We start from the raw sequence: 144,179 nt of genomic DNA on the forward strand, positions 1-144,179 counted from the left end.
ATATAGTTATATAAAGTTATTTGATTTAACTTCTTACTGAAGCAGAATTGTTGCTGTTTCAGTATTTTTAACGTGTTGTATGACACATTTGTTTCTTTATTCTTTATATTGTCTCACATCTGCCTGAGAGTTTAAAGATTCCCTCCACACATGTACTAAGACATACAAAAATAAATACTCTGCTTGGAACAATAATGTGTGTCTGATATTGTTTTTTCAGAAAAAAAATCCTTAAAATGATATCTACTCCTTCTCCCTCATTAAAAATACCAGAATCTATAAATATGCAAATGTATTTCATCTCATAAGTTTAACTGCTGGACACAAGATGTCTCCTACTTCACTGAAAAGTCAGTTCTCAGTGTCTGTGCACTGGAGGCTTCAAGTTTCTACTTCACATTTGTATAAATCATGCTTGTGGGCTCGCCCCTTAAAATCAGTGCTAATTAAACCATAATACCACAATAATTTCAATAACTTCACACAGAAATAGAGACGCGCAAAGCTCCAACCAAACGTCTATTTTATGAAAAATACCTTTACTACACTTACATTGAAATAGATTACATTCAGCATTGAGGACAAACACAAAAACACCAACAGCAGAAACTACAGTGAAGCCAAATGAAGTGTCATATTGTCATATTTACAAAATTATTCTGTATCTGCAGTTACAGGATTTCTTATTAAAACATTTTAGTGTCACTTTTTAAAAGTTTGAAATAATGTATTAAGTATAAAGAGCCACTATTGTACACTTAAATATTTTCAAGAGTCTTTTTTTTTTTTTTTTTTAACCCAACAGATATTTTACATGAACGCCCTCAACATATTTACAGTCAGTAACAGTTGTCCATATTGGCCGGCTGGGAAAAGATGCTATAGAGGACAAGTCAGTGTTTGACTTGGTGACAGTTGTTCTAAACAGACTGTGCTCTCCATAAAACCAGTCACCCAAAATCTGGTAAAATGAACATGATCATAAAATAAAGCAAGATATGACAGTGGTGGCGCATCTAAAAACAAGAATTGGTATGACATTGGATCACTGCAGCAGAACGTAATGGTGTAAACACACTGAATATTATAAACTTAATGTGTAATATATACTTAATTGCATTGTCTCAATAAAAATACAATGCAGCACAAAAGCTTAATTGTCATTTAATGGTGCGATGGGGCCACTAAAAATGATATGGTGTGGATATCTTAAAACAGGAATGCTACACAGTTAGCGCATTGTTTTCATGCTAAAAATGTATTAGATGTTCGGGTACCAGAATCCAGTACAAGGCTTTATAACCTGTCAGGGGAAATACTGGGGCAATACTGGTACTTTACCTTCAGTCTCCAGCTGACGATGCTGATAAATTTTCTTCTGGGAGTAAAGTTCATTGATTGAACCTGGATAAAACCTAATGCTAACCTCGACCAAGCTGTTTTAGCTGCTAACCTGAACAAAACTTTTTATTTGCCAAACTTATCTGTAAACTGATCTGAACCAAACTAATTGTCTGCTAAATCTGTTAGCTAACTTAAATTAAACTGTTTAAGCTGCTAAATTGTGTCATTAGCTTAAGTTTAGCCTCTGAACTGTTACCTTTCCTAAACCAAATTGTGTTATCTGTTAAACTTTGTTAGAAAACTGAGGTCCATTATTTTATCTGCCAAACTGATCCATTATGTTAGTTGACCAAACTATTAAAGCTGCTAAACTGTTCTGTTAGCTCAACTGTAGCAAACTGTTTTAGCTACTGAACTGTCAGCTAACTTGAATCAACTTGTTTTATCAGCTAAACTGATTAGTTAGCAAACCCGAAGCAAATTTGTTTAAGCTGCCAAACTGATCTGTTAGCTCACCTAAAGCTGCTAAACTGTTCCGTTAGCTTAATTGTAGCAAACTGCTTTAGCTACTGAACTAGCTAACCTAGACCAAAATGTTTTTTCTGCTAAACTGATCCACTAGATAACCTAAACCAAACTGTAAACTGATCTGTTAGCTAACCTGTTTTAAGTGCCAAATAAACAAAGAAGTAACCGATACAAAATTCTTTCAGATACTAATTAACCTAAACCAAACTGCAGATTGTTTGAACTGCAAAATTGAACTGAAACCTTAAACCTAACCTTCAACCTGTACCAAACTGTTTTACTTGATAAATTAAATCTGTCCAAACAAGCTAATAAATGGAACTGTCAGCTTTATGGGACAGACTGCTAAAAATGTCGCAATCATTAATCTAATAATATCACAGAGGAAAAATGCAATCTCCCCATTTATATCCACTACATGTAATTTTTATTTCAGGAAATTGTTAGAGACTGTCTATATTTCACTTCGTACATGACTTCCTGAGTGAATCAAACAGTGTCATTCAGAGAGTCATAAAACTGCGATCACTGGGCCTTTAATGCAGAACTGTAATGCAGATCTGTACACAGCTGGTCACATAATGAAAACAAGCTTGATGAAAATAAACCGTTTGATAAGGAGCTGCCAGCTGCTGCCACATTTACTTTATTAACATTGATCAGAGTGGAGTCCAACATGGGAAGCAAGATTATGGTGATAAATGGGGCCAAAATTACCCTTTTTAGTAAGGAAAATGTTTTTTTTTTTTCAATCTGGGTGTAATTTATACAGTAAAATAGTCTAAATTATAGAATATTGTAACATAAAGATTTTAGGGACCAATCGTATTTGTGTGACAATTACTAGAAATATTCCAAATAACTCATAAATTAAATGCTTATTTAGGTAGGTGCACTATTCGTTTTAAGATGTTGGGGCACTAAAGTTAAATTAAATAAATTGCTCACATAAAGTCTCAAGTCTTTGCAAGCTTTTAGAGCATACTGAAATGACTGTAATTCAAATCAATGGCTGCCTGAAATGTGGGAAACCATCTAAAAACTACATAAAACCACAGATAAGGGTGGTTTTTAAAAAACACAAGTTCAGCTATATTGTCCCATGTGTTCGTACTTTAGCACGGATCACCAAAATAAGCAATCTAACCCCAGTGGGGATTTTGTTTTCATTGTGGACTGGAAACCAAAACCCGAGATGGTGTAACAGAATAAAAATGAAACTGACAGTGACGGACAGATTCAGGCGAGTCAGTCCAATGCAGTTCATGTTGCCAACGCCTCGTTGAAGCATCTTTCATCCCAGCTGTCACCAACCGCACCGTCTGTTTCTGGAAGGATCTGGAAAGCGAACAGGAGAGGAGTCTGAAACAAGATGTCTTTGGGTCTCTGGGACACAAACAGAGACTAAGAAGTATGAAAAATTACCATATAGGCAAAAGACCTTACTGTATATCAATACAAACAATACATTTCAATTACAGAATTTGTCTGTTTTCCAAAACCATCAACACCACTGTTAAAAAATAATGATTTTTGATGTGACAACGCTGTGGTTCAGGTCTGGTCAGGTTTAGGGAAAGATCATGGTTTGGTATAAAATGATCACTTTGTTAAGGTTAGAGAAACATGTGGTGGGTTAAAGTTACCACGTCCTTATAGTTAAGCCACCTTTGTTGTCATGGCTGCAATAATAACTACGGTGTTAAGGTTAGGGCACAATCATAGTTACGCTTATTGAAAAACGTTGAAAGATGCAACATATGTGTATTAATCCACCAATGAAAATAATCCCCAACAATTGCACTCCTGTTTGAGCAATGGTTAGCAAAAACTGCAGTGCTCAGCTGATTTAGGAGATTTTTGAGTAAGAGGCCTAAGAGCTAAATGCTAACATTTGCATGCTAAAATATTCACAATAAAAATGTTAACATGCTGATGCTTAGAAGGTAATGCTTACCATATTCAACACTTTAACTTAGCATTTGAGCATGCAATCATTTGCTAATTAGCACAAAGCATAGCTGAGGCTGATGGGAATGTCATTAGTTTTGCAGGTATTTGGTCATAAACCAATGATGCTAGATGAAAAGTCAGGTGATCAAGTTTTGACACTTCATCATGAGGGGAACATGAATACCAAATTTCACGACAATCCGTCCAATAGTAGCCAATAGTTGTTGAGATTTCCCTCTAAAAAAATGTAAACTTCATGGTGGTGCAAGAGGAAATATCAGGGAATCACCAAGTAATTGGGATTCATCCTCTGAATGTACCAATTTTAGGTGGTGCTAGAGGAAAGGTCAAGGGACACCAAAGGATTTAGCAAGCTAAATTTAAACTATATATTGTGAGCTGTTGTGTATTCATAGGAACCAATGGACCTAGAGCTGAGTGCCACAGTTGAAGAAGGGAAGTCAGAAATTATTGAGACACAGACAGACATATGGTTGGGTTTGGTCATTTACAGTAATGGCATTTGTTAACTATGTGAAAAATATAGACTATGACACCAGCTTCATCCTTTAATGGGCTAAAACATCTAAAACCGCTGCTCTGGTTCTTTGAAGCGTCCAGTGTGAGAGTTCATACCTGAGCTGCAGCATCACAGGTCGTCTTCCAGATCAGACTGATGCTGCTTTATCTGGAAACAGAGGAAGAAGCTCTTAACGAGACAGTGGGTCAATAAAAACACACCTCCTCCTCCTCCTCCTCCTCCTCCTCCTCATCATCATCATCATAACTGCAGCCTCATCTCCACTGGAAGTAATTTATCCCCACACTCTACAAAAAGGCTAATTTTGTGTTCATAGTAACACACTTGTGTTGCACATACACACACACAGACAAAGGGTAATTACAAATACACTCTCCTTTATTCACACACACTCGGTTCCTTCATGGCAGGGAACAATGCAGCAGATTCAGGGCCAGTCTGTTCTCTGCCTCCGCTCAGATTAATGAGGCAGCTTCGCTCTGTCTGGCAGGTAGGAAACCTGCAGGCTAATTCTATATCATTATGTTTCCCTGTAAAGAAACAGCAAACAGCACTGACAGCACCGTTCCCCTGCTCGGCTGATCTGCTTCATACCAGTGAGGTGCTGAATGAAAAGGTGCTGCAAGGCAACGGAAGACATGTCGTCCACCACAGATTATAGAAACTGTCTCTTTGCAACTGTGTGCAGTGTGGAGAAATGAGACAGGTTATGTGAAAGTCTCCGAGATATTCTTCATAACGGAGGTGAACGTACAGACTGAGGAAGTTATGGACTGAGGCAGGTTAATAGTCTCTACCCTGATTTCAGTGTTTCATCTGAGCTGATAGGAGTTGGTGTTAATAATGGATTATCCACAAGAGGGCAGTATTACATAACCTTCTACAGTGGAGATGGTGGTAGTTACCCTGTGGGGTGCAGATTAGGGTGTACCATAGTGAGTTACAGTATATATTACATGGGAGAAGTCGAAAGGTATTTGGAGTATGTTATCCTACGGTAATAGTTGGAGGGTAGTAGGGGTAGTTACTGACTATCTAGAGGTTTTAAAGGGACATACTGTATGTACCCTGTGGGCCTATTAAGGGTATATATTTACATTGTGCAGTAGCTGTAGGATATGCAGTATATACCCTGTAGGGGTAGCTCTGTGGGTATTAGGGGTATACACATTTACCATGCGGGAGTATAGCCTATTTACCCTTTGGGCATAATAGGTGTATATATTTACCCTGTGGGGGTAGTAGGGGTATATATTTACACTGCTGGGGTAATAGGAGTATATATTTACCCTGCTGGGGCAGTAGGAGTATATATTTACCCTGTTGGGGTAGTAGGAGTATATATTTACCCTGTTGGGGTAGTAGTGGTATATATTTACCCTGCTGGGATAGTAGTGGTATATATTTACCCTGTTGGGGTAGTAGGGGTATATATTTACCCTGTGGGGGTAGTAGGGGTATATATTTACCCTGTTGGGATAGTAGGGGTATATATTTACCCTGTTGGGGTAGTAGGGGTACATATTAACCCTGTGAAGATAGTTGGTGTATCTATTTGACCTGTGGGGGCAGTAGGGGTATATATTTACCCTGTGTGGGTAGTAGGGGTATATATTTACCCTGTTGGGATAGTAGGGGTATATATTTACCCTGTTGGGGCAGTAGGGGTATATATTTACCCTGTTGGGGCAGTAGGGGTATGTATTTACCCTGTTGGGGTAGTAGGGGTATATATTTATCCTGTGGGGGTAGTAGGGGTATATATTTACCGTGTTGGGGTAGTAGTGGTATATATTTGCCCTGTTGGGGTAGCTGTTGGGGTAGTAGGGGTATATATTTACCCTGTGGGGGTAGCTGTGGGGGTAGTAGTGCTGGTAATGCAGCGGCTCGTCCTCGCTGGCCTCTCCTGGTTCAGGACTTTCTCTCTCCAGACTGCTGACTGAACCTCGGTGAGGAGAATCCGACATACTGGGCTCCCTGCTCTGAGGACACTCTGACACACACACACACACACACACACACACAGACATCAGTATTGTTGTCATTGTGAGGACCATCACTGACATCATGTTTATTCTCCGACTGAATAAGAAAATTGCTGCATTTTACCCGGCAGGTGTTTTGACCATGAAAGCTACTTCGGAGCAGGATGTGAACTCTGCTCTGGATTCAGTCTTTTATGGGACGTTTCATTTGATTCCTCGCAGGGAGAGCCGATCTATCACCTCAGCGGGACGTGTCTTATAAACACGGGAGCTTGGCTCATAGACTTCACTTTATTTTACAACTTAATCATGAGTTTGTTCTCATCTATTGTGAGAGTTATACGGCCAATGACATAAAGTAGGAAACGGTCGTATTTGGTGTAGGTTCACATAAAAAACACAGCTGACTGTTTTGACGCGTGTCATATGCCCCTGGTGTGTTTTTGGACTTTTTTAGACTAGTTCTACCTTTTACAGATGGACCTCCTTCTCTTGTTCTATGCTGTCTTTGTATAGATTTATATATGTTTAGTATGGACACCAAATTTCAGGGAAGCTAATATATCCCTATAGTTTCATTATTGTGGCAAACTCATCAATCGAGAAGTAGGCGTGAATTTCAGAAAGTTGGTTTTGGAAAGTCAAACAGAAAAATGGTCAGACACTGTCTGTCAAGCAGTTCTCTTATACCAACCATAACCAAGCAGCAGCTCCCACATCTTGAAGCTAAAGTCCCTTAAAGTACCATCAACGGCCTCTAGATGCTCCAACTGACTCCCATTCAAAAAGCCTCAACTTCTCTCTAGAAATACTGAGTCAGTCATTGTTTTCAATGAGTCATTCTGGTCTCAATCTCTAAATTCAGGCCCTCTAATAAATGTGCTGGTGGTCATTTTGGAAATTAATGCTCTGTTAATAAATTTGAAGACTTATAGTAACTTTGATGTCTGCCGTGTGGGCGTTGATTGACAGCTGTGATTGACAGTTGGCTCACCTGCTGCTCCCTCCGGCTCCGGGACTCACACTGAGTCGGACTTCCGGAGCTTCTGTTTAAAGAGTAAACTTTTCTCCAGACTTGTAGTTTGACTATAAAGACCCACACATCAACAAAATCATTGCCTGTGGGGTTTCAGATATGGAATCTGTGACATTGTTGGGTTCATCTACCTGTTAAATTAATGGATGTTTGGCTTTCAGACATAAGTTTTCAACCCCTTTATTGCAGCAGTTTTCTAATTCTAGTGTCAAAAAAATCAGTAAAGACTGTCAACATGTCACTTTGGATAATTTCCTCATCTATTTATCCTCTCGAGGAAATTTTCTTCTTCCAAGGTAGAGAAATAAAACCAACACACACACACACACAGACAGACAGACAGTGGGTCGACGACAAGATAACTCCTGAGCGCTGAAGGGGAGCTTATGAAAGGTTATGAGGCCGGTGTTTATTGCTGTTTACCTCGCTGTCATAATCCACGCTCCACTGGCAGCAGTTCTGTCATTGAACCATTACTCACAGATGCAGCGTGATAGCGGATCACATCTGATGGTAAACACACACACACACACACACACTCTCTCTCTCTCCGCATCACCGAACGCCACAGTGTGTGAGTCCCCGACAAATCACTTGCAATAATAAACCCCAGTTCAGTCATTCTCCAGGTGGATTAAACCTGGATCAGACCTGGATATTAAACTGATATTGTTTCTTTTTGTTTATTAAAATCTGTTGCATGATGGACATGATTCACTTTGACAGATTGCTAGATTATTAACACCGGCTGGGATTCCTCTCCCACACATCCAAGACTACAGATGCATACAAAACAACAAAGTGTTGTTTGGTACAACTGTCACGTAAGCATCTCGCTAACTTTTGAGCCACAAGCAAGGATTTAGTTGAATTTGTTGGTTCCTGTTGGTCTTCACCATCATTTTTTTGACTCCCCTTACTGGTCATTGCACCTTGACTACTCTCTCTGACTGTATGACATCCAGTGTGTGCTACAGGCATAAACTGATGCATGTGAAAGGGTGTGTGTTGCACTTTAATGTATATGCTAAAGCTACATGTCCCAGCAATAAGTCAGCATCTAGTCAGGAGCTCCATCGTTCATCATATATTACAGGGTAGAGCTAGTTAGCCTGAATGTTCTAGTACAGCAGATAGTTATTTCTTTCTAACATACCCTCACTCAACCGCTTACTATTGATTACACCTAATAATTTCCCCTAATTGAACACCTAATCCATGTACATAATAATGATAGGCAGCTAATTAACCAATAAAAATGTATCTACATCTTTGTTCTGTAATGTAATGACTGAAAAACACTTTTTCCTCTCAGTATATCCTAAATATTGAGTAGTAGCTAAAAATGTACTCTCTCCCAAATCCAAAGTCAAGCTCTGAAGTCAAAGAGTCTTTATGGCTCCAAATCTGGAGGTTTGGTCTCAGCAGAGTCGTAAAAATGTCTGTCAGATTTTACAAAATGGAACAAACACAAAGCAACAGCGAGTAAACACACACACACAGACAGACAGGAAGCCGTCCAGCTGCTCGCCGTTTCTACCTGAGCAGTCCTTCCTCTGTCTGTCCATCTTGTCTACGCAGTCCAGCAGGCCGTCGATCTGAACCTTGATCACCGTCAGCTCCCTCTTTATGGCCAGAAGCTCCGCCATCTTCACTGCAGAGAGACAGAGAAAATAATTTAAGATAGAGGGGGCAGGGGGGTGATACACTATATGGCCAAAAGTATGTGGACACCCCTTCAGGATGAACTGTGAGCCAGACTTTATCACCCAAAATCGATGAGTGCGTTAACATGCACATGAGTACTGTTGTTTTGATCACACTCTGGACATCTCGGCCCTTCATTTCTCTACCAACAGAGAACGTTGAGAAACCTGGATCAAGTGTTTACATGCCACACATCCTGGTTTCTATTGGAGTACTAGCATAGCATATCAAGGTTTCTCCAAACTGGGAAATGATGTTAACATGTGCAGCACATAACTGGGATACTAATACGCATGTAAACACACTCATAATTTGTCAAGTGTCTCTTAAAACAACAGTCAGGAGCCCAATTGAACAGTGAAACCTGTTTTTCTTGCTGTAATCATTCCTCCTGTTCATACTGACCATTAGAAGATCCCTTCATAATGACCTTACAATGGAAGTGATGGAGGACAAAAATGTATTTCAAAGTTTATCTGAAGCTAATATGAAGCTTCCAAATGAGTCAAATCAAGTAGATATCTTTCAACGTTACAGTCTTTTTAGTGCCAAAGTTCCTCTTTTTGTTACTATACTTCCACCTGCAGCTCAACAGGGAAACACTGTCCGAGGAAACACAAAGAGGGAATTTGATGCTAAAAAGACTGTAAATGTGTCAGATATCCACTTGATATGACTAACTCAGACTGCTGAAGCCTTTAATGTTCTTGTGGTTGGTTCCAACATGGTGTATTTTCTTTTAGTTATCCATTGGACCGGGACAAACACACCCAACAACAACAACATCCTGCAGATCAACATCCCAGATTCTTCATGTATGTTGATGTCTTTTAGGAGTATTTCCCTTTATAAGCTAGCTTGAAAAACAGTTTGGACCAGAGTCTAGTTTCACAGCTCCATGCAGAGGAAAATGTCATCCTGTGATCCCTGCAGTCATCAAGCTTGTAGTCCTGCATCATCAATTACTCCGAGCGCTGCACTCCCACCTCCTTCCACCACAGAAGACTGTGCCCTCGCTGTGCTCTGTAATGGACCGCCGGCGCCACCTAAAGCACCAAACGACCCTGAAAACTACTTCACTCCTGAAAGCTTTTCGACCTCGGAAGCTTGCAAAGGCAATCTAATTTCCTCGTGATGGGGCGCAGTAAAAACTATTAAGGCTTGTAATAAACTAGTATAAACAATTCTTATTTGCCATGCACTATTAACTCAGTCTAATTGCGAGCCCTGATAGGCTCGGCTAGGTTATAGCGGGGAGGAGAGCCCCGTGGTACAGAAGCTTTTAATGAAGAGACCATCTGGCACCCCTCCACACGCCTCCTCTCCGGTACCCCCGGGGCCCTACCACCCGAGCCAAGCCGTCACACAGGCAACATGAACAAGATTTCAGAGCAGAAAGATCCTCGGAGTGCAGACTTTAACAATTTCAAAAAAGAAAATATTACAGCAGCAAACGTGAACATCCAGGCCGAGGCTTTTGTGTGAGTTGGAAATTTAAAAGCTGTTAATTTGAGAGGGTCGAGGTGTTAAACACTCCTGCGTGTCGACCTCTGCCATCAGCGGGGGTCCTGGTGTCTCAGCCGTCATCGGTTAAAAGCTTTTTAACATTCAAACACACACAACTGCCTGAACACAACGCACCCGCGCTCATAATATTTATATTCGTCCTTTAAACTCAACAGCGTTACGGTCATAACCCCGGTTAAAATTAATTCATTTGGTTAAACGATCATGTGGATAAAACTCTTTGTGCTCAAATAAAAACGAGAGCGTTCAAAATAATCTAAATCATCTAAATCAAGTTTCTGGAAAGTTGTGGAGATAAGAGACCAAACATGTAGTTACCGTGGACAGAAGAATGGACTCGATGCCTCTTAATGGGCGTTTTACAGGAAATTGCAGGAAGTTTGGACTCATTCTGACTTTTTTTGTGATGATAAACTCCAAAATATACAGCTCCAGTTTATTTTGGGGATGTAATTTTCTGGCTTTTGCACAAAAATAGGTGCTTGTTAAACTTATTTCCTGCAATTCCTCACAGTTTTGCAGACGGTTTTAGTTGCGGGTGCTGGACTCAGGTCTTGTAATGTGTCTTTTTTTTGTTTCTTCAAGGTGTTTGATGATGAGTGAGGTGATTGGCAGTGCTGATGGGGAAGCACCAGCACTCTTGTCAAAGAAGAGGAGAATCAGTGGAGAAAAAAAAAAAAAAAAAAGAGTTCTTATTGGATGTAGTTTTACCACAATTTAGAGGATGAAGAAGACAAGAAGTGGACAGAAATCAATGAAGCCCTAAAAATTTCATGTAGGTATCAAGCTGTGTTTTGTTGATTCTGTTTTCTTTTTCCCCTTTGGGTTCCTAGAAGCCAAAGAGGAGCTGAAGTTAAAAAGAATCTGTGAAAGATCCCCATTGGAGGGAAACGTGTGATGTTGCACGATTCACCGCTGGCGTTTCCAACAGACAGACATGTTTATTTCCTGCCATAAATGATTTGATTGATTAAATGATTTTGCTGCTATGAGAGCCTTTTGAGGTACTTGTACTTTACTTTATACTTCCACTCCACTACATTTCAGAGGGAAATATCGTACTTTCTACTCCACTACATTTATTTGACAGCTTTAGTACATTTCATGGATATGTTCCCCAACGTTTGGCCTGATGGAGACACTAAAGGAACGTTCAGGGTGACAACAGTAACATTTGTGAAAATATGGACGTCGTCATGTTGATAAAAAAATTTTATCTTACATTTGGCGTTGCTGCTGCCGGAGGAGGAGGAGGTGGCGTGCGTATTGTTGCTCCTGCTGGACGCTCTGCTGCTCTTCATCCTCAGAGCTGCTGTGGAAGAGGAAGAAGAGGAGGAGGAGGATGAAGGGCGGGTGCGTTTGATGGGACTGGGATCCACCGGGACGGAGGTGGGGACGCGCTGGTAGTCAAACACCCTGAAAAACACACACAAACATACGCATACACATCATCAAAGACGGCGCAGACATGAGTCCCATGATGCATCACTGCCTGAGGCTCCGCAGCAACATGCTGCTCGTTTGTGTCGCGGCTGTTTTATTACTGTAATGAAGTGGAGGGTAATTTATGTCATGAATAGATTTAATCTTTATGTTTGTGAACTGAGGAGCAGTTCAGTTTGTGGGGTGAGTCTGTGAAGTGATTCATGTAGTTTAACAGGAAGTACAAAGGATGCACATGTGCCTCTCAGAACTACTGCGCTCATTAACGTTGATATTTTCTTTGCTTTTGACCGAAGGAATAAAATAAATCCACCACAAGACATGTTGTGGGCAGAATGACTCTCCTTTTTTTAAAGGATAAGTCTGGTGATACTCTATATTTCTCTTACTTTTAAAATATCCCATCCCGTGTTCCAGCTGTCTGTTGGTGGAGGTTTGGTTACACCGCAATTTAATGTTTTAAAACATGATTTTACCAGCTGATAACTGCAGGAAGAGACAGCCGGAGAGTTAAAGAACTACAGAACAAAATGTGATTTCTGCTGTTTTTGTGGCTGCCGGCAGCGTTTCCTCCTGCGGACAGTCACAGACGGAGAGATTTCCTCCAGCAGGTCAACGCTGCTGTTAGCTGCTGAAGCTAAAACTGTCTTCATGTGAAAATAAACCAAGACAGGTTTATTTAAATATGTAAAGGTTCTATATGTAGGATTGTGAAGCAATTTATGTGTATTAATCGTTTTCATTGCCAATGAGTGAACAGGTAGTAATGTAACATAAAAAATGAGACCTTCCCCGACTTTCTCAGTTGTCTGTATCAGCCTGTGGATGTGAGGACCTAGGCAGGATTTTCCACGACAATCCAACGGAAGTGACATTCCCGAGTGCCTTGCCTCGCATGCCTGTTGCCTTGCGAACAACAGGCATCTACCACAACAAAAACGGTGCTATCTGACCAAAAACACCCTGCAGATATTAGCTCTCCAGCTAATGAAACAGCTAGCTGCCTCCGTCAACCGCTACACATTTCACAATAAAACACCCCCGCAATAACATGTCATCAGCATTATTTCCTAAACAAAGGAGCAGATCATAGCTTACTCCTTTTGTTTTTCCTGTTGGCAGTCCAAAGGTCGTAATAAGCACACATGTCACAACTAAACCACAGCTCGTTACAGCTCACTGAGCCTACTGGTGCTGAGTAAACATGGTCGGGTCAGGTTCAGGTGGTTGATTAACACATATTTGTTTGAGTTGTGCAGTTCAGATTGGCTCTCAGCGGCCAGCGGCCACAGCGCAGCAGGAGCCCCTGTGTGAGTGTTTGTGTGTGAGCGAGCGAGCACACATACATACAGCAGGGGGTCTGACTGACTGGGAGTGAGAGCTGCTTTGCTGAAACACGGTGCAAAACGCAACGTTAGAGATGTTTTATGTAATTATGAGAAGTGTGAGCAAGGAAAAAGACATCACCTGCAATAATCTCACATGAGTGTGAGCACCAGGATGTTGACTGCAGCTCACTTAACGCCCACAGATGTCACTAATGAGAAGGGAATTCAGATTCTTACATATTGAACCTTTAAATGTCTTCCTCTCATTACTATTATTGTTATCATTTTTCTCTGCTGTCACTGAGCAACTCCTGTCTCACACATCCACGCCAACCCCCGGTTGTAGTTAGGCTCAGACCTGCAGATGAAGTTAATTATTATAAAAGTATTAAAATGATCTATAAGGAAATTAATTGAGAATGAAAGCTCCGTCATTATTATGTAGCTGCAGCTGAAAGTCAACTGAAAGTGAATTTGGTCTTAAACGTGCAGCACAGCTGTTACCTCTGCTGTGAGTTACCTGCTCGAGGTGAGCCGAAACTCTTTGAAGGACAGAGTGATTTATCTTATAAAAACGGAGAACTGGCACTGATTTCATTTCATCAAATAATCCGACATTCTCTCCCTTTAGAGTTCCCAGCGTATCCCTTTTTCTAACAGGCGTCGCTGCTTGCTGACACAGTTTCCTCCCACGGTTGTTGTGGTCTGATAGAGTGTGTTGTGCTACGGGTGAGAGCTGACTGACAGCTCCAATTTGATGCAGCGAGCGATAGAGGAGGCGACGGGGAAGACGACGAGCAGCCTTTCCTCTCCCTGTCAACCTCTGCTGTCTATCACAGCAGCCATCAACAGCTGGAGGAGGATCGACTTGCAGGGGAACGCACTCCATCTCTTTCACTGTCACACCAATAAACGTGCATAAACATACACCTGCACTCACCCACTCGGCTCGTTTCAATAGATGCTTTAGCCGTACGAAAAAATACATTTACACTTCAAAAGGCCTGAGGAAAATGATAAACATACGTGCCGTGAAAAAATATGTAGCAGTGTTGGGGGATTTTCATGTTATTGTCTGAAATGAAAGACTTGAGGCTGCTCTGCTCTGTGGGTTAGAGGAATTCTCCGTGTGCTTGAGGTTTATGAGACGAGGATTGTCTGGAGCTCGATCAGATCTGGATTCAGCCGTATTTCTCAGCATAGTGAAACTGATGCTGCCAGTCAGAACATGTAAGCTCGAGTATAATACATGTGCTGTAAGTGAATTCAGATGAAGTCAACGGAGGAGCAATATCTGATGTGCCACAAGATGTGAGGAATTCAAACATGCATAACTCCCATATTTAACTATTTAAACTACTACCAAACCAGTAGTTTAAATAGTTCCATTAGTTTCACTATTAAACCGTTAATTTAATAGTGAAACCAGAGGTTCTCAGATCCTTTACTTCAGTAAAAGTACCAATACAGCAATATAAAAATACTGCATGAAAAATCCTACTTTAGTAAAAGTAATAGATTGAGGTAGTGATAAATTATTAATTATCAGTGACTCTGCAGCCCTCCTCGGCTTTACGGAGCTTTATAGTGAGTTTCAGCTCGTTGTTTGGCTGTTTAGCTGTTCTAGTTCACTCTCAGCGCTCTCATTGCGTCGTTTTCGGCCGCAGCAGGCAGCTGTTTTCAGAGAAAAAGCTCTAAAAATGCAGTTAAAGCAGGTTTGGATGCTGCAATATTTCTCAACTAAAGCTACCAACAGCTTGAACAATACATTTAGATCTTTACTGCCAAAATATTCTGAATATTTCAGCATCTCATACAGAGTTTTATTAAGCTTCTAAAATAATATTGTCATTGGAGACTGAATTGACCAATCTGATTAGAATATTTCTTATTAGAATCCCTCACAGACAACCAGGTCAATATTGATCAGTTCTACAATAAGTATGTAAAAACTCAACTCGCATTATGCTTGTTCATCATTTCAGACAGGACAAAAGCTTATTCTAGTAAAACAACAATAATGGCAACAGAGTAGCCTGAACCTAATTACTGTACAAACAACCAACAGTCAAAAGGTCAGAGGTCACAGATATTGATATGACCTTTGGAGGATGATGGATGATGAATGAATATTTTACTCATAAAAGACTTTCAGACTCATCTAATCATTATTTTGATATTGTTCATATTCTATTGTTTTCTTTAACACTTATATCAAATTAAAATATGACAATTTGCTCTGGTGTTCTTAAATCAATCAAGATAAAACCACATAGTTATAAAATATGTTTAAAGGGGACCCATTATGCTCATTTCCAGCTCTATATTTTTATTCTGGGACTCCACCAGAGTAGCTTTGCATGATTCACAGTTTAAAAAACTCCTTATTTATCTTATTTATCTACTGGTCCTTTATGCAGCCCCTCAGTTCAGCCTCTGTCTCTGAACAGGCAGTTTTAGCTCCTGTCTCTTTAATGCCCCGCCTCCTGATGAGCCCACTCTGTTCTGATTGGCCAGCTTTCAGGAAGTCTGCCGAGGGGCAGCCGTATCAGAGTGTTAAGTTACTGCTGATGAAAACCCAACATTTCCTACTTTACTGCTTCATATTAAAAGCTTTTAAATGACTAAATAACAGGAGATTTTTACTGTGAAGAATTTACAGGAAATGAAACGTGTTCTTGACCGAATTAGCAGAGCTTCATTAGCAGCACTATTTTTCAATAAGAACTGGTCAAAACAACAACATTTGGAGATATTTGGAGCTGTTTGTTGAGCAGATCAGTCAGAAATAATTCAGGGAGGAATAGTACAAGCAGAAACAGCCACAATGATGATGATGTTTGATGAAGAGTTCCAGACGACCAGCACAGCTTCAACAGGTAAACAACTTATTTTGTGTAATGGAGTCATGGCTCGGCGTGACTACCCTCAAAACAAATGGAAAACACCATAATGTTAGTGGTGCAGAGCAGTGAACTGGTGCACTGTGTGTGGAGCAGACGACCATATAAAGAAATCCGTCACAAGCTGACTTGAGCTCAGGCTGAAAGTAGAAAAAAACGTTGGAAACCGAGTGTTCAGAGCACAGGTCACAGGGATTACTGCTACATACGTTTACCTCATTATTTGACACTTTGGCCACATTTAATATGAACATCCGACATTGTAACATCATATATATGATGGAAAAGCATAATAGGTCCTCTTTAAACATTATGAACAAATTCAACAAAGAAAATCACACAAATTGCTAAATTAGGAAAATAGTTTTTTTTTTCTGTGAAATTTTGAAAAACTAATTAGCACTTTATGTTGTAAAACAAAGCAGACAACTTAAAGAATAATTTAAAGATCCCCTCCAGACATGTTTTAAGACATATAAGTAGAGCTGCAACGATTAGTCGATTAATTTATTAGTCAGTCAACAGAAAATTAATCGGCATGTAAATATGTACATACGTAAACATTTTTCATTTAAAGAGTTTAACTGTTGAATACAGGATGTCTCCTACTTCACTGAATAGTTCATTCTCAGTGTTTGTGCACCGGAGGCTTCAAGTTTCCACATACTGGACCACGACTGGCTCAGAACTAGTTGTGACGTCACAAATAAAGCTGGTAGGTAGACGTGTTAAACAGAGAAACTTTCCTCCTTCAGCGCATGAAAGAGAAAACAAACTCTGCACAGACATCATTATGCTCAGAGAAGAAAACAACATCCAACTGAAGGAAGAGGAAGAAAAACACATTTTTGAGTGGACGGAGACTTTAAGTTACGCATAAAGTTTCATCTGTCTCTGTGACTTTAAATCATTGCTGCAGAAACTTGTACACTCTCTCCTCTGGCTGCTGATGCTTTGAGATACTTTAGACTCTAGATGTTAATTATTCATTGTTTGCTAAATTACTTCTATCTATTTTTATGTTTTTTTATACTGCTCATAGTTTGTGTCTAGGATGTGATCCATTATATGATCATCAAAAGTTATTTTATTCATGATTTTATAATTTTATTTAATTGCATTTTTTGATTAAAGCTGATTTTGTGATATATTCAGTTATCTGTTCCTCCCACACATGAGAAAAGATATAAATCTCAATAAGCCTTAAATAAAATAAAAGATTCAACCCACTAAAATCAACCTTAATCATACACTTATATTATATATCCAAAAAAGAAAGTTTAAAAACACAGTTAATACAATTTTTAAGCTCTGTAAAAAAGTTTTCATAAAAGAGAGGTAGTGCAGAAGGCAAAAGAAAAGCTAAAAATACAGAAAACTCCTCTTTCAAAGGGAGCAGCACTATTGTCTCGTTAGTCAGAAACTCACTGCCTGCAGGTGTGACGGTGCCTGAGAGATCTGGTTTTATCCTTACGGAGGGTTTATTTTTATCTGCTTCTCATACACTTCAGTATTCCTGTTCTTATGAGGAACTGTGTGTAACAAACAACTTTTACTGCAGCGACAGAGAAGCACAGCAGCGGATCGACATGTGATCAGCAACTTTTTTGAGTTGATGTCGATTTGACACACTCAGACCTCCTGCTGTGTTCGTCGCTGCTGCAGCCTCAACACATCAGGATAACAGTGTGAGTGTGTGTGTGTGAAGAAGAGGTGTGTTTGTGTTGGTCAGGGTGGGGGGGGCTACTGTATGTTGCTAAGCTGATAATCCACAGGCCAGCAGATAATAAATATTTACAGGACGGCGGTGTTGACACGGCTGAGTTCCACAGCTTCACATCCAGTCTCAGTGTATACAGAACAGGGCAGCGACACTCACAAAACGCTCACAGGCGGGTTTCATTCTCCGGTAAAAAAAGGGGGAAAAAAAGAAAGTAAATAAAATACTTATTTGTTGAAGCTTTTCAGAGAATATTGAACTTCTGCTGGCTGGAAGGGTCAAATATTCATTTGCATCTGGACAAACACTGTTACAGTCCGACTGAAACACATCTAATCGTCTCTTTTTGCAGTCAAAAATGGTGTCAAGGTGTTTTTTTAAATGTATTGTTAAGAGTTTTGTATTATTTAAAGGAAGAAAGGTTCAATACAACCAATTAGTTCATTTGACTGTGGGACTCCAGAACAACACATAATTTTCTAATCTGGTGCCTCCATCAGCAGTAATCTGCAGAAAAACATCATTTGTCTGCTTTCTAAAACCGTCACACATCACTGTTAAACAATAATGATGTTTTGTGTGGTTCAGGTCTGGTTAGGTTTAGGGAAACATCACGGTTTGGGTTAAAATGATCACTTTGTTAAGGTTAGAGAAACTTGTGGTGGGTTAAAGTTACTACTTCCTTAAAGTTAGGCCACCTTCGTTGTCATGGCTACAATAATAACCACGGGGTTAAGGTAAGGGGACGATCGTAGTTTTAAAGAACTGTCCCAACTTGCAGTAGGAAACAGGAAATGAACAGCGTTGGGTTAAAGCCTCCATCCACCCTCCTCCTCTGAATGAGGAAATGTGTCCACGTATATATACGTCATCTGAGCTGAACCACTGCTCCACCTCACGGTTACTATGGTCACTCAAACGTAACTACATGTTGTTTTAGGGCGACTGCCATTATGACCTGTTATGACATTACAACAGTCTCTGTGCTACATATCTCTTGATTTTGTACTGAAGCTCTTTTAGAAATGTATAATTTAGTACAACAAACTACTCTCCAGACACTGAAAACATGATGTTGTTATTAGTCTTTGGAGCCGTTTCTAAACAAACTAATATGACCAAACTCTTCATGATGAAGGAACATGTGACCCAGTGCAGCGGTGTGACTCACTGATGTGTTTTTAATAGTTTTTGGACAACAGCGAAGGAATAAGATATATCAGACTTTGGATACACACACAATACTTGTTAGTAGATCAGTTCATTGTTGGTTTGGCTCCAAACATGACATTTGTTGACAATAAGAAAAATATAGAAAATTGCAGCCTGATCATTTTTGTTGTAGTTTTGTTGACACATCCGTCAAACCCGACCTCTGAGGACTTGTAACAACGTCACATTGTTTCCTCCTTTGCTCCCGACAAACAAGAGTTATAATTCCTGCAGTGACTTTGTCACTTGAATGTGATCAGATGTCGTTTTGGGGATTTGCTGAAACAACTGATGTTTTTCTTTTGAGGACATTTTCTTTATGAAATATACAAACTGAAATCACTGGAGGAACTCTATTTCTTAAAAAAAAAAAAAAAAAAAGGAAAAATGGAAAAACAGATTTTTTTGTACATTTCATGCCAAAGGAGGAATTAAAAATATATTTGTACCATCAATATTCAACTGTGTTTGAAATATTCTGAGTTTATTGAACTGTGACGGCTTTATTGTATCATACTGAACTATGAGCTCACTATATTGAACCGACCTCTACAGACTTCAGATCATCACAACTCAATGCCAGAAAGAAGCAAAGAGAGAAGAAACAAATAAAAGTTCTGGATTATACAAGAATTTAAATGACTGTACAGCAGTATGTGAGAGGAAATAACATCAATATGTGTTAAAACAGACAGAAACTGAACGAAAAGTGTGTGTTTAACTGTGTGTGTGTGTGTGAATTTATACTAAACTGAACTGAATTAAAATGACTGATGCAGGAAATGAAGTGTGTTTGTGTCTAACTAAACATTTTTAAATAAATTACAGTCAATTAAAATAGTCCTGATGCAGAAAATGGGAAAGCAGAAATGTGTGTGTGTGTGTGTGTGTGTGTATGTGTGTGTGTGTGTGTGTGTGTTTACAAGCTGCTTCAATCACTTTTGACTTTTTTTGTTTACAAAGCTTTTTGTTTTTGCATTTAACTTTATAACTTTATCAATTTTCTCATCTTTCCTCTCATTAATGTGACATTCAGATTACAGAGCAGATCGGCTGCAGGGATGAAATGATTTAACAGAACGGAGGTAAAAATGAGTCTGATGGAGGAAGAGGAGGTGAGAGAGGACAGGAGAAATGAGAGACAAAGGAAGGAGAAACTTGGAAGAGAAAACTGAGTTTAAAGAGGGTTAGTGTTCATCTGGCACCTTATTTTGATTTAGTTGTAGTCTTTTAACAAAAATGTACATTAGTTTTGTCTGTTTGCACCACAGAGTTTGCCCAGACGTATCAAGTAATCAAGTAACATTTATCTTACTTAAATATTGCAACAATAGTGTGAGTCCCGGAGCCGGCGAGAGACATCAAAGCTAATATAAGTCCTCAAATCTTATTAACGGAGCAATAATTTCCAAAATGACCACCAGCACACTTATTAGAGGGCCTGAATTTAGAGACTGAGACCAGAATGACTCATTGAAAACAATGACTGACTCAGTATTTCTGGAGAGAAGTTGAGGCTTTCTGAATGGGAGTCAGTTGGTACTATAACGTGCTTCCATATTTACTTCAGCTTCTGATTGGTTTGAACAGAAAACGCTGCTGATTATTCTCTCACATGTCCACTAAAACACTGCTCATCGTCTGGATTTATCTTGAGGGGAGAAGCTCAAACATGGGAAAACATTGTGATATTTCTTTAGTGAACATCTAGAGGAAGATTTAGATGGTCGACTGCCAGCGTTAATCGGCACTGACCCGTTCCTTCTGATAGCAACAGAAGTACTGGAAGTAATGTTAGCTTGATAATGTTATGTTAGCTTAGCTTTTTATGAATTTGGCCCTGCTGTGTGTGTTTGTTTGTTTCTTTATTATTACGCCACTTAAACCCTAAATTTGACCCCTTGAACATGCTCAAAAACTCACCAAATTTGGCAAGCACATCAGGTCTGGTGAATAATTTGATAAAATATAAAAATTAACCCCTAAAGTGCCGAAATGTGCTCACTAGCGCCACCTAATGGCCGCCACGGCCCGTAGGAATGTCGTAGAGAGATCAAACCAAAACTCAATTATTCGTCTCATCAAGACCTACAAATCATACACCGACACCCCTGACCTAAATCAAACAGGAAGTCCGCAATCTCATTTTCAAAATAAGACTTTGCCCCAATTTTGGGGGCGTTAATGGTATCAGCTTTAAACTTTAATACATGACTTATGACACTGTGCTGAAAAAAAGTTGTAAAAACTTGTAATAACTTGAACGGTTTGGATTTTATAAGCCCTGAAAGTTGCAGTGCCACATCACCCTTACAATGTAAAGCAATGGGGAGGCAATCTATGGGCACATGTAAATTCAAGATTTGTAGATCAAAGTCTCGTGACTCATTTAAAGTTCAAATGAAGTTTGTATCTAAAACTATGTGGAAACAGTAAATGTTCAAAAAGGTGTGGGTTCGCTCACACTCTCCATTCAAATATATGAGTATTTTTCTGTGTCCAGCTGCAGTTACTTATTGTCTCTACACACCTGACAGTACACATTGCAATCAAACTTTCAAAATAAAAGCACACCACACTTGTAAGAAATATCACTCATTTTTAAAAAGCAAAATGATCTGATCCCGACGGGCGAGAGTGCGAGGTGCCGACCAACACTGCTTGCAGCTTTAATTTTTTTTGCTGCTTCTTGTCTAATTCTCAGAGGATTGTAGATGAATTTAGTCCATAAATCTGTAACGTCAGATAACATTACTGACAGAAACAGAACGTTACTGGATGAAGATGCTTCTCATTGGAGCAACGGGTCAAACAGCTAAATCAACTTCTGAACAAGAGATATAATTGGCTGCTGGAGGAAACTGTTTTACTGATCAGGAGCTACAGTGTTTGATTCCACAGATGCTTCTTCAATAAAACTTCACATTCAAATAGTCACCAGTTCATTCGTCCATTCATCTATCTGTATTTTTTATTGTGAAGCATATGTGCAGTAAGAATACAGAATTTTCTGGAGTGGATATAACGCTTCATTTCAAATGTATGACAATAAAAGACAAAGAGTACAATGGAGGGGGGGGCAAAAAGCATAACAAGACAAAAAAACACAACATCATGGACCCTCCAACTCTTTGCAATATGTCATAAATAAAGGAAATATTATATCTATATTCTACTATACAGTCTCTCAGACACTGGTCCAGCTTGTCAGGTGTCGTGCTCTCAAAGTGTCTCATCTGGATGTATCTGAAAAAATCTTTATTAACAGCCCATATTTCTCTTGAAGCTGCCAAAACAACACAAACGTACCATAAATATATAAATCCCCAATGTTATACAGCTCTAATTCCCTCCACTGATCAAAGGCTCCATTCATCCATAGTCGAAGGAGTAAAGGACGGAGAGCTCTAAGCTTCCTCTCCAGATCTGTATAGTACTACGGATAATAGGATTGTAATTATTACGTGATTTTTTGAGATGAATGGGAGACATTATGATAACACCAAGCGAGTAGACAGTCCTCCATTCACCTGTCTTTCACATTATTGTTTAGTTTTTAGTCGTTGATGGAAAATTATTTTAAAATATCGATAAGAAAAGACAGTAAACACAGAGAAGGTCGAACGAGGTTAGATCAATGAAGGAGAGAGAGCAACCATGTGAGGACTAACTGACTGACAGCAGAGGATGATGGGAAATCGTCACATAATGTGATTTCATGTCAAGTTTGCAAACAGGAACTGTTTCAGTGTGTGTGTGTGTGTGTGTGTGTTTTGTGTAGCAGAACCACTGCAGTGTTTCCTGCTGCTCAGTTAAAGAACCAGAATCAGTGTTTGGCAGTAAAGAATTATTGAGTAACCTGCAGAGCTGCAAAGAGCTATTTTGGCTCCCCTGGTTCAGGAGGTAAATGTAATAATTCATTTCTCCTACAGACAGCGTTACGTGACTCGCAGTTTGAGCTCTTCAAGTCTCAGATCGACATGAAACTCTCCATCATCAGTACAAAAGATGAACGATTGTGTTAGAAAATATCTGCTACAAGTTACAAGACTGTGGACATAAAAAACTTCAAGGCACAAGTTAACTGCAACTCCCAAGGTGCATTTCAGCAAGAAACGTTCAAACACAGAGCTTAAAATTCTGTTACGTACAAAAATAAAGATTACAATTAAAAAACTGATCTTACAAACTGCATCAGACACACGTCTCATCCATGAACTCGCCTCTTTTGTTAAGCTGTGATGTACAACTGGTCTGTGTGCTTATGGGAAATGCAGTTCTTTAAAGGCCTCTAAAAACAGAACTATTGAATAAACAATGTTAATGGATTCTTTTATTCTGTACATGTTGTCTAAACATTGTGTCATGAATAGAGCTGCAGTGATTAGTCGATCAACAGAAAAGCAATTATTTTTATTATCGAATAATCGTTTCAGTCATATTTTACGATAAATGCAAAAGATTGCTGGTGTCACCTTCTAAAATTTGATGATTTGATGCAGTTTTTTGTCATACATGGTAGCAGTAGAACATCCTGACTGTTGGTCAGACAAAACTAAACATCTGAATACGTCACCATTGACTCTGGGAAGTTATAATGGGTATTTTCACCACTTTCTTGCATTTATAGACAAAACAATTAATTGATTAACGGAAAAAAACAATCTGAAGATCATGATAATGAAAATAATCCTAGTCGTGAATACTCGCTTGTGAGTAAGATAAGTTTCAAGACTGGATTTTTATTTATTTGTGTCACTACAAAGCGGCAACAACCACAGATTGAGGGTGAAGTGCGTTAAAGTGCCGCTAGATGCTCCAACTGACTCCTATTCATAAAGCCTGAACGTCTCTCTAGAAATACTGAGTCAATCATTTTTTAAACATGTCATTATAGACTCAATCTCTAAATTCAGGCCCTCTAATAAGTGTGCTGGTGGTCATTTTGGAAGTTATTGCTTTGTTACTGAGATTTATACAGTAGTAGGTTTGATGTGTGCCATGTGAGTGTTGATTGACAGCTGTGATTCTGTGCTGTGTGTCCAGGCTATGGTCACTATTAATGTCAGTGGGACTTTGAATGAGGTTTTCCTACGTTTGGATCAGAACCTGGAAGTTCAGGTTTTAGTTCAGCTCTCTATTCAGCCCCTAAAGTGTCCAGTTTGCACAAAAGAGAAATACAAGATTAATTGGGAAACATTTGTGTCTTGTGAAGATAAATCATAGAGGTTATAGTGAATCCTTCCTTCCAGCGCATCACTCAGTGATGGAAGGTATTTTTGCTCATGTTGCACCTGCTTTCCCAGCATGCACTAGGTGTTGAACGTCTCAGTGGTTTGAGAGGTCTCTGCTGTGTAAGCGGAGCTGTGGTTTTGAATCACTCTGCCTCTCAGCGTGTGTTCTGGTTTATCTGGCAGCCTCGCTGTGATTTCGGTTGCACACAGCGAGCAGTTCAGGTGTGTTCTGAGCGGCTGATGGAGGAAGAATTACAGGTTGAGAGAGAGGAGATGATTTATAACCAACTCAACTCCCACTTTCAATGAATTGTCATCTCTTTCACTCTGAATTGCCGTAGTGGCACATTTCCCCGGCAGACACCGGCAGAGTGTTACTTGTTTTTTTCTCTGTTGTCTAGAATTTGCTGAGTCCTCTGTGTGCACAAATAAGAGCCGTGTCACCTTCGCTGCTGTCAGGGAGTTTTACAGGCTGTGAATAAGCAGCAGCACTCCTATAAAAATGTGTTTAGGCCACAACAGATTATTTTCTGACTCCTGCATTTGCTGTTTTATGAACTGCTGCTGAGAATAAATTGAACTGGGACTAAAATTGTGACCAACAATGTTGGAGTGAAATAAACATTTTAATAAACTGAAATAAAGAGAGCAGTGATTCTTTTGGAAAGATACACTGTGCAAAGGTTTTAGGCACTTTAGATGTTTAGATTCTTATCCATAATGCAACACCATCAGGGAGGCATCTGATTGGTCTCCAATGTATTCTGCAGCATGACAACGAGCCCAAACATCCAGAGTCATTTAGAGCATAAATAACTATCTTCAGCAGCAAGAAGAAAGAAGAGTCCTGCAACAGATGGTTTGGCCCCCACAGAGCCCTGATCTCAGCATCATGGAGTCAGTCTGGGATTTACATGAAGAGACAGAAGCAGCTGAGATGCCGAAATCCACAGAAGAAGAACTGTGGCAACTTCTCCAAGATGCAGGAACAACCGACCTGCCGAGTACCTGAAACACTGAGGAGAACTGCTGCTGTTTTAAAGACCAAATATTGATTTACTTTAAGGTTTCTGCTGTTTACTCAACTCTGTATCAGGTTAACTGATCAATAAAAACTATTCAAAGCATCCCTATTTTACTTTTAGTGCCTAAATTTTAGCACAGTACTGTTGCTAAGAAAAACTGAATAACACAGAAACTAAACATTGTGCAGTCAGAATATGAAGGAAACTAAAATGAAAATCAAATGAACCATAAAAGTGTTTAAGTGAACCATAAAACATCAGGAAGTTGTTTAATTGTCTCTTAGATTTGCCTCAATCTTAGACTGCAAACCCTGTGATTCTTACACAGTATGATAATATTATAATATCACATCCTGTGTGACTCCCCAGTCGACACCGTGGAGTCCTCCCTCTTCCTGGGAACCATCATCAGCCAGGACCTCAAGTGGGAGCTGAACATGAGCAGCCTCACCAAGAAGGCTCAGTAGAGGATGTACTTCCTGCAGCAGCTGAATAAATTCAACCTGCCAAAGGCAATGATAGTGCACTTCTACACCGGCATCACCTCCTCCATCACCATCTGGTATGCTGCTGCTAGTGTTAGGGACAAAACCAGACTGCAGCGTATTATACGCTGTGCTGAGAAGGTGATCGGAGGCAAAGTGCCGTCCCTGCAGGACACTGAAGAGAGCAGGAAAGATCATGACTGACCACATAAACTTTTTGAACCCCCCACCCACCCCTTTTACTTTGTTTTTTTAGAAACGTCTCCAAAAAACAAAGTGCTGCCAGCATCTAAAAGCAAACCATAAGGAGTTCAATAATGCTGTAGTTACTACTGGTGCATATCTGACTTCAACATCAGACATTAAACAAATAAAACATGTTGTTACTGAACATTTTACTGACACGTTCACTATCAACATTTTTGTGACTTGCTAGATTTGTTAATTAACAACATTTTCTCATTATGTGGACAGAAAATGTAATTCAGACGGTATTTCATTCACTTAAAAATGTATTTGTCGTTGCAATTTAGTTGTATATAAGTGTAATTTCTAAGAGACATTCCCACATAAACTGCCTCCCTGTCAGAAATACCCACCAGCACTGGTTCCCAACCTATTTGGCTTCGGGCTACCAGAAGCCATTGTTACACATTACGTCGTCTACCAGTTAAATAAAAGATTACTTGTTTTATTTTATTTCAATAACTTTTAGATGCTTGAGGATATAAAATATAGCAGTTCACAATAAATAAAGAAAAAATGAAAACTTGCAAAAAAACAACAATTTTGTGTGTCAGCAATATGTTTTTGTTATCCTAGCCTGTCCAATCATCAATGATTGTTAATCAATCAATGTCATCTCACGGCCCCTAAGATTAATCCAGCGACCTCTTGTGGAGGTCCCAACCTCCAGGTTGGGAACCAATGCCCTAGAGTACCAAATGCGGTTTAATCGACAGCTAAAATAGCTCCCAACAGACTTACTTTATTTTTATTTGACCTTTATTCATAGCTGAGCATAAGCTTTTTATACTTTTACAGCAATGCATTGCAGTTAAGTAGAAAATTATGCACAAAATAAGAACAGATAGAGTCAGAGGCAATAAATAAAATAGAAAAATGACTGTAAACAAGGTACAGGCTGAGTGGAAGCAAGCACAGACAGAAAACTGTTATTAAGAATGTTGTTGAAGCTACAAAGAGTTATAGGTTTAGAGTTTTATGTGACATTGCAGGTTATTCTATGAGACCAGTGCACTAAGAGCAAACAGTTTTTCCCAAGATCAGTTCTGGTTCGAGGCTCCAGGAGCATCAACCACTGACTGCAGCAGGTTAAGTATGGACCCGAGTGTCAGAGCAGCAGGGACGAGATATACATAGACTTCGTAGATAAATAAGTACTGGCGGTAATTACGTCTCTCAGACAGGGAAGGCCAAGTAAGCAATACTATATAAATTGCATGTTCCATGATTGTAATGGATGACACGGAAGCTAAGAACCACCCGACCCGCGACTTGATCATACAGAGCGCAGTGATGAGTGTGGTAATTATCTTCAGTAATGAACCTGAAGGCAGAGCGGTAAATGGAGTGTAGAGGCCTAAAAGTGGAGCCAGCAGCATGTCGGTACATCTGACAGCCACATAATCCAGAACTCAGAGCAACACTTCCTCAACAATCCTCTTTCTACAGACAGAAGCTGCTTCAGTCGCAGTTTACCAACAAGGTTTTCATCATTTAAATGTAAATTTCTTATCAAGCCAAGTGCCAGGATATTTTGTGCTCTGTTATAGTGGAAATATTTATTTTATTGCAGCTCATATCTGTTGATCTGGATATTTGTTTTATTTTCATTAAGTACAATTTAAAGTGCTTTTTTTTTACTCCTTTGCCAATATTTTTATTGTGTGTGATTTTCTTAGCAGAGAATTTTTGTGTTTGCTCATACAGCAAAAGCAATAAAATATAAATCGCTAAAAAATAGCTACATCTGAAACAGTTTAGTTGTGATGCAGCAGAAAAGGAAAACAACCTTTCTGTTTCTTGCGAGGAGTCAGGACACCTGCTGACAGCTATTCTATGATGATTTATGGTCGCTCAGAACCGGTTCTTATGACGTGGCTTCACTCAAAGGCAGATTGAAAAGTTGACCATCACAGGGAGGGGAGGAGGATGGGGGAGAAGACTGTCACAGAGAGGGGAGGTTTGAATACGAGGATAACGGCACATATTTTAAGACAGTCTCACCTGGAAGGCAGTCATTGTGTTGCACTCCATCAATGTCATGGGAGAATCGTCCAGCTCGGGTTTCTCGTTTGTCATTCCGACTGCAGAGACACTACGTGAGCATGGTAACCACGGTAACCAGGTCACAAGGCTAACAGCTAAGCCGACTAGCATACATCCATGAGCATGCTACAGCTAAGTGCTGGACTGCCAAAATGCTCCGGATGGAACTCGCGCTCTAAAATTATTCTTCCGCATGTCGGAGTAAGTTGATTATAAAACTATTTTTTCATGGAGCATACTTAAACGAGGAAAGTCACATACCAAACCGAACGTCCTGTACCGAACACTTCGGGACGAATACATGTACCATTACACCCCTAATGGCTACACTCGATGGCGGAGTGAAATGTCATCAATCATAGACAGGAATAAACACAATATTGTTTAAATACAGGGATAACGGTGCACATTTCCAGAGAGTCTGTCTAGGAAGGCATTCATAGTGTTGTACTCGGTTGTACAAAATGTAAGTAACAGAAATAGAATAAGGAGTGAAAAACGAGAGACACATTCAAACCCTGACTACTTTCCAACCTCCACACAGCTGACTAATCACGGCATGAAGTGGGAGTGACTGTTGGATCGTTGGTTTTACAAGTTATAGAAATGGTTGAACACAACCCCTCGCAATCCAGCGTCGGACAGGTGTAGGGGGAGGGGGTTTCCAAAGCTATTTGACCTGTTTGAAGCAGTTCTGAAGAAGCATACTGGCAGCTGTAGGGGTCGCAGACAAGCAGGTAGCTCCTGATCTGAAAAGTGAAGCCAATGCGGAAGTGCCTTAAACCTGCATTCTTTCTAGTGGCCAGCAGGGGGCGACTCCACTGGCTGCAAAAAGAAGTCCAATTGTATGGAAGTCAATGATATTTATTACCCCAGTAAACAGTTTCCTAATGAGTTAATGGTCCCAATGGCTAGTTTCAAGTCTTCTTCAATACAGCATGATGTTCATTTTGTAAATGATGGTCCCATTTAAAGTAAAATAGATGTTAAAGCAGCATATGGCTTAGGGTGTGTCTACCTTGTGATTGACAAGTTGCTACCATGGTGACAACGTTGATTACTTAATGTAACCATGGCGTAACCCAGATTCACAGAGTATAGGCATAGCTGGCACTATTTCACGGTGTGTTTTCAGTTCATGAAAGTTAATTGTAACATTTTGGTTGCCTAAATAAGTCTTGTTCAGTGTTTGGTTGTACTAAAAGACCCACTAAGGAGTCAGCTGGTCAGTTTTTCCAGTAAGTACATTTAGTTTTAATGGTTCTAGGCCTGTTTTTTGCTGGTGAAAATTAGCATTAGCATTATCACAGTTAACCATAGACTGTAAATGCACTGTGCTAACCAAGCTAGCAGCTAGTGCTAGGGTCAGCTCCACCCTCTCGTCCAAATATGGTCACTTCTGGTTCCAAAAATCCAAGATGGCGACAGTCAAATCCAAGATGGTGACGGTCAAATCTCTAAACTCAAGGTTTCAAAGTGGCAGTCCACAAACCAGTGGGTGATGTCATGGTGACTACATCCATATTTTTTTACAGTCTACGCTTGTGGGAAACTGGAAACAGAGATCTCATGTGTTAATGTCAGATGTTTTGATGATCCATCTGTCCACCCCGACCCCTCCTTACTTGTAGTTTGTTGCTCTATAATGTCATTTATTACGTCAAACGTCAAACTTAACGTCATTTTCTTCTTTGCTCCTCTCATAATTACCAGAGGGTGCTGTTACTTGAACATAAACAGATGTCGCTTTGGGCACTTGCTGAAACGACAGTCTCAGATTTTTGCAGGTGGAAATGATTCTTGGTTTGATTTGAGAACCTGCTCTGGCACTGCACCAACTCTCTGCCGGGGAAAAGTCTTTATGTGCTCGTAGTGAATGTGAAACAAGGTGATTTTGAAAAACAGTAACCTCGCTTGCTCACTTGACTTTCCCAAGATAAAGGTTAAAAAATAAATGACTAACTAAAATGCAAAAAAAAAAAACTCCTCCTCCCAACAGCAGTGGACTGACAGCAGCTGACCGCCCCGCCACGGGCTACAAAACACAGATCACTGCATGCAGCCAAGGACAGGTGGAGGAGGAGGAGGATAACTGTATGGATGCTGTAGAATAAGAGACAGAAGATGAAAGAGAAGAGCAGAGGACAGAGGGAACAAAGTGCGAAGAGAGGAAGAGGCTGACAGCATGAAAAACGAGTGTGTTGGCAGCCGGCAGCCGCTCGGATAAACGCTCCACTCAGTTTCCATCCACAACTTCTCTCCTACTGTTTGCTTTCCCTCCTTCCCTCCCTCTGTTCACTTGTCTGTATCATCCTTCTCTCTTTTTCTCACATATTCCTTTACTCATGCGCCCGTTTCACACCCCGACAGAGAAGCCCACATGATTCATTTGCACAATGCAGCTCTGGTTGTGGTTCAGTTGCTGTGGGACAATCTGACGCCGTCCTCACCAGGGAGACGACAGCATCATCATTTATTCAATCACGTAAAACAACTCTTGTCACGTTTAATGTCACGTTTATAACCGAGCTCTTGTGGTCATGCAAATGATGACTGCTCCCCTTGTAATATTGTTATAGGACATTCTTTGCATCTCGGCTCCTACCAACAGTCAAGGTCGGTGTCTTTTAACCACAGTCTTTCTATAAACTTCACCACCATCGAGGCTGCAGATCAGAAAACACTCATGAATTGTTTGTGGAGTGGTGGGATTGTTTATAAGGCTATATTGTCGTTTATGTGTGAGGAGTTCCTGGTTTATCTGGCATTCACTCGTAACTTGCCTTTTTTTGGAAGGATGAGTAAGTTTAAACCTTACTTACTTTCACCATTGTGCCTAAACCTAACCAACGGCGTTAAATGACACAGTAAAAGCTTAAAATGCATAGACATGACATGTGAAATGTCCTTAAAGTGGTGTGCTATTTATACGCCATCCCATGAGATGACGTTGGGCGGGCCTATGAGCATGATTTGTGACATCACAACTAGTTTGGAGGACAATCCTGGTCCAGTCTGCAACTTACACAAGTGTGATGTGGAACCTTGAAGCCTCCAGTTGCACAAACACTGAAAATGAACTTTACAGTGAAGGAGGAGACATCTTCTATCCAGCACTTAAACTTCTGAAATGGAAAATATTCTCATATTCATAGATTCTGGAGCTTTTAATGAGGGAGAAAGAACAGATGTAATTTTAAGGATTTTAACGTGGTAATTAATCTGAGAAAAAGCAGATCAGACACAAGTTATTATTCAAAGTAGAGTATTTTATATACATCTTAAAACATGTCTGGAGGGGATCTTTAAATAAGAACTGTTAGGTTCTGTTTTTCCTGCTTTCTTCTTCTACAGGAACCTTCCTGCGTGCTTCCTGTAGATTAGTCCACAGCGCCCACATATAGTAATGGAGAGCAATTGCAACACCACACCGACTAGACTATGATTAGCTCCAGTATGCACAGATTAATTACTGCGGTAATTAACACATGAAAACGCTCCTATGTATCGTTCTGGTGTCACATTGTCAAAAAACGTATTTGGTTGTTTAATTTGGAGGAGTTACTGGTAGCACAAGATAGCTTCTCTTTTTCTTTACCATGATTCTTTCTTTCTGTATCCATCTCAACTCTTCTTTCTCTTCTTTTATCTTTTTATCGTCATCGCTCTCTTTCTTCATACCTCTCCTTAATATGTCTTTATTTTAATCACTTTTATTCTTACCTCCTTCTGTTTCTCCTGAGATGATAATAATAATAATTATTATTATTTATAGAGCTTCAGAGGGGCAGCAAAATAAAACAGGAAAATCATAAGTTCGCTGGATTTTAAAAAAACAAAAATTTAGAATTTTTAAAAATAACAAAAATGAAATGAGTGACAGTTCAAAGAAAATACAAATCCAAGTAAAATCAGGAAAGGCTCTCCTATAAAAGGCTGTTTTAAGAAGAGATTTAAAAGAATTCACTGACTCAACCAACATGATTTCCTCGGGCAGATTGTTCCTCTTGTGATGTTATTTTAATCTTTGTGAATCATATCTGTCATTTTCTCCTCATTTGTTTGTTATATTTTCCTCATTTTGTCTCTGCATGTGTATCACTTCCTTTCTTGTCTTTTATCGCTCTGCAGAATAATCTGAGCCGAGGACAGAGGGATGGATGGAGGGAGCGGAGGGGAGGCCAACAGCTGCGCTCATCCGCACAAAATGACTCTTCAACTGGCTGAAAGCTGAACATGGCGAGGTCAAACTGGTATCCACTAATAGTTTCCTCTCCCAGCTATCTGAGAGAGGCGGATCATTTCCTAACCTCAGTGTCTAGCATTTGCTGTCATCAAACAGGAAATCGCCATTCCACCGAGCGCCAGAAACAAATGGAGAGTCGAGGCAGTTCATGTTCTTGAAAGGCAACCAATTTCCTCTTCTCGGCTGAAAATGTGCAGTCTGAGACACTCAAGAAAAACATGTAGTAGCTGAAACCCTGAGATGACATCAGAGCTGCAGCCTGCACCAAAATATCAGCTCAGTTTATCTATCTATCTATCTATCTATCTATATATATTTATACATATATATATATATATAGACATCTACTTTCTTACTCTTTTCCTGTCGCCTACAGCTCCAACATTTTCTCTTTTCAGATGTTGATAATGATAGAGACGGAGAATCCAAAAATGACCCCGCTGACATGATGATCCTGAATACATCACATCAGTTGTCCCATCATGCACCAGGCAGTTAACCTCACCTGTTATAGTGGCCATCCGGGTATCTGTCATACTCCATCTCATAGTCAGATCTGAGGAGAGAAAGAAACGACCGTTAGAAATCAACAGATAAGCAGATAAAACGTCAGTGGATCCTGCATTTTTTCAGTGTTGGTTGTTCACAGTAGGGGTGTGCCCAAATACAAATACATTATTCGGCAAAGCACAAATAGTGTTTTTTTTTTTTTGTTTTTTTTTTACGAATATTTGTTTCATACAAATATTTTAAACAGGAAGAAAAATAAACCATGTTAAATACCAGCGTGCAGGTCGGTTACATCACTATCTCAGTGTTTCTCCTCTGCTCCGCTGTGACGTCTATCAGCAGGTCTCAATGAGGGGAGTCACATCCACCTGCTACATGACGCACATTTCCTAATTTGGACATCACTCCTGGAGTTGGGGGTGTTCCCCAGAGATAAAGCTGAACTACTGACACACGCTTCATGAACACTTATTGTGACACTTTAATTTTCTAAAATTAAAAGCGTAATAAAAACAAAAACAGGATTTTTAAGCCTCTTTCCACTTTTATTCGAATACAAATACAAATAATTTTGCTGCCTCAACAAATACAGATACAAATACAAATACTGGGCTCTCTGCACATCCTTAGTTCAGTGGTGGAAAGTAACTAAGTACATTTACTCAAGTACTGTACTTCTTGTACGATTTTGAGATACTTGTACTTTACTTGAGTATTTCCATGTGATGCTACTTTCTGCATTTCAGAAGGAAATATTGTACTTTCTACTCCACTACATTTATTTGACAGCTTTAGTTACTTTTCAGATGAAGATTTGACACAATGGATAATATAACAAGCTTTTAAAATACAACACATTGTTAAAGATGAAACCAGTGGTTTCCAACCTTTTTGGCTTTTGACGTCTTACAAAAAGTAAGTCATTTCAGAGAACGCCTCAAAACTACATACAGTACTGTATATTTGCCCCCCAGCAGCTATATAAGATCAGTCTGGTTAAAACCTGTAAAACTTGTATCTTGATGATTGTGATGATTCTTCATACAATAGAACTGAGTTAAATGTAGAAGAGGACAAAAATGATGCAAGTAAAGGCTTATAAAATACAGAGTAGAAAAAAGAACCATATTACTGTTGACCAGTAGAATAAAATTGAATAAAATGTAAAAGTTGTTTTGTTTCCTGTTGTGCTGTACTCTATTAAGAGAACAAAACAGACTAAAAAATGCTGAAATAACAATTAGAAACAACTAGAATACAACAAGAATGCACAAGAGTAGACCAGAATAGACAATGTTACATGGTTATGTGAATAAATTATCATTATTAATCATTTTAAACTCTCTGTAGTATTTCCCTGCAGCAGTCTGGCGGCTGAGGAGCAGCTCCACAGGCTAAACGGAGCAGATGGCAGCCAGACCTACTTATCACAGTGCCAAAGAGCCTCTGGGCAAGGCAGCACACAGCGGCGGCGTCTGCACTGACACTGACAACTCTGCTCACCCAGAAAGAGTTTTATCAGGTCAATAAAAACACAGACGGCTGGTACAAGCTCATGTTTCCACACTTTAAAGCTAATGCTAATTGGCTACCATTACACAACATACTATATGCTAAACAAGTAAATCATCTTAATTTGGTGTCTGACTCTCAGACTAAATCTACACTGATATCTATCTAACTAATATTTTTGTGTGAAAACAGCGTCTTCCCACAGAGAAACACCTTAAACAACAGAAAAACAGCTAATTCTCTTCTCATCAAACAAACTGAGCATCACAGCCAACATCTGTTAAGAGGAGACTGTCCTCCCAAGAAAAAAGACACAACAGGTCATAATGTCAGTCGTCCAAAAACAACATTTAGTTATATTTGAGTGACAGATGTCATCTAGCAGACAGTCTAGATCAAACACACTACGGTACAAATCCAGACTGAATAACAAGTTAATCCAGAGTAATGAAAATTTTAAGTAAAATGGTTCAAAACTAGCTGATACAAAAAAAAAGAAAGGTTAATGTGAAAACTATGTTTAAGGATAAGTAGATTGAGAAATACGCATTTTGCTTGAGGAAAGTATGAGACCATTGTGCTTTAGTTGCAATAAAACAGCGGCCATAATGAAGAGTAAGAGCATAAAACGCCATTATGAACAAAAATATCCCAAAAACACGAAGGTAAGAACCACAGAACCAGTCAGAACACGTCGTGATATCAAGACTCCAGCTGGATAATTGTAAAATCAACAACATTTTCGACAGTGAATGTAGTGAAGAACTCACTAATGAACACTTTAGAGCTCACAAACCAGTTTCTCCGCCACCATCACACCTTTTGAGCCCAAGTTTAAAGAGGACATATTCCGCACATTTCCGGGTCTATATTTATATTCTGGGGCTCTACTGGAATATCTTTGCATGATTTACAATTAAAAACTCCTTATTTATCTTCTACTGGTCCTTTATGCAGCCCCTCAGTTCAGCCTCTGTCTGAAACAGGCCGTTTTAGCTCCTGTCTCTTTAAGGCCCGCCTCCTGATGAGCTCACTCTGTTCTGATTGGTCAGTCTCAGGAAGCTTCCTCCGGCTCCGGAGGCTACGTAAACAAACTATAGTGGCAGGATTTCACTACTTTTTCTTGTTCAACCAAGGCCGTTTATGGGCATGTACGACTAGCTGTCGTAAACGAAGGATTGAGAGCAGATTGAGCCCTGACTTTTGACTTGCAGGATTATTTCCAACTTTGACCATGTTTAACATAGATATCCGACATCATAACAGTATGTAAATAACAGAAAATCACAACAGCATAATATGTTTTATGTCCTTTAAGCATTTGCTTACTCACTGATGTCCCCTCTCCCATGAATACAGAAAGGCTGTTCATGTACGTCGGTCTGGAGTCATGTGATGCAACCATACTGATCCTGTGATGTGGTAGAAATTTGGTCAGTGGACCTCTAAGATGTGTATGTAAGCACCACTGGTCTAGATATTCTAACTTCCCTGAAAGTTGTTGGGGATGTATCCATATAATTTTTATATACATTTATCTTTATGGGTCAAACTTCAATAGAAAGAGGAAGACACTGTCTTTCTCTTCGCTGGATAAGGAAAGAGATATGGAGACTGATCTCCTGAAAAAAACCTTGGCACTCTTTATCCACCGAGGAGAAGAAATCAATAACCATCGAACACACACACACACACATCCAGCAGAAACAAGCCTTTCTAACTGAGGGCTCAGACTAATAAAGAGAAGCCAGGAGGAAATAGAGAGGGGCAGCCGCAGGGGATGAACAGATAAAGGTAGAGACAGATAGAAAAGTAATGACTCTGGTGGAGAAACAAGGGATTTGGTGCCGAACTCATATCCTCCCACCCTTTTGTAAGCAGCCATATCGTCGCTCCTGCTGCTGCTGCTGCTGCTGCTACCATTCATCTTCATCAACTGTGATGGGTATTAATCAGCATTTAACGACGGTATCGATCCGGGGGCTGACTCCGAGCTTCAGCTCAGCCGTGCGTTTGCGATCGAGCTGTGTAGGAGCAAACCTTTAAACATGACTATTGATCTGCAGGACGGCACAGCTCCTCTGAGCCGGGATCACACTAAACGACTCTTTTATGGCTCACACTGCTGGTTTATCTGTGTAATTAGGTTTGATATTACAGCAGAAGCAGCACCTGAGAGGACACTCCTCGCTGTGATTATGGGAACATAACAGACCACACAAGCGGCTGCTCAAGTCCTCATAATCCCTGTAAAAAATGTCCTTCAGGCTGTTATGGATTTTATATACAACCGCCTGGGCTCGCGTTCACTGCGGTGCGTTTAGGAAAATTAACACACGCTCACTTCTAAGTCCTTTTATTCTAACCTCCATCAATGCTGAAGGAGTGCTTTAATAAACCCATTCACCTTACTCATCTCACAGCAGCTCTGTGAGCATTTAAAGGGCTTCCTGTTATAGGAATCCAATGAAGATGTTGTTTAGCTTTAAAGTTATTGCATTTTTAAAAACCCATTTTTCTCCAGGCAGTTTGGGAATAAAGCAGTATTCACACGGCCTCCTCATGTGATTTAAAAATGTACTTCCTCACACAACATAAACAAGTCTGTGTTTCACCCAAATTTAACATAAATTAACTTTAACTGTGCATCTCCCTTGTAAATATAATAGTTTGTCTTTCTTATTTCTTCCTTTAGTGCTACATTTACATACATTGTTCTATTTTAGTGTCTATTATATAGTTTTTTTTTAATATTCTAATTTAATTTAGTGCAAAAATGCATTTAAAAGTCTGTGTGAAGCTTATATGAGGCTTCATCAGTCTGAGTTAGTCATATCAAGTGGATATCTGACACATTTACAGTCTTTTTAGCATCAAATTCCCTCTTTGTGTTTCCTCGGACAGTGTTTCCCTGTTGAGCTGCAGGTGGAAGTATAGTAACAAAAAGAGGAACTTCGGCACTAAAAAGACTGTAACGTTGAAAGATATCTACTTGATTTGACTCATTTGGATGCTGAAGCTTCATATTAGCTTCAGATAAACTTTGAAATACATTTTTTGCACAGAAGGAGGACTGTGGATTTTGTCCCCCATCACTTCCATTGTAAGGTCATTATGAAGGGATCTTCTGATGGTCAGTATGAACAAGAGGAATGATTACAGCAAGAAAAACAAGTTTAATGTTCATTTGGGCTCCTGACTGTTACATATCACAACCTCTTGACAATGTAGATCAAGAGGTTGTGATATGTAGCACAACAAGCTAGCAAACCTCTGTAAACAGAACCGTGTTCCTGCACATGCTCAGTGGCGTCCACCTTACACAGAACTACTCTCCAGAGACTGAAAACTTGATCGCTGTTATAAGTCTCTGAAGCTGTTTCTAAACAAACAAACGTATCCGTAATCTTTGTGGTGAAGGTACATGTCTCTGTTGATTCGGTGATAAATACATTTAATGTCGTTACAATACAAGCTACCTGTTCGTTTATCAGTTGAAAGCTTTTAAAATGAAGCAGCAGCAGGAAATATCGGCTTTTCATCAGTAGTACAGTAACTGAACACATCTCTGATACAGCTGAAGGTGGATCAGGAAACAGTGACATAAGTCTGATAACTGAAAAGAACAGAGAGACATTTAAAAAACAGGTTTCTCTCTGGTCTCCAGCACAGACACATGTTGAGTCTCAACACAACAACATGTTTGTGTGGAAAACTGCTACAAAGCTGACGTGCCAGTACAGCAAAATCCTGATCACCTGTTGACCCTAAACCTACATTAACTATTTGGTTTTTTTAAGTGAACACAACACTGACGTATCATCATCTTTTAAGTTGAAATGTTGAACATGTTAGCAAACAGTTGCTTATTTCCACATCCAGCAGTTACGGAGCAACATTATCATTCATGTGGAGTCGTGTTTCTGTCCACCTGGTGAATGTAAGTCCAATATTCACTCTCTTTTAGCTCTGTTTTTGTTCTCCACCAACTCCTGAGGGAAATATCTGGCTCTTTAGCTGCTAAATGCTCCACTATGTTCACCAGCTAGTCTACAGCTAACTGTGTCTGTTTGGTGCTGATCATAGTGTACAGCAGCTTTTTACAGCTTTTTCTCTGAAAAATGACGCTATGAGACGCTGAGAATGAACCAGAACAGTAAAGACAGATAAACAATGAGCTGAAACTCACTATAAAGCTCCGTAAAGCCAAGAGGAGCTGCAGAGTCACTGATAATTCTCTGCAGGTTCATCACTACGAGCCAAACACATTACACACTGACACATCAGACTGTGAAGTTATAGAAAATAGCGATAACAGACGCTTTAAAAACTGGACTCTGGCAGGAGCTTAATGCATAAACTTAACCGAATGAGTTAAGAATAAAAATATTGAAACCCTATTGAAGTCCCTGCAAAAAGAATAAAAGAACATAAATTGTGATTCAGATAAACAGATCAGATGGTTGTTATCAGACAGCCTCAGTATTTAAATAATTTGCAGTGTCCTGTTTACTTTCCTGATTGTGGACGTGGCAGATTCACTCGACCTCTGCGGTCAATACAAATCACAGGAGGATCTGAGGTGATGCCATGTGAATAGGGTTTAAACATCCAATCAGTCTGCAGTGTTTAGAAATAAAAACCCTGTATTCAGCAGGTTTACTTCCGTTTTTTTCGAGGGTATTCTGGTAATTTTCACCTCTTTCACCATGGAGGTTAAGCTGCTGCCGTCTGTCTGTCTGTCGGTGAGAAATCCCACAAACTAAACAACAGCTTTCATGAGATTTGGATGACAGATCAGCCTCCGGCCACGAGGAGCTAATTAGATTTTGGGAGATATGAATTTCAGTGTAATGTAATCCTGAGGGGATGTTTGCAGGGTCAAGAACCGAATTTAAATTAAATTAGAAGTGACAGGAATTATGCATTTGGGAGTTAATAGTAACAGTTTTGGCAGAGAGACGTATTCTCCAGAGCCCTCGAGGAGAATTAAAAAAATAGTAATTTGCATTTCTTGACAAATAAACACCTAATTTGCAGCATTAAGAATTGGTTAATTTTACAATCAGCTTCAGACTGCAGACTTTGATCAGACACCAAAATGTTTCATCATCTATAGAGCCCCAAAGCGACACGTATGACTCCTCCAAAAACTAAAACATACTAATAATCTCATTATTTTTACCCACAAGATTCACAAGAAAAAACACCAGAAATAACAACAGAAGGAACAAATAAAAAAGAAAGATGTTAAAGAAAAACTAAATAAAAATAATGATAAAGTTTCCCACATACATACTGTATATACTGTACATGTACAGAGAAATCCACTTTAGTCCCTTTCAGACATGCATCCTTTTACCTGATGGCAACTTAACATGTCGGCTTCAGTCTGAATAAGGACCTGAGTCATTTTTATGTAAAAGTCATGATGGTAATTTAATTAAGACGGATTTGAAACATTTCTGTAACACTTTGAACACGACACAAGTCTGAACTGAACGCTGCCAGATGAGAGCACGACTTGTTCTAACATAACTGTAAACTCAATCATCATTTCTTATGCACAAAATCGGTTTAATAAACTAAAAAACACTGAAAAAGAGACAAATTTAAGGCACTGAGGAGTTCGATCTTTTCATATCAGATCAATCTATAAAAACTAGTTTTCTCTTTGCTGTGTGACTGCAGCAGAAGTTAAAAATCCCTCATACAAGTAAAACAGTAATAATCAGACCAGCACTTTATATTTTCAATGTTCATTCATACAACATGTGAACAAAAAGGAACTGAATGAGAGTAGCAACTATAAGAGAACATATTCTTCACATTTTTAGCTCTATATTAATATTCTGGGGCTCTACTGGAATATTTTTGCATGATTTACAGTTTAAAAACTTCTTATTTATCCTCTACTGGTCCTTTATGCAGCCCCTCAGTTCAGCCTCTGTCTGAAACAGGCCGTTTTAGCTCCTGTCTCTTTAAGGCCCCGCCTCCTGATGAGCCCACTCTGCTCTGATTGGTCAGCTTCAGGAAGCTGTGTCACGGCCGACTCGGGAGGCTACGACAACAAACTATGAAACAAACTATAGTAGCAGGATTTCACTTTTGTCTCGTTCTTTACTCAAAATGTTCGAGCTGAAATCTGATCCAAAATATGAGAGTGGACAACACATGGAAAATCCTTAGCAACAACCTTAGCAACCAAGGCTACAGAGTGGACGGCCATTTATGGGCATGCATGACGAGCCGACGTCAGCTTGTCGGTAGAAAAAACTGTTGCAAACAAAGTGTTCAGAGCAGGTTGAAGCCCTGACTTTTGACTTGCAGGCAACATTTCTACAAACGTTCACCTCAAGTTTTGAAACCATGTTTAACATCTAACATCATAACAGCATATAAATAACAGAAAACTGACGTCAGTTTGTACAACAAACTGACGTAGAAAACATACGTTCGAGTTTTGGAACTTAGACCATGTTTAACATAAATGTTCAACATCATAACAGTATATAAATAACAGAAAATCATGTTTTATGTCCTTTAAGCATTTGCTCACTCTACGATGTCACCCCTCCCATGAATACAGAAATGTTGTTTGTGCACGTAGGTCTGGAGCCTCTGGAATTCAAATTTATCATCATATATAGTAATGCAACCACACTGATCCTGTGATGTGGAGGAAATTTGGTTAGTGGACCTCTGAGACGTGTATTCGAGCACCACTGGTCTAATTATTCTAACTTCACCAAGAGTTGTTGGGGATGTATCCATATCATCCTTTAACATCCTGTCATTCAGTGCTGGAACCAAATTTGAGGGTTAATATTTTACACTGCACCGTAACTTTTATTCTCTTGTTTTATCTGTCTTATTCCCTTTTAGCTTCTCTTTATTTCCAAATTTAACACTTTTTAATTGTTTTTATGTCTTTTTACTTGTGTTGCTTTTCTATCTGTTTTGATGCCTTTTATGCTCTATGTAAAGCACTTTGAATCGCCTTGTTGTTGAAATGTGCTAATACAGATAAACGTGCCTTGCCAGTGTTTGTGCATGTGGGACTCTTTAAACATGCAGAAAAATTTGCTCTCTAATAACGTTAAATGATGAAATTATGATACCAAAAATGTATCGGTGGATTTACTGTGAGGAGCTGTGGAGAGCGTCCCGCACACTCACGATGGTCACAATGGTGTCTCTTTCCATAAATGTCCTGTCATGTCTGTCTGAATGAACAAAAAGGCATCACTTTAACAGACAGAAGAAGCCAACAATGTGCCATACACACACACAACCTCACACACACAGGTTAAAATAAGATTATTAAATAATAAAAACGAGTTTTCAAGAGCAACTTAAAGGCAGGAAGATACTGATTTTGCAAGTCTGAGTTCATTCCATCCAGCATTTCTCATATTTTATTAAAAAAAATTGTTCTACTGTTTGAATTTGAAGTTTGTATTTGATCCACCAGAAATCAAAACTCACAGCCTTTAACTCCAGCGCCGCTCTGATCTACTACTGACCTGACGAGGCTGTTGTTGTTCTATTAATGAAGGCAAACAGGAGAAAACACTAAACTATCTGAGTAGTAATGTGCAGAATTATGTTGGATTCAACACCGCAGATGAAATAAACAGACATCGATTCTACAACCTTGTTCAGGATTAGGCTTTGAGATGAAGTCAAACAACCTTAATTTTCCTTCTACAATTTAATTCTGTTTCTAAATAAAATTATCCTCCATTTATCACTGTTTTGGATAAAAGCTTGTGTTGGAAACTGCCGTGTAAAACCCCTGAAGGCTTTAGCTGTGAAGTTGTGTCAGTGTTGTGCCACTAATCACAGTGAAGAAGCCCTTTCAGGTGTTAATAAGGGTTTTAATTTGCTCTGCGCTGTTCTGCTGTAGACCTTAATGGTGTTATTAGAGGACCTCGTGGCTTTTCTCCTGCTGGGAATAATTACACAGCAGCAAGAAACGTCAATAAACACCGCGGACAAACACATTTAGAGAGAGCGTTTGTGGAGAGGGATGAGGAATCAATGATCTGTTCAAATATCTGGTCTTTATTTCGCAGCGAGCGATATGAGAAGTCTGCTTTGTTTTTTTCAGAGTTTTCTCAGTGTTGGGAATCCGGTGGAAGGGAGATCTTCTCTCGCACTGCCGAGCCGAGTATTTACAGTTTGAGGTGAGCAGAGGAGCAAACATGCCGAGCTCGCTTGAACGCAGCAAAATGAGAGGAGACGCGGCGAGGAAATGATGAGGAATTTGCATTTATATAGCTGCTACTTAACGCTCACCCCCTCCAACACTAATGATATCATTCAGCACTCCCCCCCCCACCCACCCCACCCAACACACACACACCAAACAGCAAAGTGTGTGTGTCTTCATACATATTCATGTTTTCTGGGGTGAGCGTCTGGCAGCAGGTGAGACTCGCTCACAGCAGCGTGTGCACCGCCACATCCATTTATTCTGATTTACCGCTCACCCTCGCCAGCCTGCTGCAGTGTCATAAATCAGCGGCGGCGTAGTGTAGCGTGGCGTGGTGAGACGGAAGTTAATGGGCCGCTCAGTCGTGTTCCTGCCACCTCAGCTCACACGGCTCGGACCGAAGGGGCGGGTCAGGCGGGTCGTGTGGCTCGGTGGTGACCTCAGGTTGCTGCGAGCTCTGAGGTCATCGTGAGGTCACAGAGTCAGTGTAGAGGGTAAAGACGGGAACTTGTGTTATATATTTTTAAATACCGATCTAAGAACTGACAGTGTGTTGGTTGTTGCTCGTAGTGATGAACATACAGAGAATTATCTGCAGCTCCTCTCGGCTTTACGGAGCTTTATAGTGAGTTTCAGCTCATTGTTTATCTGTCCGGCTGCAACTTTACTGGTCTGGTTCACTCTCAGTGCTCTCATAGTGTCGTTTTCAGAGAAAAAGCTGTAAAAAAGCCGCTGTTCACTACCTGCTCAGCACCAAACAGACACAGTTAGCTGTAGACTAGCTGGTGAACATAGTGGAGCATTTAGCAGCTAAAGAGCCAGATATTTCCCTCAGGAGTTGGTAGAGAGTAAAAACAGAGCTAAAAGAGAGTGAATATTGGACTTACATTCACCAGGTGGACAGAAACACGACTCCACATGAATGATAATGTTGCTCCGTAACTGCTGGATGTGGAAATAAAGCAACTGTTTGCTAACAAGTTCAACATATCAACTCAAAAGCTGATGATATGTGAGTCAGAGTTGTGTTCGCAAAAAAAACAGTGCAGGTTTAGGGTCAATGAGTGTTCAAGCTTAAATAAGATATAATAAATAAATAAGCAACTGTTTTCTAAAAGGTGATTATATGTCAATATTGTGTTGACAACTTGTTTCCACTGCCCCCTAGTGGCCAAAAAACAGTTAATGCAGGTTTAAGAGTTATTGTAATTACCAGACTTGTAACTAACATTCATGTCAACATAGAAGTTGTCTTTACTACTGAGAAACTATTAACTATGACTATTATTCTGAAAGATCCGACATATAAAACTAGAAGTGCCTAAAGGAAAACAAACATGGCCGCCTCGTCCAAGGTCACTAAACCCGAATTTAATGGGAATTTTTGTTGTTTGATGTTATTTTTGTGTTTTTGTGTTGTTTGTTGATATCACTCGTCCTCATCATTGTCCTGTATTGTCAATAATCCTGTATTATATTGTTTTTAATGCCTTGTAGTGAAACGTGGACAATAAAGTTCCTAAATAACTAACTATCTTTGTTGTCAGTGCACAACTTCTCGCCCTCACGATGTTTAGAGACACACAGCTGGATAAACACACTTCCAATAAAGGTTGAAGACACCATCTGGATTTTGAGGATTTTTTACGAGAAGCAACTGGAACATGGGAGTGACCCTGGAAAACAAATAGTTGTTCTTGGCAAACACCGCAGCGGTAGCCTGTTCTGTCCATTCCTCCTTTACAACATCAGGAGGATTCGTGCCCTTCATCACCACGGAGCTGCTCATCCAGACACACTCGTCCTCCCCTGCCTGGAGCCCCTGCGTCTGCCATCACACCCCTGCAGCTAATCCAGAATGGATGGTATTCAACCTTTTTGAATTCTTTTTTTTTACTAATCAAAAGATTAGAAAAATATAGCAATAAAAAAGTTACATAAATCTCATTTTACATGTTGTGCAAAGCAGGAGAATCTGAGAAACGTGACTGCAGTGCTTATAAATAAGAGCAACACAATAGTACAGTGCATCTGCTCAACCCTTGTCTGTGTTATTATCTTAATTATATTTAAATTGCATGTTTTGTCTGCATGTAAACACGTTCGGTCATTTCAGAGGTGAACTCAGAGAAAACAGCCATCGCAGCTCCATCAAAGGCTTCATTTAAATTTAAACAAGGAGGCCGTTTAGTTTTCTCTCAGTTTATCTTCCCTGTGTGTGTGGTTGTGTGTGTTTAGTGGGTTTAATGGTCTTTGTTTTCTTCTTCTTCTTTTTTTTGCGGCCTCTTTATCAAGCTGTTATATTTCTCCTCAAAGGAAACGCTGATTCATCTCTTTACACTAAACGCTCATCTCAGCAGGGCGACGGAGGGACAAGAAGACATAATTACAGTGTTCTGCACAGCCGGTCGCTCTCTCTCTCTCTCCCACACAGACACTCTTATCTCTCTCCATCTCTCTCTCTCTCTTGTCCTCTGTCTCTCCTTTGATTTTTCTGTGTCTGCATCCCCGCTCGGTTGATGTGAAGTTAATCAGGAGGTGGTAAAAACACAGTTTATGCAGTCGGGAGAGTCCACCTCAAACACGAACCTGCAGATCGATGTGAGAACTGTACGAAGTGAACCCTGCTGGGAGGCTGGGAAGCTTCCTCATCAGTTAATTAAACACTGATTCACATGAATTCGGTGGGAAGCAACTCACAGGTGTCCGTGCATGCTGTGAAAGGTGAGGTGGGGGGGGGCGTCTGTGATGTTGTTTGTTTCTGAGGCTTTAGCGACAGAAAGAAAACAAAACACAAAAAATATGAGAAGTAATAGTTGGAGATGTATTTGAACTGGTAGCAGACACGGAGTACTAGTGAACTCATGAAAGTTAGTGATTTTCTGTTTTCTTCTTGTCAACAAATCTCGTGTTTGGATCCGAACTAGCAATGAACTACTAACAAGTATTGTGTCTGCATCCAAAGCCTGATATATCTGATTCCTCTGTTGTTGTAAAAACGATTAAAAACAGGTCAGTGAGTCACACCGCTGCACCGGGTGACATGTTCCTTCATTAGAAACGGCTCCAAACACTAAAAACAGCACCAAGTTTTCACTCTCTGGAAAGTATTTCCTGCATCAGGAAGTGACTCGCTCTGCTAGTCTGGGTGACGGTGTCTGGGTCAGAGTCTGATCGATACAACAAGCGTGAAAAAAATGGTGATTGTTTACTGCAACAAGAACCATGTCCTCGTTTTAATAGTTTTAACAACTCCAACAGAGTGAGACGTCTTCTCTCTAGAGGATCGTGTCTCTTTCCTTCCTTCCAGTTAAACTTTCATTCATATCACATCAATAATTTTAAGATGAGAATTGTTTGTGGATTAAGTAGTTGGTGAAAAATGTGTGCTTAAGTCAGAAGGCTACAGCTGTTATTTCAATGTGTCAGATACATATATATCATATATATCATACACACACACACACATATATATATATATATATCAAATCATGGATATCTTACATAAGTATCGGATCAGACTTTGTATCATCAGTTATTGATGATCACACTGTAGTAATAATAGTAGAAGCAGTAGTAATAACAGTGTGAGTAAAGTAGTACATGTACCATCAGTACTGCTACTGTATATAAATATAGTATAAATACAATATTTCATAACCTCTGATACTGATAAGACTGTAGTATCAGTAATAGTGCTAATATTTCTGATGCCCAGATGCTCATTCAGTCTTTCTGCTGCAGCCAAACTGTAATATAAAGGTCAAAGGTCGCACGGGTCGTGACATCAGAGTGACTCTCTATTGTTGTGTGTTTGGATGCTGAGCTGCCGCCTCACCAGCAGCCGTCCTCAGATCCTCGAAACCGATGAGAGACGAACCACTCAGCCAGAATAAGACCAATAAGACCAAACTGTTTCTGTGTGTTGTTCTGCTACAATTTCAGGTTTACACCTTGAGAGTTAAAGACACATCTGAAAAGTGTGAACGTTTTTAGAAAGTGTGTACAATTCTGCAAAGTAAGAACAATTTTGGAAAATTGGGATATTTTGGGAAAATGAAGATAGTTTTGGAAAGTAAAGACAGTTTTGAGGAACATGTATATTTCAGCCCATTGAGAGGTTTTTCTCCAGTTCTCACTTCTTCAAAGAGATGTTTGAGGGTTAAAGTATGGAGCTAGCTGGGGCTTGGTGGCTCGGTGTTGTATTTGTCAGTGAGGGTCCTCACAAGTATAGAAGAACAAATGTGTTTATGCATCTCTCTGCATACCGAACACAGTGAGGACGCAGCCATCGATCATACCGGAGTGATTTATTGAAGCTGTGGAAAGTGGTTGCATAATACTGCATAGCACAATAAAGTGTGTGTGTGTGTTAGTGTGTGTGTGTGTGTGTGTGCGTTCTCAGCAGGGCAGCGGCTCTGACTGAAGACATCATGTCATGTTAAGCTAACAGCTGCTGGATTCTGTGACACAGATCATCCAACATGATGACAAACACGTTCAGTCAAACTGAACAAACACACGAAGAGACAGAAGAGACTGAAACATCACAAGATCATCACACTTCTTCATACAAACTGCAGTTTTTATTTTAGTTTTGGTTCTTTTAAAGAGACTGGACTTATTTTAGATTAGTGTATCGTTACATTACTTTTATAGTATTTTTTTTTATCATGCTTTGTATTTTTCCTCATGATGATATTAGGACAAACTGTAGGTCCGACCGTCTCCTTTTTAGCAGATTTGGTCGTCCTATCAATAAGAGATAATAATGTTGCCTGCATCATCATGAGTGAAATGTTCAGGAAAAACTTTTACACTAACATCAACTTGCCTGCTTGTTTTCAGCTGCAGCATCAAAGTCATAAAAATCTAATTTCAGTCAAATACGTCTCACAGAGGCGTAGATCTGGGTTTATCCCCGCCAATATTCTTACTGATCTCAAATGATCTCGCCATTTTAACTCCACATATTATTACCAATATGATTTGTGCAGAGCTGCCAGCCAGGTTTGTGTGTTTTTAATGAAAAGTGGGTTATTGTGATGAAGAGTGAAAGACCAGGATATGGCAGATACTCGACTTGATGATCTTGCAGCTCTCAACTTCCAGCTGTATCACACAACTAACTAACCAGCTGCAGCCGGCAAACATCACGGAACTGAAAACTTCTTCATTGAACAAAACTAATATATATTTAAATTTTTAGGCAGTGGTGGAAGAAGTATTCAGATCCTTTACTTCAGTAAAAGTACCAACACAGTAATGTAAAAATACTCCATTACAAGTAAAAGTCCTGCATGAAAAATCCTACTTAAGTAAAAGTACATAAGTATTATGAGCTTGATGTAGTTAAAGTATTGCAGTAAAAGTACATAAGTATTATGAGCTTGATGTAGTTAAAGTATTGCAGTAAAAGTACATAAGTATTATGAGCTTGATGTAGTTAAAGTATTGCAGTAAAAGTAGTGGTTTGGTCCCTCTGACTGATATATTATTATATATGACATCATTAGATTATTAATAGTGAAGCATCAGTGTTAGAGCAGCATGTTACTGTTGTAGCTGCTGGAGGTGGAGCTAGTTTACACTACTTTATATACAGTTAGCTAGTTTAGTCCAGTGGTTCCCAACCTAGGGGTCGGGCCCCTCCAAAGGGTCAGCAGATAAATGTGAGGGGTGGTGAGATGATTAATGGGAGAGGAAAGAAGAAAAAACAAAGTTCTGATACACAAATCTGTTTTCAGTTTTTGGACTTTTTCTCTAATCTTTGATTTTTGCTGAAAAATTGGATCATTTGAACATTTATTGAGATGAAAGCATGTGAGAAGTTTAGAGGGATACATACATAACTGATTATTTTGGCCATCTGACAAAAAATGTCTGTACCAAAGATAAAATCGATGCATAGAGGCGAGAGACAGGCTAAAGGGAGGGATGTTTCTCTGAGTGCTGTTTGACTTCACAACAGCACTGCAGTGAAATATTGACTGAGTGTAACTCACACCAACACAGCGCTGTTCCTTCACCTCAGACCAGAGTTCAGTTTCCTCAGAGTCTCTGCCTCTGAAGCTCAGTCAGGCTGAAACGCAGAGTTGCAGACGCTGCTTTAAAAAGCTTCTCTTAGAAACATGAAAGGACGTCTGCAAGGAGATTTAAAATGCAGGACCGGCGGCTCTCTGAAGGCTTCAGCCTGAGAGACGAAGCTGTGGAGGATCAGGGACGGAGTGGGGGACTGAAGGAGAACTCATAGCACAATAATCACTGAATTTATGAATTGAGTTATGAGGAAATGAGAGTTTTACAGACCTGAGGTCGAACAGACTGTTCTAAAAAGTTCTGAGCTTGTTAAAGAGGACATTTTCTGCACATTTCCAGGTTTATATTAATATTCTGGGGCTCTACTGGAATATCTTTGCATGATTTACAGTTAAAAACTCCTTATTTATCTTCTACTGGTCCTTTATGCAGCCCCTCAGTTCAGCCTCTGTCTGAAACAGGCTGTTTTAGCTCCTGTCTCTTTAAGGCCCCGCCTCCTGATGACCCCACTCTGTTCTGATTGGTCAGCTTCAGGAAGCTGTGTCCCGGCCGACTTCCAGCCGCTCGGGAGGCAACGTCAACAAACCATGAAACAAACTTTGACTTTGATGAAACTTGGTACATCACACTACAAGTTTCTGCTTGTAACTTGTAAATACTCGTGTCATTGATTAATGTTGGATCCTCGCTGGGATCCGGGATGTTTTTATATCAGGCGAGTTCTTGGCTGCTCAGAGCAGGTTTGGTGTCGTTAGTTTTGATTAGAAGACAGAGAAGGAGGCCGAACCCATCTGGAACACAACCTGGTGTGTTCAGATGGGAAAATACCGCGGGACACACACACACACACACACACACACACACACACACACAGATGAGGAAAGGTGTGTTCCTCTTTCTTCTCCCTTTCTTCTTCATACAGAAGCATATTGTGTGTGTATCAGTGGTGGAAGAAATATTCAGATCCTTTACTTAATCCTACTTATCCTACTTAAGTAAAAGTACATAAGTATTATGAGCTTGATGTAGTTAAAGTAATACAGTAAAAGTACATAAGTATTATGAGCTTGATGTAGTTAAAGTAATACAGTAAAAGTACATAAGTATTATGAGCTTGATGTAGTTAAAGTATTGCAGTAAAAGTACATAAGTATTATGAGCTTGATGTAGTTAAAGTATTGCAGTAAAAGTAGTGGTTTGGTCCCTCTGACTGATATATTATTATATATGACATCATTAGATTATTAATAGTGAAGCATCAGTGTTAGAGCAGCATGTTACTGTTGTAGCTGCTGGAGGTGGAGCTAGTTTACACTACTTTATATACAGTTAGCTAGTTTAGTCCAGTGGTTCCCAACCTAGGGGTCGGGCCCCTCCAAAGGGTCAGCAGATAAATGTGAGGGGTGGTGAGATGATTAATGGGAGAGGAAAGAAGAAAAAACAAAGTTCTGATACACAAATCTGTTTTCAGTTTTTGGACTTTTCCTCTAATCTTTGATTATTGCTGAAATATTGGATCATTTGAACATTTATTGAAATGAAAGCATGTGAGAAGTTTAGAGGGAAAAATCACTATTTGGTGGAGCTGGCTGTAAAATAAATGTAGTGGAGTGGAAAGTATAAAGTAGCATCACATGGAAATACTCAAGTAAAGTACCTCAAAATTGTACAAGAAGTACAGTACTTTAGTAAATGTACTTAGTTACTTTCTACCACTGGGAACAACCAACACTGAAAAAATGCAGGATATGTTGGTAGCTGTCATGTGAATGCAAAAACATGCTCAAAAGCAAATACATCACAGCCTGAATAGATCCGTGAAATAGAAAGAAGGGCAGGAACACAACACAGGATCATTTAACAGTGTATTACAATACTGAGCAAGTACACTGAGCATTATCAGGCTACTCACAGTACCAGTCTAAAGTTTGGACACACTTTCTCGTTCAAGTGAAAGGGAAAGTGTGGTCCATAATTTCAGACAAAACTGTAACTGTACAGTTCTGTAACTGTTAGCAATAACTGCTAACTAGATAGACAGATAGATTCTTTATTGTCCTTCAAGGAAATTTGTTGCCACAGGCCGTACGGAGCCTGACATGAATACATAGATACATAAATACAGGACACATCCACAACATAACTACATGAAGGACATCCATACAGGACACACCGACATTCATACACACACCGATGAGATGACGTCAGCTTGTCCATAAACGTTCGTACGTTCTGTAATCTTTGTTGCTGAGGTTGTTTTTGTTTTCCACTTGCATATTACGATTGGATTTGAGAGGTTAACATTTAGATTAAAGAACAGGGGGAAAAAAGTGAAATCCTACTAATATAGTTTGTTTCATAGTTTGTTTACGTAGGAGGGAGCTTCCTGAAGCTGACCAATCAGAACAGAGTGGGCTCATCAGGAGGCGGGGCCTTAAAGAGACAGGAGCTAAAATGGCCTGTTTCAGACAGAGGCTGAACTGAGGGGCTGCATAAAGGACCAGTAGAAGATAAATAAGGAGTTTTCAACAGTAAATCATACAGAGATATTCCAGTAAAGCCCCAGGATATACATATATATATATATATATTTATATAGACCTGGAAATGTGCAGAATCCCTTTTTGAGTTTTACTCTTCTGGTGGATTTGAGCTCTCTCCTCTGAATGGGTCCCCGCGTAGAGCAGCCTTCTGAATTTGTGCCCAAATTGCTCTCAGAGCTCTCTGTAATAAATTCCTCTGCAGCCTCTTTAATTCTCAGCACAACAGAGGAGAAATAACAAGGAAAACTAAGGTGGAGTTGTAAAAAAAATGCTCAAATTACTAAAATACCACTTCAAGTATTATGGGATAAATTGTGTGTTGTGCTACAGCTGGTGGCTAATTTGTGGTGGAATTTTTTGCTTTACTGATTTTGGCAGATTCACACAAGATTAACTCCATCATCTACAAACAATCTCAGTTCAGACTGTGACCTCTGACCTTTGACTTCAGTTTCTCACAACAGTGGTGATCCAAGAATTAAAGCTCATATGAGCCTGCTGTCTCTCAGCGCTGCAGTAAATGAGTAATGTGAAAGCAGGAGCAGTGCCGATGTGTGCAGAGTGAACTGTTCCCAGCAGTTCTCTCCACACATCCTCACAGTCCCGGCGGGGGCTGGCTGTGCGGCTGCCTGGCTGTAAATCCAAGCTCTGGCCGGCGCAGAGTCATGTTCATCCCGGCTTTAATCCGTCCAGCAGCGGGCCGAGGTGGGATTTGGAGGACAGTTTGGCTTTAGATGCTTCACACAAACACCAACAGCAGAACCACTGACAATACTGCTGCTACTGTGAAGAGTACTAATGTTAAAAATGTGTGTTAAAATAACTGTGTCTGAAAAATAACTAAACAATAACAGAAACAAAGCATCTTGAATTTGGTCAAATACGTGGTGTATTTATACAGACTCACCAGGCCGGTGCTATGTAGTCCTCCCTTTTTGTAATCAAAATAATAGTGTTTTATTATTTATTATCAAAGAAACACAAAACCTTAAAGTGCTGGGAAATGTTTCATTTTGTCACCAGCAGCTGGAGGGAGGTGTCTGTGTTTGATTGACAGCAGCTGGCGGCGAGGGACAAAGAAAACAAACTGCTCAGACAGTGTGTTGTTAGCAGTGGTACTGAAGAGTAAGATCCACACCAGCATCTAACGGGCCTGAAGTAAGACGGCGTGTCAATAAATGTGTGTCTGTTCGAAGCGGCAACCTCAGGGGCTGTAAAATGAAGCCAAAAACTGCAGTTCCTTGAACGACCACTTGAGGCTCCAAAAGCGAGTCATTCTCCATAGACCCCCATGTTAAAATGTCCAACTTTACAGCAGAAATAAACATGTTTACAGCCTGGTACAAACAACGGTTTTGGTCTCTGTAACTAATTTCCTCTTTCATGACAACTGTACGGGGGGTGAATTTTTTTATAACTCACTCGTTTAAATTTTATTAAGCCGTAAAGTTATGCATAATGAAGGACATGGCTGCTTTGAGTGACAGGTCCGCCAGCCGCTAGGTGGCTTGTTTCAGCCATTCGGCCCGCCTCTTTGCCCATTTTTGATTGGCTGGGAGTTAGGCAGCGTCACGTACTGCCAAGATGGCGACGGCCGGAGCGGCTCACTTTGAGCTTCAAAACCGCTCTTCAGAAACCAACGGGTGACGTCACGGTAACTACGCCCATATTTTAATACAGTCTATGGTCTGTTCTTATATTCTGGATCTGATTCAGGCTCCAACATGTACGGATAAATTTGAGAAGTTGCCATTTCGAGTAAAGAACAAGAAAAAGAAGTGAAATCCTGCTACTATAGTTTGTTTACGTAGCCTCCGGAGCCCGAGGAAGCTTCCTGAAGCGGACCAATCAGAACAAAGCGGGCTCATCAGGAGGCGGGCCTTACAGAGACAGGAGCTAAAACAGCCTGTTTCAGACAGAGGCTGAACTGAGGGGCTGCATAAAGGACCAGTAGAAGATAAATAAGGACTTTTTAACTATAAGTCATGCAAAGATATTCCAGTAGAGCCCCAGAATATATATAAATATAGAGCTGGAAATGTGCAGAATATGTCCCCTTTAATGTATGTCAGAAAATCACACCAGATTTAGTTGGTTAATGCTGTGAACATTATTCACTCTTGCAATCAAATATTCTAAAGAAGCAGTTTCCATCATGAGCCTATTCTGCACACGCTGGTGTATGTGGACTCTTCAAACTACTTAAAATAAGTCTGGCTGCTACAATAAAAACTGTTACTGCCAAACCAAAGTCTGCTTTAAAGATTTATCCCATTTATCCCAGACACATTTGTAGGGATTGAGATTGTTTGAGGTTGTTTGAGACACTTGTGCCAGGTAAAATAGAGACAAAGCTCAGCTGAGTGTATAGTTATTTCCTGGGAAAGGAAGTTTATTGAAATGACTTGCTTTGGAATAAAATCTTAATGACTGGAGAAACAGAAAGGGATTCATTTAAACCCAGAAAAGTTATTTCAACTGTAAATCATTCCAAGATATTCTAGTAGAGCTCAACAGTATAAATATAAATCACTACAGGCTGCAATTACACTCTTCTGTGTGTGTTCGGCTGCATTTACTTCAGTATTAACGTCAGTCTTATCAACACCGGCTCCTCCTCCGGCTCTACCACCCGAACCGTGATGCAGACTCACCTGTCAAGGGCGCTGCTTCCTCTCTTGGTCGTCGTGGTGCGACCGGCTCTCAGCTCGCCGTTCATCCCGGCGTCTGAAAAACAAACCATCAGATCAGGTTAGCCGCTGACGCCGTGTGTCTCACCGCCTGACCTGAGGGAGACAGCGATGAAGGTGGACAGGTAACACAGCCTGACCCTGCTGCAGGCTCACACACACACAAACACACACGACTGCACAGGAAACAAACAAACTCCCATACACCATTGTGGTTTATGACTCACAAAACCCTGCCCCCCCCCCCATCCTCTCCACTCACACACACACACACACAGACCCAGCAGGCTCAGCCGGCCACCTTAACGAGCGGCCTGAGAGTCTAATTGGCCTCCATCTGTCAGACTGAAATTCATTTCCTTTCACTTTCATGTTGCTTCCAATAACAAACATGCACCTGACTGTCAGCCTGGGAGTCTTAATGATGATTAACGGTGAAAAAAACCCATTAATCTCACAACTCAAATATTTAACTCAATCACTTTCTATTCAAAATACTTTGCTAATGCCGATGGTGCTTTCACTTGCATCTATGCTGCTTTTGAACCTTCTCCATCACTTCTTCTTCTGATTTTACACTGTGTACATTCCGGAATCGATCATTGATCAGCGGCAGAGGCAAGTCGTATTGATCAGCGGAGGATTGTGGGAAACCTTCCTCAGATTAACTCTGATGGATCTGATATAAGTTCCACAAAATAAACTTCAAAACTTTTCTCTCTCAATATTCTGTTTTTCTTACAGCTGCCATCAATAGTCAGTTGGTCCTGTTTTTGATGCGACCATTAGCTGTATTTTAGATATTTGTATTGTAGTTTATTTTGCTGTTTATGTTGGATTTCCTGTTGTTCTTCTTCTCTAGATCTTTCTCAGTCCACGTTCTTGTCTGTCATCAGTTGAGGCATGAGCCAAACAAACTTACTCTTATAATTTGTTATTGTGTCCACAAGTTTAGATTTTTTAGGCCACAAATAAACCATTTAGATTTCAAATATATTGATGATTTATCAACATAATGCCTATCTCAAAATTTACCCTGTTGAGATGTTAAGACCTGCTGGCCTGTTAACTCTAAGATCATCTTGGGGGAAACAGTCTTAGCTTGAAGTCCTTTAGTAATTTACTGGTGAGTCTGGTGTCGCTGTAGCATTTTAAACATTATATATAATTCCTTTTGGAGGATCTTAATCTAATATGTGCTGCTGCTGAAGTGCTTTGTCTGAAGGTAAAGTTGGTCCAGACTGAAATATCTCAACAACTATTGAATAGATTGGCAGAACATTTTGTTTACACATGCATGATCACCAGAGGATGAATCCTCTATTATAGCTATAACTATTGCTACTGCTGTTATTGTTATTGTTATTGTTATTGTTATTGTTATGATTGTTGTTATTCTGTCCCCCTCCTCCGCCCCCTTTCCCTCTTTCTTTCTCTCTCTCAACCCAACCGGTCAAAGCAGATGGCCGCCCACCCAGAGCCGGGTTCTGCTTGAGGTTTCTACCCATTAAAGGGGAGTTTTTCCTTACCGCTGTCGCCAAGTGCTGCTCATGGGGGAAATGTTGGATCTCTGTAAATTAAAGAGTACAGTCTAGACCTGCTCTGTGTGAAAAGTGCCCTGAGATGACTTTTGTTGTGATTTGGCGCTATATAAATAAAAAATTGATTGAAACTGGTTGATAATGACCCTGGTGATAAGTTTTCACTCGTCCAGTGAAATATTTCACAATCACTCAATGGGTTGCCACTTAATTTGGTACAGATACTCATGGCCCCCAAACGATGAATCCTAATGACTCTGATGATGCTTTTTCTTTGGTCCAAACTGAAATATCTCACCTTTGGACGGATTGCCTCTGGATTGTACAAACATTCACGGTATCAAGATGATGAATCTCAGTGGCTTTGAATCCTCTGAGGTTTCCTCTTGGACCACCACCAAATGTGACAAAAACTATTGGATGGACTGCCATGATATTTGATATGAACTGTAAAAACTTTGCTCTCTTGACTTGATATCTAGAGGCATCATCTTGTCAGATTTCTTTGGTTTATGACTAAATACCTGCTGTACTTTGTGATCAGTGCTAATTAGAAAATGTCAGTAGGATTCATTCTCTGGAGACCATGAATGTTTGTTCCAATAGTTGTTGAGATATTTCAGTCTGGAGCAAAGTAGTGGACCAACCAACACTGCCACCTCTATAGAGCCACGCCACTAGCATGGCGTAAATTAAGGGTTTTCTTCTGATCACAAAATAATGATTTTGTGAGATTATGAAAACAGTTTTATTGAGATCATAAAGCGACTTCCAAATAATCACAAAAAAACCTTTCCCGGTGTTCGCTCAGGCTTTCCACAGCCTGTTTCCCTCCATCTCTTTAATCAGAGTTGAAGCGTTCAGTCGCCATTTGGATTTTGTAATTGAAAGCTGAGAGCAGTCTGTCTCTCCAAGACCTCCATCAGAGCTCGGTCGCAGCTCTGAGGACCCCCCGCGTGTCAAACCATGTTCCACGAGGCAGCAGCTGGCCCTTCGCCTCCCATCATCCACCTCTCCCCACCCGCAGCGCTGACAGTCAGTGGCAGGGTTGTTTGTGGCTGCCTCGCCAGCTGCAGCTTGTAGGACATTAGTCTTTTAGTGTGAGGTTTATGAGCGCCGTCACTCACCATCTGTTAACTGCCGGGGTGCCTTTAATCACCCCCCTCCCGAGATCGATAAGGCTGCCAGGTCGCCACAACGCCCGCAGCGTGCTGAACGCGTGATTGTGCATCCTCGACTGAGTGATTGCAGCTATTTGCTTGGTTATTGCTTTGCATTGTTTGGACGACACATCAGCTTCAGAGAGAGGTAGGGAAAGGCGGAGGAGGTGGGAGGAGAAAGAGAAGGAGAAAATGAGAGAGGAGGGAAGGAAAAAGAGAGTGATGACAGGACAATTTCACACCCTTATGGTTATTGGTTTTCAGGGACAGGCTATTCAAAGTTTGGCAGGAAGTCTGGAGCAGAGCAGAGGCCGGCTGCCGGCGTTCGGATGAGGCCACAATGAGCACATCAGTCCATCTATCTATGTTTGTTTTGAACTGTTTGTCAGGTAATATCTGTTTGTTGTACAAAGACAATGATGATGTGTCCGCCTCCGCCGGATTTGCGTCTGTTTTGATGCACAGAAAAGTTCAGAGTGACTGAACAGACGGATTGTCATCATCTGGTCCGAGTAAAGCATCAGCACAAAGGCTAAAACTTTGTTTTTGTGGCTCCATGTTGCAGTATTTTGATTCGGTGTCAAAAATCTTTTCAATAAACAAACTGACAGATCAGCGACAGATCAGTGTGGCAGCAGAAAGTCTTGTTTGTGACCCTTTTCTCTGTACAACATAAACCAGATTTCCATCCAAATGTAGCGCAAATTTTATTGTATTAGGAGTTGATTCTTCAGGATAAACAGTTAGTGGTGCTGATTGAGGAGGAAAAAGGAGATGAAGGATGCATCCCAACTTGCAGTCTTCAGCACTTGCATGTTCACGCACTGCCAGGTAGTAGTAAATGTGTCCAACATCCAAAATATAGCAACACACGTTACACTTAGCCCGTGCTTGATGCACACTTCTCCTAATACTGTTTCTAAGTGTATCCCACAATTCACCACTGTATGTTGTGCAGCACCCGTCCAGTAGTTGGCAGTAGCGCGCCAGTCGGCTGGTTTCAGAACCAACAAAAATCTACAGACAAGAAGAAGCTGTATGTTTATAAATTGGATTTTGCATGAATATTATTAATAATATCCAAACACTAAGTTATGGCAGAACATCTGATGGTGTCATGTAATATTAACAATGAATCTGCTCTTCTTGATGGGACTGATAATATCTGACACTGTCAAGATAAATATTAAATATCATATCAATGATTTTAAGAAATATGTTCTATTCTTAAACAAATGTTATCAGATAGAAACCATTCAAAATGATATTATATTATTTATCTTTTATGTAGCCTAAATGAAACCTACGTGCTTCTAGATAACTTGATTTAATTGCTTTGTATTTCATCTCCCAGCTCCTGAATGTGTTTTATTTTTACACTCATCTGACTGTAACACTCTTTGGTTGATTGTACTCTTACTTCAACAAATCATCTGAGCTTGATTGTGCCATGAACAGTATTTTATATTTGCGAGAGTGACAGGAAGTCCTATAAGTCAATCTCAGTGAGCTCTGATGAATCTCCACACTTTTCGCTGTCTTACTGGGAATTTGGGCACCGTGACAGTCACCAGAAATACATCACTTGACTACTTACATAAGTGTAGGTATTGGGACAGACCCGACGTCATTAAAGAAGCGGCAATCAAAGCTCAAACGATGGAAAACTATGTGGAAATGTGATGGAAATATGACGTCTCTGTTCTGTTACTTCTGGAAAAGTAAAAAAAAAACATTTCAAACGAAGCCTTCAGAGCAGCTGAAACCTGCACTTTGTCTTACAGGGAGCATTTTGACATATGTTCACCTCCCATTTTGGAAGTTTGACCATGTTTAACATCATAAAAGTATGTAAATGACAGAAAAATTACAAAAAGCAGAACATGTCCCCTTTAAAGGAAGCAGTAAAGTGAGAGCTCATCATTCAGACCATCTGGATAATCACTGTGGAGATTAGGATCCATTTAGTTTCCTGTTGCAGAACTCTTTTTTATCTCCTCCACATCCTGCTTTCATTATTTTCTGCGTGTCTGTTCATCCACATGGTGTCTCTGAACAAACTTGTCTGATCTTCAACCTGTCAAAATGTTCCACAGCAACACAGAAAACCTCTGAGCTTTGTGGCTCTGTGGATTTCATAACCACACAGCAGTAGAAGAAGAAATACTCAAATCTTTTATTTACTTAATATTATTAACTGCATTTCATTAAATTATTAAAAGTGCTTCTTTTGGAGAAAATAGGTCCCAGTGATTGATGTATTAGATATGTTTAGTGTTAAGTACACAGTTAATACTGAAGCATAAGCGGCATTTTACTGTTGTAGCTGCTGGAAGTGGAGCTAGTTTGATGTACTTTAGTTTAGTCCAGTGGTTCCCAACCTAGGGGTCATGCCCCTCCAAAGGGTCACAAGATAAATCTGAGGGGTCATGAGATGATTGATGTGAAAGGAAAGAAGAAAAACCAAAGTTGCTTCATGAATTCAGATTCTTTTGTCCGTGTACTTTTGTCTTACTGTTGATTTTTTGTGAAATAAATTGAATCAATTAGAAGGAAACCATGTTAGATGTTTGGAGGTAAAAACTGCTAATAACACATCTGAAACGTGACAAGCAACCACAACTACGCACTGAGTACAGTGCATGATACGCATCACAACTAACAATACAACTAATGATGAAAGGTAAAACATTTCCCTCTGAATTTTAGTGGAGTGGAAGTATCAAGCAGCATGAAATGTAAATACTTTAGTAAAGTAAAAATACCAAAAAATGAGTAAATGTACTTAGTTAAATTCCATCACTGTCCCACAGTAACCTGATGAACAGACAATCACCTTCAGCTCAACAATTCAGAAACCATGAACCTCCCACAGTCATCACCGGTGATGCCTTCACTGACCTCTACAGATTTCAGCCATGCACATTAGGAACACACTGAAGGAAAATGAACACCAACCACAGAAGTAAAGACACCTCTTGTATACAAGCTCAGACACTTTCCTTCTTTGATTCTACACTTCAGTAACTGACAGAAATGTCACTAAAAACAACTATATAGACATACATTGGCTTATTTGAGGTAATCAAGGTCGTATTGGTACAATTTCAACATGACTTTAACAATGCAAGACAAACAAAAACAATGCAAGTGTTAATCTACTGATAATGAATACATAATATATGGTAATAATACAAGATATCTATTATTCAATAGATAACAAAAGAAAATCTACTGATAACAAAATAAAATAATGAGATGTTAATAGTAGGCATAATACAAGACAGCCATCATTCTATAAATAACAACATTAAAAACAAACAAAAAACAAAAGGAGATGGTGGCGGTGAGTAGAATATGGTAAGTACAAGTATATTTATAAATGTCTGTCTGTCTGTATGTCTGTGTCTCGCTGGTTGTCTCTTTTGTTGTAGCAGGAAGTGACATATTTAGCAGCCAACACTGCACATTCTCTCTTTTCCCCCCAGAATGAGGACTCGTTTCTACCTCCTCTGTCAGACTTTTTTTTCCCAGATTTTGGAAAGAATCCCTCCCTAATATTTCTGTAGTTTTGAGGTCTGTATCTGTTCGTCTCTGTTGCCAGACTGGGGTCACTGTCAGCGTCTTTCTCAGGTTCTTATCAGCTACTGTGGTTGGGGAGTCACAGTATACTGTCTGTTTAGGGCCAAATATGTTTCTAGATTGTGTTGTGATCATGTAATATCATTCCAGTAAGTGATTTATTCTTGGGGGTTTTTTGTAGTTATAACTTGGTCAGGTCTTCTCTTCTGATTGATAGTGTAATTGATCTGAGGCTGGATGTGGTTTGTGATGTCAGAAGGTGAAAGGTCAGCCAGCCTCAGGACCAGTTGACTCCTTTCTATGTTCAAGTCTTGCCAGACAGGAGCTTTATAATGGTAACAGGCAGGGTTGCTCTTTTTAAATTTGATAGCTCTTCTTTGAATACTTAGACGTAAAGATATTGGCCTAATTCAGGCCTGTATGCAGAGTTTGGGGTTTTTCTTTGTAGCCGAACAGATTTTTGTCCTATTTTGTCCAAACATTTTTTAAGTGAGGGGCCTCAGACCTCACTGCCATACAATGCAGTTGATTCTATAACTGATTTAAATATTTTGAGCCATGTCCTAATTGGAATTTGGATTTGTATTGAACGCTTGACGGCATAGAAAACCCTTTTTGCCTTCTCTGTGAGTTCCTTCACAGCAGGTAAGTATTGGTATTTGTTTGTTCTATTTGGGTCTCGCCTGTTTTAAATGTTGGGTCATTTCTCTGTAATCTTGGTTCTTTTTTGGAAGGTGATAATTTTGGTCCTCTTCACGTTAACTGTCAGGGTCCAGGTGTGACCATCCTGATGGAGAAGGTCCAGGTTCTGCTGAAGACCTTCTTCAGTAGGAGACAGTAAGACCAGGTCATCTGCATTAAACAGACTCTTGATTTCTGTGTCTTGAAGAGTGAGACAAGGTGCTGCTCATTATTCTAACAACAACGTTCATTGATATAAATATTGAAGAGGGGCTGAGGTTGCGGCCTTGCTTCACCCCTCTACCCTGTGAGAGGAAGTCTGTGTGTTTATCTCCAATTTGTTATTTTCATATCTTGATTTAACTACATCAATAGACTCCCCTCAATACCACTTTCTATTAGTTTAAAAAGTAATCCACCCAGCCAGACTGAATCAAAAGCTTTTTGGAAATCAACAAAGCATGCATGAATTGTGTCTTTATTTTTGATTTACATATTTATCAGTTAGTGTGTGTACGGTGAAAATGTGGTCAGCTGTACTATAATTTGGAAGGAATCCAATCTGACTTTTGGTTAAGACACTGTGCTCGATGAGGAAATCTATAATTCTCGAATGTAGAAAACTGACAAATAACTTCCTCAAGTCACAATTTACACAGATGCCTCTGTAGTTGTTGGGATTAAATTTGTCTCCATTGTTGAAGATGAATGTGATCAGCCCTTCACTCCAGCTTTCAGGGAAATTACACACACTCAGTACCAAGTCGAATATCTTTAGGAAGGCCAGTTGAATTGAAGATGTCAGATTTAAGATGCTTTTTTAGGCTGCAGAACCTTCAGTTTGTCCTCCAGTTCTAATTCTGTGATTGAGTAATCCAGTACGGATTAATAGCTCTTTCAAGATCTTTCAGTATTTCTGAAATCAGTGCTCAATGCTCTTGAGTTTGATTGTTTGGAGGTTTTCTATAGAGACCTTCAAACTGATTTTTCCATGTATCTCCATTTTGAAAGGACTGTTGTAATGTTTCTTGGTAAATAAGTTCCAATAATCCAAGAATTTATTTGACCCCAGACACTCTTCAATTATTTTAAATGGTTTTGCAGATATTGTTCTTTTTTTGCTCTCAGTGTGTTTTTATATTGTTTTAGAGTCTCACAGTAACTAAGGCGGAGCTCCTGGTTGTCTGGATTCCTGTGTTTTTGGTTCAAGACTTTTCATAATGTCTTCCTAATGGTTTTGCAGTCTGGATCAAACCACCTTTTCCTGTTCACTTTCTTTGGTTGTTTTGTTTTGCATTTTAAGGCCCAATGGTCAAATATGTGGTTAATGTTTACCTGACACAGCTCTACACCTTCTGTGTTCTCAGGGTAGATTTGGCCCAGATAGGAGTCTAGAAGAGACTGGATTTCCTCACTGACCATTGCTTCCTGGTACTGCTCCGGGCTGTTTTGTGCCCATCTGTATCGCTTCTTTATTTTGTACAGCTTAAAGCATTGAGAACATATGTTTGCTGTGTCTGCTCTTTTCAGATACAAAGTGATCTGATAGTGATCTGATAGAAGTGTTTGTTCTTTCACTGTGAAGGCTCTCAAAGAGGTTTGGTCTAAATCTGTCATAGCATAACCATCAGCACTGCTGCCATGTTTTGAACAATACATATAATGTCCAAAGGAGTCCCCTCACAGCTTTACATCAACACTGTACACACCCAGCACTCCGCAATGCTGCAAAACTTGTTTTCCACTCTTGTTTCTGTTTTTGTCATAAGTATTCCTGGTGGAAAGGACTGGAAAGTTAAGGTTGGCTCCAGTGATGTAACTGTCACCTCCAGGACTAGTAAAGTCCAGCTCCTCACCAGTTCTACATCTCCAGTGATCAGCACAAGATCCCTGGTCCTGGAAATGACTTATCTCTTCTTCTATGGTGGAGAAAATCTCCTCATTGAAATATGGAGATTCTTTTGAGGAATATAAAAGCACATAAACTGGAAATTATATCTTTATACATTTTTAACCAAATGTGATATTTCCCTTTTTCATTATTTCTATTGAGTATGCTAGTTCTGACTTATACCATATCAACATTCCTCCTGAGTCTCTGTTGTGGGTGACTGGTTTAGTTTTGTTGATTGGACTATAAACTCTCTATAGGTAGGGGGACAACCAGGCCAACCCTGAATATTGCAGACAAATATGCTAAATGATTTCATTGCCACTGCAGCAGACTGATCATGACTGTTGCCCATAAGAGCATAATGTACTCAGCATGTCCTGGATGGCTCTACATTCACTGTGGACAAGCCTGCTGCTCCTCTGATAGTCTGCCTGGTTGGATCTGTTCCTACTGCTGCTGCGGAGGTGGTGCGAAAGGTCTGGGAGGTGGCAAGGTCCTTGGTCTGGGGTTGGTTTGTGCAGACTGGGTATGACTGATGCTTTCTTGAGGTCTGAGCTGTGGTGGTGGTTGTAGGTGCTGCTGCTTGGGCCTTGGTTGGTAGGCTCTCCTCAGCATGCTGTTGGCAGGTCCTGGGAGGTGCCTCTCTGTTGTTGGAGTGTTGCTCTTCCTGTTGAGTGTTCCTCTTCGGTTCAGTGTGACATCTTTCAGTGTTTTAGTGAACAGTGGAACTGCGTCCTTGAAGGGTATACATGATCATAAAGATCTTGTACAGTGAGAGAGGGGTATGGGGTTCACAGTCTCTGAAGATGCTGACATTCACTTTGTGTATTGTGTATGGGTGGAAATCCTTCCTGGGTGACAGAGTGGACATCACTATTTTAAGTTAGGAAAGGCCTTCTGAGTGACAGCTCTACAAGACAGGACCACTCTCTCCAGTTGTGCCCTCAGGTCATTTGTACTTGTGTGGATCAGGGTGTGAGACTCAAAGAGAATACCAATGGCTGCCTTTGTGTTTGGACACCAAAGTTTTGCCACCTTGTGCTGGGGAAAAGCCTTTTCTCACCAATCAATTTTCCATTTGAGTCAATCAGTAACACAATAGCTGCTTTTGCAGTGGGATTGTCTGGTCTAATGGGAACATCTTAGTGGCTGCTGGACTCTGGCTGCTCTGGTTGAGAGAGGGGATCATCTTGCTGGGTGTTGACTGTGGTCAGTCCTTAGTGGCTCAGACTCAGTGAGGGAGGTCGCCTGCTCCCTCAAACTATCCAGTGCTTTGTTTCTCTCCTTGAGTTCCTCTATCAGAGCAACAAGTTGAATCTTGTGGCTGTGCGGCTGCAGATCTCCCAGAAGTTCTGATAGAGCAGCAAACTCTCTCCTGTGACAATATTTTGACAATGCAATAAGCTCACTCAATCGTATCAGGCTCTCTTTCTCTTGCTGTAGCTCTCTCACTTGTTCTGTCAGAGTGAACAAGTCTTTCTTGTGGTTTTCTCTGTCTTTAAGTAATTGTTTTTGATGGGTTGTCTGTATGATTTATTACTCTTTTCTCATCTGCGCCATCTGTTGTTGTTGTAAGAGCTGTGCTGAGCTGTTGTCTGTCTGATTCAAGACCATTTCCCTGAGCTGCATCAGCTCTACTTCCAACTGGGTGAAAAGTGCTCCTTCAGGTCTGTAAAGGAGGTCGTATGTGGGGGGGGTCAGGGTCTGCTCTGTGTTATCATGGTGCTCCTCCTCAGTTGGGATGGTAGAGACAGTTGGAGGGTCTGTCCATAGGAGAGGTGGAAACTGTCCTGGAAAGGCTTGAGAAACGCCTGTGCCATGACTTTACCACTTCTATAAACATTGACAGTTGTCATTATGCTGTTAGAGTCCTCTGAGTCCCTGATCTTTAACTGCAACTACTCCTTGTTGCCCTTTTTTCTGCCACTGAGGGGTGATGGTGGATAAAGGCTCTGTGCCAGGCTTCAGGTCTGTCAGTTTAGAAGATGAGATTACTCATTTCTCCACTTTTAAAAAGATCAGCATAAAGGGTTTCTGGCTGTTTGAATGTGCTTCTCTCTGTGTCATTTTTCATGTCTGGTGTGTGTTGATGATGAGGGAGGGTTGGCTGCTGTATTAAATCGTTCATTGGTCAGGTTTCTTCGAATAAAAGTTCAATAAAAACTGACTCACTGACTCACTGAGTGATGAAGTTACACCATTGGTTGGCTAAAAGTCGCCTAAACTCGGGACAGCCAAGTATCCCAGAATGCATTTCGCACCACCTGTCAGCAATGACAGAGATTTTGCTAAAAGCTGTTGTAATTTTCGCTTCCTCCCAGTCTTGTTTAAGAAAAAATAGTAAAATTGATTGATTCCAGCTTCTCAAATGTGAATATTTTCTGGTTTCTTTAGTCCTTTATGACAATAAACTGAATATCTTTGGGTTGTGGACTGTTGGTCAGGACAAAACAAGACATTTGAAGACGTCATCTTGGGAAGCAGTGATCGACATTTTTCACCAAACAACTAATCAATTAATTGAGAGAATAATCAGCAGATTAATTGATAATGAAAATAACTGTTAGTTGCAGCCATAATTCTTGAGTTGACACTAAGGGACACTTTACACAATATGATGCTGTGTAAAGTGTCCTGTAGTGTTTTGTCTGTATTGATTTGATTGCTTTGATTCAGAAAGCCTCTCCAGCAAAAATTAAAGTTCAAATGCAATTTTCAAACTGTGGCGTCATCACGAGTGGTGCAGCCAGAGTGTTCATTCTGATTACTAAAGCGCTTTGTTGTTTTCATAGATGATTGTTAGACTATTATATTATAATAGATTTAAAGCCTGCGCACAGTTCCGTCTGTAAATGAGCGAACACTCTCACTCTTAAAACTGAGCTAACTGAACCTGACATAATAAGTTCAATAAACCTAAGACAATACGTTCAGCCAGCAACCGTTTAGTCCTAAGGGTTGCTTGTCAGATCTACTTTCCAGATGCATTCATTCTTCCAGCGGTAAAAGAGTTTCAGGGACATTTCTTCACACCCCGGTGATCACAGCTTCTGCTGAAATGTTAGCAGCCACATTCAAGCCTGTTTTGGAAACTGTAACACTGATATTGTTCTTCATCTGTGACCTTGGATGACGAGGATGTGTGCGCTGACATTTCCATAATTTTATGGATGAATAAACAGAACCTTGAACTTGACTCGCTGGTAATGAGTGTGGAGGCTGAAGTGGATATCTAATCTTCATCATGGTTAGCACAGTTTTCATCAAAGAAATTACCTTTGCATCAGTTTTGATCATTTTTCTTTAAATTGTTCATCGTACATCTGATAATATTATATGAGTGCAATGCTAAATCTGTGGATTCCTCATTTAACACTGAAACCAACCAAATCCTCAACAGCCCTTCAAAGAAACAGACAGATGTGTCTAATATGTTTTTTTCTATTAAAAAACACAAATTACCTGATTAAATTTCTTAAAATGACACCTCCTTCTCCCTCATTGAAAAATCCAGAATCTATGAATATACAATTATTTTTCATTTCAAAAGTTTAACTGTTGGACACAAGATGTTTCCTCCTTCACTGTAAAGTCTACTCTCAGTGTTTGTGCACTGGAGGCTTCAGGTTTCCACATCACAGTTGTGTAAGTTGCATACTGGACCAGGATTGGCTTCCAAACCACACATTAATAATAATAATAACTTTATTTACAGAGCACTTTTAAAAACAGAGTTTACAAAGTGCTACTCAAAAATCTCAATGATCTTGACCGTCCCTTAAACTCAGATTTTTTGATAAGCACAGAGAAACTTTCCAGCAGATACATGTGAAAACAGCCTTCAAACTCTGCACATACAGTACATCATTCTGCACAGTGAAGCTCAAACATCCTACTGAAGGAAAAAGATGGGAAATTATTTTTTCAATGGAGGGGGACTAAAAAAACACCAATTGAAATCACATTTAATCATCCCTCTTTGCGGTCAAAAATAATGCCATCATGTTTTTAAAAAAATATATTATTAATAGTTTTGTATTATTGGAATGAAGAAAAAAGGTCTTTGGGGAAATATCAGAAATGCTCATTTTTGTCTCAGACAGCAGGGGGGCGTGTCAGCATCTGTGTTTGATTGACAGCAGCTGTCAGGCTACTGATGTCACATACACAAAAGAGACAAAGTAAACAAACTGCTGTAGCTACAAGTCATGGACAGACAGTGAGTTGTTAGCAGTGGTATTGAAGATTAAGAACGAGACATTTGCAGGTATGTTTACATGCTGTGTAATGTGCTGCAGTTGAGCAGCTAATTAGCTATGCAGCCTGCTAACTGACGTCAGTGGTGAATGTTTATTTAGTGGGTTGTTCAACAAATAAAGCTGCAGGACAGAACGTGTGTTCATGTTTGTCAGTTAGATAAGAAGGAGACTTTAGCAGGAAAGCTAATGTGGGTTGTTGTTTAGATTCTGTGCCTTTTGTGTTGAGTAGCAGGATGCAATCAGGCTCAGTGTGACCGTCTGCTCTGCTGATGACAGAACGACACATTATCGCTTTATGCAAAGATTTGATTTGCTTAATGGAAATAAGGACTCAAGATATGTAAGGTGTGGCAACGTAATGGTATTTAATCAAATAATGTAAAACTAAGGGGCACCATTATGAAATCAAAGAATTTAAAATATAAATATATCCTTTTTGGTTTGTGATTTTTTTTTCTCAAATGAGAAGTGATTTACAGAGCTGATAGAAAAAGGCAATTTTATTTCAGTTGGACTTTATCAAAAATGCATCAGTGTAAAAAATTAATATGTGCCAGTATGTCATTGTCATATATTATCAGCATCTACCTCAGAACTCTAGTATCTGGTGTGTGGCTTTCCCCTGCAGGGTCCCAACAGTTAACAGAGGAACATCCCCTCATGCTCTGCTCCTGATGAATGAAATATAACACTGAGAATATCTTTATCATGTGAGCTGATCCTCTTTCTGCACAGCCCACATCTCAGCTTAAAGGACAATTCTGTCTGTTCTCAACACAGCTCTTGTTTCTATACTTGTGTCCTCACATGATCACACATATGATGAAGCTGAAGTCGCCTTAGTGAATCAGCTACACACACACACACACAGAGAGAGAGAAAGAAAAACTCCAAACCACATGCAAACAGGCGCAGCCATGCACTCACCTGGCACACACATACACATCTGCATGTCTTGGATTTAACAGTGTATTGTGATGTGTGTGTGTGTGTATGTGTGTGTGTGTGTGTGTTACTCACGTCTGTCTCTGTGGCAGTCGCTCCTGAAATGGGTCATAACAACAGAAGAAGAGGAGGAGGAGGAGGAGGAGGAACAGAAGACTTGTCGACTCAGAGAGTGTGTGTGTCTGACTGAATCCTCCCTCACTGATGGAGAGAGGGAGGCAGAGGGGTGACCGCTGAGTATAGCAGTGGGATGTACCATCTAACACTCTGCCGAGAGGGGTGGAGGAGGGGGGATTAGTTCATTTATCTGCAGGACGGGGGGGAGGAGGGGTGCGTGAGAAATAAAGCTCCGTTAAGTAAAAAATATTTAGCCCCCTGATGAAAGCTGAAGTTTTGACTTTCATAGTTTACATCAAAACTTTTAGATTTGCTTTGATAATCTGATAGAAAAGTGTTTATAAGAGATACCGGAGGTCGATTAATCGATTAGTTGACCGACAGAAAATTAATTAGCAACGTTTTTGATGATTGAATAATCAGTTCAAGCTATTTTTGAGTAAAAATAGCAAAAATTCACTGGTTCCAGCTTCACCAAATATGAATATTTTCTGGTTTTCATATTCCTGTTGAATAAAAAACTATTATCTTTGAGTTTTTGACTGTTGGTCGACATTTTGAAGATTAATTATGGTCTCTGTGAACGTGCGATTTACTGACATTTTACCAATCACACAAGTAATCGATCAATCAATAAAACTTTAACTTATATAAATAAATTGTGCATTTATTCAAAGTGTGGTAAGGATGGACTGATGAAAGCCAAGTTTAAGTTTAGTCAGTGTTCATTATTTGACCCTGATCAGAAGGAGGAGAAGGCGCCGATGGCCCAACCGACCAGCCGTCATCCAACTCTGTTTTAATTACAAAATCCATTAAATGATTTCATTTTAATTAAAGCTGTCCTATCTAATTAAGATATGATGATGAGGAGAGACGGGGTGTCTCCTGGGCTTCCTCATTTATCTTGGAGTTAACCTCCATCAGCAGCCAGTTAACAGCTTCCCAGCATGCATTTGAATGAGGGTCTATCCATCAGACCACAGGGCAGTGCCACACACACACACACACACACACACACACACACACACACAGGTGTTTACAGGTTACAAATCCTGTTTCTTACATCAAAAATTCACAAATTCACCTGTTTCTGTTCTCCATTTAACACTAGTCTAGCATTTGCATGTATTTTATTTTTATTACTTAACATGCTTGCAGTGTATGAACCAGTTCAGCCAGCTGTCAATCAAACCGCGACTCTGGAAAGCTGCAGCTGGCGATGTCAAATTTGGAAAGTGAAAGAGGAAGCAGAATGTTTGTCTACAGATTTAATAATTGTTTGTTTGTCTGAGATCTCTCATGCACACAGTTTTTAAACCAGCTGTGAGTGGTTCATTCATTTCCTGTTTGTTTCCTAACAGCACACACAACTAGGGTTGGAGCTGAATACGGTATTCAGAAAACCACAAATAATGGATTTTTATGAATATTTTACTGAGCTACAGACACACGTGAAGTACTTTCAAAGAACTCTCCATAACCTGTTGTTCTCCTTCCTTCAAAGTTAGGCTGTAAAAAATAGGCAATAAATGAAAAGTGCAAAGCAATAATCGCCTTTGAAGTTTTTCTCTACACCTTAAACACTGTGCTGTGTGTGTTATGGGTGTATAAATAGTTATAGGTCTGTCTTTAACGCCGTAGTCAGCACAGACGTCTACGATCTAAGTGACTCAAGTTGGAGATCCGGTCTGGGGACCTGCCTTGAAAGATAGTTTATTGATGAACACTTAAATACCCTAAAATTAAAAGTGTAATAAAAACAAAAACAGGATTTTTATGCCAATTTCAACTTTTATTGAAATACAAATAATTTTGCTGCCTCAACAAATACAAATACTAGACTCTCTACACATCCCTACACACAATTAAATTATATAAGTCTGCATACAGACATGTTTGTGTGTCAATAACTTTGTTTTCTTTTGTAAACAGATACTACATGTTCAAAACTCTGTTAAAATGGTGTGTAGTATCATATGATCACATGTGACACAGCACTTATGAAGAAGTTTGGACAGATGAGATGAAGACTGAAACAAACATAATCATCTTCTTTGAGGGATATGTTGGGGGACTTTCTATATTTTATATTATCACTTTTTACTCTTTGGAGCCGTTTCTAAACAAACTAAAGTAACCGTTGTCTTCAGGGATGAAGACATGTCACCCAGTGCAGCGATGTGGCTTATTGATGTGTTTTTAACAACAGAGGAATAAGATACATCAGGCTTTGAATACAAACACAATACTTGATAGTAGATCAGTTAATCGTTGGTTTGTCTCTACACATGAGATTTATTGACAATCTGCTGTTTGTTTCCTGTTTCCAACTGCGAGTCAGGACAGTTTTTTAAAAACAGTAACCACAATCGTCCCTTAACCTTAACCCCGTAGTTATTATTGTAGCCATGACGACAAAGGTGGCTTAACTTTAAGGAAGAAGTCACTTTAACCCACCACATGTTTCTCTAACCTTAACAAAGTGATCATTTTAACCCAAACTATGATCTTTCCCTAAACATAACCAGACCTGAACCACAGCGCTGTCACATCATTAAACATCATAATTGTTTAACAGTGATGTGTGACGGTTTTGTAAAACACAGACACATGATGTCGTCCTGCTGATTACTGTCAATAGAGGCACCAGATTAGAAAACGCTCCTATGTGTCGTTCTGGAGTCACATGATCAAACCACGAATATGGTCATTTAATTTGAAGGACTTGTTGGAGAGTAAAGGTCTGTTCACATTACAGTCGGCACAGCAAGTTACAGCTCTGTACGGTTCACCTTTATCTCATCTGATTACCTGATGGACTGACTTGTAATAAAACCTACAAGCTACAATGCTAAAGTTGCTAGCAGTAGAAACTCAAACTTACAAATCTGGTGAATATCTTTTTTGTCTGGTCTCAATATGAAGCTAATTTGTTGTCATACAGTTCTGGAAATTCAGAAGCACAAGTGATGACTGTTTTGTTGTCCACAAAGTTCAACATATTTGAAATTTTCACAACACAAACACATGAATCATACATACAGTAACATAGTGTATAACTAAGCCATTCTTATTAGACCTACGTTTTTATTTGTTGCGTCCTGTTGCAACACAAAGTTTAATCTAATCATGTCTATGTAATGTCTGCTCAGATAAATAAACTGACTATGAATAAACTGACCAACAGGGCGATCTCTCCAGAAGCTCACTGTAAACCTGTTCGGGTTGGATGGAGCTGAATCATCAGTCCTGTTGCCGTGGTAACTCCAGTACCTGCAGTGTGATGAAGGTGTATTTTGCTTTTCTACACAATTCAGAGCCACTGTTCGACTTAATCCAACTGTCACTGTCCAAGCAGCTAATCCCTCTGCTTAATGGAGGCTTATAGAGGTCAGTCACACTCACACACATGTTGTTCTAGGTCACTTTTGGGGACAATAAATAGACTTACATTCATTACCTGGAGACTTACCCTAACCATAATCTGAACCACTGACCCAAAAAATCTACTATTTCCTCATTTAAAGGCCCAATAGGACAATTAACTGGTTTGAAGTCTGAAATTTGTCCCTGAAAGTAGCCTATGACTGACACACATGTACAGAATAATCACACCTGTATAAAAGTTATCGCACACACAGATGAAGCATCCATAAAAAAGCAAAAATAAGTTAAATACACTTTTTAGACATTTTCTAATGTTGGAGAAAAAGAAAAAATGCACAAATAAACAAAATGCATAAAAGTAACTCTGGGTACAAAAAGACTTTAGTATACGTTGGAAGACTACAGAGCAATATTCATAAAAGCTGACTGTCATTTTTTAACACTTTAACAGAAGCAACAATAAACCAAACACGAGTCAAACAAATCTAGATGGACTTGAGAAACAAACAGAAACTGTGTTTGTCATAAGGTGAGCGGAGCAGGTGGACTCAAACGCAGGAGACAGCAGGCAGTCAGTAGAATATTTAACGATGGACTCGACAGAAACTGAACCGAGAACAAGACTTAACAAACTGAACACAGGTGAGTAAAACGAGACACAGGTGGAACATGTGAGGTGATCAACAAAGGCGGGAAAACACAGGAAGTAAAGGTGACAAAACACAAGGAGAAAACATTTCAAGAATAAAACAGGAACTAAAGTAATCAGATGAGGAACAGGTAACATAACAGACGGGCAGACCGGGAGCTGATAGACCGGGGAGAGGAGGAGCACACGAACACAGGAGGAGTGAAGAAACACACAAGGAAAACACAGAAAAACCACATGACCAGGCAACATAAATACAACACAGAAAAGCCAAAAGAACAAAAACACAAAGAGTCTAAAAAAACAAACTCAACTCAATATAAGCCCTGTCCCTCACAGTCCAATACACACAAAACAGAAGAAGAAGAAGAAGAAGAAGTCTGAGGGCATCTGGTGGACAACGGCGACCCAGGAATCCAAAGAGACCCGCAAGAGTCTCCAGAGTCAACGACAGAACCATGACAGCAAATGTTTTCAGACCTCTCGGCTTTCATGTGGTTTTGCAAGAATCAATCAAGAATCAAAGCTTCAGACTGTAATTAGTGACTTCACCAACATAAATAATAATTTTCCTAAATACAGCTCAGCCACATGTGTTTCTGAAGAAACGTTCTTTGGGTTCAGATTAAAACAGCAGCTAAAAGTTTGTAAAAAAAACACAAAACATTTCTGCAACACACAAAGGTTCAAATGAAAGACTGAAGCACCACCTGGTGGACGTCCGGCACACTGCACACAGAAACCACACAATCAAACTGAAACCATTTCAAATGTTTCACTTATACTCAACCGTTATCATGATATAAAATACTGTGAGTTAAATGTGAAATTAGCACATAAACCCAACCAAGATCTACTGTAAATATTTTATATTTTTATTTTAACATGCCTTTAAATATTTTAACTTGTGCAATCTCACCAATTGCTGGTGACACATTCAGATTGATGGATTGATGGATGGATTGATTGATTGATGGATTGATGGATGGATTGATTGATTGATTGATGGATTGATGGATGGATTGATTGATTGATTGATTGATTGATTGACTGGTGTTTTGCACATTATGGTTGGACCGAACACACAAAGGTCAAACATCATTCTGGTGATTTAGCTATTTCTAGAGGAGACTCTTGACAGACAACTATGACCTGCAAGGAGAGGGTCATGTGACCAACCCACGTAGCCAAGCTAGCATTTCTGCTAGCAAGCTAATCTACTAGCATGTTTTGAGCATCAAATTCCCTCTTTGTGTTTCCTCGGACAGTGTTTCCCTGTTGAGCTGCGGTGGAAGTATAGTAACAAAAAGAGGAACTTTGGCACTAAAAAGACTCCTAAAAGCTCCTGACTGTTGTTTTAAGACACACTTATAAAATTGTGAACCCGTCCTTTAAGTTAATGCTTTTATCACTTGTTTGTTATCACTTTGTGCAGGATTACTGATCTGTGAGGAAGCTTTTGATTGATTTTAATTGTGCTTTTTTAGTCTTCAAAAGTACAATCCTTCAAGGACTTTCAAGGTGTGTATAAACTTTCTATAAGAGCCACTTTTTGGAGCTTTTACTGTGTCTTTGGCAGTAGATAATGACATCAATCTAGTGGTTTATGGTATATTTGAAAGACTGTGTGCAGGTGTACAGAGGAAAACTGCTGCTGTTTCAAAGGTAAAGCTGCTCACAGCAGATATTGATTTACTTTCTGCTGTTTACTGAACTTTGTATCAAGTTAACTGATCAATGAAACCTATTCAAAGCAATCTCACTTTACTTTTAGTGCCTCAAACTTTTGCACAGTACTGTATATTTACATATGAGTCATTTTAAGACAAAGCTCTACAAATAACATAATAACATAATGATGAGTTTATAAAATATACTGTATTATTAAAGATTAAACCAGCGGTTCCCAAACTTTTTGGCTTGCGGGCCTTTACAAAGAGACATTTCCCCCCACATGGTTTCAAATAAATAACTTTCTAAGGCCCAAAGAAGTAAAACTCTCCAATATTCCACAAAAACTCAAAAGATTAAGGAAATATAATCCAAATATATACAGCTACGCTTGTTCTTTTTTATACCCAGTCTGTCATCTCAAGACCTCTCAGATTTATCTTATGACTCTTATGACTAAACTAGTTCAAACTGGCTCATTTCTCCAAAATGAATGCTTTTAATTTAGTGCTTTAAGTACATTTAATTGGTTATACTTCTATATTTGTACTTAAGTAGGATTTTAAATGTAGGTCTTTTACTTGTAATGAAGTATTTCTACATTGTGGTATTGTTGCCTTTACTTAAGTAAATGATCTGAATATTTCTTCCACCACTGCTTATATATATATGACTTTACATGATGGTGCATTCAGGGTCTTTCTAACATTTCTTCCAGGATCCCTGCAGCTGTTTTCCAGCTGGGGGATAATAATCCAGGCGAGGTTATCAGATATGGCCACCCTGTCATTTAGGAACCACACGACGTTATCCTGCAAGATGGCAGGTTTAGTATTTTAAAAAATAAACTGGAACTTTAGGCTGCTATAATTGGAGCAAGAGTCACATTCCTCAGCCGGGGAGCGAATTAGAAATAGACACCAAAGTTTAGCTGCTTTGTGTTGCAGGTGATGATTAAAAGACGCCTCTGTCAGCTGACTTCTCCTTATAATTTGTGAATCTATTTCTGGGGACGCTGATGGATCAAAAGAGTGGGAGTGTGTTCCAGATGTGGGAGACGCTCTCTCTTCCTCCTTCCTTCTCCTCCTCAAACTCCAGCCTCAAAAATATTTGATGGAGGATTGAAGGAGGAGGAGGAGGAGGAGGAGGAGGAGGAGGAGGAGGAGAAATTTGGCAAGTGCCCTCGAAAAGAGCTAGAAGCAGAGGAGATGATTTAGATCTGCAGACGCTGAGAAGGAGCTGAAGAAGAAACAGACAAGCTGAGAAAAGTTCATCAGGATGAAGATGGAGGTTTTGTCCAGGATGGAGCTTGTTGTGGTCGTTATGGCAATGACATGTCTTCATCAGCTGTCCTCCGCACAGGTGAGAACAGCAGCTTCATATGACAGTGAGATCAGTTATATTTAGTGGTAGATTAGTTTTTATTTACTGTGGTTCCACTGAGTCCTACAACATGTTCTTTGAGTCTACAAGATGATTTAAAGAGACAAGAAAAAAAGTTATATTTTCTTTCTTTTCTCAGTTTTGTTGCTGTTTTTACTGAATACTTTCAGCTCTTTGGACTATTAAAATAAAAATTCTTTAAAGACGGGTTCACAGTTTTTCAAGTCTGTCTTGAACCAACAGTCAGGAGCCCAAATGAACATTGAAACATGTTTTTCTTGCTGTAATCATTCCTCCTGTTCATACTGACCATTAGAAGATCCCTTTATAATGACCTTACAATGGAAGTGATGGAGGACAAAATCCACAGTCCTCCTTCTGTGCAAAAATGTATTTATCTTTCAACATTACAGTCTTTTTAGTGCCAAAGTCCCTCTTTTTGTTACTATACTTCCACCGCAGCTCAACTAAAAAACTACAACTTTGTAGTTTTTTCATTTCTTCTATAAGTCTATACAGTATATTTATAAATCAATTAAAAATAGTAAATTAATTAATTTGAAAGTACCATGTACTACCAGTTTTAATCAAGTAGCTTCTATTAGCATATGAGTTGTTAATAGTCACCGTTATTATTGGCTTTAAGTTTATTTATTTTGAAACAAATTTTGTTCCAGTTCAATTTTTATAGGTTTCTTTCTTTCTATCTTTGTTTGTATAATTGTTTTTATTTAATTTCATTCTTTCCATTGTGATCTTTTGCTAAAAATATGTTACTAACTAAAATAAATGCTGCTACCTTGATATAAGATAATATAAACATATTCTAGGATGTTGTCAGGCTTATGAAACATGTTTCATGTGTCGAGTGTCTTTCAATTATCACAGCAGGCGTCTTTCATTCACTGATAATCTGACTGTGAACGTCAAAACATATCATGCTGTATTATTTAATCTAATTGTAGTTTAATTTGTTCTTTCCTTCAGTAAATAAAACTGTGCTTGAATGTACTGTGAGAGCCGTCCAAACGGGTTGAACTGGAGTTCACCCTCCTTTATGTGCAGCGCTGGGTGACAGCCTGTATCAAACCACAGAGAAACGCCTCCTTTCACCAAAAACACAAACACAGAAGTTCATTATGTTGCAGCTGTGTTGTGCTGTGTTATGTTGAGCGAGGTGTTTTATCCGACAGTGTGAGGTCAGCGGCGGGCTCACGTCCAATTTTCACCCAGGTGTTACTGCAGCAGGCCGTGGCTCTGAAAACCTCACCTCTATGTATAGACCTCACACCTGAAACCCACAGAGACAGACTGCAGTCAGTCGTCTTCTTCTTCTTCTGGATATAACTATACAAATAAATGTAAACAGTGTGCGTAACTGTCTTTCCTCCTCAATGAGACGGTAAATCAGCCACATTTGTAGTTTTGGAGAAAACATGAGTGACATTTAACGAGGATTTATTATAAGCAAGTCTGATTTACATTTTGAACTCCTACAATCTACATCTTAAATGATGGTTTCACAATTTTTCAAGTGTCTTAAAACAACAGTCAGGAGCCAAAATGAACATTGAAACCTGTTTTTCTTGCTGTAATCATTCCTCCTGTTCATACTGACCATTAGAAGATCCCTTCATAATGACCTTACAGTGGAAGTGATGGAGGACAAAATCCACAGTCCTCCTTCTGTGCAAAAAATGTATTTAAAAGTTTATCTGAAGCTAATATGAAGCTTCAGCGTCCCAAGAGACTCTCCATAACCTGTTGTTCCTCTTCTCCTTTCCACAAAGTTAGGTTATAAAAAATAGGCAATAAATGAAAAGTGCAAAGCAAGAATCACCTTTGAAGTTCCTCCCTACACATTACATGGTGTGCTGTCTCTGTGTTATGGGTGTATAAATAGGTAGAGGTCTGTCTGCAATGAGGCGATGAGTAAAGTTTTAGTTCAGTAATCAGCTCAGTCGTCTATGATCTGGGAGACTCCAGTTCAAGACCCAATGTGGGGACCTCCTTCGTAAGGTAGTTTATTCATGAACACTTATTGTAACACTTTAATTTTCTAAAATTAAAAGTGTCTGAAAAACAAAAACAGGATTTTTAAGCCTCTTTCCATTTTTATTCGAATACAAATACAGATACAAATAATTTTTGCTGCCTCAACAAATACAGATACAAATACAAATACTGAGATCTCTGCACATCCCTAATGTGGACACATCAGAGTCTGACCTCTAACCTCTCCTCGTTCCAACCCACAGGACTGTCCGTCCACTCACGACCTGCTGACCTCGCTGCGACAGGTGGAGAAGATGTTGGCGGCCCACGAGGCGTCGTACCAGCAGGGCGTGCGCTCCCTCAGGAAGAAGCTGAGCGCTCTACACAACAGCACCATGGCGATCTTTAAGATCAGCAAGAACGGTGAGGAACGACACTTTGTTTAGTGATGTAAGAGCGGGTTAGGGCAGTGGCTCCAAAGACTAATAACAGCGTTGTTGTCACTCAATGGAAAGTATTTCCATGTTAGGAAGAGGAAAACTTGACACTGTTTTTAATCTTTGGAGCCGTTTCTATCTATGATATCTATCGACGTCAGCTCACAAGGTGAAATAACACGTCTCTGTCTGTCTCCCAGCATCCTGCCCCAAACCAGAGACCCCCGCCAACGGCCGCAGACTGGGTCGGGTGTTTGGCGTCGGACACGAGGTCCACTTCCTGTGCAAGCCAGGCTACGAACTGATTGGCCCGAGGACCCGGGTGTGCCTGGAGTCTCTGAAGTGGAGCGGCCAGCAGCCCATGTGCAGACGTAAATAAGATACTCGAGCATTAAGTGAATATAATATTGATACTGGTTCAGTAAATGTGTGATGTTTTATTTTTATCTTTTCTTTTCAGGCTTCAACAACACCGGAAACTCTCTGCCCTCCTTCTCTCCTGCTGCTTCTGCCTCCTCCTCCCTCCCCATCTCTGCTGCTCTGTCAGCATCCTCCTCCTCCTCCTCCTCCTCCTCCTCATCCTCCACCGCAGCAGCATCTTCACCTACATCCTCCTCTCCCTCCTCCTCCATCCGTCCGTCTCACTGCACTCACTTCCTGGGCTCCACCCGCTGCACCTGTGATGTGGGTTTCACCATATCAGGCCGCGACAACAACATTTGCACAGGTAATAAATATATAAGAATACATTTTTTATAACTCCTGCTTCTACTAGTGACTAAATACATTTACTCAAGTACTGTACTTGGGTACAATTTTGAGATACTTGTACTTTACTTGAGTATTTCCATGTGATGCTACTTTATACTTCCACATTTATTTGACAGCTTTAGTTACTTCCAGATGAAGATTTGAACAGCTTCCTGCAGCACAATCCACAGTCTCACTGTAATTATAGATGTAGAAAGTCTCCTGACAGCCTGCAAACACATACAAGAAAACTTTCAACTGATGTTACTGTTTACTGCAGGACAGAGACAATATTAAAGAACTTTTTGTGAGGGAACTGAAGTCGATGCTTTGTGTAAGACTTTTCCTGCAGATACCCTGACACTGTGTGTTTCAGATATCGACGAGTGCCGTCTGTTTCCTCTCGGTCAGCCCGGCCGGCTCTGCGTCCATCAGTGTGTAAACACACCCGGCAGCTTCCACTGCTTCTGTCCAGCTGGGTACGACCTCGCCACGGACAGCCGCAGCTGCGCAGGTCAGAGGTCGACGCTCGTCTCGTCAGTTAAGGGGGAATGGTTAGAGGTGTGTGTGTTTGTGACTCTCGTCTCTGCTGTCTTTCTGTCCTCAGACATCGACGAGTGTGAAAACCGGATGCACAACTGCAAAGCGGATCAGCTGTGTGTGAACACCTACGGAGGTTTCCGGTGCGTGACGGTGGAGTGTCCTCACATGAAAAACGCCACGTACATCAAGACATCACCGATGTAAGAGCAGAACGTCAAATCTTCTTTCCTCTGCTGATTCAGTAGCTTCATCCAGAGATGTTTGTTACTTTCTGGCCTTTTCTATCATATACTGAGGTCACAAGAATGTTTGTTTCACCGCTGCAGCGCTGCGTATCTCTACACCACATTTGCAGATGTCAGTTATTTTGCAATTAGCCTAAAAACCTGGTGGGTCAACAGATGTGGATAAAAAGATTCACTCACTGAGCCTCTGGATATGAGCTAGCAGTTAACAGGCTAACAGCTTTATAATAAACTACAGTGAAATCACATCTCAAGTTTGAATAAAACAATCAAACTGCAAACAAAGCAAGTAGAGAAGGAATTCAAACTGGGCAGATACGACAAAGAACATATAAACATCTCACCTCAGAAGACAAAATGAGAGGGACAGAGATAGATTTGAGAACAATGAGTTTTACCTCCATATAACCCACTTCCCTCCTCACCCCGTCATTTAGCTTCCCTCCCTCGAACAGTAACTGGGCTGTGAGACAGACTGAGGTTTGGCTTCAGACGCCCTGCTGGGGTTTCCAGACTCCAGTCAGCTGATCAGCTGATGGTGGTCAAGAGGTGTGAAGCATGTTTATGGTGGCAGACAGGAACTAAACTGTTTGCCAAAGCAGCTATGGAGTTTTGATTTATCCCTACAGCTGAATCATGAGTTTATGTTGCAGTAATGCAGACTGACAGACTATGGGGGGGGGGCAGCTCCACCACATGCAGGGTCAGGTTTGGGGTTATGTTTGGTTTTCGATCTGCCTGAGAAGCACTTGGCTCTAACTTCAAGTCAAAAACTGCTTCTTTCCCTTCAATCTAGGATTTATGATCTAGGAAAAATTGCTAAAAATAGAAATACTGAATTAACTATATTCAATTGTTTTTTGAGAGGTGGTGGAAGAAGTATTCAGATTCAGTAAAAGTACATAAGTATTATGAGCTTGATGTAGTTAAAGTATTGCAGTAAAAGTAGTGGTTTGGTCCCTCTGACTGATATATTATTATATATGACATCATTAGATTATTAATAGTGAAGCATCAGTGTTAGAGCAGCATGTTACTGTTGTAGCTGCTGGAGGTGGAGCTAGTTTACACTACTTTATATACAGTTAGCTAGTTTAGTCCAGTGGTTCCCAACCTAGGGGTTGGGCCCCTCCAAAGGGTCAGCAGATAAATCTGAGGGGTGGTGAGATGATTAATGGGAGAGGAAAGAAGAAAAAACAAAGTTCTGATACACAAATCTGTTTTCAGTTTTTGGACTTTTTCTCTAATCTTTGATTTTTGCTGAAATATTGGATCATTTGAACATTCATTGAAATGAAAGCATGTGAGAAGTTTAGAGGGAAAAATCACTATTTGGTGGAGCTGTTAACAACTCATAGACATGTGAAATGTGACCCCGACTACACACTGCTTTTTGTAAGACGTCAAAAGACAAAAAGGTTGGAAACCACCGGTTTCATCTTTAACAATGTGTTGTATTTTAAAAGCTTGTTATATTATATAATATATAATAAATATATAGTGGATATTATATAATAAATGTAGTGGAGTAGAAAGTACAATATTTCCCTCTGAAATGTAGAGAGTAGCATCACATGGAAATACTCAAGTAAAGTACAAGTACCTTAAAATTGTACTTGAGTACAGTATTTGAGTAAATGTACTTAGTTACTTTCCACCACTGCTGTTGAGTAATGTAATGATCCAGGGCTGGATTTTTAGTTGTTTGTGTTTTTTAAACCATCAGTGTGATTTTAAAATGAGGTTTTCTTATGTCTGGAACAGAACCTGGAAGTTCTGGTTTCACTTTGTCTCTCTGTATAAATTAGGGACTTTAATTTGAGAATAAAATAACATGTACCCTTAAAGACACAATGAAATGACAGTTTTAGATTCTATAATTTGAACTATTTCTGAATGAAACCCAGTATGTGACCAGTCTAATTTCAGGAGGGATTTGATTACATTGTTGAGGGATTTGATATAACAATAGTTCAGAGTTGTTCAATGGTTGAGGAGACAGGAAGTTGTGGAGGAAGGAGAAATGAATATGAATTCCAGCCACTTCGACCGCAGACATGCACTGTTTGCTGACTGACAACAACATTTACAACCCATAATATTGCTCCGCTAACCACTACGACTTGTCAAGGTCAAGAGCAGTTGTACATTGTTTATTTGGATCCCCATCAGTTGTTGCCAAGGCAACAGCTACTCTTCCTGGGGTCCATGATTAGCTAGTCACTGTAAATCACCAAGTGCTCCCAAGTAATTTAATTTTGAGAGATTAATTTTGGTATATAAATACTCATAAATGCCTTTTAGCCACGCTAGCAGCGTGGCTCTAGGGGTCAATCTGCTGTTTACTGAAATATGTCGACAAACACAGAATAGATTGATATGACATTTAATGCAGACATTCAAGGTCTGAATCCTGAAGACTGGGGGGGATCTCATGATTTTTTTTATCATGCCACCACCATGAGGTTGACATTTGTGGTTTTGAGTAAAATGTCTCAACAGCTTTTGGTTGGATTGTCATGAAATTTAGTTCACCCATTCCCCTTAGATAGAAATGTGATCATTCTGATGGCTTTTCAACTAGCGCCAGTTCCTGGAGTGTTTTTCCTTATTCTGTGTTCCCCTTTCAAATATTTCTTCGAAGTATCTCCTAAACATTACTGAGCATGGAAACTCTCCTGGATGATGTCATGATCCTACAGGTTTATATTCTGACCACCAGTTTACATTATTTCAACTTCATGTCTGAGAAATCACATTTTGTCTGTGATTTTGGTGGACAGCTAAGAACACTACAGCCCCTCGGCTGCTGTTGCTATGGAGAAGAAGCCGTGGGCGTAAATCAGAGCAAACTAAATTCAAAATGCTTCATCACTGAAGTTGTAATCAAAATGTGTTGCTGAGAAATGAAAAGTAAACTGATTCACTCTGTAGATTGTAGATTTCTCAACAAGGTAATCTTTAGCTTTTGCCCGACTTTTAAGCTCAGTGATTGGCTGTTTCTTACCGATTCAGAGTCGTAGTTAACTTCTACCCTGTAATTTTTACGTACACAGTCTTGTGCCTTCGACTTTGTATCAAAGAATCTGAGAGGCCGATATGTCGCCATCTCCTCCGCCGCCTGACTGTGTTTCCCTTGATGGACTGTTTCACACTGACGGTCCCGGTGTTTCCTCCGCAGGCTCCACTTCACTCAAGCTGCCCGTCAGACCCGCTGCTTCTTCCCACTTTAACCCAAATAACAAATTGGGGCTCAGTGGTCCAGTTGGATCCACATGGAGAGCCGGGGCTAACGTTAGCTGGGAGGCTAGCAAAGGCTAGCTGGCTGTGCTTCCCTCCGGTCATGCTGTGGCTAATGCTCCGCTAATCCAATAGTTTTTGACTAAATATCTGCAACACTAATGACATTCCCATCTGCCTAAATTGTACTTTGTTTTTAGTGCTAGCAACTGTTAGCATGCTAATAAAACTAAAAATGCCGAGCATTAAACCTGCTTAGCATCAGCATGTTAGCTGCCTTTTGTGAGCATGTTAGAAAAAAAAATCATTCATCCTACACACCTACACATCATACATCAGTTTAACCAGTAATTAATTTACAGTATTGTATTTATGAGATGTATGATGCATGGTACTGTTGAATTATTTGGCACTGTACAGCAGTTTTGTGTTATTCAATTATTTCAAATCATTCTTAGCAATTTATTCCTTGCTTTTTTTATGAAGTTGCATCTAATATAGTGTAAGATGTTTTTTATTGTAGTGCTTCTGCTTTCAGCCAAAAGGTGGTTACAGATTTGACATGAAAAGTGTATTTTTCAGTTCATTTAGTGACTCTCATGACTAATTACTGTAGTCAGTAAATGATGTTTTTGTCTGACTGAAATAATTCTGTCTTCAGGATGTGGGCCGACATTCTGTTTTTTATTTAATCCCTAAAACACCACTGGGCTTGTGTTTCCTTCACCTCCAGGCGCTGTGAGAGGAACCCATGCATGCTGGGAGACAAGGCGTGCACTCAGGCACCAAACTCAATCTCCTTCCACTTCCTGCCTGTGGTGTCCAACATGTCCGCCCCGCGCGTCCTCTTCCGTGTGTCGGCGGCTCGTGTGCTGGGCGACACGCTGCGATTCGGCCTGGCTGGCGGCAGTGGGCGAGGACACTTCAGCGTGCAGCGCTCGGGCCGGCAGACAGGCACCCTTCTCCTGGTGACGCCCGTCAAGGGTCCCGCCACCCTGGAGGCTGAGGTGGAGATGAGCGAGCTGGAGGGCCACTCGCTGCTGGGCCGCTACCTCACCAAGGTCACCCTGCTTGTGTCTCCGTACGAGTTTTAAGGCGAGAATGGGCGGGTGGAGGGTTCATATTCATCAGGGTTGATTACGGTTTGGTGCAGATTTTTTACTCCATTATATCATATTTCCTCAGAATTATGTCCGCGGCCTTTATTAACCTCAACATCAGACGGTACCAGGCCTTTATTGGAAGCAGGCTGATATTACAGAGACGCCTTTATTTCTAATTCCCTCTGTTTGATAAGTATATGTGCTCATATTTTATTATGAAGCTTCCATGTTTTCTCATCTGCTTTTGGTTGCTCTGTTACATTTTTTTTTTACTGCATTACCGGTAATCCACTTACTCCAACGTGTGGAACAATAATTCTAGCACTTGAGTTCCACCCGGAACGTTTTGGCAATGCACCACTTAGCTGTAGTATGCAGGTAGCATGCTCACGGATGTATGCTCGCCGGCTTACTCATGCAGTGTTGCTGCTGCCACTATTATTAAAATATTTACAGCTAAATTAAAGCGATGGAAATGTACATTATGCTTAACTGGCATTCACATTATATAACAGGCAGCAGGCACTAGGAGTTTCTTTTATTTGAGGAAATACGGTATTAATTCACCCAGTAAGGAAGAGTTTTAAAGTCTAACTGAAATCAGGTCAAAGTGTATTTTTTATATATGGTTAATATTTATTATTTGTGAAAAGAAAAAAAGGGTAAATGTCTTTGAAAATACATGATGCCAGAATCTTGGTGATGTAGTAGTCTCATTTATACAGAGATCCTGCATTACAGCCATAAAGAAGATACGTCATTAAACCACCTTTGCTTTTTAACACTGAACCAAACAAAGCCGGCATAACGCCGCCACCGTGTGTGCTTTTACCAAGCGGCAACCTCTGAGGCTGTAAAATGAAGCCAATGCGGAGGTGCAAACATGTTTACAACCAAGCTAACTAGCTAATACTAATACAGGGCTGCTAAATGCTCATTAAAATCCTTAAAATAATATCTATCATTCTCCCTCATTAAAAATTCGGAATCTATGAATATGCAAATATATTTCATTTCAGAGGTTTAACTGCTGGACAAAAGATGTCTCCTCCTTCCACATCACACAGTTTCCACATCACACTTGTATAAAAGTTGCATACAGGACTACGACTGGCCCCAAAACTAGTTGTGATGTCACAAATCATGCTCGAAGGTGCACGCCTTAAACTGAGATTTTTAGTGAACACAGAGATTAGCAGATGAAGGTGAAACAGACTCTGTACACACATCATTTTGCACAGAGAAGCTCAAACATCCAACTTCAGGAACAAGAAGAAAAACATATTTCTGAGTGGAGGGTGACTTTAAATAAATGTATTTTGTCACAGACTTTAAAATGCTGAACCATTAGCCTCCAAGCTTTTGAGTGGTTTGCCAGACATATATTTAATTATTAAATTGGACAAACTAGTCACTTAGTCCTCATCCCTGAAGTCTTTTATTATGTAAAACCAAACCATACAGTTTGAAAACACTTCTGACAAACTATACTATAGATCTTGCCTTTGTGTGGTTTGTCTGAAGTTTTTGTGACATCTTCTTCGTCTCTTCTGTGCTGTTTTTTTTCCTCAAAGCTGAGCAAAGGACATGTGACTTGTAGAGCACAAAGGTATGCTGTAGCAATAAGAAAATCATGCTATTTCATTTCAGTTGGACTTTAAAGTTTGAGTCGGACCAAAAACAATCTGACTTATGTAATCAATATAGCGCAGTCAGATCAGAAATACCAGGTCAAAGGTGGGAATTTATATCATGATGTTCTGTTTCTGATCTTAAAGTGAATAAAAAAAGACCTCTGACTGTATCAGAAGAAGGCGATTATGTAATAATTGCAGGGCAGGATAAACAAGTCTTTCTGGGGATGAAGCGGGCGGGAGGGGTGTCGAACCACTGTGTTTTTTTGCCTCTTTGTAGGTAACTTACTGTGTCTGTTAAACTTCTTCTGTAAAACTATAACTGTATATACTGTAGCCACATTTCTGTAGAATATTTAGTGTGTAGGAGTTTAACCCAACAGAAGCTTTCAGCATCACAAGTAGTAAAAGTAAATAATTTTGTCCTTTGGTCAGGAGAACTGGCTTCTGTCTGGTGTTTTGTTGAGGTAAAAGTTACATTTATGTGATAGGAGGTAATAATCAGTAAACTGCAGCTAGAATTTAGACTAAAGGTCATTTTTGAACCAGCCCTTCTTTCTTTGACTTCAATTTAGGTCTTTACTGATGAATTCAAGGATGCTAATTCTCAGACTGCTACAGATTTGCACTCTCACTCTCTCACGACTACATGTTGCTACTTGTCACTTTGATCATGAAGATGTCACTACTCTTTAGACTATACAGGCTACAATATAGTATAGAATTGAGTATTTATAGTATGTAGTTTAGAGATTATTATAGATCCAAGACAAAACTGACAGAAGGGCAGGACTGAGAGAAGAAGGCACAAATACAAATCTGTCTGCTACTTCTGCACCACGGACAGCGCCATAGATTTATCAATACACAGCACAGTTGGGCTGCTGATATTTCAGAGACATGCTAACAAGAGCGATAGCATCCCCCCTCAAATCACCTGCTGTATATAATATTAAAACAGCAGCACTGAACAAATGAGTGTTCTGCTGTTTCTTTGTTACCTGTCTCAGACCAATGACATCATGTATTTTTTGTGGTGTTTTTTCGCTGGACTGAAGGCAGAAAGATGGTGACTGAAGCTTAAAAGACAACTTTTCAAATTTGTCTTAAAACAACAGTCAGGCACCCAAATGAACAGTGAAACATGTTTTTCTTGCTGTAATCATTCCTCCTGTTCATACTGACCATTAGAAGATCCCTTCATAATGACCTTACAATGGAAGTGATGGGGGACAAAATCCACAGTCCTCCTTCTGTGCAAAAATGTATTTAAAAGTTTATCTGAAGCTAATATGAAGCTTCAGCGTCCAAATGAGTCAAATCAAGTAGATATCTTTCAACGTTACAGTCTTTTTAGTGCCAAAGTTCCTCTTTTTGTTACTATACTTCCACCTGCAGCTCAACAGGGAAACACTGTCCGAGGAAACACAAAGAGGGAATTTGATGCTAAAAAATGACTGTAAGACTAAAGACTGTAAATGTGTCAGATATCCACTTGCTATGACTAACTCAGACTGATGACGCTGAAAATAAGCTTCACAGAGACTTTTAAATGACTGTGTGGACACACTGTGGATTTTGGCCTCCATCACTTCCATTGAAAACACATTTGAAGGATCTTTTAATATCCAGTATGAACAGGAGGAATGATTACAGCGAGGAAAACCTCTTTCACTGTTCATATGGACACCTGAAAAATTGTGAACCCCTCCTCTAACCATAGCCTTGTCACATCATGAAATGTATTTATTTCTCAACAGTGATTTAAAGCCACAAACAAACAATGTCCCCCAGCTGATTTAGGCATCAGATCAGAATCATGGAATCTGGAGAGCAGGTTTTTGTATTTTGTTGTTTAATTTGGAGGATCTCATAGTCTCATCGCTATCTCAACATCTCATTATTATGAAATGAAGATCTCGTAATTATGAGATCGCTTTCTCATAATTTCAATAAACTGCTTTAATCTTTTTCTTTGGTGAATGCAATATAACCTCTGTACTACTACAATCCACTTTAACTGTTGTGTACTCAGTGTTTACAGCTGACCATGAACATCTCAGATGTTTCATACTCAAGATCCACTGTGGTTCTGGTTCGCCCCAGTTTGTGCCTCCTAAATGTTCTCAGAGTGAATAATCTGTTAATCATTTATTCAAAAAGAGCAAACAGTCACAACTTGTTCTGTAGATTGAAGATTTTTAATGCAGATAGTTGAAAAACAGCACAAAATGTTTAACAACCTTTTTTTTTGTTTTTTTTGAAAAATCATCAGGATCATTTATCTTTCAGAAAACTGATGCTCAGCTCTGTGACTTTAATGTAATAACAATAACAGAGGTACAAACTGGGAGTATTTATGAGTCAGTATTTGCTCTTTTTGTTGTTGTTTTTTTTCCAGATTAACTTTTTATTCTGATTTTATTGCTAAAACAACTCTGTTCAACACGTACAATAAACATGTTTACCCCGACACTGTGTCATGTGCAGGTTATAATGTCTGTTCTGTGTCTTGTGTTAAATCTTCCCGGAAGGTATTTTCACGTGTTTTGAAATGTTCGAGTCCTAAACTGTAGTTTTGTTCAATAGAAGCTGTGAGGTTGACATGTTTCAGTCTGAAGAATTTAACACTGATCTGTCAGACAGTCTGAAGCCTCCACAGACCAGACAGAACACACACATCAAAACAGACAACACACATGAAGAAATACAGTCACATACGTATATGTATGTACATATATATATATACACACACATGTACTGTATACACATACGTACATGCCATTTTTACCATTTATACCAAGGACAAGATTTATTTTCAAAAAATTCCATGAGATGACCAAAACCAGCAATAAGTTGGTTTGTCTCAAGTCTAACTTCCCTTCCTACTCACAAATACAAAACTGTGCAAAAGTTTAAGACACTTGAGATTCTTCTCCATCATGCAGCAGCATCAGGGTGATCAGTCTGATCATCTGCAGCAGGACGAGTCCAAACATCCAACCAGAGTCATAAAGATCTATCTTCATCAACAAGAAGAACAAGGAGTCCTGCAACAGATGGTCTCTGATCTCAGCATCATGGAGTCAGTCTGGGATTAACATGATGAGACAGAAGCAGCTGAGACACCGAAATCCACAGAAGAAGAACTGTGGCGACTTCTCAAAGATGCAGGAACAACCGACCTGCCGAGAACCTGAAACACTGAGGAGAACTGCTGCTGGTTTAAAGACCAAATATTGATTTACTTTAAGTTTCTGCCGTTTACTCAACTTTGTATCAAGTTAGCTGATCAATAAAAACTACTCAAAGCATCCTCACTTTACTTTCAGTGTCTAAATGTTTTGCACAGTACTGTATATGCTTTCAGCTGGCCACTGTAGTTTTTAGCAAACGTTACTCAAACAGGAGGAAATGGCGCAATTTTCGGGGACTATTTTCAGCAGCGGATGGATCCACATTTGCTGCTCTAGTGAGTATTTCTGGCTGCAGGATGACGTGTGTGGAATTGAGTCAAAATTAAACTACAGTGTGTGTCTTCATGGTGATGAAGGAACATGTCACCCAGTGCAGCGATGCGGTTCATTGATGTGTTTAATAGTTTTTGGACGACGGAGGACTACAGCACAGAGGAATAAGATGTATAACAGACAATAAAGAAACAGCTGCTGTGCTTTTAAGATGTTTTAGAAATAAACAAACCAGACGGTAGAATAGAAACCTTGCAGACTTTATTATTATTAACAAACTGTCCGATTTTCATCTGTACAGAACAACAAAAAAAAGAAACCAAAAAGAAATAAAAAGTGGACAGGGGAAAAAATTATTCAGATGATCAGAAGCTCCATGGACACAAAACATCGTTTACAAAAAAAGATCCGTTTCAGCACAAACTTAAAAGTCAAACGTTCTAGTCATCATTACTCTGGACAACAAGAACAGCGAGGAAACCGACCGGAGTATCGCACAGCATCCTGTGGAGGAAACTCGCAGTCCGAGATCAGTGGGCAATACACACAAACACATCATCCATCATCCATCACACACACACACACACACACACACACACACACACACACTCACTCAAACACACTCGCCCACATGCTCCTCTGCTGGGTGCTGCAGAGGGGATATTCTGGGATGTTCTGTACAGTGGGATCCCTCGGTGGGACGGTGAGTAGGCACGCTTTTGATTAAAAAAAAAACAAAAAACGTCAGATGGAGAAAAAAAAAAAAGAGAAGTGAAGGCAGTTCAACGAATCAGAACGTCTCATTTACAAGCAGGGAGGGCAGCGCTCACCACACCAAGCTTCAACAATTAGAAAAAAAATAAAACAGTATAGTCTAAACTGCACGGTACGTAGTTTACAGTATGTAGTCACTCAGTATAGTACACATGTACACATGAGCTGGGAGAGGAGAGCTTCTCGCTTCACGTCTTCAGAGACCTTTTTTCAAGCAGGATATTTATGTCTTCACACCGAGACCAAAAAGCTCGACGACACTGTGACTATCTGACGTACGATTAAACCAAAAAAAAAACCCTCTTCTTCCTCCGGGCATTAACCTGCAGGCAGAGCAGAACAAACAGATCCAGAAACAGGAATAATCCTTTTAAGTAATTACAGATACAAACCCTAAATCCATCATTTCAGTTCAATCGTCAATGATCGAGACAGTTGAATGGCTTCTCCTGTTGCTTCAAAAAAAAGAAAGAAAAAAAAGCAACAATTTCAAAAAAATTGTTCAGTCGCTTAAAATCTGACATTGTGCGAGTGAGAGGTTTGAGTTTGTCGAAATCTGAATGCAGGAAGTTGTGTATTAAGTCTGGAAACCTGAGTGTGAAGCATCTCTACCTGCCGCCGTTTCCATCTGATTGGACAGCTTAGATAATGTGACTTTTCAGTTTGCAGCAGGCAGATAAAAAAAAAAAGAAAAAGAAGAGTAATCTGGAGTGCAAAAAACCCCCCAAAAAACTGCACACAAAATAGTTCACTCTTTAAAATAATTAGAAAAAAAGCATCCTGTGTGACCTTGAACCCTCAATACGCTTCAGACAAAGTGTACGTTGGATCTGCTAACAGCGTCTGACACTGCTGGACTGTACGGAGCAGCAGGTATCACACATTTAACGGTACAAAACAGTTCAAAAAACAACGACCATCACAATCACTTTCACCAGTAATCGGCCAGGTGTGTGGAGGTGTGAACGTGGGCGGGGTTTTAACTCTTTATTCCTCATTCTTCGTGTGAACAGTAGAGAGCAACACCTTTAATATCTTTGACTGTTAGCGCTCACCGGTATCCTCATTTATACAATTCATCATATCGAGACTATGAAGACACACCTTAGAGGATGACCATTCAGAGCAGGTAGAAATACGTTTTATTTCAAGCTTAATGAACCCTTCAACCCAGACTAGTTCAAGGTTTTAACAGCTTCGTTTACTGCTGACCAGCTGCTTTTGTTTTTGTCCGCGTTTTTCCGGTTTATTTCTTTGTTTTTAATGTGTGTGACGTTGCACACGTTGATATGACTGAGCAGACTTGATAAAGTGATATAAAACAACATCAGACCGACTTAGATTTTGGTTTTTTTCAATATCATCGTAAAGCCTTCGTGTTTCTGAGACGCTGCTTTACAGTTAAATGATCACGAGCAGCTGTTTGTCTTCATATCTGCATTATTGATCACATGATCACCTTAATTTTAGAGCTGCAATGATTAGTCTATTAATTGATAAATAAGTAGGTGGTTTAAGCAATGTTTAAAGCAGAAATTCAATGGTTCCAAGCATTCAGATGCTAATATTAGCTTGTTTTCAAAGATATTAAACTGATTATATTTGGATTATGGACTGTCGGTTGGATAAAACATAATAATAGAAATGTCAGCATCTACTTTGGGAAATTTGCGGTTTTCTGACATTTTTGTCTTAATTAATTAACAAACTTTAGTTGCAGTCCTTCTCCATATTGTATACAAGCAGCAGTGGTCATCCCCAAAAGTATAATCACATTACAGATATCGATATCTGTCACTTTTGTTCAGCTCGTGTCTTCCTATCACAGATTATCTGGACATTCTCAGCTGTCTGATCAGGAACCAACAAGAGTCACTAAATATTCAAAGTCCGCCGTGTTCAGCATCACCGGAGGAGAAATACTAACTCGCTCTGCCTACTAAAGAGAGGCGTTCACTGCTATGCGTGAAAACAAACTCAGCTGGAGCAGGTTGATGCGCGGAGGAGGCCGACCTTTGACCCTGCATCCTCCTCCCCTCCCTTTTCCTCCTCCCTCCCTGCAGGAAGGAGGGACGCTCGCTTGCTGGAGAAAAGGCAACCGGAGAACATTCAAATCATAGAAAAAAAAACCAGAACAAAACAAAAAACTTTGAACATTAGTAAACAAATAAATAAGGCTATGACAAAACAATATATATATATTTATAGATATAAAAAAAAAGAAAGAAAAATGTGCAATGATTCCAGTATCATCTTTACACAAAATGTTCACATCTCTATAATAATCTAGAATCTTTTTTTTTTTTTTATTTCTTTACTCTGTTTTTTTTTCCTGCATTGCTCTCAGCTTTTCTGTACCAACCAGCACGATATCGACAGCCGCTCTGCAAGTTCATAAAGAGAAAAAAAAAAAAAAAGATGAGCCAGTTTGCCCAGTGTGTCTGCTCTAACCCAGTCCAGGCTCAGACTGGGATCACTCTTGCTGACTCTGCGGCGTGGTGATGTAACCGCGGCGTGATGGGGAAAAACCCGCCACAGCGCTTCCAGATGGCGAAACGTCCCGACTGGCTGCTGGAACGATGAAAGCCGCAGGTGCGTTTATGGCACAGGTTGGGCTTGGAAGAAAAAAAGAAAAATTGTCTTAAAAAATGTTTTTTTTTTTTGACTGCATGAGGAGAGCTGAGGTTGCCAGGTCTGCCATTTCAAAAATAATAATAAAAAAAATACAAATAACCACAAAAATTCCTGTTGTAGGAAGAGATTTGAGCGAGCCGGCCGGGAGTGTGTGTGATAAGTTTTCCCCCCTTTTTTTTCTTGAACTCATCTGTGGCTCGGTGGTGGAGGGCTGGTTGGCACCGCCTGCCTGGCAGTCCCATGGCAATAAATGTAACTAACACAAATCAGAAAAAAAACAAAAACAACCAAAATCAAAACAACCCCAAAACAAAAAAAAGTCTATATAGATATCCAGAGCCAAACAACCCCAAATACTCTTTTGCAGGAGGACGAACTAGAAGAAAATGGTAGTAGAAAGACAGTTTTCATCACACACACACACACACACACACATACAATCGCTCTCTCAGGCCCACACACAAACACACACAGACCCCCCCCCTCCCAACACACACACACACACACACACAAACACACACACACACACACACACACACACACACACACACACACACACACACACACACACACACGCTGAAGTCATTAAAATACTGGAGTCATTAAACTGCTCTATAGAGGAGCATTTCCCATCCCACTTTCTACACATTTACACTTAATATGATTTCATTCACACCCCCTCGCCCCCATATCTTGACCTCTGACCCCTATATCCTTACAACCCCCACCCCTCCCTTACCCCCCTCACCCCACAGCAGAGAGGGGAGGGGGGAGAGGGGAAAAAAAAAGAGCAGAGTAATACTGCATCTACATCAGGTAAACTGCAGGAGGAGCCGGTGTTCTGTATCGCAGCAGCTCAGGAAGAGAAGAAGAAGAAGAGGAGGAGGCGGCAGTGGGCGTGGTCTCTTGAAGAGTGGGCGGGGCCAATGTAGAGGCAGTGATCACCTGGGGGGGTTGTGGGTAATGTCATCCCGGCAGCGAAGGAAGAAAAAAGGTCAAGAGAAGCCAAGAGGAGTGTTTATAAAGAGGCGGGGGAGGCAGGTGGAGTTCTGGGAGGTGGGGGAGGCGGGGGGGGGGCGTAGTGGGTACTGAGGGGGGGTGGGGCGGTAAATGAGGGGGTGGTTCTGTTTGGCGGTGGTTGTTTCTCCAGTGGGCGTGTCCTGACCCCGGAGTGGGCGGGGTCTACCTGTCCTTCAGCTCCTGAGTGACACGTTTGGTGATTCTGCCGCAGAGCAGCCCCATGAGGAAGAGCAGCCCCACGCCTGCACCAATCACCGTCAGGATGTAGTTCTTGGACGGTGATGTCATCACCTGCATGGCCAGGTCCGAGAAGCCTTCGGCGGGAGCCACCTGACGGGAGGCGAGGACAGTTTAGTGGCTGTGTTGACATGAGTGATTTTCAAAATTAAAGCCTCCTTTAAAATCAGATTTTATTTTTATCTTATCACTTTCATTCCATCTAGAGCTGCAACGATTAGTCAATTAATCAATTAGTTGCCAACTATTTAACTGATCAGCAACTATTTTGATAATTGATTCATCATTTGGAGTCATTCTTAAAGAAAAAAAGACAAAATACTCTGATTCCAGCTTCTTCAATGTGAATATTTTCTGGTTTCTATGACAGTAAACTGAATATCTTTGAGTTTTGGACAAAACAAGACATTTGAGAAACACTGATCAACATTTTTCACAATTTTTCTGACATTTTATAAACCAAACAACTAATCGATTAATCGAGTAAATAATCAACAGATTGTTCGATAATGAAAATAATAATAAATCAATTTTAAAATAAAGCCCCTTTAAACAGAATTTATACAGCTTGTTGACTCATTTCAAAATAAAAGCCAATTTAAACCTCATTTTATGCAGCTCGTTCATTAGTCAATTAGTCCATCACCAGAAAATAGATTAGTGACTTTATGATAAGCAATTACTCATTAAAGCAATTTTTAAAGCAACTGAAAGTAATTTCTCAACCAAACGCCAACATCTGATTGGTTCCAGATTCCCAAATGTGACAATTGGCTGATTTTCCTCTTTCAGGGTTTGGACTGCTGGTTGGACGAAAGACATTTGATGATGTCATCATCTAGGAAATTATGATGCAGCAGACCAAGAGAAAAAATAAACTGATGGAAAAGTCATTTAACTTTAAAAACCCAGAAACAAACGGAAACAAATTAATTTATTTTTGGAGCTGCAACTAAATTTCATTATTGATTCATCTGCTGATAATTTTCTCTATTAATTGAATAACCATTTTGTCCATAAAATGTCAGAAAATAGTGAAAAATGCCTCTTATAATTCTTTTATAACAATGTTATAATTCTCAGAGCTTAAGGTGATGCGTTCAAATGTCTCGTTTTGTCTGATCAACAGTCTGAAATACAAAGACATTCAGTTTTCCATCATGTATGACTGATTAAACACTCACATTGAGAAGCTGAAACCTGCAAAATCTTTCATATTTTTCCTTTTTGTTTCAATTTTGTCAAGTTTTTCTGAAACTCTTTAGAGTCAAATCTGACACACTTTCTTCTCTATCATACAAATTATGTTAAAGACATTTTACAACATATTAAAATAACATTCCTGGTGCAGGAAAACAACTTCAGCTCAGCTAAAAAGGGTCAAACTCAGTTCTTCTGTTTGTGTTTGTTCCGTCGGTGTGAAGAGAAGAGCTCAGCGTGTCACATCACCACCAGCTGTGTTTTCAGTGTCCGGAGGGGTTTTTTTTTTTTAACTGACAGGGTGAAGAAGTTGCGGTTCATGTACCTTGGCAGCGTAGCTCCACATGTCGATGCGATCCTGAAGTCTCTTCTTGCACTCCGGCTGCAGACGAACACGTTTGTCCTGCAGCGCCTCCATCAGGCACGACATCTCTGAGGAGACACGAGAACAGGACTGACGTCAGCTGCATTTCCTTTTTTTTTGGTTCGCAGCTGCAAGATTTTGAAGCTATTTAGTCTTATTTTTATAGAGTTTCTCATATATTTGAGTTTTAACACTGATATGATGAATAAACTAAAACTATAGATGAATTGAACATCATGTGTGTTAACAGATAGACATTAAACACCTTGTGATATTTTTCATGGGATTTATATATTTATTTTTTTAAATGGAGGATATCTGACCTTCAAATCTAAATCTAAATTTAAAAGACAGAGTTGTTTTTTACTCACATTTCCTTTTTTTTTTGCAATATGTTTGTAAGAAAAACATCTGCAGATTTATCACAATTCAAAAGAAAAATGTTTTAATGAGCTGTCAGATGAGCCAAAGACAATTTTCCACTTTTATGGACAATAAAGTTTTATTTTAAGACGTTTATTGTATGAATATGGAGGATTTAAACTCACATTAAAATACTTGTTTTGTTGTCTTTGTTCTTACTTGAATGAGGCACATTTTTCTACTTTAGTTCCACTGTCAGATGTGAGCAGCCTTTAATTTTTTAGTACCATGATGAAAACATGGCTATAAAATCATACACGACAGTCTGTGTTTCTGTCGTTTCAGGCCAGTTAACGTTTGACTTTCATGTCTCGGTCAGATGGATGACGGGTGTGTTTGTTTGTGGACTCACGGCGCCCCCTGCCGGGTGGGATGGCTGCACAGTGGTGTTTGATGTCCAGAGCGCAGGCCGTGTGGAGGACGGGGTCAACAAAGATGTCTGCCTTACTCTCCTTCAGCATGTTCAACACCTCCTGCAGGAGGAAGAGGAGGAGGAGGAGGGAAAAAGAGGAAGATATTTTGAGAGAAGAAACAGCAGGAGAAGAAGGACAATATGATAAAGATAAAAAGAAGAGGAGGAGAACAAAGAGAAGGATGAGAAAAAACCCTTTGAACCCTGCGATGCTTTCAATTTCCCTCGTTTATGGCGCATTCAGAAACGCTACACATGATCTGAGAGACGTAAATCATTTTTTTTATCTTCATGTGCAGACATTTTAAACACAGCGCAGATCTCCAAATATAAATGAAAAGAGGAGATTATCAGGGTTCAAAGGATATAAGAACCATGTTGATGGGACAATCTGAGTCTTAGTGATGTCAAAACATGTATTGATAAAGCCAAACAATTGTTACTGTTCTGTATCAGCCGGCAAGAGATCAATACGTTTTGGGGAAAGAAAACACACACAGGACTGGATGCAGCTGTAAAAACGTTTTACTGGAGAAAAAGTCAGAAATTTGATGATTATGAACCAAAGACCTCAAGTTATAAGGAGCGCCATTTTTCTGATTTAAAAGTGGGTTTACTGATGCTGATCCTGAACGCATCACAGAGAAACTGACATCTTTCTGCTGGTTCTTACAGTGTGTGTAAAGTCTCTGTTTTCTGGTTTAACACAGTTATGATCTTGAGCTGTTTAATAAGAGAAATGCTTCTTAATTATTATTATTATTATTATGTTTTAAAATGGAAATAAATGTTTGCCTGTACAGCGGTCAGTGAAGGCAGCACTGAGAGTTTGTTTACCTTCTTACATCCTTCCTGTTTGATCTTCAGCAGGTTGACCTTCAGACACTCCTCCACCTGCCCCGTCTGCTCCTGAGCTGCTGCCTCCTCCGGACACAGCTGAGAGATCTGAACACACACACACACACACACACACACACACACACACACACACACACACACACACACACACACACACACGCACACGCACACGCACAGTAATTAACAGGCGTATTTCCTGTCTACGGCTGCAACTAATGATTATTTTCATTACTGACTAATCTACTGATTATTCTCAGCTCGTTGTTTGGTCTATCACACATCAGAAAAGAGTGAAAAGTGTTGCAACGTGATGTCATCAAATGTCTTGGTCCAAAACACTAAAATATACTAAAATTCACTATAACATAAGACCAAGAAAAGCAGAAAATTCTCACATTTTAGAACCTGAACCTATGAAATGTTTGTTTTTGCATGTCTTTAAACAAACAATTATTAAAATGGTTGCACATTAATTTTCTTTCAATCAGAATGAATCAGTTGATTAATCAACTAATTGTGGCAGCTCTAGTGCCGTCTCATTAAGCCTCTTCCTGCCTGTAAACACGGCCGAGTCCGTCATTACTTTAATTTTTCACACTGAGAAATTGTCAAATACTGACTTCTTTGTTCTGATGGTAATGTGTGTTAATTTGCACATTTAGTGGCGTCAGCTGTAAAAATTTCCACTTGTCAAGTTTCATCAAGATCAGTCGACTTTAATTAAACATCTTTTCATGTCTGGCAGAACCAAACAAGCGGCACCACAGTGTGCACGCCGCAGCTGAACTGGAAGAGCTTTTAGTTTTATATAATTTACTTTATGAATATGTTTTTATATACTAAAGATGTGTATAGTTTTACACTGTGTTATTACTGGTTTGATCTTTAATGGTCTGTCTGTAAACCACATTTCCTCTGGCATGATAATAAAACTGAAGTTAAAGATTTCAAGACTATTTTCAAATATTTTGTGGTCATATTTTAGATTTGAAGAAGTGCAAACATGTTACATATTTTCCATTAAATTCAGTCGTTTCAGGTTTTACCTGAACTACCACTGGAACATCTGCAGGCATTTCTTCTCCTCAGCCAATTAACTGATTATACAGATGTCCAATTATTCAATGTGTTCAAATATGAAGTATCCACTATGCTCTTATGTTGACAGTACAGCATTTGGCCAATTAGTAGCAGTATATCACATTAATTTCTTGTTTAAAGAGGACATATTCTGCACATTTCCAGCTCTATAAATATATTCTGGGGCTCTACTGGAATATCTTTACATGATTTACAGTTCAAAACTCCTTATTTATCTTCTACTGGTCCTTTATGCAGCCCCTCAGTTCAGCCTCTGTCTGAAACAGGCCGTTTTAGCTCCTGTCTCTTTAAGGCCCCGCCTCCTGATGAGCCCGCTCTGTTCTGATTGGTCAGCTTCAGGAAGCTGCATCACAGCCAACGTCAACAACATATAAACTTCTCAGATACATCCGTACATGTTTGAGATGAACTCTAATCTGAAATATGTGAGTGGACAACGCCAACTACACATGGAAAAACCTTAGCAACCACCTTAGCAACCAAGACTACAGTACGGACTGCCATTTATGAGCATGCGTGATGCGCTGATGTCAGCTCGACAGGAAGGTAGAAAAACAAAAAAATGTCACAAACGAAGCTCTCAGAGCAGATTGAAGCCCTGACTTTTGACTAGCAGGCAGCAGAAACTTTGACCATGTTTAACATCCGACATCATAACAGGATATAAATAACAGAATATCACAAAAAGCATAATATGGCTCCTTTAAGTGCTACTGAGAATGTCGAATTAGAGCCCAACACAATTTAAATATTTTCTCTGCTTTTCAATTTTCCACTGAGGGAAATATTTTGACAATCAAAATATCTGAAGAAACATCAAATTATCAATAAAGTCCTTCCTTCTACCTGACTAACGTTCCTGGAACTGACTATAACTGACCGTAACAACTGTAATAATGTCAACCTGGTAGCGTTGTCTTAATTTTTTTTGTATGCAGTCATGTCATACCCACTGTGTGTGTGTAATTCTTTAGCTCACAGACACTAATAATCATAAATAACAGTATGTATTTGAACACTGCAGCCTTCGTTATGTGTGTTTGTATAAAAGCATAAATAGTTATGAACCTCCTGTGTGCAGTGCATCTGCAGCTGAGGGTCCAGCCTGTAGTCCAGCGCCGACTCCTGCAGGATGACCCGGATCTGATCCTCGCAGTCTGAAGACAAACGCTGCCACAACAAACAAACAAACAAACATGTATGAATATTTATTTATATGACCTAAATAATTACTTGTTTCTACAGTTTTTTTTCCATTTTATTCTGATTGCAACTTAATGTATGAAGTGTTTTATCCATTTGTCCTTTTTTTTTTTGTCGTGTCAGGACTACCAGTACCGCTGCACATTTACACTGATGTCATTAAAATGTAAGAATAATAATAATAATAATGTCTGACCTGGTCTGCGTATTTGAGTTTGAGGCAGGAGATGACCTGACCCTCCAGCTCGCTGTCGGCCGTCGCCTTGTTCAGGATGGACTGACAGAACTTCGGGATGTCGGCTTTACAGGCTTTCCTCAGAACCGGGTTCAGCCTGTAGTCTGGAGACACAATGAGTTTCATTAAGCAACAGTCAACTGTCAAGCAGAGTCAGGAAAGAGAAACTGTGTTAACTTTTTAAGGACCACTTTGAATTTTAGACGTTGGGAATAAGAGTATTTATGGAAAGTGAGGTTCTCACTTTGGGGGCAGACCTTCAAAGGTCAGATTGAGGGTTAAGACTTGGGGTTAGACATTTAGTTGTGATAGTTAAGGTTAGGGCATTGGGTCAGGGCAGTGGGAGGCAAATAACGACCAGTTTTTACTTCACATCGAAACTTTTACTTATTTATTTTACAAACCTACTGTAGATGAGAGAATAAATCCCAATGAATATATAAGCTTGTTCCATCTAATACTGCCTTCCATTAAATATACTGGTGTCACCGAGCTGTTTGAACACTGCAGGCTGCTGAACTTAACTCTAATAAACCGACCAGAAACAACATTTTAATGTGTGAAATCTCACTCCGGGAGCGTGTCAGAAGCGGAGCATCTTCACCGCGGGGAAGCCTTCTGCTGTTTAAAGCCAGTTGCACTCCTACTACCGTAATTACAGCAGCCTAGTCAAGGCTGATAAAATCCCTTAAGGCTACCATAATTACTGCAGTAGCAGAGCAACTAAACTGCCAAATTTTGTTAACTTGCTCAGCTTTCGTTGATTTGGTCATTTTCCTTGATCTTTGTGCTCCTGCTGTGGTTCAGTAGGCTATGTAGTTAAATGGTTTCTTTATTCGTCTGTTTTAATTGCGTTTATTGTTGATATACGACCAGGAGTCTGCACGGGGTGTTTTATTTTGAAAATTGACCGGATGCTCAGTGCTGTCTCTGTGTCTGACTTCCTGCCCAGCTCGATCTGCTCTGTGCTGCTTGACGGGGCCTCCGTAAAAAATAGACGAGGCGTCTATCTTTAGCGCAGCGGAGCGGAGAGCCGCTTCTGAAACGAGAGTCTGGAGTGGCCACGATCAGCTTCAGCGGCCGCGTCAGAGCCAGAACGTGGCGCACACCACGCGAAATTCCACAAACCTAGCACAGAAACAGTGTGTTGATGCCATTTTTCAAGACAAACGACATCATAACTTTAAAACAACCTTCAATGAAGCTGCTGCTGTTTATCATGTGGATAAACAATAAAGTACAGTTTGTCTCCGGTCTCTAAGTGATACACACAATATTTATTCACATATAAGACATTTTTAGACAAATGAGTTAAATTCTGTAAACTTACTGATGGGAAACATGACATCAGATATAATCCGAAAAACTGTTAGAAAACAATTTTATTTATTAAACGAATTAAAACAAAAAAACTAAACATATACGTCTGTGTTTCCAGGTAACCAGGTAACCAGGCAACGGCCCCCCAATGAAAAACTGGACCATGATTCAGCTTAATTACTGACTCCTATGTTAAGGAATGCACAAAGTCAATGAGGGTCTTCACTAGTATAGAAGTACAAGCGTGTGTGTGCGTGCGTGCGTGCGTGCGTGCGTGCGTGCGTGCGTACCTGTGTTCTGAGTGATCTGTCTCTTGGTGATCATCTGTTTGCATTTCGGATCCATCAGCTCGCTGTTCTTGTTCTGTTTCAGACACTGAAGAACGTTTTTCCCCTCCGACTCCGTACAGAACCGCTGAAACAGGAAACAGCGTTCACATATATGTTTCCTCATAATACACACAGGCAGCCAGGAATAAAACCACCAACACACTTATAATAACTGCAGAGATGATCGATACATGTTGTGATTGTGGATAAAGGCTGGGTGTATCTTCAAGGTAGAAAAATAATAATTTCTTGTTATTTATTTGGGAAAAAAACGCAAAATAAACTATAAAATATCTATAAAATATCTACTTAAAGCAAGATTCTTGTAAATAATCTTTTATATTATTTTACTTGCTCTCTAACAAATGATTAGAGACATAAATACACCATTACACTTCTTACTGCTACTACTTTTTTAATTTTGTTTTGTTTATTTGTGCTTTCTGTTATCACATGACTTGAATATCTGCCATCTTCTTCATCTTTTCCACTTAAGAGAACCACAACGGAAACAATCTTTCAGCTTTATTGTGTTTTTTTGTATCCTCGATCATGTGACGCTGGTTTTTACCCTGATCATGTGCTTGCAGACTCTCATCAGCTGGTAATCCAGTTCGGGGTCAACCATCTCCACCTCCTGCAGCTTAAATATCCTCTGGTGGCAACGCTGAGTCAGATGACGTTTGCTCTCCTTCAGACACTCGATAACCTGCAGAGAAGACGAACACGTCTGATCGTTATTGACTCGTTTACTAATACGCATCTCTCTCAAACAGCTGTGGTGGAAGCATAGTATCAAAAAGAGGGACTTTGGCACTAAAAAGTGTGGCTGCTGACCTGCGCGTTGCCGAAGGCCACGTTCTGACACAGTTTGTTGATGTCCTGCTTACAGGAGTCGTACAGCTCCGGCTCCAGACGGATGTCCTCCGACTGCAGAGATTCAGGGGAGGATTTAGTGGATTTTTAGAGAAAACACAGACACAAAGAAAAAAGGAGACACCTTTAATCTGTAGCGAGCAAACGAGACAAAAAGAACAGAGCGGCTTAAGGAAAGAGGGACAAATATGAGATAAAAACATTAGAATTAGAGGTCAGAAGACGAGAGCGGAGACATGAAACTCACTGAACTTCCTCTCTGATCTGTTGGAAACTGTTACAGCAGCAGATTAATGAACCTGGTTTAGGAGCTACATCACATAGAGGTGGACTGTTCAGGTGTCCACTTACTTTCGGTCTAATAGTTAATGGTCTTTAGATTTCTCAGACTGACAGTAACTGTGGTTGGACTTCCTGTCTCTGTGCTGCTGTTTAGTCTTTGTGCAGCGGTTCGCTACCTTTCTCCACTGACACAAACTAAACATCAGACGTTTCTCTGGACCGCTGAGCCACTGTGACGGCGCTACGTGTCGGTGAACGACGTGTCACTTGAACGTACCATCTCCACCTCCTCCACCCGCAGCTGTTTACGACATTTGACGGACACTCGCTGCTCCTTGGCGTCCTGCAGCGTGTCGTTCCTCACCGTGGTGCTCAGGCAGATCACGACGTCCACCCTGAATATCAGGAAGACACAAGGTTACAAACCCACAGGATGGGAAAATATGTCTGTTGATGAGTTGTGGAAAATACTTATATATAAATATTTTTGGTTCACAACCTTTTCACTCTAAAAAACAAACAAATGTCAGTTTGTGACCTGAAATATGTGAGTGTTTTTAGTGTTTGCCATCTTGTTAATCAACATGTAACTACTTGAGTGTGTTCTAACTGCCAGGTCGGGATCGGCTGGAATAAATCCTGCAGTATTTATGATGTCAGTAATATTTATTCTAATGATATCTCAAATATTTTCTGTTAAATATTAATATTGTCTCTACATTATGACCTGTAGAAATACCACAACTGCAGTTTTCAGCTTGCAGGAGGACTGCAATCTGTCAATTATTTCCTTGATTAATCGATTAGTTATTTGGTCTATAAAGTGTCTGAAAATTGTCAAAGATATTCAGTTTACTGTCATAGAGACTAAAGAAACCAGAAAATATTCACATTTAAGAAGCTGGAATCAGAGAATACTGACTTTATTTCTTAAAAAAATGACTCAAAACGATTAATTGATTATCAAAATAGTCGGAAGTTAATTTCATAGTTGGCAACTAATTGATTAATTGGCTTATCGTTGCAGCTCTAGACTCCATATTATTTATGATTATACATCCTTGACAACCTGCTCAAACCTGACTAGAGATCACTGCTGAACGTGTTTCTAACATTCCTGAACCAGGATGCTTTTTTTTATCCAACCCTAAAAAACAAAAACAAAAATAAAACATCCCTCTATCATGTGTTTTGGGACATTTTGAAACTTTTCTCAGTATTTACTGGATTGCCGGATGAAAAACGGCTGTTGGCAGCAAACATTATAATTCAGCCACCAGTCGTCCCTCTGAGACACTGACAGAGCCGGAAAACCTCAGGAGGACTTCTGGTGAAACCAACTGACCAGCCAGCGTTTACAAAAGCACCTGAAAAAAATATCTGAGCATGGGAAGGTCAAATCTGACTGTTCTCAAAAGACCCGTTTCATTATTTTCAGAAGGAAGACTGTGGGATAAAGATGGAAGTTGAAGGTTTTTTTTGGGGGGGGGGGTTGTACAATCTGCTGCATCGTCTCTGAAACACTGATTAGTTTCTTACTTCTTCTTAATGTTGGGACACAGTTTGAGGACGTCTTCCTTACAGGCCGTCTTGAACTTGTAGGAGAAACGGAAATCTTTGATCTGAATCTGTACACAGACGAAAAAAAAGAGACAGACAGAGCAGCTTCTTAGTAATAAACTCAGCATCTAATACAGCTGCAGACTCATTACTGCATGCTAAAGCTGTAATATCTCATAGAACTCAATCTATGAAGAGAATGAACAAATGCATTATGTATATTCTGCCCATTTTTGCTGCATAATTAAGTATTCATGAAAAAAATGTGTCACTATAGATGACTGAGTAACATTATAAAGCTTCTTACGTTCCTGTTGAGCGAAAAAAACAACATGATGACATATTTCCATCAATCTGCTCACCAGCTGGAAGTGCGTCACTCCCACTGTACACTTCTCGTTCATCTCCTTCTGGTGTTTGTTCTGAGCCAAACACTCCATCAGGTCACCGGTGTCGATCTGATTATCAGCAACCTCCTGACAGGCAGAGACGCAGACAAAAAGAGACAGATGAAGAAAGAGAGGACACAGAGACACAGACAGAGAGAGTCGGTACATTTTGTGTTATTAAAGAGTATCTTAAAGGTGCAGGAATTAAGATTTTAGACATTTATTAATGATCAATGAATATCTGTACTATCGCTCTCAGTCATACTGAGCTGCCTGCGGCCCCGTGTGTGTGTCCGCTGTTGTCATCTAGCAGAGGTTATAAAGCGGCGTGATTCAAACAGCCAGCGCTGGATGATCCTGCAGCCACTAACCAGCCGGACTGAATCCTAAACAGTAGCGGTTAAACTGAAACGACGGCGTTTATTTGCACAAAGCTGAAACAAGGATAAACAGGTTTGGTGTTTGGGAGATGGAGAGCTTTAAAAGAGGCTAAAGAAGTGAAACTAGACGCCGATGTGGCGTTCTGCCTTCTGGATATTTAAGTGTCCAAAGCTGATATGTTTTTGTGGGTAGCAAACAAACATCTCCATTGGCATGAAAACTTTTTAGGAATTTTGTATTGAGTGTTTGGACTTGTATCCGGACATTAGTAGTTCAGAGGGCGTAGGCTTATGAAACAGGACGGGAGGGGTCAGGAGTGGTGAGGAGTGGTTTACCCTCTGGTGGTTTGAAAGTTAGTTAGCAGGCTCATAAATAGTATTTTGCTGCCCCACCCCGTTGAAAGTTTCACTCCTGTTTCACCTCTGAACACAGCCAGCATCACTGACGGATGTGTTTGGGTGTCGTCAGAAATGTAACCGTGGCCAACAGTGATGTCACAGGGTCCCAGAGTGCATCTGTACATCACTGCAGCTAGTTGAGAAGTCCGTCTTTTGAGACAGTGAACCAGACCGAGTTAACAACAACTACGTTACTGTAAGCACAATAAAAGCTTTGTGAGTAAAAAGCCAATATGAGTACTTTAATAATGTAAAACAGTAACGAGCGTCCATGATGCTCTGGTGAAAAGACGACAGATGAAATAAACACAGCAGCTCTTCAGAACACAAACCTCCTGTTTGCCTGCTTCTCAGAGTCTTTATTTTTTTGTTTACAGGGTGTATTAACATGTGAAACCACTCTGCTCTCTGCTTTTTCTTAATTCTGTTTACTTTGGGAGTCCAGGGTTTTACACTCCTTAATGCAGAGTAACACATCTCTTCTATTGTTGCCGTTGAGCCAAGAAATCTGAAAAAAAACTCTTCGACTAACCCAGTTCAAACTAGATTTAATAAGACCTAAGAGACCGTGGATTTCTCAGTGGTGACTTACGTGGCAGTGGGCCTGGATGACGGGTTCACAGGCTCTCATCAGCAGAGCCTCGATCTGAATATCCTGAGGACAGAACAAACAGGAAGATGATGTCAACACAGTAAGATCAGATCAATATGCTTCATTTTTCCCCTTTAAACACTGAATACTTTCACATCTTTTCATTTCTAAAAAATCCTTTAAATGAAGGACACTGAAAAATCACACTGTTCACACTATGGTCATAATTAACTACGACGGTACGGAAGATTTAAAAACAAAAACAAAGAAATCAGTGAAATACTACACACTGTTATATGTGTTCCCTTTGTATATATGCATTTTCTGAGTTATAATTAAATGAAAAAACATGGTAAAAAGACTATAATTTAGCTTTGAGTTATCTTTAATAACTTTAATTGTTTTTTGATTGTAACATGAGTGTTTTACGCCTCAATCAAATCAAATCAACACAGAAAACGAAGTGAAGAGATGTTTTGCATGTCAGTGTTGTCCAGCAGGGAGCACCACAGACCTGCCAGCAAAAACATACAAACTACTGTCACTGCTTTTCATTAGAGCTGCAATGATTAGTCCACTTATTGATTGACAGGAAATTAATCAGCAACCATTTTGATAATTGATTAATTGATTAAAAACTGTCTGCTTCTGAACTCTCGAATGTGATGATTCTCTGTTTATATATTATATCAAGTATATATATTCTTACATATATTATATATCTTTGGGTTGAACTGAATAGTCAGACAAAGCAAGAAAGCTGAAGACATCACAATGGTGAATGCAGTTTTTTCACTATTTTTTAACATCCCGCTAACAAAATGATTAATCCAGAAAATTATCTGCTGATTAATTGATAATATGTTTTTTTTATGAGGAGTTTTTTTTCTTCTTTAAGATGGAGAAACATGATCTATGCCAGAATAAAAAACAGTCACTTTATCTATTTCTTTGTTTGATTTGTCTTGATTTAGTCTTTTTAAATCTTCTATACGCTAAGTCGTAAATGTTAGCAACCAACAAGTTAGAGGATGGTGCTCATTATTTTCCTCTACGGCCAAATTTTCCTTTAATTAATATTTCAATCAAAATTCTACAGTTTTCCTGTTAATGAAAAATACTCAAAAGTCTTCTTCTGTCCTGAGATACAGTCCACAACTCAAAAATATTCAGTTTATCATCATAGAAACCAGAATATATTCACATTAAAGAAGCTGAAAACAGATGATTTAGACGTGTTTTTCTTAAGCAATGACTCCAAACTGAATTATTTCATATTTGGCAACTAATTGATAAATCATTGCAGCTGTACGTTGAACAGAGCCACGGTGCTGGAGAGCAGAAAACTGAAAACGAGCGGTTTATCTGTACAGTGATACTACAGACAAAACGTTGCTCTGAAATGATGAAAAAAAAGACAAACAAAATGTTAACCTTCAACTTATCTCCTCAGTTTAAACTCTCAGACAATCACTGGTGAGCTAAAACAAACCAGACAAAACACTGAACAGATGAAACACTGAGAGGCAGCTCTTCATGTGAGCTGAAGCAGTGACAGTGTTGCATTATGGGTAACAGCAGCAGCAGGTGTGTCGTTACCTCTGACTCCAGCTCCGTCAGGTTTCCCACCACGTCTCTGCAGTCCGACACCAGATCCTCGAGGTGATCCTGAAGACACTCCAGCTCCTGTCCGGCCTCCGTCTTCTCGCTGCACCACTTCCCCAGGTCGGTCATACAGCGTCTCTGCAGCTCAGGGTCCAGCTTCACGTCCAGCGCCCTCTGGTGGAGAATCCTCTGGACCTCCACCTTACAGTCTCTGGAGAGCTGCAGGAGGACAACACCGTCATGTCCGGTTAGAGAGGACGTGAGAAATACTTCACTTTTATTGCTCAAAGAGGCTTTAAATTGATGCTCCACTCTGGATTTTTAGTGATTTCATTCTTCACAAACAAACACTACAAAGATCTCGCACCACAGAAAGTTGGATCATAAACTGACTGTGAAAGGACCAAAAACTCCCGCACACAGGACCAAAACATTTCAAATAAAGTACCAGTAATCTACAGTGTTTGGGACTTTTTGGTCCTTTCTTCTTCACAAATAAGGATTTTGTTAAGTGGCTGTTAAATTTATGGCTGAAAACACATTTTCCTCTGAGCTTCAAGGAGCTTCAGAGTTTTTCTTAAACTATATAATTTGAAGAAAATATGAGTGTTTGAAAGATTGTGAGCATAAAGCCGGGCAGACAATGTGCATTAATTAATCTTGTAAGATGTTTTTACTGACCGACTACCACATAGAGCTCACACAGAACGTTCTACTACAACGAAAACACGTACTAGTGGGAGGAGGAGGAGGAGGAGAAGAAGCAGAAGCAGAAGAAGCAGAAGCAGAAGCAGAAGCAGAAGAAGAAGAAGCAGAAGAAGAAGAAGAAGAAGAAGAAGAAACAAGCTCAGATTGAAATGTATCTGTTGACAGCAGCCATGTTGGAAATCAGATTGTAGAAATGTTCAAACTGAGAGAAAGCAGATGAAAATTCGGATGGATCTGCCAGAAATCCAACCGATCATCCGGCAGCCAGATCATTGATTGATCAGGTGATTAATCAGCTGTCATGACTTCATACTTCACATCAAACGTCAACCAGGGTGTCCTGAATGATGTTTTTTTTATATCAAAATTCATTTTATTCTTTGTTCTGCATGCTTATAAACGATCTTAATAACTTTGCAGTCTCATATTCTGTTTTTAGGGTGACTCTGTAACATCTGTCCAGAGGCTACGGATGAGAAATAGCCTCTTGGCTAACTCTGACACATTTACAGCAATGTTTATTAAATATGCACTGTCCCTGTTAAATAAACCAATAAATAATAATAATAATAAAATAAACTGATATGGTAAAAATGAGTCATTTCAGGGTTAAAATGGGGCTTAATCTGCACAGTGTCTGCCCGGCTTAAGATGGACTGCAGAGGAAAAGATTAGCCTGCAGGACAGATTTCAGCTTTTGATACTTTTCTCGTAATGAAAACTGGTCAAACTTCATTTCAACAGACATGAAATGAAGCTGAGCAGTGGCGCCTTCCTTCATAAAAGGAGGAGATTATTACCTTATTTTCCATATTTTAGGATTCAGTGTTTGATTCTAAAACAACATGTTTTAGGTGGAGTATCCCTTCAATGACATTACAGATTCAAAAACATAATTAGCTGCAGTTGATTAATCACTGTAACCATGTTATCCATCATCGGAGATTCGTATTGATTCTTCACATCACACAGTTCAGCAGCTCGCTTCACTTTCAGCAATTACTCTTGAGAATTATCTCCCACATGCACAGAAACACGATGAGAATTACCAAACGCAATCACTTCCCGCACATGACAGGCAGGTCCAGTTTCCTGTGATGATCATTTTCCCTTTTAAACATCATCATCATCATCATCATCAGTTCAGCAGCAGGACATACTCACAGTCAAACCCTGGTTTTCTGCTTCAGACGCTCCACTGGGGAGCTACGAGAATATTCTCTGGTCAGTGAAGACGGTCAAAGATTTCCTGTATGTTTACTACTTTTTAAAAAAATGATCTTCAACATACTATTTATCTTTATATTTATGTCAGTTTAGGCATTTAGATGATGCTCCAAAGCAACTTCTGAGTATAAAAAACCCTCAAATTTAGATCAACACTACAAGGAGAATAAAAAGAGTCAGTTCACCCAAATTCAAAAGCAGTTGAGACTTCTGCCACCACTTTTATTTGATGGAGGTGGATTTGTTTGTGGTGCTCGCAGTATTAAAATAATAATAATAATAATTTTGAGGAAGTCAACAGCAACATTTCTTTGCAGAGGCAATGTCCCTGTAGGTCTGGACGACCCACAGACTTCACTGTATGTGTTTCCATCCATTTTTATTTGCATTTTCAATTAGTGCATGAAAATAAATAACGAAATATCAGAAAGAAGTTTTCACAGTTAGCGTAGGTGGAAAACTCCAGTGCAATAGAAACAGATTTAGCGAATAAATGATGATGAAGCGTGCGAGTTAAACGTCAGTCGAGCTTCCACTGAAGAGATGAAAACATCAGATCTGTGCGGAGCGATGAGGAGACTGTAACCTTCCTCAAATTAACACATGAAGCAAACAGAAATGTCATATTTCCGTCATGTTTTCTACATGATTTCCATCGTTTGAGCTTTGACTGCGGCTCTTTTAATGACGTCATCTCGTTGTGTCGTCTTCTTCTGCGACGGTTTAATGGCCACCAGCTGTTTATCTTGATGAATTAACTCCAAATATTTGCAAAACAGCAGAGGATGGAAATGTGTATTAATTTCAGTTTTCTCATATTTTGGAAATTTGGTTAAAATTTGTGCTAAATTTGGATGGAAACAACAGTAGCTTGGTTTCCTTCAGTAGTTTCTACAGCTGGTATTCAAACCAAACCGTCTGCATGGATACAGATCACAAGGGATAAGCGAGAAATTGCACTTTTATGTAATTTGGGTGAACTGATTCTTAAAAAAAAAAAAAAAAAGGTCAGAGGTGAAATTAAAAATCTTCCTCTAATCCAGGAGTGATGACAGACGTAGGTATCTCACCCTCCGTCCCTGCTCCACGGAGCGGTAGGCGTGGCGGTACAAGCAGGAGAAAATGGCGCCCGGCGGCATCATCTCACTGGTCTCGTTCCAGCCGTGTGTGTGGCAGAGCCGGGCCGCATCGCCCTGACATTTCTTATACAGGATGGGATCCAACCTGGGAGACGACACGGGGAGTAACTGGTTAACAGACTGGACACTGGTTTTCTCCAGTGTACACCAAATTAAACAATGTTTTTAATGCCACACAGAATACAAATTTATACCTTTTTCACAGTCATACCAGTCAAAGTCAACGGACAATAAAACCTATAATTATCTATTAAATGTAAATGTCAACTTCTCAAATCCATCCGTACATGTTGGAGCTGAATCAGATCCAGAATATGAATATGAGAGCAGACAAAGATTAAAGAACGGAAGCTGACGTTATCTCGTCAAGACAGTAAACAAGACGCAGCAAAGGAAGCACTCAGGACAGACTGAAACCTGAGCTTTATCTTGTTTAACATCACAACAGAACATAAATGACAGAAAACCACCAAAAGCAGAACATGTCTCCTTCAATTTTTTTGCTAAAAATTGACACTTCCTGCTGCCGTAGCTGCAGTAGTGACGGTGTTTGCTGCAGGTCTGATGCTGCTGAATGTAAAAATCCACTAAAAAAAAGGATTAAACAGCTTCCTGCAGCACAATCCACTGTCGCATCGTCTCACTTGTCGTTTATGGATGTAGAACGTCTCCCGACAGCCACAAACACACACACACACACACAAAAAACTTACAACTAATGTCACTGTCTATTAGGGATGTGCAGAGATCCCAGTATTTGTATCTGTATTTGTTGAGGCAGCAAAATTATTTGTATTTGTATTCGAATAAATGGAAAGAGGCTTAAAAATCTTGTTTTTTGTTTTTATGACACTTTTAATTTTAGAAAAATGTGTTACAATAAATGTTCATGAATAAACTACCTTATGACAGACAGACCTCTACCTATTTATACACCCATAACACAGAGACAGCACAGCGTGTCATGTGTAAGGAGGAACTTCAAAGGCGATTATTGCTTTGCACTTTTCATTTATTGCCTATTTTTTTACAACCTAACTTTGTGGAAAGGAGAAGGGGAACAACAGGTTTAGAGAGTCCCTTGGGAGCTCAGCTTTATCTCTGGGAAACACCCCCAACAAATATTTTTTTAAATATTTGTATGAAACAAATATTTGTATAAAACCCACTATTTGTGCTTTGCCGAATAATATATTTGTATTCGGGCACACCCCCTACTGTCTACAGCAAATATTCAAGACCTTTGGACATGAATCTTAAGACTTTTTAATATCTTCTGAGGCCTTTTTTGTGGGAAGTGAAGCAGCAGATCTGCCTCAGAAATACAGATACATGAACTCAGTACACTGTGATACTATAACACCATGTTTCAAAACTCACATTTATTGGTGTTTTTTTGCTTTAAGTAGAGCAGTTCATCTGCTTCACTATCTAATTAAAGCATGGAGAGGATTAGCTGAACTTACTTCCAGTCTCTGGCGATGAAGTACTGCAGCTCCAGCAGTCTGTGTTCACAGTCCTCCACCATCTTCTCGGTGTACAGATGCTCCATCAGACACGACAGGATCCTGCAGCATCAGCAACACAGATGTATTCACATTGCACATTCGCTAACAGATGCTAAACAGAAAATCTACAGTGAATACTGCAAAATCTGGTATTTAGCATCAAATTAAATCTTTATTTTACAAACAGAATAACCAGTTTCCTCTGAAACATGTAGACTTTCATGATGAGGAATTAAAATTAAACGGATAAAAAGGTCTTTTTACTTTTTAAATTTACTTTTAATCTCTGAAGACGAGAGATGAGACCATCATGAGTAAATAACAGTGTGTGTGTGAGAGTGATGAAGACTTACATGGGGTCTCCGTTGCGGATGTGTTTGCAGGCAGTCTGGATGACGGACTCGCAGGCCTCGTTGAGCGCCCGGTCGATGCGGTAGTCGGCTCCGGGGTCGGCTTCCTGGATCAGAGTCTGGAGCTGAGGACAGAAACCAGGATTCTTAAAAACTCACAAAAAAACAGGCAGCAGCAGCAGCAGGAAAGGCATTCTGGAAAAAGTAGGTAATAGTAAAGGAGGAAGGTTGAGGGAAGGTCTAGAACTAGTTCTAAATTTATAACAGCTGGGGATTTAATATCCAGTACGAACAGGAGGAATGATCACAGCGAGGAAAAACCTCTCGGTGTTCAAGCCGTCTCTTAACGCTGACTTACCGCCCTCTGACAGCTGGGGTCGATGGCTCCCATGTCTCCTCGGCCGACCCTCATCAGGCAGTGCAGCGTTCGTCCTTTGCGGTGAAGACCGGAGCAGTGACCCTCGATCTCACTGCGACAGTGCAGCACGATCTCCGGACTCAAGGAGAAATCCTCCATCAGCATCCGCCTGTAGTCCATCATCTCACCCTGACACTCGCCGCTGACCACGCGACCTGACACACACACACACACACACACACACACACACACACACAGTAAGCTGTGGTGGTTTGCTCAATTAGAAGATGTTATTTAAAACTAATCAAGTGTGTTTGATGGAGCCAATCTTCATTTTTAAATAGTTGTCAAAGCTTTTATTTTGTCTATTTCTAATTTTATTTTATTATACTGGTAACTATATTATTTAGCTTTTTAGGAAAGGATGAGGAGTTTGATAGACTGACTGTGTTTAGTTTTTAGAGCTAGAATCTCTAACCTCATGTTACTTTAAACATGATTTCAATGAGCTCCGCACAGTGAGGTATTCAGGTTTTAAGTTTGGGGAGAAAGAGAGCACTAGTATCAGATCAGTACTCTGTATCAGCAGATACTCTTGTTCAGTTGAGGTATCAAAATCTTTATAGGAAGAGAAAAACTTTGATCTGTGCATCACTAGTTTGAGGTGTGTCCTGCCCTGTACATATATAAGTATATTTAAGGGATTCTTTTCAAAAATGTTTCTTCAAACTCTCTAAAAAAAAAAAAAAAAAAAAATCCTCTTCTGGCTTTAGAGTAGGGGTGTCAAACTCATTTTCACCAAGGGCCACATCAGCATAATCGTTGCCGTTAACACACCGCATTGTTTTTGGTTGTGGCTTTCGCGAACAAATTCTGCTGCGATCGCAGTTTGCCTTTTAGTTCTTGGACAATTAGTTGTTTTTCTTGAAGGCTATTTTTGGCATACTTAGCTCCGTGTTTGGTAGATTGTTCTCTTTGGGCACAGACACCCACTCATAACACAAAAGACATACCGGTTTTTCTCCTTGAAGCACAAACATGTTTTCTCCTTCCCATCTTTCTTGAAACTGCCTTCCGTCTGCATCAATTTCTCTCTTTCTGGACATTTTGGGGTCATTATTTATATTTCTCAACTCCACTTGTTGGGAAAATCTCATAGATGTGGATACATTGGAGTCTAATGGCGGGATACCATCACTTCATGGGTAACATAATCGGCATGCATTGTGGGAAATGTAGTTTTCTGTCAATACCCCTGCGGGCCTTGAGTTTGACACATATACTTTAGAGGAAGCTAACTATAAGTGTATTATTCAGCTGGACTGTGGGGGGGTCATTGTGTGGTTCACACGTCAATAAATCTCTGGTGAAAACAGAGCCGTGACTGACAGGTAATTCAGCTAATAGCGGCGTCTGACTGTGCTAATTAACAGTCAGAGCCGTGACTGACAGTAATTAACTGTGTAGGACCGAGAATGATTGACAGGCGGCTCACCTCGATGCACGGCCGACTCCAAGCAGAGCAGCAGGTAGGAAAGGCGGGCCTCTCTGGCTCGGGGCATGTTGCTGTCCGCGCTGCAGCGGTACTTCCTCAGGTCCGACTTGCAGGCTTTGGCCAGAGAGTAGCTGACCTTGTAGTCCTGAGCGATCAGCTTCTGCCTGGTGGTCAACGCCTCGCGGCACTGAGGACGCAAACCGGCATCAAAACAGAGTTTATATAACACGCTTTGTCATGCTAAATTTAAGGTTAATGATTAATTTTCAGCTCGACCGTATCAATCATTCTTTTATTATTCTACACTCCAGCTGACATGGAGAATTTAAAATGAAAGTGGGGCTACAGCTTGTTAAAATACATCTATTTGTAAATATTTGAAGATGTTTTCTGATTTTTTCATTTGGAAACGCTATAATCAGTTTTCCAGACCTCTCCAGTTAGTAAAGATGCAAATCTAGCACACTCACCCTCTCAGACATCGCCTCCTCAAACTTGTGATTGAAGAGACATTTGTAGACTCGTCCCTCTCCGGCCAGCGTCTGAAATAAATAGAAACAACAAATCAATCAACAGTGGTCAGATTGTCTAAAAGGTGACATCAACGGTCCAAAACCCCAAAGATATTCAAGATTACTATCATGCATGACACCGAAAAGCTTAAAATAATCACATCTGAGAAGCTAAATGTATAATTTTTTTGGCATATTTGCTTATAAAATGACTAAAACATCTGCTAATTAATTTTCTGGCGACCGTTGAAGTTCTAATGGTGCTTTAAATGGTGATAAACGGTTTCTTCTCGATTAAAAAATGACCCGATAGAGGATCTAAAATAAAATAAAATGAACATTATTTACTAGTTGATAATTAGGAAAGAGACGTCTGCTGTTACGTTATGATAATGCAGCTTGTAACTCAATTTAAGGATCAAAATGACGTCATAATGGTGGTACTTTCTATATTTAGCCACCTAAAAAAAACATAGAAAAACATAAAATGGACAATAATAAATCAGCATTAGTGTTTATCAGACTGAAGTGGAGGCTTGATTCATTAAATAAAACTGGTAATTATAAGAAGTTTATAGTTAAGATCTCCCAGCTGATACTCACAGTTTCACAGAGGCGTTCGCGGTCGTCACGGCAGGCGAAGTAGAGATACCGATCCAGGTGGAAGTCGTCGGAGGAGAGCTCAGCGACTCTCATGATGGCCTTTTTGCATTCGTCCTTGATGGGGTGAGCCCCCGGCTGCTCCTCAGCCTCCCGCACCAAACCTTTCTCCAGACAGGCGATCACCTCGCCCTGAGAGTGGATGTCCTGCACGGAGGGCGAAGGTCACGGTTACAGCGGGTTAAAAATCAATGAATCCTTTTCTGACAACAGCTTCCATTCATTCAAACCAATCAATTCATTTTATTGAATGTTTATTTGTATCAGTTTATAGTGTGAACTAATGCCACATACCGCAACATTTATAGCCTGAGCTGGTTGTTTTTTGTTCATTTAATTTATTTAAACTAGGACTGTGGTCAACCAAAGAAAATCTTGGTCGACTAAAACCGTACATAATCTTCAACTAATCGATTAGTCGCGCGGGGTGGATGTAACAGGACAGAGTGCACAGTGAACTCAGCAGCCACACATTTCTCTGTTCTGTATTTCTCTGTTTTGTGTATTCGGGTTATGCTAACCCATTGTTGCTAACTTTGGAGCTAACCTCCTTCACTTTCCCGGCATTAGGGGAAACAACAGACGTGACTTTTTAGCATTTACTAACTGAGACACTGTAGTCTGTACTGTACATTTACTGCCAGACTGACAACTTACTACTAACCTTTTCCTCTGCCCTGCTCGCATCCATCGTCACTTCTCTGCCCCTCCGCTCTTTCCCGCTCGCTAGCAAACATACTCCTTAACGGAGCCGCGCGACCAGTGGTTTCCCAGGCAACGACACAGAGGTTGACGCACGTACCGGACCAGCGCTGCTCAGAGACTCCCAAACGCTGTCGATTTCCGAATGAATGGATGTTCATTCGGATATCAAATATTAAAAAAATATTTTTTTTGGCCTGGCGGGGGTTCTCGTTGTGTCATTGTGGAGAAACACAGATTCAGTAAACGTTCAGTAACGGTCAGTAAACGTTGAGTACAGTTAGACCCAGCAGTCTCCGTTAGGTTGGGCGAGTTCAAAGTTGTGAAAACAACGGGGGTGTTTTGAATACACCCCTGTTGTTTTCACAGGTAATTTGTTAGTCTGTCCCTCCCGCCGCAGGAATTAATGGATTAATCCTGGAAAGCTGTTGATGTAGCACTTTTCTCCTTATGAAAATAACACGGAGATGATTCGACCAATGGGAATTTAGTCAGACGAGAGTCGACAGTCGACCAGCAGACTACAGCCCTAATTTAAACCCTTTTTTTTTCTGACTCATGGTCCATATAATAAGACAGCATCACTGCCAACTCATAATTACTGTGTCATCATGTTGGTGCAACCTGTTGGCTGAATTTTTTTTATCATAACTGATACAATAATGTCTAAAAATTCATAAATGTTTTCAGAGATGAAGAAACTTAAACCTAAGAGAAAACACTTTCTCTGAGTATAACTTATTTTACTTAAAAAAAAAAAAAAAATAAAATAAAATAAAATACAGGAAAAAAAATGTTGAGTATGTCTTGTCTTTCTCTGTGTGGTAAGAGATGACACTTTGGGGGCGAGCGCTGTCTGAGTTATATATAGGAGTCAACATGGTCAGTCTAATCTGCGCTCCGAGCAGCTCCAGCACACTGCTATGAGCCGCCGTGACGAATCCCTGACAATGAAACCCACTCTGCTCCCGCTGACAAATAAATAATTTGCTCCGAGTTCTAATTGTGCCAACATGATATCCCATAATAACCGCATGTCTAACGAGCTTATGGAGGTTTAGCTTGGCTCAGCGGCAGGACGACACGTTCGGAGGAGATCGATTCGCTCCGCTCCTGAGACGAACCGCTGTCATACTTCTCTGTTCTCCTTCCAGCCGAGTCACACTTTGAAGACACGGTTTTCAGGGTTTGCAGACCGAGCGGAAGCAGAAACGGACGTTCACGAGACAGAATCTGGTAAAGTCAGGCACATACTGTATGTACACGCCTGCCAAGCTGATATGAACCTTAATTACTGCTTCCGCTCAGTCTGAAAACCCAAAATTATGCTCAAAGTGTGACTCAGCTTTCACAGATTTTGTTGCATTCAGCCCTGCGCTGAGACTAGAGCTGCAACGATTAGTCGATTAATCGATCAGTTAAATTAAACTATTAAATTAATTGCAAACTATTTTGATAATTAAAGTTTTAATTAAAGACATTAAAGTGAATATCTTGTTGATCAGGACTAAACGAGACACTTTTGGGACTTTGGGAAACAGACATTTTCACTATTTTCTCACATTTATGGACCAAAAATCGATAATGAAAATGATGGTTAGTTGCAGCCCTGGGTGAGACACCGTAATACAACCCAGGAAGTCCAGTTGGAGCTACAGATTAATACTTTTAATCAGACGCCAAAAACACCATATAACAGTTTTACAACTCTGAGAAGTTGTAACAGCAGCAACCGTTTCATTTTTGTTGCAACAAACGTAAATAAAAACAGCAGAAACAGTGTTGTTCATGTTATAAAAATAATCCTCCATGACTGTACTTGCATGTCTGTGATTGGCCGGTGTTGCGTCTCATTGGATGACGCCGCGTCAGAGCAAAAGTTGAACCAGGATATCCACATCAACACAATGAGACGGCTACGTTGTTCCACACAGAGCTGATGTTGGTCTGTTTCCCAGTTAGACACCCACTAACGCTCAATAAAACAGTCCATCACTCATTGATAATCAATCACCAGAGTTACTGGTTAACACGGGCGGTGAACGCTGTGCTCCTCATTTGTGAAAGCTTCTTGTTTTCCTTTTTTATTCGGTGTGTTTACAATCCACTTAAACAATCCAGTTACTCAGAGATAGCAGGTTAAACCTTTACATGCATCAATCTGTTTACTGTAAATCCATCAGAAGTCAGATTTCTCCACTACTGACTCAATAATCACACCTTCATAAAGTGGTTTGACTCAGCTGTCAGCTGTTGAAAGAACAGATCTGGTGTTATATATTCTTCTGACACACATCAACAATTTGTTGGTCTGCATTTCAATACTTCTCTACTCTGTCTGTGGCTCCATCAGTTCCTACTGAAGACATGAATCTATAAAACACACCTCATTAATGTTTAGTTTAATGTTTAGAGACGGTTATTTCCTAAATATCTGCTGGACACTGCAGGAGGAAATCACACACTATACATCTGGACTTTCCATGGGATTAGTTGACAATAAGAAAAATACAGGTATATATTATATATATATATATATATATATATATATATATATACGTATTTTAAGTTTGAACCTATAAGGTTTGGTCTTCATGACTGGAACAAACACGTGTTTAAGCTTTGCTAAAAGACAGCAGTGACACAGCAAAATGTAAACACTGCATTTAAAGAAGTTGCTGCAGGGAGGAAGTCGGTGAAGCATGACGGAGCACTTCCTGCAGCATCTTTCACATCCTCAACGGTGAACCACAAGCGGCTGATACAAGGACCGGTTACTCTACATCACTGGCCAACATTTAAACTGACAATTGACAAACCCAAAACAATCCTCACAAAATACCTCATCATGTATGAGAAATTAATGTCTAATGCTTGTAAAATCCTTATTAGTGTGTAATTAAATGCATCAGTGACCAGCTGGACTTTTATCTTAAAAGGAGGACATATTCTGCACATTTCCAGCTCTATATTTTTAATCTGGGGCTCTACTGGAATATATTTGCATGATTTACAGTTCAAAAAGCTCCTCATTTATATCACACTGGTTCTTTATGCAGCGCCTCACTTCAGCTCTGACTGAAACCGACATCCAGACGCTGAGGAGGCCACGTCGACAAACTAGGAAACAAATTACAGCAGCAGGATTTCACTTCTTTTTCCTTGTTCTTTACACAAAATGTCAGCTTCTAAAATATATCCGTACATGTTCAAACCAAAATACATGATGAGCCGACATCAGCTTGTCGGCAAGAACTCTCTTTTTCCCCCTTTATGTAAATGTGTCACATCATTATCTGTATTTTTGTATAGTATCAAAACGGTAAAATGAATAAAAACTGACCTTCTCTCCGGTGCTGATGCTGCCGCAGCGCAGCGTGTTGATGTCGTCGCGACACTTATCCATGAAGCCGCAGATGAGCCGGTAGTCGCTGAAGACGATGCTGGTCATCTTGGTGATGTACTGGTTGCACTGATAGTCGCTGATGTTGCCGCGGTGATCCACCAGACAGGAAACCAGGTAGCCTTTCCCCAGTTCCTCCGCCGCACATTCTTTAATCTGAGCGAAGAGGAAAAAGACAAACTTGAGATGTTTATCAGTCATCTGAAAGTCTCCAGAGATCTAATCTAAAGAAATCATATCAGAAACATTTAACTTATTCAGTTTAGTGCTTTAACAAACAGAAAACTAATAGTTGTCATTTTTTAAGAAAAAAAAAAGGCAAAATTCTCTGATTCCAGCTTCTTAAATGTGAATGTTTTCTGGTTTCTTTAGTCTTCTATGACAGTAAACTGAATATATTTAGTTTGTGGACAAAACAAGACATTTTATAGACTAAATGACTGATTGATTAATCCAGAAAATAACCTACAGATTAATCAATAATGAAATAATTGTTGATTATGAAGCAGTCTAAGTACCTTCTTTAGAAAAGCCCTTTGTCTTCTTTTTTGTCTAACCCTCAAGCCTGTTTCTTATTACCATCTTCTTCTGATAATTTTATTTTTTTATGAGTAAATACAAACAAATAAATAAATACAAGCACTTCTTTTTGGTCCGATACAAAACTACAGAGGAGCTGAATCCACTGCAATTTAGAGGATGCTTGAATTAACTGTTTTTGGCTACTTGTGTGTAACAAGCTGTAAACATAAAACTGACATATTATCACCTTATAAAGTTCTTATGGTGAACGCGTTAGCAGAGCAACAATGATCATCCCACTGCAGTTGTGTTTGATGACATTCGCTCTTATTTCAGCTCTGGTTTGTCCGTAAATGTACCAGAAAACCAAAACCAGGAGCTCAAAGAGGCTAAAACGCTCTGCAGAACCGAGGGTAACGACTACTAATACGACTGTGACTGACCCTTCCTGGCAAACATGCACATAATCATTGGATCTATTGTTAATAAAGACATAATAAAGACATACTTTAGCCAATCTCTGCCCACTGAACTCAGACACACCAGGTCTCTTTAACTTCTTTTAAAACTCGTCTTAAAACGTTTTTCTTTGTGAAAGCTTTTGGGAATGTTTGATATGTTTTAATTAGTTTTTACACCTATTTATTGATGTTATTTCATCTTATTTTTTATCATTATTTGCATTCTATTGTCCTATTATTACTATTATTGTGCATCTTCTATTGCTATAATGTACTTCTGCCTTATTTTATCTGCCTTGTTAGTTTTACTTTCCTTTGTAAAGCACTTTGTAATATTCTTAAGAAAAGTGCTACATAAATAAAATGTATTATTATTATTTATTATACTGATCAGTGCAACTTCAAGGAAACAAAAACATTGTCACCACACCGGCATTGCAAAAAACGCAGCAAATAATAATAAGAAACAAAATCACAAAAACAGTGCAAGTCCAGCTGATACTAAGACTGATGACCATGTTCATTAGTAAACAGATATCATCACCGGGTGTAAAGCTGATTTTTGAAATGATATCCAACATATTCGTCAGTATTAACGTCCCCTGGATATTTCTGTTGTATGTAAGTTTCACTGTTTCAGTTATTTGCTTGTGTTTTCTGTATTTGCAGCACATTTCTTTATGCTGTATAAATTATATTATCAAAGTGATGAAAGTGTTTCATTTGTGTTTTGTCTCTTTGTTCTCTCAGCCAAAAGCACAAAGTGACTCATTTATAACTTTTATAACAAGTGAGTTATCATCAGACAATCTATAACGGAAGTGAAGTTATCAGGAACAGCGTGTTTCAAAACGGAACTGTTAGACTTCTTATCATCGACACAAAGACCTGACAAAGCTACTGTTTGAAAGCCATTAAAGAAATTTATCTTTTTATTGCTTGATTAATGTTATAAAGTGATTGAAAGACTCAATAGCACATTAAACCTGCCATACAGTTAATGATAGACTGATAACTGATGGTGAGAGATCCGGTGAGCCGCTGTTTGTTTTTAAAGAGAAAAGCAGTTCCAGGAAACTTGCAGGTGCTTCTGAGGTAAAAATAAACTACAGCTGATGCCTGATAGACTTCAAACAGACGTCTTCCTGTATAGAGAACAAAAAGCATGACAGCAACTAACAATTCTTTATTGTTTAATTGAGATAATGAATGTAGATTAATCAGTGAACTAGAAGATCTCAGAGCTCTTTGTCAAATAGTTACAAATTGGAAGATATTCAGTTTACTATCATTAAAAAAGTGTATTTTTTGCCATTTTTGTTTTAAAAAACATCATAATTATTAAAATAGATTTAATTTTCTTTCGATCATGCCAGCTCTACTTGAAATATTTTATTTTTTTTTTACATTTAATGGAGTTGTGACACATTTTCTTATTAATCCAAATAGTTTCACTGTGTAATAAATTGACCAAAATGAGGCATCAATCAACCAATCTATCAATCAATCAATCAAGGTGAAATGAACAAACTACATATTCTAAATAGAGCCCGACTGATATATCAGTCGGCCTGTAGGCACAAATATATGTAGATTTTTTATTTTTTTAAAGTTACACAGGCAGCATTTTATGTATATTTGATCTTTTTTCTTAATTCAAGTTTAATATATATGTACCTGTTCTTTTTTGTCATTTATAGTTATTTACAATGATTAAATTCCTAGTGTAGTTTACTGTTTCAGTGCACTGATGTCATTTTATACAATAAAGTTTATTATTAAACTGTATGATATCAGGCCTCCATTATATATCTTTGTCACAAGCATTTCATAACCAGATTTGAGGGATTATTGCAAAACAAGTGTGTTTATGCAAATATTCTGTATGTGCAAGATTATCGGCTGATTTATCAATATTGGAATTTTTTTACTCCCTGATATTTGTATCGGCTACAAAAATCCAGTATCTGTCGAGCTCTGATTCTAAATGGTTGGAGGTTTTATTGATGTTCCGTTTCTAGAAATATTTAATTTCTACTCGATGGAGAGGAATCCAAACATTTCTGTGAGTGAGGAGTGAAGAGGAGGTCAGTACAGCAGCTGTGTGTTTGTACCGACACTAAACGAGGAGGCTGAAGGTGAGAAAACACGGACACTGAGAGATAAGAGATGATTCATCGACACTCATTCCAAGCGCTGCCCTCTGAAAACATATCTGTCCGAGCTGACGAGCTAGTTGTGGTTTTATTTCGGTTAGTGACTGACCTCAGAGATGGTCGTCTTGCAGACCTCCACGGCGACAGACTCGAACTTTGGGTCGGTGGTCAGGTTCAGCTTGTAGTTCCACAGCAGCTGGAGGAGAGAAGCCACATAAAACATCTGGATTACACAGATTTAATCTCACTGACATTATGCTACAGTGTCTCTTAAGACAAGACCTACAATTAACAACTTTTCATTATTGATTTATCTGCCAGTTACTTTCTCTATTAATCATTTTATCTATAAAATATCAGAAAATAATCCGTGGTGACTTCTTAAAATGTCCAGTTTTGTCAGATAAACTGTCCAAAATCCAAAGATATTCAGTTCACCATCACGGATTACAGAGAAAAGCTTCAAATCCTCATATTTGAGAAGCTGGAAGAAAAAATTTGGGTATTTTTGCTTAAAAAAAGATGATAAAATTCTGACTAATATTCTGACAACTGACTAATTTATTAATCGGCTAATTGTTGCAGCTGTAATTTAATTGTCCTTACATTAGAGCTGCAATAATTAGTAGATTAAGTGATTAATTAATTTCATTATTGAATCACTAACTATTTTTATTTTGAGTCATTTTTTCAGGAAAAAAAAAAAAGACTCAAATCCAAATTCTCAGATTAACTGTTTTGGTCTATAAAAACCACAACAAAAAAAAAACAGTAAAAGATGTGTCAAATATCTTGTTTTATCCAATCAAACTAAATATTCAGTCTACTTGAAGACAAGCAAACCTGGAACCATCAAATGTTTAGTGAAGACACTTACATGGTTGCATTCGGTGGCGATCTCGTTTTCCTGGAAGAGAAAAAGAGAAAAAGAGGTTTTAAGTATAACTTCAGGTTTAAGATCATGTCTCTATGAGTTCAGTTAAGAGGTACGACTACGTGAGATTCGAGTCTTTCTATGTCACGAGTGTCGTTACTGAAGTCTGTAAGAAACAAGCAAACAAATCTGTGCTCGTGGTTCATGGTTTGCCGACGAGGTTTCATCTCTGGTTTTCTGATTCTACTTTGTTTCTATCTCTACCTGCAATCAGCAGAGATGATTAAACTACATGTGCATGCTCTAATGTCTTACACATTAAGTCCTAAAAAATATGTTTCAATCCTGAATTTTGCAGAGGAAAAAAAAAAAAAAAAGACAGAACTTCATTTTTACTAGTTTCTACATTGTAGAACAATAATGTAAACATCAAAACTATGAAATATGGAATTATGTAGTGACCAAGAAATTTTCAACCAAAATACAGTAGCAGTAAAAAGTGTGGACACACCTTCCCAATGCCCTTGAATAAAAAAGTGTGTCCTGACTTTTGACTGGTACTACCTATATTCATTTTTATGTTTTAGATTCCTCAAAGTAGCTGCTGTTTTCCTGGATGACAGATTTTCACACTATTTGTAACATCTTAACCAGCTTCATGAGGTCGTCACCTGGATGGTTTTCAATAAACAGGTGTGCCTTGTTAAAAGTTAACTGGTGGAAATTTCTGTCCTCCTTTTTCCGCGTTTGAGAGCATCAGTCGTGCTGTGCTGAGGTAGCGTTGGTACGCAGCAAACAGACCTGATCCACTACAGTAGTAATTAGGGCTGTAGTCTGCTGGTCGACTGTCGACTCTCGTCTGACTAAATTCTCATTGGTCGAATCATCTCCGTGTTATTTTCATAAGGAGAAAAGTGCTACATCAACAGCTTTCCAGGATTAATCCATTATTTCCCGCGGCGGGAGGGACAGACTGACAAATTACCTGTGAAAACAACGGGGGTGTATTCAAAACACCCCCGTTGTTTTCACAATTTTGAACTCGCCCAAACTAACGGAGCCTGCTGGGTCTAACGGTTCTCAACGTTTACTGAACGTTTACTGAATCTGTGTTTCTCCATAATGACACAACGAGAACCCCCGCCAGGCCAAAATTTTTTTTTAAAATATTTTATATCTGAATGAATATCCATTCATTCGGAAATCTTTAGTGTTTGGGAGTCTCTGAGCAGCGCTGTTCCGGTGCGTGAGTCAACCTCTGTCGTTGCCTGGGAAACCACTGGTCGCGTGGCTCCGTTAAGGAGTATGTTTGCTAGCGAGTAGGAAAGAGCGAGGGACAGAGAAGTGACGGTGGATGCGAGCAGGACAGAGGAAAAGGTTAGTAATAAGTTGTCAGTCTGGCAGTAAATGTACAGTACAGACTACAGTGTGTCAGTTCATAAATGCTAAAAAGTCACGTCTGTTGTTTCCCCAAATGCTGGAAAAGTAAAAGGGGGTTAGCTCCAAAGTTAGCAACAATGGGTTAGCATAACCTGAAGACACAGAACAGAGAAACCTGTGGGTGCCGAGTTTACTGTGTACTCTGTCCCGTTACATCACGTCGACTACAGTCCTAGTAATAATCCATATTATGACAAGAACCACTCAGCTACGTATAGAGAAACCACAGTCCATCATATCTTTAAGACATGACGGTCAATCAATCTGTAAAATTTCAAGAAAGTTTCTTCAAAAACCATCCAACACTGAGATGAAACTGGATCTCATGAGGTTCGTCCCAGGAAAGTCAGACTGAGGTATCTCTGCTGCAGATCACCGATCAATGGCACCTCAGATTAGATCCCACATCAAGGCTTCCCAGACCTTGATTAAATTAAATATTAACTGTGAATCAGGCCTTCATGGTTGAAGGAACCACTACTGAAGGAGACCACTAGGAAGAAGAGACCTGCTTGACCAGTGGAAATCTGATGAGTCTAATTTTAAAGATTTCTAGTTCCAACTGCTGTGTCTTTGTGAGACGCAGAGATTGAGATTCTTCGCCCTGGATTATGTTTAAACCACTGCAGAGCGCCAGAGAGAATGAGGTGTGGTTTTGGCTCTCTCGCCCTGTGTGAAGGACACACCTTCCAGCGAGGCAGCCCCCTCACTCAGGACGCAGTTTCTGGAGCCAATGTGGCCAAATTGAGCTATTTTCCTGCTTTGCTTTCCTTGACCTGAGGTGACCTGTCCTGACGTCCTGCCTCGACCAGCAGCTGCCCCTCCCCTCTAACCAGAGAAACCTCAAATCACTGCTATATTCCCAACGGAGCACTGACTCTGTGCGTGTGTGTGTGTGTGCGTCTTTGAAATAACAGCTCTGCAGATGGCCGAAGAGTTTCTGACTGTTCACCACATGGCAGCCGCAGCGCATGCCAGGAATAGGCCTGTCTGTGTGTTTGAATATGCATGCATGTGTGTTCTATTTACAGTGTATTCTGCACACACACAAGTGTCACAAAGCTCTTCACACAGACAGTAAAGTCAGTGTGACGGTGGGCGAGGAGGAGGTCCCAGGACAGACAGATGTTATAAACAACACGGAGCTGACTCAGTGCTCAACTGGTGTGAAAAAATAAATAAAGTAAGTGAACCTGGAAATGTGACCCAGATTGACCCGTCACAGCTGACACACTCCCCACCAAAACAAACAAACAAACAAACAAACAAGTACTAGATGACTTTATTTTAACATAATGGCACTATTAGAGAAACTGGGAGGGGTCTCTTGACACAAAACAGCATCTTTAAGTTATATAATTAGATGATTCATGCTTTTTTTTATTTTTTTTATTACTGATAGTTATTTAACCGACTTTGCTTCTATTCAGCACCTCAGTATTTCCACTGCAGCTCAGCAGGGAAACACAAAGAGGGAATTTGATGCTAAAAAGACTGTAAATGTGTCAGATATCCATTTGATGTGACTAACTCAGACTGCTGAAGCTGAATATAAGCTTCACAGAGACTTTTAAATGCATTTTTGCACTAAATAAACATGTGAAAACCTTTTTCACAGCTCATATGGACGCCTCACTGTTGTTTTTTTAATAAAAACTGTGAACCTATCCTTTAAATTTATGACATTAATTGTCCCAAACTGAAAGTCATGGGAAACACAGATTGTCCCCATATATACAACCTTACACAGGCTCAACCTGTAATTCTGGAGCTCCCAACCGGTACCTGAAAGCAGCACCATGTTTTTTTTTGTTTTGTAACGTCAACACAGTCAGTTTGTCTGTGTCAGCACAGTGTATGAAAGGCAGAACGGTGGGGGTTAACCTGGATGGAGCCGGCCAGTCTGATTCTGCATCAAAACAGGGCGGGACATTTGTTTTATCTTGTGTGTTTCTGGACTGGCTGTGTGGGACCGCAGGGAAAACCCCACCTCTGCACACGCTCAGGCCGCTCAAAAAAAAAAAATCTCGTCACACTGCTGCAGAGCACAATGTGACTCATGCGGGCATCTTTCCAGCTCCGTCAGGGGATCTGCTCGATTCACAAAAGCCAAAACTTCTCATGTATTCAGTGCTGCTTTGACTTCAAAGCCAAAATAAACTAACAATGATGAAACCACCAAGTTTATGACCAAACTAGGGATGGGCGTTTCAAGCAAAACTTCTTTTCAATATTCACTGGGAACTATTTTTTTTTTGAAGATTCTCAATGTGTCACACATGTATCAAAATATATTTTCCCTTGTTTTAACCAGCCGGATCCTCGAACGTGCCAGGCACTGGTGAAAACAAGGGAAAATATATATTTTTTAAGACGATAGATGCATAAATATTCAATTTTTTTTATAATGACTATTCGAAAATTCAAAAATCATGACCCGTCCCTCGACCAAACGGAGCTGATTAAAGCTGTGAAAGTTTTCTAGGGCAGAGAACAGAAAATTAACTGTTGTGAATTAATTCAAGTTTGCATGCGTGTTAAACTCACAAGGAGCAGCTACACTAATCTAACACAGCAGTGGGAAATCAAACCGACGCAGTTGACACACCCACATACTTTAAAAAAAAACAGTCTGAAATATTGAGGCTCTTCGTTTTTACCGACGTTCCAGCTCGACTCAAAAGTCTGTCGAAGCTCCGGTCTCGTTTTAATAGCTGCGGCTAAATTAAACATAATCAGCTCTCCTCGTTACGTCCTGGGGAAAAAAAAAAACGACGTTGAGGCCGAGCTATAATTGGAAGTGAGTGAAAAGGAAGAGATGGAGAAGAGAGAGAGAGAGAAAAGTGACACACGGAGTGATAGAAAGGAGGAGAGAATCTAGAGGGAAGCCAGTCGTTTCCAAAACACTCTGCGAGGAATCATGAAGCCTCTGGTGTGAAGCGTCTGTCAGGCAGCAGAAGCAGAAAGCAGCCTTTAAACAGGCTTTATCATCATCATCATCATCATCATCATCATCTCGTTCTTCTTTTGAGCTCTGCTTCTGAAAGCCACTGAGTCTCATAATAATAAAACCCTTCAGCATCATTTGACATTGAATTATTTGGACCAGTTGATTTTTTTTTTTTTAAATCAACGTCTGACTCATCCTCAGTAAACCCGAGAACGCAGCATCTAATCTGCGTCTAATCTAATCGGTTAAATTTTCTTACTATTGATTAATCAACGGAAAATTTGCCAGTTGTTGTCAAAATGTGTTTTTCTTCTTGTTCGTTCATTTGGATGTTTGAGCTTCTCTCTGCAGAATGATGTGAGTTTGTTTTCATATATTTATCTGCTGAAGGAGGAAAGTTTCTCTGAGCTCATTGAAAATCCAATATTAATGGGGCGGGACAACAAACACGATTTGTGACATCACAAATGGGTTGGAGCCAATCGTTGTCCAGTATGCAAATGAGTGGATAATTTTAAGGATTTTAACAAGATAATTGAACTTTTTTTTTTGTGGAAAAACCCTCTCAGACACAAATTATTCAAAGTATTTTATAAACATCTTAAAACATGTCTGGAGAGGATATCATTTGCTAAATATTTTCTCCAATAACTGATTAATGGTTTAGTCCATCAAACGTCAGAAAATAATGGAAAGCTTTTATAATTTGTCTGACATGGTTCAGAACTCAAAGATTTTCAGTTTATAATGATATAAAATAGAGAAACTGCATGTATTTGTCTTTAATGGTCATTTTTATCTGGTGTTATCATGTTTCAGACCATGTTTTCTCTCTTGTAAAAGATGAATCTAGAGAAACTTCCTGCTTCAATAAAACTTAAAATAAAAGTGACACTTGAGAATGTGGACCAGAAGAAGACTGGTATTTTTACTTGCTAAAAAAGGACTGAATGAATGATTAATCAACCGTCAAAATAACTGCAGATTAATATTAAAGTAATGTATTAATCAAATGATCCTTTCAGGTCTCGCCTTTATATTCATTCACAAGTAAATTTCACGCTTCAGAGACGAGAGCTGATCTGGCAGAAACAGACCCGGCGTATAAAAGATAACGGAGACAAATGAGACACTCTGGTGAACATCAGCACGGCGGCTAGAAAAATAAAAGGGCAGCAGATTCGTCTCCAGCAGCCGCACAAGGAAGCTGGAGCTTTGTGCAGCTGAATCCGGGAAATGTTGGACGGAGGGTTACGGTGAGCGAAAAGCACGCCGCGTTTTAAAAACCAGTCAACTGAACGCTAATTACTGGATGACTGGAGGCAACTCATCAGCAAACAGTGACTGTTTCTTCATTCAGTTCTGCCACAACGCTTCAGCTCATTCTCTACACACACACACACTTTTGTTTTATTTGACTCCCCACCCAGAAGTTTCCACCGAACTAAACATCTGTGCAGGGCCAGTATTCAGGTCAGGTGTGTGACAGATGTGTTTGTTTCCACCCACGCTGACTACACACACAGAAGAGAGCTTGTGATACTTCGTCAAACTGGGAAATCCAAGAGAAGGAGCAGCAGAAATCTTTAAAAATGGAGAAAAAGAGGAAACCTCCCGATGAGCCCACTCTGTTCTGATTGGTCAGCTTCAGGAAGTTGCGTCACAGCCCACGTCAACAAACTATGAAATAAACTATAGAAGCAGGATTTCACTACTTTTTCTCGTTCTTTACTTGAAATGTCTTCTTCTCAAATCCATCCGTACACGTTGGAGCTGAAATATGAGAGTGGACAACATGAACGACACATGGAAAAACCTTAGCAACAGCCTTAGCAACCAAGGCTACAAAACGGACGGCCTCTTATGGGGTGATGAGCCAACGTCAGCAAGGTAGAAAAAACCCAACAAAGCCCTGACTTTTGACTTGCAGGCAGCATTTCTACATACATTCACCTCAACTCAAGCATTATACGGCCTCTTTAACACACACTCGTCACTGTTGAGCTGCCCGGACTTTGTGCCAACAGTACACGGATGACGTGTGTTAATTCAAGTTCATGTTTGATTTGGGAGTGGTTTGTTTATCCTTATAAGTAAATTTACCTTCGTTAGGCGTCAACCTGATAAAATCAACTGTCTAAAATGACATTATAGGATCATATTGATTCACACAAAACTCATAAATTACAATCAAGAGATTCAGTTTAGTTCTTCTGGATTGAAGATGCTGGTTTGAGTCTCACTTAAGAAATATTATTTGTGGTAGTAGGTAGTAGTCCACTTATCAGGCTCAGACTGCTCAGTGCATCTTCTCTTACTACATACTCAGCAGTAGCAGAGCTGCAGTTATGGACACTTGAGCGCTTTCAGATAAAATGTCAACAATAACCCTGACACAAACACTGGATGCTGAGAGGACACAAAAGGATGTTGCTTAGCAACCAGGAATCATTTTTTTTCCTTCTTCTTGGCAGAGGACCAAAATAAATGTATCAAAACAAACTAAAAGCTCCCGTCTTTGTTCAGGATGAAGCCAGATACGCATCAGCAGCACAGTTCTAATGAATCAGCAGCCAGAGATGCTGAAATGTGTCTGAAGTGTCTCTTAACAGGACACAGAGATCCTGAGACGGACATCCTGCTTGGACATGACGCTGAGCAGTATCGTGTCTGCCTGAATATAAGACAACTTCTCCAACACCTGTTTTTGGACGTTTTGAAGATACAACTCTTACTGTTGTGAAAGTTTCCCTGAGATACTTTCAATCGAAGGTTTCAGAGAATCCTCATCTTTGAAGCCTTTCCTCTCGTCAAAGTGAAATATTTCCATTAAAGCACAACATGAATCTCACATTTGTGTTTCCTGTCTATCAGTCACACGCTCACACTCTTCTGTCGGGCTGTTGGAAGCAGTCACAAATATTTTCATCTTTGTTTTGAGCTCCTCATCAGCTGTGACAGCGGCTCGTTTCTGCAGTAAAGACATTGTGACATACTTGCAACTCGTGGCAGAAAAACATGTTACAAGATCTGTCAGAAACTCCTGCAGGTTAAACTGAGCTAACCAAACACTTTTAGTGCTGACTGACTCTAACAGACTCACTATAAAAACATCAAATAACAGTCTGTAGGAGCCGGTGTTACAGCGCTACTCTCTACATTCACACCAATACTTCAATAAACGTAGCAGCACCACAATGGGAAATACTCCATAGAGTAAAAAGTCAAGCATTTATAATTTAAAAAGGTATAATGTGTAAGAATTGGCCAGAATTTTAGTCTAAAACATTCCCAAATTCACTAAAATAATCAACAGAATGTGAAGAAACGACCTATACATATTGTGTTGCCCAGACATCTACTGAAGTTAGCATGCTAACCAGCTAGCTCCGGCCAATCAGCAACCTCTGGGGCTGTATAATGAAGCCAAAAACTGCAGTTCCTTGAACGACCACTTGAGGCTCCAAAAGCGAGTCAATCCCCATAGACCTCCATGTTAAAATGTCCAACTTTACAGCAGAAATAAACATGTTTACAGTCTGGTACAAACAACGGTTTTGGTCTCTGTAGCTAATTTCCTCTTTCATGACAACTGTATGGGGGGTGAATGTTTTTATAACTCACCTGTTTAAGTTTTATTAAGCCGTAAAGTTATGCATAATGAAGGACATGGCTGCTTTGAGTGACAGGTCCGCCAGCCGCTAGGTGGCTTGTTTCAGCCATTCGGCCCGCCTCTTTGCCCATTTTTGATTGGCTGGGAGTTAGGCAGCGTCACGCACTGCCAAGATGGCGACGGCCGGAGCGGCTCGCTTTGAGCTTCAAAACCGCTCTTCAGAAACCAACGGGTGACGTCACGGTAATTACGTCCATATTTTTATACAGTCTATGGCTCCGGCCCGTATTATCTGCCCTCGGTCCAACACGAGAGGAAGAAGAAGCGACAGCAACAGTAATGGTGGAGCCAAGCTGAATGACAAGTTTTAACATTTCTTTCAGGCCAGAAACCCTGTAGACTCCAAACATGTGGTCAGTTTATCCAAATAACGCCTGTTTGGAGAGTCAGCAGCTGGGGAGAAATCAGCTGTTCATGTCAGCTGATCCGATTAACCGCACCCGAGCTGCACCGGCTATGTGAAAGCTGTCATGAGCCATCGATACTGAAATATCATATCGATAAATCAGGTCTCTACTGGATTACTGTGTTTTAAAAATGGCAGCAATTAATGAAAAACATGATGTTTTGTTTTTACCATTAGTGAGTTCTGTGACATCTTATAATTGACACCCATCCTAGAGGCAGGTGTGTAACTGTTTAGTTGTTACTCAGAGTTCAGTTGTAGTTTATCTCTCTCTGATCTGTGCAGCTTGATTGTAATTCATCTCTGGCTCTAAAACTTCACATTTCAGAAGTTGGAACCTGAGAATATTTGACATTTTTGCTTGAAAAATGACAGAAGCACCAGTTTTTTTTCCTGCGTATCGACTAAATCGTTGCAGCTCCAGTACAATTATTTATCTCTAAAACATCATAAAATAAACATAGAAAGTCTCCTTAAGTGGAGAACTGAAAGAAAAGAAGTGAATACAGTATTTAGAGTTGTACCTGTCAGGCTGAGAAAGACTAAAAACACAGCTCAGTGTGTGGTATTTGGGCACTGACACCGCCCCGGGTTGGAGGGTTTCACTTCCTGTGCTGCAGAATATAGAAGATCTTTTTTTAGTCTTGACACGTTAATTGTAAAGTATCTTTAACAAAACGGGGGCACGACGGGGGGAGAGGAGGATGAGTCAGAAACAAGACACATGAAGGCCTCACACAGCCGAGATGGGGCCAGAAAGTCTTCAGAAAAATCTCCAGAGCCGCCGCCGCCTCCTTCTTCCCTCTGGACTCCGAGGCACCACGTACACAAAACCACAACCACCAGCAGGACTGACAGCGGGCAGGGCCGGAGACACACAAAAATGCTACGAGTCTAAAAGCGGCTCTTAATCTCACCAGAGAAGCAGAGAAGCAGAGTGCCAGCTGGGCAGCAGCTCCGGGCCTGCACACAGAAAGAAGGTGGACCAGCGCTGATGATGGGGCGACGCCAGACGTCACACCCAAAACCTGGTTTCACTGAACCTCCTGCTGCATTCACGCCATACCATAAAAACACACTCATCAAGCCTGTTGCTAGAAGACACTCATTCACCAAAGTGAAAAACTACAAAAGGAACAAAATACTTCAAATCAACATGTTTACTAGCGCTGCAACGGTTCATCTGTTGAATATTTTCATGATTAATCGGTTCGTTTATTGGTCTTTAAAATGTCAGAAAATGGTGAAACACGTCTTCAAACGTCTCATTTTGTCCCGATTAACAGTCCTCAACTCAAAGATGTTCAGTTTACTGTCACAGAGGATTAAAGAAACCAGAAAATATTCACATTTAAGAAGCTGGAGTCAGAATTTGTCTGATTAAAAAAAAAGACTAAAAACGATGAATCCATTATCAAAATAGTCGGCGATTAATCGACTGATTGTAGCAGCTTTTATATGTACTGTAACACAACTGAAGTATTTATTTTAATTAGTTAATATCTATTATTTCTGCCTTTTTTGGTGATAAGTTTGCTCCTTTTGTCATTTTTTAAATTACATGTTAAAATGTATGAGGCGACTTCTGTTTTAAATTGTTTCCTTTTTTTCCCTGTTAAAGCAAACATACATAGAAATGTTGTAAGATTGTATAAATTACACAACAGAAGCACTTTGTGCATCTTCTAATGAAGTTTTATATTATTATTTCTGTGTATTTTGTCTTTTTTTAAACCAACAGATCTGTATCTCAACTCTCAAATTAAACACTGATAAAGGATCGAGACGTCTCTCTCGGTGGAAGAAAAAAAAAAACAGTATTTTACAAATTGAATCAAGTCCAGCTGCTTTTTCAGACCTCGTGAGAAGTGAGAAGTCATTCTTGTTGATTAAATGCCAAAGAAACTGTGCAGGAGAATCCAGGACGGTTACACGTCCGGGGTTTTTACATTTTAAACAACAAAAAAAACACGGTAAAGTCTCAGTTTATTTCTACTGATGAATCAGTCCAGTCATGCAGATCTGAACTTTACTGGTCCATAAAAACAGGAATGAGGAAACTCTTCTGGCTTTATCAGGAGTAAAGAAGTCGCTCCTGACGAACCAGTCAATAATTACAACAAAAGATAAAGTTGAGCAACACGGAAACACACAAACTACTGTATGTCAAAAAAAAAAAAAAAAAACAACTCAAAAGGTTCTGTGGGAAAAAAAGAAGAAAATATCTCTGATATGAAAATGTTTTCAGGCTGGTTTCACTGGTGACCTTTAATATCTCTCACAGTGGCGTTAAAGAGGGTAAAAAGTTCAAAGCTGTTGATAAAAATCAGGCAGCAACCTGAAACGTACACATGCCACCGAGATGACGCTGATACGCTGATGACATACGAGATCTACCGGCCAGCGTGTCAGGGAAGTGTTTGACCAGGACATTCACCTCCGTGTTCGCTTCAGTCAGCCGATTTATTTCCTCAACTGTTTGTGGTTCATTTGCATTAAAATGTGAGTTTTTTTTACTGTATTATAGATGATTGTTTTTCTGCTGTCTAGTCTCTAAAATGACAGAAAATCGCAGGCTGACATCTTCCAATTATTATGACTATTACTGATTCATCTGTGGATTATTTTTTATCTTTTTTTTCCTGAGAAATGTTGGAAAAAAGTCAAACAAGCTCATTCAATTTTCTCACAGTCCAAGGTTAAGTATTTAAATGTCTTGTTTTATACGACCAACAGTCCAAAAGCCAAACATATTCTATTAACTATCATATATTACAAAAGAAAAGCAGCAAACCATCACATTAGAGTAGCTGGAATCAGCAGATATTTTGCATTTTTGCTTGAAAAATGATAATTAATTGATGATCAAAATAACTGCAGGTAATTATTTCAGCTAATTTTGTCCAAAACAACAAATATTTTCCCTTTATAATTATAAAATCCTCACATTCGACAAACTAAAACCAGAGAATGTTTATGGTGTTTTTTTGTTTAATACATCGTTTTAACTATTAATAATCATTTCAGCGTGTTGCTCACTTCACATGAGTCGAGTGTGAAAGCTGTGAAGTTGATCACACAACTACAGGAAACCACTATAATAGTGCATTCAGGTCAATTTGGATTATAGGCTACAACTAAACAATTCACTTCATTATCGGTTATTTTCTCAATGAATCGATTAGTTGTTTGGTCCATAAAACAATCGATCATTGTTTCCCAAAGTCCAAGCTGACAACCTGAAGAACAGAAGACTAAATAAAAACAGAAAATATTCACATTTAAGGAGCTGGAATCAGAGAATTTGGACATTTTTTTCTTAATAAATGACTCATCAATCATCAAAACAGTTGCCAATTAACTCAACAGTTGACAACCGATCAATAAAAATCGACTAATCGTTGCAGCTCTTCTCTCTTTAAAACCTTTTTCCTCCTTTCTCCAGCGGCTCGTTGTTCTGCGTGACCGAGCGTTTGACGATGACTGGAGCGGACCCCGTCTTGTGATTGTGAGTAAGCAGATAATGGGTAACAAACCGAGGCTTGTCTTAGCCGCTTGTAAGCTGCTGTTATAACATGAGCTCTCAGTCGGCTGCTGTTCGGTCTCGCCGCTGACAAGCAGCTAATGAGCTTAAAAGAAGTGAGCGAGCAGTCAGCTGCTTCCCAGCCAGCAGCCACAGTCCCGGGATGATCTCTCAGGACGCGCTCGAATGGGGCTAAAGGTCACACAAAAGCAACCTAGTGAAAGTCTGTGGTTCAGAGTTATCAACGAGCCCGAGAAATAAAAAGGTCTAAGTGATGAATAATCCTCAGTGTTTCTTCTTGGAGCGAGTTTAGAGGAAGATACACAAACGCAGCAGCTGCTGGGAAACTGCTCATTGTTTGTCAGGAACAAAGTAACAGAAAGTAAAAAGGAAGTTAAACAGTTATCTCACTCATCAAGCGTGTGAACGTATGTGTGAGTGTGAACTTCAAACTGGTGACATTTACTTTATAAGTGAGAAGGTTGGTGTCAAACTAGTGATGGAATAATTAGTTGATTCACAAAAATTAAAGTAAACAGACAGAAAAGTAATCAGCAACAGTTCTGATAGTTGATTTATTCATTTATCAAAACAAAAATGCCAAAACGTTTCTGCATTTAGCTTTTCAAACGTGAGGATTTGCTGCTTTTGTTTGTTTTATTTCATTATAAATGGAATATTCTGGGAGTTTTAGGTTTTAAGACTTCATCTGGAGCTCTGGGTGATTGTGATGTTTCTGACATTTTACAGAAAAATAGTTGAATATACAATATGTTGGCTAAATTATGGATAATTATTACAAAAGTAATAATGACCAGAATAATCAATAATGAAAGTAAGCAGCTCTACATCACATCGTAATCGTTGCTGAGTATCGACTGAGGCTGCAGATCTACCTGCTTTATAAACACACTGATCTGCCAAACCGTTACCGAAGGATCAACCAGAGACCTCAGGATAGAAACTGAACTTCCCGATTTGCACGACGTAAACAATAAACATGGTGACGCTCGAGGAGGTTGCCATCTCTCAGATCGACAAGCGTATCTGTCACTGTGCAGCTGCAGCGACACGTCGTACAGACGTGAGTAACTGCAGACTATCAACTTGTCTTCAAATCTTTCCGCCATTGTTGCTGCTGCTGCTGACGTGTCGACTGACCCCTGACCCCGTCACGCTACCCTACCGTTCATGTGCATGTTGCGTACGTATAGCGTTCATTTCTGAGGACGTGAACAACCAACGCTCCAAACAGACGCAATTATCTTTTGATAATTGATTAATCATCATGAGTCACTTTTAAAGGAAAAAAAAAGCCCAAATACTCTGATTCCAGCTTCTTAAATGTGAATATTTTATAGTTTATTTTGTCTCTCTGACAGTAAACTGAATATATTTGGATTGTGGACAAAACAAGAAACAGTGATCGACTTGTTTTTTACCTTTTAGTGACATTTTATTGACCAAACAAGTGATTGATTGCTCAAGAAAACAATCATCAGGTTAATCAGCTCAACTACTTTTGTCTCTTTTGTTATGGATGCATCAACCAAAAATAACAATTAACAGATTAATTAAATCAGGAATGTAATTGTTAGTTGCAGCAACACACTGAATGTTTGGTTTAACTGTTTAATCTGCAACTAGATATTTCCTGACTTGCATCATTGGTTTATCCAGTTTATACTGTATTTGCTTTGGCAAAGTCTGAGGTAAAAACAACATTAAACACTTTACAAATATGTATCTTAATCTTAGAGAGAAAAAAAACATATTGTTTTGCAGAAAATACTCTGCATACCAGCATACAAAAGATTTAGTGTTGGTACCACTCCCTGGTGTCTACTGGCAGACTTTTATCTTTCTATCATCTTCAGGTAATGCAAGTTGTTAAAGGACGAGTACACGATTTATCAAGTGTGTCTTAAAACAACAGTCAGGTGTCCGTAAGAGCAGTGAGAGAAGTTTTCCTCCTGTTCATACTGGCTATAAAGCTTATATGAGTCTTCAGCAGTCTGAGTTAGTCATATCAAGTGGATATCTGACACATTTACAGTCTTTTTAGCATCAAATTCCCTCTTTGTGTTTGACAGTGTTTCCCTGTTGAGCTGCAGGTGGAAGTATAGTAACAAAAAGAGAGACTTTGGCACTAAAAAGACTGTAACGTTGAAAGATATTATTATATTATATTGACTCATTTGGACACTGAAGCTTCATATCTGACTCAGCGGATGTAGTCTGTGGGTGTGAGTCTGCCATTAACCGACTATTTCATTCAGTCTTCTCCTCCTCTTCCTCTATGTGCGTGTTACCGTTCTCAAAATCCCCGTCGCTACGTGAAACCATAACAACGTTAGAGCTAGCAGCAACACGCTGCAAATGGAAAGTTATATTAGTCTCTTTATCAGTAAAAGTGGTAATAACATCCGTCTTTTACTTTGGCAAGGATTTAACCAGCATCCTTAGCGCCAACCAGGACGATTGTGATTGGTTTAGAGAAATAAAAACAGGCCTTTCTCCAGTGCTGTGGAGGTTGGTCTGGCTACGCAAGACTAGCTTCAGATAAACTGTTAAAAAACATTTTTGCACAGACTGTGGATTAGAAGGGATCTTCTACTGGTCAGTATGAAGAGGAGGAATGATTACAGCAAGAAAAATGCTCATCTGGGCTCCTGACTGAGACTGAGACAGACTTGAAAAAGTGTGAAACTATCCTTTAACATGTCAGGACAACTATCACTACTAATCCTGGTGATGCCCCAGGCTGAAGTGGGAGGCCACTGACAACCTTTCCCAGGGGGAAAAAGGGGGGAGTCTCTCCAGACAAAATGGATTTTAACTGGTCCGTCTGGCCATTAACATCAACTACAGACGAATTATAGTCCAGTTCCGACTCAGCAGCCGTCAGTAACATGTCCGGTTTACGACAAGTCTTTGAAGCTTATTGCTGTGTGACATCACAGACTGAAATAAAAATGAAACTCTGTAATTATAACAAACAAAGCCAAAAATCAGCCAATGAAAGGCTTGCTATCTGGGCTAACGACTCATTGAATCAGAATCAGAAATATATTTTTGAGGGGAAAATGGGTCACGTTCCTCCTATTATAGAATAGAAATATGTATATAAGTAAGTATACAGAGGTTATAAACAGATAGAAAATAAAAAAAAATAAGAAATAGGCATAAATACCCTGCATTATGCTACAGTACGTATAGAAAAATGAGAAATATGTGAAAATAAGTGCATCATACTACAAGATATAAGAGTGTAAATAATAATTCTGAGAAACTGGACCTATAAATGTGTTAAAAATATTAGTTTAAATGTCCATTAAATCCAGTATTAGTGTCAGAGTATACCAGAGTATTGCACAGTTTAATTACTGCACAAAATGATTGTACTGTTAAGTCAGTATTGCACATTTTAAAATATTAATTATGATTAAATTGTGATGTTACAGCTGTTGACAGAGGTGAAAAAAGTAAAAAAAGGGCCAGTTTATTGAGTCTCGCAGACTAACTGGAAGCAGTTACCATTTATTTACTTATATTAAAAAGGTGTGTAACTTGGTTTAAAATGTTACTGAACTGTTCAAAACATCTTGTGTTGAATCGTGGCACCAGACTGTTGGGCCTGCATGGTGGCAAATTATGTGGCCAATTTAACATTTAGCCGCTAGCTAGTCCAGACACACGTCGCCTCCACACGACTCCGGACTGCGCTACGAATCTGCTAGAATATCATATTATCGCTCACTGTGTAATTATTGACTAAAAACTGAATTAAACTTTAAGTTATTCCGGAACTACTATGTCTTCTGGTAAATTCGGCTAACTTTGTTCTGTAAAAACAACATTTGTTTCTGAGTAATTTCATTGTTTCTTCTGTTGGTTAACGTCACGCTGCTCCCACTCGGTGCATTCACGAGTAACGTTAAAACGAGAAGTACGAAGCGAAAAGATTCAAAAACTTGCAAGTCGTAAAGAGAGTGATAGTTATTCGTCGCATTGCATTATGCCGAAATGAACATTGGATCCTGGTGACTCGGAAAATATATTCAATCATGCTCTTAAGTCTGTGCCATTTAGACGACGGTATCATTTAGAATAAATTGCTCAAATTTTGACCGGCATTTGGCGTGACGTTCTCTGACTACGAGGGCTAGCAGCTAACGTTAGCTGGTTTATCAAGCAGGCACACCCTGCTTCTTTCCCCGCAACCACAGCACCACGTCCCGCTCATTTACCTCTTTCTTATCCTGAAGACACTCCAGCACAGCCAGGTTGTTGTTCCAGGAATGTTTCGGGCAAAGCCGGGTCAGATCTTCCCTGCACACCGCCTCCTCAGCTAACTTCCAGCCGGCAGAGCGCCTACGGAGCGGCGAGGCCCCGGCGCCCTGGTTCCTCTCAGCGGCTACCGGGTTCACCGGAGCCGGTCCGGCACCTGCCGCTTGATTCAGTTGAATGTCAGCATTAAAAACAGGTTTGTTGGCAACATTGTTTTGCCCTCGAATCGGATGCACAAACGTTAAGATGCACATCAAAAGCAGGAGCAGAGGAACACGTATACAGTCCGCCATCTTCACAGAGCCAGTCAGCCTGCTGCTGCGTTCAGGAACTGTTGGAAATACGGGAACCAAGGAGTAAAGTTGCACACGATTTTTTTTTCTTTCTTTCAGGGATGGCCGTGGACGGCTCATGAATAATTAATGAACACGTATGTGATCACCCAACCACCCCCCCTCCAGACATGTTTTAAAAATGTCTTTGAATAATAATGTGTGTCTGATACGGTTTTTCCACAAAAAAAGTTCCATTACCTCATTAAAAATTAAAAATCTGAAATTGCTGCTATCAGTATCAGCCACCAAAATCTAGTATCAGTTCATATATGAAAATAAGTAAGGCAGGAATTATTATTATTAATCTATTGATTATTTTTTTATCATCTGATTTACTGTTTTGTATGTAAAAGTAATTGCAGGTTAGCTAGTCTTGAACAAAATCAAGAAAAGCAATAAATTGCCCAAAATTTTAATTGTCTTTTATTTTTCATTGTTCATTTTTTCACTTATTATCCTTTTATATATCTTATAATATATTTTATGTCGTTTTATAACGCTTCTCTTTATGTTTAATATCATTTATCTGTTGGCATTAAAAAAAATGAAGAAAAACAATAAATTCCCACAAGAAGCAAACTTAACATTTGACATTTCTTCACAATAGATTATTTAAATAACACATTGATTAATCAGGTTGTTGTGCATTCATTATTGGAGTAATCAATATACTGTTTCAGCCTTAGATAGATAAGTTTATAGTCTGTATAATGAAACCAGGACAAACTCAGATGTTTTTTGAATCTCCGCAGGGTCTGAGACGTGTGCAGCAGCTCAGATGTCTGTCATCAGGTTACAGGTAGTGTCTCTGTTTTCTTGTTGCATTGTTGGACGACAGGGTTTGTCCACCTGAGCCTGAGCTGGAGTGCAACTCTAACTGGAGGAATGTTGGCATGAGAAACACAACGAAGAGCCAGTGTTTGTTTTGGAAGCAGAACTGGATCTCAGCAAATACTGTCACTCACATAAGAAAAGGTGTTTTCTTCTTCTTTCTCATTTCAAATATACAGTATCACAACCTCATCAGGCCTGAGGATCACACTCTAACATACAAACACACTCCTACACCAGGATTTTATTTTATTTGTGGGCTTCTCATCTGCTTTTAACACTGTAAACACACACACACACACACACACATTACTCAACAGACTTGTAGAGCTACAAGTCAATCAAACAATTAACTTTTTACAAAAACAGGCCTCAGCATGTTTCATCATCAGTTTTAAATCCAGTATGGTGATTTTAAATACAAGACTCCTCCAGGACTGTGTTTTATCTCCAATTCTCTTCTCTTGTTAAATACCTTAAAGTCTGTTTACACTGTATTTTAGAGTCAGTCGGCACTAAAAGTGTTTGGTTAGCTTAGTTAAACCTTCAGGAGGGGGTGGCCTTATATTCAGGGAAATACGGTACTTTGAATGGGAGCAAAGTGCAGCAGAACCACATTTCAGTTAGCACTGAACTGATATTGCTATCATACTTAGTCAAATTACGTACTTTAGCTAACAGAGTACTGATAATGTACTCGGTGCTAGCGTAGCGTAACAACGAACACCCCACCTTTCTGATATGCTGCCTCCAGTTGGTTTAGAGCGTAGAGTATGAATTCAACAGTTCTTACATATTGCACCTTTAAGTATATTACTTATTTAATGTACTGAAGTTACGTTCCACCACTGACTTCAGCGATACTTCTGTTGTCTGAAGGAGGCTCTGCCTTAAAGACTGAAGTCAGGGAATAAAAGTCTGAGTGCTGTTATCACCACAGATTAAACATTAATGACAGAAACATGATTCAGCTGCAGCCCAACCCTGCAGGATGAGCACCGATATGAATCTGTGGATATTTTTAGGTAGGTATACGGTAAATTGTCCTGTCCAGAGGTGTGTTTACGCTCCATCAGAGATATTTATGACCTCTGACCTCTGTGATTTCAGTGTATTAGAGCCAGAAAACTCCTGAATCTTATAACCATGAAGTGAGTTAAAAAAAAGAAAATCTGTCAACTCTTACAACTTTGTTTAAAAAATAACATAATTTTTATTAACTTTGAAGTCGTACACAAACAAGTTGTAGCAAATATACATATATACAAATTCCTTTAGAAAGAAAACAAGGACAAGAACAATTTACAACGGCAGAGTCCTTTGGCACTTGATGCTCTGGTTTAGAGGGGAGCGACAGATGACATAAACCACAGTGAAGGACTGTGTGTCGTCTTTTTCTGTTTGACCATTAAAAAAAAAAAAAAAACACCAGAATTTAACATACTTAAAAAGGAGGGGTGTGAAAATGAATGGGAGTATTTTAGTGTATCTGCTCTTTTGTTTATTTGAATTTTCCCTTCTGGTCTGACCGCTGAGCTCATTTTAGAGGAAAGCTTGAAGTCCTAAACTATTTTAAAAAGGATCCGACAGATAGTTTAACCTCAGTGTCTACAAATTATACACATTTTACATCTCTGCTGACCATTTTACAAATCATACCATCAGTTTTTTTAGACCGGTTTCATATCTTTCAGACAGTCACTGACTTCAGTTCATTTCCGTATGTGATGAAAATCAACTTGCAGTGTTGAAACGTGCGTCAGTGATCTTTGTCTCTGTTAAATTAACATGTTTTTTGCAGCGACTCTGTTGCAAAAATATATATTTTCTACCCTGGTGGATTCAAGGCCGCTCTGACGTCTGAAACTTCAGTTACGCAGCTGCACTGACGAGCTAAAAGTCAAACGTTTAAATCATGAACATAGAAGGACTTTTGTTTCCTGCATTAAAAAAAAGGAAGTTTTTCAGAACCAAGAGTCTAAATTTGACGTGTTTTTGAATGCTTAAAAAAAAAAAAAAAAGTCCACCAACTTAGTGTTGCATTCTGATCTCAGTAGACGATTAAAAATAAGATTAATGCAGCAGAACGAGAGATATTGTCTTTTTTACTCCTTGTCAGAACCTGGTGCCTACATTACCCACGATGCAACTTAATTAAATTCACTCGACTGCACAGATCCAGGTGTGTTCTGCTTGAAGCGGCTCTAAAAAGTGATGATATTATTTAGAAAATGATCAGAAGAGCTGTGAAACATCAACCATCTGTAGTTAAACCAGTGTCAGTGGTCCTGGAACTGGGAAAACGTCCTTTGGACTACAAACCACTCACGATTGATGCTGTTTTATGCAGATTTTGTCCAGACAGCTGTTGGTTTCCCTTCATTTCTGTACAATATAAAAATATATTAGCAGAAACTTGTTTGTGTTATGTAATCCATCACCATGAACAACAGGTTTAAATTGCTTTTTGTAAATTACATTACAGCTTTTTTTTTATATAATAATGCTTCAGTAGTGAGCAGGACATTTTCTCACCATGAGCGCCCCCTGGTGGACCAATGATGTCATGAAAACACCTCTAACACATTTGATCCGATATATATTTATGATGAGTTAAAAATCTACTTGTGAAGCAATACAGCGCAGACATTTCAAATCAATCTGCGTTTAAAAGTCACATTACTATGAAACAATGTCGTAACAATTACTAAATGAATGCAGACTGTGATGGATCAGACAAATCAAACAAGTCTCAAGAGTTTTCTAACTGATTTTCATTCTGTACAGAAATTAAAGGGAACCAATGTGTAAAATGTTTAACCTGTACAGTGAGGATACAGGCTAAAAACTGTCAACAAATATTCTAAATATACATAATTTATAGCTGAGGAGCGTGAACACGTAAAGCACTAATATGTTGGTCCTGTTCTCTTCAAACTATCATCAGACTAAAATCAGCAGCTGACGTTCGATAACCAGCGACAGGAGAGAAAAAAATCACCTTCATCAGCTGAGAAGATGATCTGAACACAACCAGACTTCAGACTGACTGGTTCACACACTCACTGGTAATTTGATCTTTTCCTCCTGTATTTAAAATCAGATTACCATATTGGCCCGAATATAAGATGATAATTTATTCTGGAGAGTACGTTTTGAAGGCGTGGTGATCATCTTATTATATATATATATATGTCGAGGACTGGACTGTCAGACCACTGTCACAGATGATGAGCAGCTCAAAAAGACAAACAGTTAGTCTGAAAAACGCTCAAAGCCAGAGAAAATAATTTTGTCCACATCCAAGAGCCTGACAGCGTGTGTGTGACTAAAGTCGGATGTATCTTTTTCCAAATACAGGTGTTGGAAAAGAGGGGTCTTAAAATCAGGGTGTCCTTATATTAGGGCCAATACGGTACTTTGAATGGGAGCTCAGTGCAGCAGAACTACATCTTACAATCTGTCTTCTTATTGGAGGATGTTCAAACCTGACTCAGATTTCAATTGGCCTCCTCAAACTGTGCAGGTCAAAGGTCACCAGATGCAGTAACACAGATTTTTTTAAAAAAGGGAAAAAACTAAGATCAATAACGCAATGTTTGAGATGTTTCCTCCAGCTGATCACTCCCGCTAATCAGAGTTTTATTTTTTTGCGTGTGTGTAAACGTACAGATAAAAGTTTAGCAGCATTTAATTTCCCACAGTTCCACACGGTCCGCGTCACGACGACCCAGAGAGAGAGTCTTCATCGTT

General features: G+C 39.6%; 4 protein-coding genes and 1 long non-coding RNA gene across 6 annotated transcripts in view; 2 read left to right on the plus strand and 3 right to left on the minus strand.

Annotated features, from left to right (window-relative positions):
- Window positions 1-506: 506 nt before the first annotated feature.
- On the minus strand, window positions 507-68,279 carry LOC137183648 (RNA-binding Raly-like protein). The gene is made up of 8 exons (XM_067590842.1): window positions 68,159-68,279; window positions 53,986-54,058; window positions 33,015-33,065; window positions 11,844-12,037; window positions 8,928-9,041; window positions 6,208-6,359; window positions 4,462-4,513; window positions 507-3,210 (listed from the first exon to the last, which is right to left on the minus strand). Exons 1-7 carry the CDS (start codon window positions 68,193-68,195, stop codon window positions 4,475-4,477), a joined length of 660 nt encoding a protein of 219 aa, XP_067446943.1. The 5' UTR covers window positions 68,196-68,279; the 3' UTR covers window positions 507-3,210; window positions 4,462-4,474.
- Window positions 68,280-75,148: 6,869 nt separating this feature from the next.
- Window positions 75,149-86,671, plus strand: LOC137183638 (fibulin-7-like). Its single transcript, XM_067590831.1, has 7 exons — window positions 75,149-75,272; window positions 77,552-77,711; window positions 77,926-78,096; window positions 78,186-78,452; window positions 78,852-78,989; window positions 79,083-79,218; window positions 83,237-86,671. Exons 1-7 carry the CDS (start codon window positions 75,189-75,191, stop codon window positions 83,595-83,597), a joined length of 1,317 nt encoding a protein of 438 aa, XP_067446932.1. The 5' UTR covers window positions 75,149-75,188; the 3' UTR covers window positions 83,598-86,671.
- Window positions 86,672-93,213: 6,542 nt separating this feature from the next.
- On the minus strand, window positions 93,214-140,017 carry LOC137183641 (Golgi apparatus protein 1). 2 transcript variants are annotated; one of them, XM_067590833.1, is made up of 25 exons: window positions 139,221-140,017; window positions 122,982-123,011; window positions 122,214-122,300; window positions 118,906-119,121; window positions 114,804-115,007; window positions 114,159-114,230; window positions 113,689-113,875; window positions 112,194-112,408; window positions 111,839-111,960; window positions 111,444-111,545; window positions 109,909-110,062; window positions 106,898-107,122; window positions 105,299-105,361; window positions 103,901-104,014; window positions 103,518-103,606; window positions 102,256-102,373; window positions 101,658-101,750; window positions 101,392-101,529; window positions 100,782-100,905; window positions 99,133-99,275; window positions 98,802-98,903; window positions 96,612-96,719; window positions 95,715-95,835; window positions 94,901-95,007; window positions 93,214-93,468 (listed from the first exon to the last, which is right to left on the minus strand). In XM_067590833.1, the coding sequence occupies exons 1-25, from the start codon at window positions 139,671-139,673 to the stop codon at window positions 93,301-93,303; spliced, it is 3,555 nt and encodes a 1,184-aa protein (XP_067446934.1). In that variant the 5' UTR covers window positions 139,674-140,017; the 3' UTR covers window positions 93,214-93,300. The 2 variants fall into 2 exon arrangements, with proteins under 2 accessions (XP_067446934.1, XP_067446935.1); XM_067590834.1 differs by lacking the exons at window positions 118,906-119,121; window positions 122,214-122,300; window positions 122,982-123,011; window positions 139,221-140,017 and adding an exon at window positions 115,525-115,980.
- LOC137183653 (uncharacterized) lies at window positions 123,362-135,479 on the plus strand. The gene is made up of 2 exons (XR_010928512.1): window positions 123,362-124,355; window positions 134,893-135,479. It is a non-coding gene; the product is annotated as an uncharacterized lncRNA (long non-coding RNA).
- A 1,598-nt stretch (window positions 140,018-141,615) lies between the features above and the next one.
- Window positions 141,616-144,179, minus strand: part of rfwd3 (ring finger and WD repeat domain 3) — a 13,733-nt gene continuing 11,169 nt past the window's right edge. Inside the window, exon 13 of the mRNA XM_067590835.1 lies at window positions 141,616-144,179. This exon is cut by the window's right edge and continues 143 nt beyond it. Coding sequence (XP_067446936.1) covers window position 144,179 — 1 coding nt within the window. The 3' untranslated portion in view covers window positions 141,616-144,178.

Source organism: Thunnus thynnus, chromosome 5 (genome assembly GCF_963924715.1).
Source record: "Thunnus thynnus chromosome 5, fThuThy2.1, whole genome shotgun sequence".
In the NCBI taxonomy this organism is placed as follows: Eukaryota; Metazoa; Chordata; class Actinopteri; order Scombriformes; family Scombridae; genus Thunnus; species Thunnus thynnus.

What these genes read in the sequence shown, in the direction of transcription:
- LOC137183648 (XM_067590842.1), bottom strand. Translation starts at nt 68,195, where the DNA reads ATGACCCATTTCAGGAGCGACTGCCACAGAGACAGAC. An exon ending in ACAGAGGAAGGACTGCTCAG is followed by an intron (nt 6,360 to 8,927) that starts GTAGAAACGGCG and finishes TGTGTGTGTCAG; the next exon opens with AGTGTCCTCAGAGCAGGGAG. An exon ending in CCCACAGCTACCCCCACAGG is followed by an intron (nt 4,514 to 6,207) that starts GTAAATATATAC and finishes CTCTGTTTCCAG; the next exon opens with ATAAAGCAGCATCAGTCTGA.
- LOC137183638 (XM_067590831.1), top strand. Translation starts at nt 75,189, where the DNA reads ATGAAGATGGAGGTTTTGTCCAGGATGGAGCTTGTTGTGGTCGTTATG. An exon ending in ATCAGCTGTCCTCCGCACAG is followed by an intron (nt 75,273 to 77,551) that starts GTGAGAACAGCA and finishes TCCAACCCACAG; the next exon opens with GACTGTCCGTCCACTCACGA. An exon ending in GGACAGCCGCAGCTGCGCAG is followed by an intron (nt 78,990 to 79,082) that starts GTCAGAGGTCGA and finishes TTCTGTCCTCAG; the next exon opens with ACATCGACGAGTGTGAAAAC.
- LOC137183641 (XM_067590833.1), bottom strand. Translation starts at nt 139,673, where the DNA reads ATGAGCCGTCCACGGCCATCCCTGAAAGAAAGAAAAAAAAATCGTGTG. An exon ending in ATCCGCAACGGAGACCCCAT is followed by an intron (nt 111,546 to 111,838) that starts GTAAGTCTTCAT and finishes CTGATGCTGCAG; the next exon opens with GATCCTGTCGTGTCTGATGG. An exon ending in TGACGGAGCTGGAGTCAGAG is followed by an intron (nt 105,362 to 106,897) that starts GTAACGACACAC and finishes TTCTGTCCTCAG; the next exon opens with GATATTCAGATCGAGGCTCT.